Source organism: Sminthopsis crassicaudata, chromosome 4 (genome assembly GCF_048593235.1).
Source record: "Sminthopsis crassicaudata isolate SCR6 chromosome 4, ASM4859323v1, whole genome shotgun sequence".
Taxonomy (NCBI): domain Eukaryota; kingdom Metazoa; phylum Chordata; class Mammalia; order Dasyuromorphia; family Dasyuridae; genus Sminthopsis; species Sminthopsis crassicaudata.
Window position 1 is genome coordinate 411,580,841 of NC_133620.1, and position 144,179 is coordinate 411,725,019.

General features: G+C 33.6%; 1 protein-coding gene across 4 annotated transcripts; it reads left to right on the forward strand.

The window, feature by feature from the left end:
• The first annotated feature begins 3,200 nt into the window (after nucleotides 1-3,200).
• Nucleotides 3,201-117,842, forward strand: PTBP2 (polypyrimidine tract binding protein 2). Of its 4 annotated transcripts, none has more exons than XM_074262753.1 (14): nucleotides 3,201-3,559; nucleotides 5,351-5,381; nucleotides 49,937-50,012; nucleotides 73,095-73,267; nucleotides 74,453-74,596; nucleotides 78,192-78,356; nucleotides 78,440-78,550; nucleotides 89,677-89,872; nucleotides 107,758-107,912; nucleotides 109,397-109,430; nucleotides 109,850-109,942; nucleotides 115,750-115,966; nucleotides 116,072-116,149; nucleotides 116,320-117,842. In XM_074262753.1, exons 1-14 carry the CDS (start codon nucleotides 3,552-3,554, stop codon nucleotides 116,450-116,452), a joined length of 1,614 nt encoding a protein of 537 aa, XP_074118854.1. In that variant the 5' UTR covers nucleotides 3,201-3,551; the 3' UTR covers nucleotides 116,453-117,842. The 4 variants fall into 4 exon arrangements, with proteins under 4 accessions (XP_074118854.1, XP_074118855.1, XP_074118856.1 ...); XM_074262754.1 differs by having other exon boundaries at nucleotides 116,323-117,842; XM_074262755.1 differs by having other exon boundaries at nucleotides 107,773-107,912.
• The last annotated feature ends 26,337 nt before the right edge of the window (nucleotides 117,843-144,179 follow it).

Below are 144,179 nucleotides of genomic sequence, written 5' to 3' on the forward strand. Positions count from 1 at the left end.
TTGAAGGAGATAACATTATAAAGCTTTTGTAGACCATAAAATGCTAATGTTGTTTTTGTCTAGTCCAAGTTCTTTGACATCAAATCCAGAATCCTTTCCAAATCAGCATATCATTCTTCAGGACCCTCTAAGATCATGATAATTTTTAATTCTATTATCCTATTTTTATAGACAAGAAAATTGAGTCTTGAACAACTTGTCCTAAGTTATTTAACAAGTAAATCAGCTATCAATTGTATACCATGTTTCCTTTAGTATATATATATATATATATATATATATATATATATACATATATATGTATATAATATTTCATCTCTCTTATTTTTACCATCTTCTTTTGTTTTTCTGCTTTTTGAAAAGATGCTACAGGCGATGTCTGACCATGTCATTGCCCCTATTTAAAAAAAATTCCAGTAACTGTCGCTGCCAAAATCAAATATAAAATCCTCTACTTGGATTTTAAATCTTTATAAGTAGCATCTTCCGACCTTTCCAGTCTTATTAAATTTTACTTTCCTCCAAATACCATACAATCCAGTGAGCCAGACTTCCTTCTGATTTCTCTAACATGACACTCCAGTTCCAGACTCCATGCATTTTCACTGGTCGTCTTCTGGCCATGGATTTCTTTCCCTCCTCATGTCTATCCCCTGGCTTTCTTCATGTCCTGGATAAGATCTCACTTTCTGCTAGAAGCCTTTTTCTAATCCCCCTTAATACGAATGCCTTTCCTCTTAGATTGTATTGTGTGTTCATAGTAGTTTGCAGGTTTTCTCCTGCACTGAACTGTGAGCTCTTTGAGGCCAGGATTGTCTTTTGCCTTTCTTTGTCATCCCAACTTTAGCATCATTTCTAGTACTTCTTAATTAATGCTTATTAGGCATGTGGGTGACACAGTGAGCATTGGATCTGGAGTCAATTAGATCTGAGTTCAAATGTGGCTTCAGGTACTGTGTGATTCTGGGCAAATTAGTGAGTCTGCCTCAGTTTCCTCAATGTAAAAATGGAATTAATAACAGTAACTCCTTCTCCCCTAGCATTTGTTACAGAGATCAAATTATCAAAATGGGATTGTCCTTGCAAGAATGTATAGAGGATAAAATTAATTAATTAATCAATACTTATTAAGAAGCAATGGGGGAGCCAATCATGTGCTAAGAACTCTGCCCACCAAGAGCCCACAATCTAGTTAGGGAAATTTAAAACCCAAAGCAACAAAAATAACAGCACAATTAACTGCCAAATATGTAATAGATGTTATCTAATGAGTAGTTCAATTCAATAAACACTTTTGAAGCACCTACTGTTTAAAATGGCAGTGTACGTATTGCAGAAATAACTTCTGGTTGGGTTAAAGCAGGGAGGGCTTCAGAAAGAATTATTTTGAAGTTGAACCTTAGAGGTAGCTAGCTGCTGATATCTGGCAATAATTTTTAAAAGTTTGGTGATTTGGTAAGTTTCCTTAATAATTCATAAAGATTGATGTCTAGTATATAAGATGTATTTCATTATATTTATTTATTTCCTCTTTCTCCCATAATGGTTGATTCTTGGTTGATCCTGGTTATCTCTAGGCCCAAATCCTCTGGCAACTCTTGTTTCCTTTCAAAGGCCTTTCCACCCAACTAAGAGATAAGCTGCTTAAGGGAAATAATCTTTTGGTTTTGAACTTTGTAAATATTCTCTTAATGCCTAGCATAGTACCTGGCACCTGGCAGAGAGTTAATCAATACCTGTTGACCAGAATAGATTCATGAACATCTGTTAATTTCCTTCTGCCTAGAGCATTCAGAATGTTTGAATACTTGCTAAAAATGATGCAAGTGTATACTGATTATCTCTTGGGATGGGGAAAGCAGGTGCCATCCCATCCTTGTTACCAGGTAACTTCTGTGTGAGAAAGGGTAAGAAGATGTTCCTAAAACACATTAGTCTGTTCTGGAATGCCATGGGCCACCAAATTCTGAAAATGATGGTCTTAATATGTTGTAGATGGGTAAATGGGCCTATTGATTGGTGAGCTCCAGATGGAAGTGGATGTAGCAATGCAGAGGGAAGCAAGGAAATGACCTTCCTTCCACTGTGCATAGTGTGCAGGATAATTTTTTTTTTTTTTTTTTTAAGAGGACAGCGAGCTCAATGAGTCAACAGTGTGACACAGCAGCCAAAAGAGCTAATGTGATCCCAGGCTGCTGAGAGGTCTCCCAGGCTGGAGAATGGGAGGTGATCTTCGTGCTGCATTTTGCTCTGCCCAGCCCACGTCTGGAGGATTGTGTTCAGTTCCGTGTGCCACAATTTAGGAAGCACAAAGAAATGACATGACAAGCTGGATCTGTTCCAGAGGATAATGAGGGGACTGGAGACAGCGCCCTATGAGGGGAGAAGGAACTAGAATTGTTTATTCAGTCTAGAGCGCAGGAGATTTGGGGGAGCTTTAAGTACTTGAAAGGCTATCTTGTGGATGAGAATTTAGATTTTGTTTGTCTGTTTTTAGCTTGGAAGCAGAGAACAGAATTAGGACCAAGGAATTCAAGTTTCCAAGGCAGGTGTAGGCTTGCTATCAAGCCAGTCTTCCTGGGACAGAGGGTCTGAATAAATCTGTATTGACTGACACAGTTCTTGCAAAATTTGCTGCTTGAGAAAGTGTTAGGCCGTGCTGCCCGTGCTGCCCGGGGGCTTTAGGGAGTGGAAGAGTCCATGCAGCTTCATGAACATTGCGGTATTTGCAAAGGGCGATGTGGTGCGGACTTCTATTTGACGGGGACCTGCCCTGCTTTTCATCCCAGATCAGCCCCTTAAGTGTTTGTGTGACCCTGGCCTAGTCATGGAACTCCTCGGGCCTCAGTTTCCTCATCTGTAAAATGGTTTGGCTCAGCGCTTCTTGCCCGGCTTCCAGCTGCAGAGACCCGAGACCTAATTCGCCCACCGAAAATGGGCCCCATGACTACGGTGGAGGGGGGGCACGTTCAGCCTCCCCAAACTTTCCTTTCTTTGGGTTGCAGGCTGGACGCCGATGGCAGGACTTAAGGAAGGAGGAGATGGATGGTGGGGGGCGGCTGCAGGGGATTCTCATTCCTTCCTCCAGAAAACCCGTGGAGGTGGGCCCCGGCTTGGGGCAGCATCCCGCCCGGCACTGCAGCCTGCTATTATGCTCAGAACTATGAAGGGAATTCCAGACGCAGAGAAGCTTCGTACCAGGAGGCCCAGTCCCAGAGGGCGGAGGGGCTGGAGGCGGGACCCTAGTGCGCGCGTGGCGAAGGCGGCGGCGGCGGCGGCGGCAGCGACAGCGCCCACTCCCCCACCTCCTCGCCGCGGAGCCGCTGCTCTTCCCCCCCCTCAACCCCACCCCACCCCCACCCCCACCCGCCCCAGCTGCCCGGCCCTGTCGCGCTCCGCTCGGCTCTTTCCGCCGCCGCCTCTCGCTGGCCCGTGCGCTCCGGCACCTTCGGCAATTTCCGTCGGGCCGCGGCCGCCATTTTCTCGCTGCTAGTGTGTCTCGCTGGCTGCGCCGCTCGGTCCTTCTCAGCGGAGCTTTGTCCAGTTCGGCAATGGACGGGTACGTAGCCCGGCCAGCGCGGACTTGGCGGCGGGTGGGACGGAGGGACGCGGGGCCCGGAGCCGGCCCGGGGTTCCCTCCATCCCCCCTCCGGCGGGGCCCCGGCCGGAGAGCCTGCGGCTGCCCCTCCCCGGCCCGGGCTGCCGTTAGCCTCCCCCCGCCCTAGAGCACACACCCCTCCTCCTCCTTCTCTTCCCCGGGGCGGGCTGGGGGCGGCCGGGCCGGGGAGGGGGCAGCCCGGGGCCCAGTCGGTCCCGGCGGCGCCCCCGGGGCGGGAGCCCCTCAGGGCCGGGAGGGCGGCCGTGGCGGCGGAGGAGGGAGGGAGGAAGGGAGGTAGCCGTCAGCCTCGGCCCGAGCCGCGGGGCCCCGCAGCCTCGGAGAGCGGCCCGGGCCTGGCGCGGCGTACGAGGCCTGAGCCTGCGGTGGGGGGTGGGGGCAGACGCGGCCATCAGTCCTCCCCGAGCTAGGGCCCGCGGCTCGGCTCTCCTGGAGGGAGATGCCCGCGGCCGACAGGGACGGGGCCCACTTCGCCACTGCCTCTGCCGCCGAGCTCCACAGCGGCGTGTTGGGGAGCTGGGGCGGGAGGCGGGCGGAGAGAGAGGGAGGGAGGGAGGAAGGAGGAGGGGAGAACGGCGCGGAGGAGAGCCGAGCAGAGGAGGGGGAGGGCAGATGTCAGCCTCCTTTGTTTTCACCCGGGCCTGGTGGGGTGGGGGCTGGAGGGGGGTGGGAGACCGCCTGAAGAACCCCTTTTGTAGGAGCGCCCCGACGCCTCTCGGGCTGGGCCAAAGGGCGCCCAGAAACCAGCTTCTCCGAGAAAGGAGGAGGTTTGCAGCAAGCAGTCAGCCCCAGAATAGGCAGGGGCCCTGCAGCCGTGGCAGAAGCCTAGCCTGGGAGAGTCCACGCTAGGCCCGCTTTGTGAGAGCTGATGGCGAATGGACCGCTTCCGAAAAGTGTGGCCCCACTCGTGTCACCCCCACTCGGGCAGCCACCCAGGTGGAGAGCAAACCCCCTTTCTTGTGTGAACACCAGAAGGCTTACAGCCGGGAGTGGGAAAAGATCCCTTAGTGCATTTTGAGAGGGGTGGTCCTCAGTAACAGGAATTGGTGGGGCCCGAGTTCCGTTCAGGCTGGCAAAATGCCTTTGTAGCAAGAAGCTCATTTTGGGGGGAGGGGGTCAGAGGCGATAGCAGAGGAATTTCCCTGGGTTAGAGCTTTTCATAAAGAAAAAGTTTGCTTTGGCCAGATATCAAGGGACGAGATTAGAAATGAAATTACTTTTAGAGGGACCTTAGGCTGCCTTCCAATACAATTTTATTTTACAGATTAAGAAACTGAGACCTAGAGAGATTAAGTGATTTATTTGTCCTCTGAGATTAGGTAGTAAGGTTGGCAGTGAGTTGCAGAACTCATGAATCTTACTAACGTGCTCTTTCAACTACATACTTGATTTAATAAATATTTTTAAAGCAAAAGTTACATAGTAGCATAATGCAGAATACCTATATAGTCTGTTTTGTCATTAAAGCATCCCCCCCAAGGACACTAGCCTGATGGAGTCATTAGTAACATTTCTTCTCAGACATGATCTCTGTGCAGTGAACCAGATTTATGTCTGGACTGGAAGATTGCCCCTCCCCATCTGTTTTTATTTTATTTTTGCCAGTGTAATAAAATTTGGAAACTCTTATGGATTGTAAATTCATTGTATACATTTTTAAAAGGTAATTATAGTGTAATTGATGAAAGATGAAAGGCTTTCAAAATGTTAAAGATTTTAAATTTTTCTTTACAGCATTGTCACTGATGTTGCAGTTGGAGTGAAGGTAGGATGTGAACTTGGATGAAAATTACTCATGTGAAAATATTTTGTGTTATTGAAATTCTTTATTTTTCTAATATAAGCTGTTTTCATTTGATGATTTAAGAACACAGTTTAACTATTCAGATCAACGTAAAACTTAACTAACCAAATGTTTTATATGGATGTTTAAATAAGAACAATTTTTTTTTTTTTTGAGAAGTTGAGTTTCATTATTTGATCTTTTGTGAGTTCATAGGGAAAGGCTTTGTAACTCCAAGAAGCTACAATACTGATTTGAGTTAGATAACTGATGGCTTATTTGAAAGCATTTTTCCCACAATCCTAGACTTGGTAATACAACTCCATGAAAAGCTTATAGTTTCAGTACTCTTAAGACATAAATAAAATCTTTTATAATTAGCCTTAAAATAATTTGTTCTCAGCAAGTTAAGTACATTAAAAATCAATTCAATAGCCTTCTTTACAAAGAAGGAATAGAATGTTTCTAAGACACAACAAAGTTCAGGAGTCAGTTGTGATTTTGAAGCTAACAGCTAGATTGTCTTAAAGGGGAAGGTCAATATTATTTGTTTGAGTTTCTTTATGGTATACAACGAAAAGCACTTCATACATTTGAAAATTTGATTCATATTAATTTTAAAATAATGACTTGCTAGGATGCCTGTAATCCTTGCTACTGGGAGAGGTTGAGGTCAGGTGGATCTCTTGAGTTGGGAATTCGGAGCTGCAGTAGTGATAAAGCCAATGGGATATCTGCACTAAATTTGGCATCAATATAGAGACTCAGGAGAGAAGAACCTCCCCAAGTCAAGCCAGATAGGAACATGCCTTCTCAAAGAAAATCTGTCTTAGAGTTCTATCAGGTAGCATTATGCATTTTCAGAAAGACTCCTCAGCCAGAAAAGAATGTAGAATTTAATAGCTAAGGTAAACACATGCAAATAAATGAACTCCTGGGTATGTGTATTGTACATGGAAATTAATGATAGAAACAAGAGCATAAACAACTCTCAAAAACATAACTCTATGTAGATCTTGTAATTTATCTTGAGGTTTTTATTAGCATGAGAATCTTCCTGTCAGCAGGTTACCTCTAGAATTGATTGAACCTATAGCATGGGAGGAAGGGGGGATGATAACAGTCTGTTTATCTATTTTACTCTTTTAGTTCATTTGATTTAGGGGTTGACCTCAACTTTGTGGTCATGTGATTGGGAATGGAGGATACCAAAAGCAGCAATTTAGCAGAATAGTTATTGTAAAGAATGTGATTCCATTCCCCAGTAAATGATTAAAACTTCTGATTTCGAGTCTAGTACTCTTGAATATTTAGGTATTTATGCACAAGGAATATAAATAGGTGCTACCAGATTTATAACCAACATACTAGAATTGACTCATCCAAATAAATTACTATTACATATATATTTATTTTGATGGTGATGATGATGGTGATGCCATTGTCCAAAATGATATTGTAACCTTTCTAAGGATTATGTTCTGAATCTTTGCCATCCATGGCCTTCAAGAATAGCAAATATTTCTTTTAAGATGAATTTGATTTTTGGAAAAAAGCAAAATTTTTTCAGACTAAGTCTGTTGAGAAGTTAAATGAATTGCCCAGGGTCACACAGCCAATGTATATTTGAAGTTGTATTTCATGAAGGCTTCGTGGCTTTGGATCTGGCAAAAGTTCTGATGTTTTGAACAGTGAGCAACATCAGTGAAATCATGTTTCATTGTGACTACTTGAAAGGCAACAATCTTTTGTATAAGCTGTGTTGAATATAACGAGTCTCACTGCATTATAGTCATACTTTATATATGTCAAATATTTGAAATTAGGGTAATTATAAAAAAGTTTGGCATTCACTAAAGCTTTTGGGGTAACTTCAGCTCTTTTTAAAAATTTAATCTGAATGTTCTTCATGAAAGTTTTGCACTGAACTTTGAAAGAGGGAAGAGATAAGATTTGAACAAGAATATGTTGAGGGGCTGATTAGATAGTTTATTAGAAGATGGAAAGATTTAAGCATATTCTAGATTTAAAAAAAAATCAGTTTGCCTACTGTGTAAAGATAGACATAACAGATTCTAACATGGAAAAAGTAAAATAAAATTAAGGAAAAGAGCAAAGGGGACTTAAGGGGGTCATAAAACCCTATAAATCGGGGTTTCTAACTTGTTTGGGGAGGATGAGATTTAAGGTTGTGTTATTCATGATCAAAATGAACCTCGAAGGAGATAATTTTTATTGCACTTTGTAGGATATATCAGAATAAGACACTGGAGACTTGGAAAGGAATACTTTTTAATACTTTGGAAGTAACTTGTATTATTAATAATACTAGTGAGTATAGAGATTAAATGATGGATCTGAAGAAATATGAAGAGATACAGCAGGTCAATAGTGGGATGCATTGTAAATGAAGCATGATAAGAGTTGAGAGGGGTTAAGGAATTGAAATTTGGAGAAGGCAAAAGTTAATGTCTTTGATGAAAGTGGAATAAATTAATGGACTTCATTTAGGACATATTTCTAAGATGACCTGTCCTACACATAAATTTAAACTTGGAGAAAAGGTAAGAAATCAAGATTTAAAAGCAAAGGATCTTAGATTTGGAGTACTATGAGACCTTAGAAACGCCTCAGTTTTTACATGACAAATATAAAAAATAGGCTTTACCATATAACCAGGTGAACTTTGGGAACACATTTTTGGATTTAGACAAACCTGCACCTGAGATTTGAGGGATGGCCACAGCTAATAAAGAGAATCCAACACAGAAGATTCAGAATGAATTGTTAAAGCAGTATGAGAAAATACCTAATAACATGTTGTCTGTAAAACTGAAGCTTTACTTGGCTTGTGTTAGCTTCTTGAAATTGCAGTTTGATGGAAAATGTGCAAATAAAACATCAAAAATAATTCCTAACCCTTTTCACTTCAGGTTTTTACCTTTGATAATGCAGATGGTTGAATAATTAAGACCATGGCTTAATCCTTTACAGGTGTAATGCATCTGAGTTTTACAGCTGGGGAAATTTTGCTGAGATAATATTTATCTTTACATTTTTGTAAATTTGATCTAATTGTGCCCTCATTTACTGGTTGTCTTTTCTTTATATTGGTTGAGGGAAGGGGATGGTGGAGATGTAGAATAAGAAAAAATATTCCCTATGTTTGTATACAATAGATAGGCTGAATTTCATCAGGACAGATTTGTTTAATTCTTTATTCTTGTAAATTACATTTGCAAAGTAAAGTTATTTAGTCTTCCATTTGTAATACTGCTATTTTGCCAGTATGAAATACTTACTCATATGCTTATGGCGGAGAGGGGATATGAGAAAATCAGTATTTGGCAGGTACATGGTAATTTTTATAGTTCAGTAAAAGTATTAAAAAAGTGCTGAGAACAAATCTTCCTTTCATGAATAATTTAATTCAAGTTTCCCCTCCCCCCCCAAAAATTTCTAATGTTTATAAAATCTTTTTGTGCTTAATTATAAAATGAATAAGTAGACATTCCAAAGACTTTCCATGAGCAGCATGTTCAGGCTAAGTGCCAGTGTACTTTCCCTTTTTTTTTTTTTTGGAACTTGTCAGATTCCTGTAGGTAAGCTTTTTACTTTCAGTTGCAGAAGATTATGTCCATCTGTTAAAAACACTTTTTTTTTTTAAACAAGCAAAATATTCTGACTTTTGTATATAGATTAGGAGTGAAAGGTGTCTTTGAATGTAAACTTGAAAAGATAAACTAGTTCTCTCCCTAATCTTTTGATATTGGAATGATTGAGGTTGATTATAACTAGGAAGTCAATGAGAAGGAAGTAAAATACAGGGTTAGAGTTGTAAATGAGGTGTATATATAGTAAGTACTTTATAATTTTTTAAGTTCTTTTCATATGTCATTTAATTTTAATCAAGGTGGGGTACATATCAGTATTGTCTTACAGAAGAGGAAACATGACCTGACCATTGTAATCCTGATAAAATATGAAGTGCTGAAATCGGGATCTAAACCCCAATTTTTTGATTTTCAAATCCATTATTCTGTTCTTTACATTTCATTGAGAAAGATGTGGGGGGGATTTGAGAGGAAAGATGCAAAATAGTCATACAAAAAATTCCAAGAAAAATTATGTGATAGAGAATTTAGGATAGTGAAGATTGGTAATGCTGCATTTTGCCCCTTTTGACAATATATTGCAAAAAGAATCTCAGGCCTTAAGGACCACTAGTTGGAGAGGCAACTCCATAAATCCATAGAGTAACTTTAATGTTATCTAAATGGCTTGGGATGGATCTTATTTCTCATAATTGAATGCATTTACTTACAGATTAAAGCCTCCAGATACACAAAGTGGGTACCAGAGGTGGGTCTCCTTGGAATCATTGCCAGCAGCATCCTTGGCAGATACAGCTGTTTGCCATATTTTTAGGGAGCTTTCAGGGTGAGAAAATCAGGGAGAGATGGGCTGTAGAAGTTCCACTTTAGAGTGCTTTGTTATATGACTCTTCTTTTCCTAGAACTGTTTAGCTCTGATGAATTAAGAATCAGAGATAATTCTTCAGTTCCCTGGGTAGGAAAAAAGGGGATGGAAAATATGTAATACTACTTGGAATTGGAGTACTTCTCATAACCTTATTTGAAAAAATTGTTAGGAGATATCCCAGCAGTGATCACTGGGACATTGAAATCTTAATTTGGGAGGCAGAGAAAGTTAAAGGTAGTTGTTACACTAATTAACTACTTAAAGGTGGCAAGGATAGCTTAAGGAAAGAATACAGACAGAATAATGGAGAGTAAATCTAAGAGCTTTTAGAGATGCATATATTTCCTGCCTTTCTTATTTAAGCATTATGTTTATAGAAACAAAGTTTAGGTCCTGATAAAACAGCATATATGATTGTAATTCTGCATTTTTCATTTAGATGATGAAATGCCTCAGTAAATAGGTGCCTTTGACAAGCTCTCATTCCTGGAATGTACTTTGGCCTCTTAGAATCCCCAGTTTCAAAACTCAGGTCAACTACTTCATTCTGCATCAGACTTTCCCTAATATTCTGCTTCTTTGCCTGTCAGCTGTTAGACTCCCCCTGCTCCACCTCTCCCTTTACTTTGTATTTATTTCATATGGGATATATGTATGCCTGCTCTTACAAAATGTAAACTACTTGAAGGCAAGGATTGTTTTGATCATTCAAGAAGCATTTATTAATACGTATCTTTTTTTTTTTTTTTTTTTTTTTTTTTTTTTTTTTTTTTTGAGAATACAATACAATACCAAAAATGAAAATAATCCCTTGTGTTAAGGGTTCTCTTAACATTCTTTTTGGGAGACTATATTAGTATATGGAGTAAATGCAAAATAGTTATATCTGTGGTGATTAGGGAGAAGATGGTACTAGTAGCAGTTTGGGAATCAGAAAATTCAGCTTTGTGTGGAATGTAGTGCTTGAGGTATGTCTTATAAGGATTCTATGAAGCTTAAGTGAGGGGAGGCATGCATTTTATGCAAAGAATCAGGGATGGGAGAAAGAATGTGGAATGCTTTGTGTGACAGGAAGCCAGTTTGGTTAGACTATAACATGAGAGGTTTGAAAGACAAACTAAGGCCATATTGAAAGTCTTGAAAAATCAAAGAAAAGCCACTGGAGTTTGAGAAGGGTAGAGAAATGACATCTCTTCTTATGGAAAAGCACTTAGTGTCTCTTTGGAGGATATACTCAGTGTAGCACATAGTTGTGTTGAAATGATTTTTTTGGATTTTTTTTTTTTTTAACTGTGATAAATCTGTATTGTTTCCTGAGGGAACTGGGGGAAAGAATCCATATCATTTGAACAGTCTCCTGGACCATTGAATTGAATATGTAATGGATATTAAATGTTCCTGACCAGTATCAGACATACCTTTTAAATCTGTAATGGCAACACACAGATCCTCCTTATCCTCAGCTCTTCAGGTCTAACCTTCCTGATCTTTCTGCACAGCTTTCCTATTTCATTAGAAATACGACAGCACCCCTCTCCCATTTATTCCTGCACAGTTTTCCTGCTAAGAACATACATACTCACCCCAACCTTTTATATATTATCTAGAGAATCTCCCTAACTTTCTGCTTTCTACTCTATAATTTTGGAGTAATTTACTCTCTAAATTACTCCAATAAATTTACTCCATAATGTCCTTTGGTTAGTTTTTGTTTTCCTTGCCATCTTAACAAGTGCTGCTTTGGCTAGGAAGCATGATGAAATCTTCATAAACTGAGTTTTTTTTTTTTTGGTTTTGTTTTTGATAATGTGAACATGTTAATATAGTAATAATGAAAATTAAAGGAAAGATACTGCAGAGAATAATTCTGTAGCTAAAGTCAAGGAGATGCCGATGTCCAAGTGAGCTTCTATTCCATCAGCTCATTTTATTCCCTTCATTCCCTCAAACCCCCCCCCCCAGTCATTATCCTCTTAATAGTCAGCTTCTCAATACTGTTCTATTCATTATTTGTCCATCTTATGTTGTGTTTCCGTAGATCCTTCCTTTGATTTTACTAATCAGAAACTCTACTGAGGCATTCTCTCAATATAAACCTACAAACCATCTTCTTTACAACTATTACTGAAAAGTATTTTACCTGCAGTACTTTCTGATAGTGGGGCAATTCTTCTTGGACTTTAAAGAAGAAAGAATGTCCTTCAATGTCAAAGGTGATGGAAAGGTTAAATTTGGATTTGTAACAGGGACAAAGTCTCCATGAAATACATATTGTGTATGTGTGTGTCTGTATATGAAGAGAGTGAGAGAGTTCAAGAGAGAATTTCTATTTTGTGTAACTTGTTAGGTTTAGGTTTATCCATTTCACTAATATCCAGCATTAGTTTCTGTTCTAATTCCATTAATATCATTGCCTTTGTCATATTTTTTGTGTGTTTCACACGTTTGTGTTCCATGTCTTGTATTGTAGAAGAGTTTGAATGTGAAGGGAAAAATAAGAGAAGAAAAAATTTTACTTTTTTTTCATTTCTTTGTATTTAAAACAGAGTTCTTATAAATGAAGAAAAAGCTAGCAAGAATTAAAAGTAAAGGTTATGAGAGAATAAAGGAGGTGGTGGTTTACTTTATGCCAGTATTTTGGTAGTACTTCACACCATTCTCCATGTGGTCTCAAATTACTTGTTGAATTGGAGAATGAGAGAGAAGAATCAGGCTGAGCCAGGAAGTGGTTGCTGCTGTCAGCAACAACTCAGGAAGTCTTTACTTGTCAGATGATTTAGAATTAGAAAGTTATATTACTCATGGGATATAATGTGATTATGCTAGCATTTCATGATTTTCCTATTCAAATATTAGATATGAATTGGTGACTGGCCACATTTGGTTTATGGCAAATGTGTTGGATTATTTCTGGTAGTAATATAGTTAAACAAGACACAGAAGTGAATTTGAAGATAGCAAACAAGGAAGTATTATTGCCATTGTGCAGAAAGAAAACAAAATAGGAATTTGTGGTGGGGGAGGAAACTTGAACTTTGGGATTTTCATAATTTGGAGATTAGATCTTCACCTGCTGGAAAAAAATGAAATTTTAAGGTCAAGGTAGTGATAACTTTTTGTGGAGATAGCTATCCCATGAGCTAAAACAAGAATGATGCAACTAAATAATAGTATTTATACACACGATAAGGTTTGCAAAAGGCTCTTTACTTAAAGGAAGGTCAGGTTGAGTTTTGGGTTTCAGACATGATTCATAAAGTGTATAGATTCAAAATTATAAGAGTAGAATTGAGCATCTGAAGTGATTAATAAATAGGCTTAAAAGAGGGAGTTGTAGTAGTTACTTTATACCTTGTAAAAAGGTAGGAGAAAGATTGGAAAAATAGCAAAAAAAACAATAATCAGGCATTTTTGGAGTTGTGAAGTTTTAAGAGGGCAGTTGAAATTTGCAAAACATATTCTCCCTCTCTCTATAAAGACTTTTATTTTTTCAAATACATATAAAGTTTTCAACATTCTTTATAAGACTTGTATTCCAATTTTTTCTCTCCCCATCCCTGACAGCAAACAATGTAATACAGATTAAACAAAAACATTCTCTAACGTATGTTATAAAAAATAGTCTGTGAGTATTATGTAGTTTCAGTCTCCATATTTCTTGATCTCTTTGTAGTATTTGACATTAGACATACTTCTTCTAGAGACTCTCTTCTTGAATTTTTATGACACTGCTCTCTCATTATTCTTTCTGACTCTTCCCTCAGTCTTTTTTTGCAGAAGTGTTATCCATGTTCTGCCACATGTGTGGGTATAGCCCAGAGCTGTGTCATGAGTCTTTTTTTTTTTTAATAATTTTTCTTAATTCATGTATACACTTAACCATCTTTATGCAGATAACTTCTAAGTCTATATATCTAGCTTTCATCTCTTGAATTTCAGACCCATATCATCCTCTATTCAGTATTTTAAACTGGATACTGTGTTGCCATGTCAAACTCAGCATCTTTTCCCTTAAATTAAACCTTCTTCCTTAACTGCCCATTTGTGTCGTAGATATCTTGGTTCTTTCTTTTATAGGTTCAAAACCTTAGGAGTCATCCTTGACTCTTCCTTTCCAGGTATTGTCAATTCTGTCTTCACCACATCTTTTACTTCCTTATGATAGTAACTTGATTATCACATCTTCATTTTTTCCATATTAAAAGATATAGCTTTCTTCATTATTATTGCCAATATAACCTTACACAAGTTGTTTAAATTCTCTGAGTCACATCTGTAAGAGGAAGGAGTTGGGCAAACAGATCTCCAAGGTCCTTTCCATCTACAGATGGGTAATCTGTGATCTCATGCTTAATGTGTATGAACCTGAACTCATCTTACTCTTTCACTTTTTTTCTTTCCTTCTGATAATTTTATTGCTGATACCCAGCCATTCAACCTTAATTTTTTTATAATGCTGCTTCTACTTCTAGGAGCTTATAATGTAATAGGTAATTTTGTTTCACTTTTAGGCAGAAGTCCTGTGAGTTCTACCATTTGGAATAGTTTTCATCTGTTTTCTCCATTATTCCTAATTCGCTTTAGTTGGGTCTGAACTATTGAAATAACCTAAATTATCTCTTTACATCTTTAGATCTTTAGAGTAGGGGCTGATTTTTACATCTTTTTATATCCCCAGTACCTAGCACAATGCCTGGCTTACAGTAGGTGATTAATAAATGTTTATTGATTGATTCATTCTGCTTCCCTTCTTAAACTACTTAAGTGCTTTTGACTACCAGTTGCACTATTCACAATTTTTCTATTGATTATTGTAATCAGTAATCACAATATTGTAATATTGTGGCAATGTGCATAATGAGTAAAGGAATGAAGAAAATTATAATCTTTTAAGAAAAATATTAAAGTAATGAGTAGCACATAAAAATATTAATTTAATATTAAAAAGAACTATTAAGAACACTCAGTGAGCAGAGAATTACAAAATTTATATTGACTTTAATAATATCTTTGAGGGGCCACTGTGACATAGTGATAGAAAATTGGCCTTGAAGCCAGGAAGACCTTAGTTAATAAATCCTGCCTCTGACATATTGGCTATATGACCCTGCTCAAATAATTTAGTCTCTTCATGCCCCAGATAGGATTCTTAAGTATACATGGCAGAAAAAGTGATAACCTACATTGGATCAGGGAATGTTACTTCACTTGGTATTTTCCTATTCCAGTGAACCCTTAGGTCAGGTCCTCATATCTATGCATTATTAATTAACACGTATTATATTATGGGGCAGCTAGTTAAAGTAGATAGAATGCTGGACCTGGAGTCAAGAAGACTTATCTTTCTGAGTTTAAGCATAGCTTCAGATACTTTCTAGCTGTGTGATGGTGGCCATGTCACTTCATTCTATTTGCCTCAGTTTCCTCCTCTGTAAAATCTGGAGAAGGACATGGCAAACCATTCCAGTATTTGCCAAGATAACCTTAAATGGCATCAAAGAATCAGACACAATTGAAAACAGCTGAACATTGTACTATGCTAAATATTTAAAGAAATATGAGATAAAGATGAAATAGTATTTGGTGCTAAAGTCAAATTAGTAGTCTCTGGAGTTTATAATGAAGTGACATGGTCATACTTTAGGAAAATTACTTTGGTGTCTGTGTGGAGAATGGGGGAGAGGAGGGGAGAGAAGTTAAGAAGCCAAGTTACATTGGTGGGTGAATTTCTTGGGATAAAATACTTTGGATATGTTTTTATTGTGACAGTAATGCGTGTGTATGTGCACATCACAAATGTGCTTCTGTTTGACTTAGACTAATTTAGATTGCCTGACCTTGCCCAGTGAAATTAAAATAAGCTGGTTTCACCAACTTTAGTTCTGTCAACTAAGTGCTGGATTATACCATTCATTCAACTCAGTGCTACTTGTTGTTTTCTTTTGCAATGTTCTTGATTTTGTGGATTTTAAAAATGAATATTGCTTTAAGGAAAGGTGTAAAATTGTGACTTTTAAAGTAACAATTAAAGACTTTATAGTAGCTGTTAGCATAAAGAATTAATACCTTTCAAAGATCATTCAGACCCCAGTGTGAAACAGTGGGAAAAAATCAGTTGCAACAAAATACAGTGGAAGTTTTTGTGAAAATGAAAAACATTGTAAAGAATTAGCAAACTTTTGTTGTGGAACATTGTAATTAATGCTCAGAAAACAAGCAAAGACATTCAAAGATACCTGGCAACTCCAGGAATTGTTAACTGATTTGTCATAGTGTGATATAAAGTTCTTGAAATCAGAAGAATAGTAGGAAGACTTTTAAAAAGCTGCTAATTTTGACTAAAGAAAAAATGATTTGTCATATACAAGATAGTACAAAGATTGGAGTACTGAAGAATGGAAAATAAAGTTTTTATTATTTTATTTTATTTTATTTTTTCATGTAAAGCTATACTTAAAAAAAAAAATTGTCACAAGAAATCCAGGCAAACTTGTAAAATCTAATCAACTTCTGCAGTCAGTGAAACATACCACCTCTAAAAGGGGTTTTGGGGATTTTTTTTTTCACTTCCTATGGACCTAGAAGTCTTGTTCTTATTGAAGGAATGATGAACTTCAATATGATAGCTGATGAGATGACTTGGTCAAGAATTGCAGAAATTTCCAAATGGAAATAGAATACTACAATACAACCTTGAATTACGCTGTCTGGTATAGATAAGAAATTTAGCCAAAAGCTTGATGTAAACATGGTCAATGATTTGGCATATTGTCTGATTTAATCCTCATTGAAAATCTGTGGGCTATAATCAAGGCTAGACTTGAAAAATGAATTAAAGATTAAATACCTTTAATATCTGATGTCCAATGTGCAAAAAATACAGTTTTGTAATGTAAATTAAACAGTAGGTTTAAATGTTATGAACCAGAACAGGTGTTTATAGCAAAATTAAATTCCTCATTAAAGGCTTTATTAAAAATGTAAAAAGTTTTAAGATTTTTTTTTTTTTGGTATGTCAATAAATGTAACTGACTTTTCCCTGCTTAACCCACAACTTGCCACAAAACTGTAGAATGTTGTTGTAATTAGTAGTCAGGCCAAAGAGGTAGGTGTTGAGAGAATGTGTCAGATGTAAAAAGATGGGGAGATAAAGGCAACAATATTTGGTAACATGGGATATGTGGAATGAATGAGAGTGAAAGACATGTGGCCATGTGTATTTGGAACATTGGTGATGCCTTCACAGTAAATGGAGAGATTTGAAAGATGGGTGGGTTTGAGGATACATATGTTGTAATGAAATCTGTGATGTCATAACTCTTCCACAGCTCACTCTGCCACTTATCTTATCCTCATCTAAAATGAGGAGAATAGGGAACTTGCTTTTCACTACCCTGATTACAGAGCCCATCTCTCTTTTCCCCTAAACCCCTACCTAAAAGAGGGTTTCTGCTGTAGCCAGGAAGTGATAGAGGGGAACAGGGAGTAGGATGAAATTTTCCCAGTGTCATCTGTGTTGCTTCTTTAGATGGCCTAAACGGCAGTTAAATTATAACTGCCCGGAGGCTAATACCACTCAGAAGTGAGGAGGGTGACTGGTAGCATGTGTAGTTGGGAAGAGGGGAGCTAAATGAAGGGAGTATTGTTAGAAGATAAATGATAAGTATGGTTGTATTTGAGAGAAGCCTTGTGATTGTGGGGATCCTTTTACTTTTTGTTTAGATGATCATAAACTCTTACCAGCAGGTCCTGGCTCCTACTTTGGAGACTAGTGGCCTTTGTGAATAAATTTTGTTTCAGTCAATCTAACCATTAAAGACATCTTTATTATGACTATTTAACTTACAAAATTTAACTTCTTTTCTTTATTTCACACTTTATGGTCCATAAATCCTATTGTGATATATCCCTTGCTTTTCTTTGTCTTTCCCCCCCACATTTCTATCTGTTGAAATTTTATGCAGTCTTCCAAACTTATCATACTGCCTTTTCTGTAGGCCTTATCTTAACCTGCATTCTCAAATCTGATGTTTTTTTTTTTTTTTTCTCAGTCTTCATATTTCTTGAACTCTCTCTCCTCCCAGATTGGTTCTTTTTTTTTTTTTTTTTCTGCCTTCCCCCCCACCCCCCACTAGGTAAAAAAGGCTATTTGACTTGTTTGTTTCATACTTGGTCTTAATCTGTGAATGGGCAGTTACGGCAGTCAAACTGAGACCTGTTACAGAAAGACCTTAGATCCATAGCATCCAAGGCCATCTTCAGTTGTCTGGTCTGTATCTGGTCACGGGACCCAAATGGGTTCTTGGGGTAAAGGGGAGTCTGCTGACCTTGCACAGACTTCCCTTACTCAAATCCAATTCACTTGCATGTCATGATTTTTTTCAATTTCATGACCTCTGCTGTTTTTGATACTACTCTCCTCTTTTTTTGTCACTGTCTTCTAGATTTTCATGACAATACTTTGTAATCTCATTAGTAATCCATTTCACTTCCCTGTACTGTGGATATTCCTCAAAATTCTGTCCTGTGTACTTTACTTTTTATATTGTGCAGATCTCATCTGCATATAGGTTTAATTATTGCTTCAAGGAAATGTGTAAAATTGTGACTTTTAAAGAGTATACTTCAGTAACTATTAAACAGTGAAAAAATCAGTTGCAACAAAGTGCCTTCCTTGAATCCTCACCTTTATTCTGTGTTTCCAACTCATTGTTAAATCTTGTCATTTCTGTCTTCAGACAGAAGATATGGCTTCTTTCTGCTTATCACTTCTTACCTGCTCTATTGTAATATCCTTATATTTGGTTTCTTAGTCTTGTTTTCTCTCCAATCCATCCTCCATATAGATACCAAAGTGATATAGATAAGATGCCACTCTTAAGCAAGAGTGATAGTGTCACCCTTCCTATTCAATAGACTCATCATTCCCTATTACCTCAAAGTTCAAATACAAATTCCTGTTTGCCTTAAAACACTTCACAGCATAGCCTCATCTTACCTTTCTACTCATTATTCCCTTTCTTATACACTTCCCTCATGCTACCCTAGCTTTTTCTTATGTGTGACTGCTATCCCTATGACTTTACTTCTCTTCTTTTCTTATTTTGGTCTCTTAGATTCTCTAGTTTCTCTTCAAGTCTTAGTTCAAGCATTATCTGGAAAAGAAAGGGAAAAATGTAAGGGACAAAATTATCATTTTTGTGGGAAAGAAAACAATTAAAATGGAAATAAATAGAATGTTCCCCCACTTCCCAGATTGCAACTAGAATCTCTGTCTCTCACCTACCTTAAAATCTCTTTAGTGAAACTTTTTCTTAAATGTCAACATTCAAAATCTATTGATAAGTATTTAACTTTGTTCTTTAAGAATCCAGCAGTAGTATTTTACTTTTATTATTTGTCATGATAAATAAATAGTATTTCCACTACAATAAGTATTAGATCGATTTTTGCTGAGATTAGCAGCTATACTTCTTTAGGGCTAATTGTGATCAGGATGGACTTTTCAAAACAGGTTTGAGTTTTACTTGAGCTTTGAAGAGAGCTATGATTTCTAAGAAGTTAGAATGGAATGTGTTCCAGGTATAGGGAGCAGCCTGTGAAAAGCTATGGAGACAGAACATGGAATGTTATTTAAGAAGAACAGTAAATTGGAATAAGTTGGACTATAGTTTAGAGTACATGAATTGTTTTAATGTGCAGTTAATTAGGAAAATTAAATTAGAACCTAGTCTCAAAAAACAAAAATCTTAGAGATCACAAGGAACTATTATAATTTCTTGAAAATGATGGTCAGGTTTGTAATTTAGGAAAATCACTGGCAGCTGTGTGGAGGATAGATGTGTTCACCTATGTCCTTTACAAGGAGTCAGTAATATCTATGATAATCTTCATGTAGCATTTAAGGTTTGAAAAATATTTTACTTATATTAGCTCATTTAATTCTCATAGCACCTCTGGAATAGGTGTTATCCCCATTTTACAAATGAAGAAACTGTAGCTGAGAGCTTACATAATTTGTTCAGTGTCATAGTTTCAGTCAGGATTTGCATTCAAATCAAGATGTAGCTAATATCGACAATTCATACTTGAGAATTCATTTAATAATTAAAAATTTGGTAGTGTCTTTGTAAAATAAAAGTCAGTGTTCTTGAATGTTCTGAATATATCCTGAGAATAAAAATCACACTTTTGCATAGAAATTATATATTATAGCAACCCTAAGAGACATTGAAAGAGATAGAAAGTGACTGACTTATCCCAGACCTGAAATTGATGCTTACTGTTCTAATAACTTTTATTATTTTAAAAAAAGGGTATTTTTCTTATCAAGTCATTACCTTGAAGTCCAGAGGGAAAATTGTTTTTACTACTCAGTTTTTTCAGTACAAATGCTTTAGAACTTTGAATAAATGCATGATATGTATGTAGCAAACATTTATGTTCTAGCACCACAGAATTTTATGAAGATAATTTGCTTGCCAAAATAATTCAGGATTACAAAAAAAATTAATACATTAAGCCATGCAATAATTACCATTTTAGATTGTTTAGACATCTATGATCTTACTAGAAGATTGAAATTTTGAAATGTTTTGAACATGTGATGGGTATGCAAAGGCTCACCAAATAAACATTTTACTCTGTTTTAACTCAAACTGTTTGACACTTAAATGATTTCTAGATCTCAAAGTCCAAGGGAAATGATCATAAAAGTGAGTATTTCTGGTGAATAAATGAATCAATGAATTAAAAAAAATATTATTACACTGTATAAAGTATTAGGATTTTCTAATTTCTTTCAATTGTGACTCTCGTCTTATTGACCCCTTTCAACAATCCCTTATTGCCTTCATTCTTTTCTATGCCTTCTAAAGCTCTGCCATTCCTACCTCATCTATACCTACCTTGAAGTCATATCATATTCCTTAAAATTAAGGCTGGCCTTTTTTTTTTTTTTTTTTTTTTTCTTTGAGACTCCATATTGCTTTACCACTACTCTTTTGTTTTAGATCCTCTGTCCTCTTTGGAAATTTGGTTTTGTGTACTCCTAAATTTGTCGATAAATATCATAAGCAATTTGACAGAGCTTAAATGCGATTCATAAAGATTTCTTCACTTTTTTCTTATTTTGATGACTCATTTTACTTCTTGTATTCCATTATAGCAGTATATGAAGAGAAAGTCTACTACTGGAACCATTTATTTCCCTTCACTTAATCATTGCCATTATGTAATAATTTTTGAATTTGGAACAAGACAGTAATATTGATCATAATCATAAGTTGCTTTGAGGATTGCAAAATGCTTTATAAATATTATCTCATTTTGTCCTCAGTAGTCCTGGGAAGTAATTGATATTATCATCCATTTTACAGATATGGAAATTGTCAGAAGTAGTTGCTTCCCCAGGGTTATACACCTGGCAAGAATGTTAGACTAGATTTGAACTTAGGTTTTCTGACTCCAGGACCAGTACTTTACCACTGTGCTGTTGGGTGCCAGTAACTTTTGGGAAATATAGAACAGAAAAAAAAATACATTCCTCCTGTCAGGAATCTTGTAATCTGTTTAATATGAAAGAGATAACGGCATAGCTACCAACATTAAATTTTACAATACAGATAATTTTTTTTTAAATTTGTATCCCCTGTACTAAACATACTATATGCCACATAGTAGGCACTTAATAAATGCTTGTTGATATACACATAGTAGTATCATATAGGGAAAGCAGTTGGATTTAAATGCTTTTTGAGTTTCTGGTTTTAATTTTTTTGAGGACTGAGTTTGAAATTGTTTCTATTTCCCTGTCAGTTCTATGTGGGTCATTGATACTACCTTTAGATTTGCATTTGGTTTTTAAAGTTTTCAACTTTGTGCCTTTGGATACTTCCTGGTCTCAGTTTGTTCATCTGCTTGGCAACCTATTTTATACATTTTAACTTCCCTATGATTTTCAAGGGTAGGAATGCTTTATTCCTTACATTTTTTGCTTACAGTAATAGCAATTACTAACTTCTATGCCTATTCATAGACTTGAGCTCTAAATTTTTAGCCTACTAATTTTTTTTGCCTTTTTCAAATTTTTTTTTTATTATAGCTTTTTATTTACAAGATATATGCATGGGTAATTTTTCAACATTGACAGTTGCAAAACCTTTTGTTCCAATTTTCCCCCTCCTTCCCTTATCTCTTCCCCCAGATGGCAGGTAGACCAATACATGTTAAATATGTTAGAGTATATGTTAAATACAATATTTTTATTATTTTGCGGCACAAAAAGAATCAGACTTTGAAATAGTGTACAATTAACCTGTGAGGGAAATAAAAAATGCATAACGTACTAATTTTTAGCAAAATGATAGTATTAATCTGTTGGGTGTCCTGGCAACATAATCTTTTGGAAATTATAGCTACAGTTGTTGTTATCATATATTTGAAAAGTGCTTTAGAAGTTATCACTTACTTTGAATGCATGAAATGACATTAACTCTTTGTTCACTTCCAAGGGAATTGTATTGACACCAAGATGGTAGAATTATTAAAACATCTTGTTAAGAGCCATCATTGTTGTTCTTTGGAATTTTTATGTAAGATAATTGAAGTTGTATCAGTGTAATAATTAGAATACACAGTATACCATATTGGAATGCTACTTGTGAGTGATTGCATTTTATCTATTTAATATTCACCAAACATGAAATAGCCATATTTAGAAATTTCCTTAGAACAATAGCATCTAACACACTATTGTGTATTTTGAGTTTTTTTCTCATTTTGTTTCTCATATATATATGTATCTTAGTGCATTCTGCATATTAAAATTGCAATTTAATTTTATGTAACAAAATTCTGTGGAGCTTTTCCCATTTTTCATTTTCATCATATGATATTAACCTTAGTTTTTGGAAAGCTGTGTTTTCAGGTGGAAGTTGCTCTATATAAAGTGGAAGTATTAGAATTTCCTCAATTAAAGGTAGTGTGGTTTAATGGAAAGAGCATCATATTAAAGGAGTCAGGAGATTTTGTTTCTTGTCTTTTTAGATTTTCCAATATTCTTTTTGCTTTATTCTTTGTACTCTGTGATTCAGTGGTTCTTGTCTTCTAACTGTTCAAACCCTCTTTGTCCTGACAAAGCATTTTCTCTACACTTCCACCCCAACTCCACTATGCCTGGGAACTCTTTCTTCCTCTCTGTCTTCTGCCTTCTGCCTTCTCTGATTTGCTTCTGTTTTTATTAAATCCCAACTTCTGCAAGAAGCCTTTCCCAGTCTTATCTTCCCTCAGTCACTATACTAATATATCTTGTCAATATTTTGTTCTTGCATATTTTTGTATAATAATGGGAGTTTGTCACTTTAATTAGACTGTCAGTTCTTTGAGAACAGGTACTGCCTTTTGCTTTTCCTTGTGTCTCCAGCATTGAGTATAGTGCCTCGTACCTTCTAGGTGCTTAATAAATTTTTAAAATTTAATATTTTTTCCCAGTTCATGTACAAACAATTTAAACATTCCCCTCCCCCAGTTTTTAGTTCCAAATTCTTTCCCTTTCCTTTCATTAAAAAGGCAAGCAATTTGATAAAGGTTACACATATGTAGTCATGTAAAACATTTCCATGTAAATTCATGTTGTGAAAGAAAATATGCTTTGATCTGCATTCAGATTCCATCAGTTCTTTCTTTGGAGATAGATAGCATTTTTCATTAAAATTTTTTGGAACTCTCTTTGATCATTGTGTTGCTGAGAAGAGCTAAATTATTGCCAATTGATCATTATACAATATTGCTGTTACTGTGTACAATGTTTTCCTGGTTGTGCCTATTTTAAATCCTGGTTTTTCTGAGAGTATTCTGCTTATCTTTTTTTGTAGTGTAATAGTATTCTATCACAATCACATATACTGACTTATTCAGTCATTCCCCAGCTGATGAATATCCCTTCAATTTCCAATTATTTGTCACCATTAATAGTTGCTGTGAGTATTTTTGTATCTTGTAGGTCCTTTCCTTTTTTTTTTTCTTTTTTCTTTTTTTAATCTCTTTGGGCTACAGATCTAGTATAGTGGTACTGCTTGGTCAAAAGGTATGCATGGTTTTATAACTCTTTGGGTATAGTTCCAAATTACTTTACAAAATGATTAAATTGGGACACAACTTTACAAATAATTCAATTGTTTAATAATTTTGAGTTGACTGACTCATTGACTTTAAACTTTGCCACTTAATGTGTCCTGCTGGTCTCTGTAGACCTCACAGAGATCTTTACTTTCAGAAGAAATTGTGATTGTTGCTTAAGGGTTCCTATCTATGCAGATATTCAGTGACTTTATGATTCTGAATTCCTACTTTATTCTACTTGTTAGGGTTTTGAAATAATTTTTTAAAAATTCTAAAATGTAACAAAACTGATATTTGGGAGTTTTAGTGGTAGCATTTGACTTTTGTTGTATTTTTTTTTTTTTTATGTGTATGTGTATGTCTGTATCTGATTAAAGGGAGAATTATTTAGAGAGGAGTTGTCAGTAATAATTCTAGATTAGTAGTAAGTAAAGAGACTCTTGAATAGAATTTCCTTAAGGGGTAACATTGGGTTAATTCTATTCGCACTATAAATCTGGGGTTCTCAAACTACAGCCTGTGGGCCAGATGCAGCCAGCTGACAATGTTTATGCGGTCTGCCTGGTGGAGACAGAGTGTGAGTTTTTGTTTTTACTATAGTCCATCCTCCAACATTCTGAGGGACAGTGAACTGGCCCCCTATTTTAAAAATTTGAGTACCACTGCTATAGATTTTGGCTTGTTTAGACTATCCTTTGGCACATGGACAAAGGACTACATATCATGACTTTAGAGATAAATTAATGATTTATTGATAATTTGCATACCCCATATGAAAATGAATGTATTACTCATTAAGCGTTTTATGCCAGGCATTCTATTAAATATTGTGGACATAAATAGAAAATTTGAAACAGTTTCTGTTCTTAAGGAATTCATATTATCATTGAGAAGAGACCACATGTAAAGGAATCAACTTCAGGGCACAAGGATAGATCCAGAAAATTTAAGGGAACCTTAGAAGGCAATGGCTTTGCAGATGTGATAAAGTTGTTCCTCCATCTCATCAGAAGGAATGGGATATTAACTTTCATTTTATTTAAGCATTATTAGCAGTTACATCCTAAGCTAGAAGGGAAATCACTTAGTGCTAGTGAATAAAAACATTTTAAATAGTATTTGGGAAAATGGATAAAATATTAATTATAAATGTGTCATTATGTCATTTGCTTTGGAAACAAATTTTGACTTTTAGGTCACCATTGGTATATACAGTAATATTAGAATTGATTTTCCCTGAAGGCAAGATCCTATCATGTTGCTTATTTGTTATGGTAAAAGAAATTGAACTGAGATGTCCCAAGTTCTTATATTGTGCTTTATTATTTGTTTAATTTTCATTCATTATTTTAACTTTGTAGGAGATAATATTATATTTTATTCAGGTATTCACTGAATACTTTATAAAATGGATTTTGATTAAAAATCTGATAAATTTTCTTTAAAAATTGAAAATTTAAAATATACCAAATAATTCTGTACCTATAAAAATAATTGGAATTTTCTCAAAGACGACACAAAAGTAGAAAGACCACATCTTTTAGGCCCATGTAACTTTGAAATTTTTTCAGTTATTGTTCAAGGTAATTGAATCCTAGACCAGGATTTTCAATGAAACGGCTATTTTTCACCTCCCTACTTTTCCCTTTTATAGGTTTTCTTAACCCTGTCTTCATTGATTTCCGTTACCTTCATCAGCAATAATCAGTAATAGAGAGAAAGATTCACCAGGAAAGGGATGGTACTTTTGACCTTTGAGTGGCATATAGCTGTAAGGTGCAAGTTTGGAATACTTTTACATAGACATTTAAATGATTCTTCTTGCCCTCTTAAAAGCCTTCTGACACAGTGTGTATGTGTATGTCTGTATATGACAAAATTTTTAATCTGTATTACAGAAATACATGGTAATATGCTATAATTAAATTTTACAATAGAGTAACTCAATATTTCAAAACTTAATTCTTTTTAGCTTACCACATTGAAGTGTAATTTAACATTGTCTTTCTTTTGGAAAATTAGAGGGAATTTCTTTCGGAGTTTCTTTGGAAACTTCCATTTATAATTATATATATGGAATTTCTATTCCATGATAAAGTTCTTTGTATTTAAGAATAATGATACCAACTTTAAGTTAAGAATTATTTTGAACAATAGTATTTATTTAATGGCTGATTTTTGCTTTCCCCAATGTCTCTCCCTTGGTAATCTGATCCATCCTATGGATTTATCTATCAGCTTTATGCTGATAATTACCAAATCTATCTATCCAGGACCTTTCCCCTGAACCCCAGTTTTGCATTTCCAACCAGTTGATAAATATGTTTGAATATGCTGATATGATTTCAATGCTGCATGTCCCAAATGAAACTTTTTTTTTTGCTACATTGTTTCTTCTGCCTACCTTCTTTTTTTTTTTCATTGTCTTCTTCTTTTGTTCACATTCCACTTCCAAATCAGTTGCCAAGAATTGTTAATTTTAACTCCTTAATATTTCTCATATCTCCACACTTCTAGATTTAGAGATAGATGGGACCTTAGAAGTCATCAAGTCTAAAGGATGTTTAGGAACCCAGAGCCAGAGTCAAATTAAGAACATAGCATATACAATACCAGTCATTGTAGAGTGTACCTAGAAATTTTAATTTTTCCATGTTGGATATTTATTTTGATATTCAATCATAAAGGACACTTTTAGTAATTTAACAAAGCTAACTAAAATTCTGATTAAACCCATTTTTAAAAAAAGCACCTTTTAAAAAAATACAAATTTTAAAACTGAAATATTTAAAAAAGAAATTTCATTGTAGGGTGTTGCTGTGCACATCTGGCAAAACATGTACGTATGCTAATTCTTGTGAAATTATCAGACAATAACTTACCTTCTTCCACCATAAAGATATTTTTTGGTTTTGCTTTGTATATTGAAATGTTTGTGTATGTTGATGATTAAGTTCAAAGAGGGTCAGGTCCACTATGATTTCATTGGTATGGTGAAATTCCCCACATAGGTTGATATCTTCTCCAAACTGAGAGTCTTAAAGCACATGATCCCAATTTTATTGACCTCTAGATCAGCTTTAACCATTATTCATCTATGCTGCTTTTCATGTTCAGAATAAACAAGATTTTTTTTTTAAATTCTCTATCACAATTAAGAAAGACTATAGAAGTAACAGAAAACTTTTTTTCTCCTGTTTAATTGCTTTGTAGGGTAGCAGGAATGATATTTTGATGCAGTGTGAACATTGCATTAACTGACTAGAAAGCCAAAATAAAGTCATATTTTTTGTTGTTCCGTATAGGGATGTGCCGTAAGAAAGTTGCAGGTGAATAAACCAAAATTCTTCATAGTTTTTTAAATATTTAAAATAGTCCTTAAAATACTTAGGTCTTAAGACTTAAAATTAGTTATGCTAATTTTGATAATAGTCTGAGGCAATTTGTTAATTTGCTTTTTTTCCTTTTAATTTAAAATATGATCTTATGACCTGCAGTTGTTTAGAGAAGAAAGTTGTCCATTCATACTCTTCCATAATTTTCTATTTGAATGGTACTTATGCTAATTTTAGAAGAAAATCACATATCTTGTTAGGATCAGGTAAGAGTCATTGGCTAAAAAAGAGTTTAGTAACTACCTGTGTAGAGAGGAATAGGGCATTGCAGAATCCCTCTTCACCACTCACCTAAACAGGGATGATTATTGAAGTTTTTAGTTGCCTTGTGTATTATAGCATGTTGTCTTGCATCTATAAAAAGGCTAGTGCCTCATCATGGTATGGAGATGACCATGAAATCTTGGAGGATCATACTAGTAGATTATAAACTCTGGAACGTTTAATCTTGAAAAGATTTTGTCATCATTCTAATGACAATCTTCATATGCTTTCTAAGAACTAGCTTAATTAGCAATAAATATGAAGATTCTTATCACCTATATGCTTTCTTCCAGGTAGCAAATTATAGACACAGTACTCCATGGAACAAAAATTATAACATACACAAAATGGCCTTGTTTGCTTCTGGAGTGGTTGTGGTAGAGGGATAGAAAAGGAAGAAAAGAGTGCTAAAAACACTGTTTTGTTTGTCTTTTTTTTTTTATTTTTTTTTTTTATTTTTTATTAACTATTGGTATCAAAACTTTGTTCCATGAATGAGTTGACATGTTACTAGATTATTTTGAATGAATTAATATTGACATTTTAAAGCTATGAATAAGAACCCGAGGTGAGAAGTTGAAATACATAGAACAGTTTTCACATTCTCTTTGGACAGTAAATAAATTAAATAAAAGAATTGGTTCAGTTAGTTTTATTATGTATCTGAAGGCAACAAAAAACATCAAAGATTTGGTAATCCTGCCTTGCAGTCCTTATTATGAGTTTGAGTAAAAAACTGTAGTGATAATAATTATAGCTTTACATGATAACATTTGCTGCAGAGAATGATGAGGTAGATGAGTTTTTTGAAGAACTCATTAAAAGCCTTCAAATTAAATTAAGCGTATTTAATACTCTGACTTCAATGCAAAAGGTGGAGAAGACAATAAAAACATGGGGGAAGATATAGTTCAGGATTATGGAGAGGACAAATGCTTTTATCTTGCAGAAGCCTTATAAGTATATATAATATGTATGCTTTGCTGTGTTCAAGAAGAGTAGCATTATAAAATGAAATTGTCTTAGCAGAGGAAATCACTAATAGCAGTATGAGGTTCATTTCACATCAGATGTATTTATACAATTAGATCATAGATTGATAATGCATAGATCAAAATTGATATTAAATTAAAACTGATTAAAAATTTTAAAAATACATGGCATTAATTAAGGCCAATATTATTTAACTTAAGCTAATGACAGAAAAATAGGAAATAGATTGACTCAGGTGATTACCATTTCTTTAAGAATCCCTTCCTTCCAACTTAACCTAATAAGGTGAACATTTCTATATATAAAATAGAACAAAGAAAAAATGTTTAAGGAACTGTGAATCTCTTATACTGTGGGGGCGAGCATTTGGTTTGTAGTCGGAGTGAGAGTACTCACAGGATTTTCTTTAAGCCAAAGCTTTATTTTGCCAAAATGGCTGGACTAAATAGCATAGGTAACTAATTGGCTGTCAGAGTTAGGAGCAAGGATGCTTACATACTATCAATCTGTCTCTCAGCCATAGTTAGGAATGCTAAAATTACTACAGAAATATATAAGTTGTTAGAAACAGTATCTTTTTTAAGTGGTAGCCTAGCCACAGGAACTAATGAAAACAGAAATAGTCAAAACATCAATGTGATTCCTCAGATTCAAGGAAGTTACTCATGGAGCAGTCCTATTATGGCCTTAGGGAGACTAAACATGTTTATGTTATATTAGAAAATGCTTATGTTAGTAATTTTCCTAGGCTAACCTAGGGCCTAGAGTCAGAGTCCAGCATGTACCCTATATCTTATGCACACTTGTTTTTTCCTTTAAGTATAATAAATGCAACACTATAATTTTTTACTACTGCCCTGCTTCTGAATTTTCTTCTGTTTTGTACATTTAAAAATATGCTTGAAAGTTCCTCTGCTATCTTTATTTTTTGTGGAAATCTAGCTGATAGCCAGGAAAATGATGAATGAATTCTTATGGAATCTATCAGGTTCTCAAAAATGACAATTAACAATAGAAGGACCATGGGAAGACAGATATACTATACGTATTTTTTGTGAAGCTGTGAATTTGTATAACCATTCTGAAAAATATTTGGAATGAACCCCCAAAAGTCATTAATAAGGCTGATTCTTTGATATAGCAATACCACACTAGGCATATATCCCAAAGAGTTCAAAGAAAAAAAGAAAAGAACCCTTATGTATAAAAATATTTATAGTAACTTTTTTTTGTTGTGACAAAGAATTAGAAATTAAAGGAGTGCTCATCAACAGAGTGGCTAAATATGGAAGTAAATATATACACATTTATATAATATTGCTGTGCTGTATTAGAAAGAACAAAAGATGATTTTAGAAAAATATAGAACATCCAAATTTTATGAACAGTTATAGAGTGAAGTGAACTAGTATAATTTTTTTATGTAAATAACATCATTTTAGACATAAACAGGTCTAAAAGATTTGAGAACCCTAGTCATTGTAATTATCAGCCGTGATTTTAGATGGCTGAAAGTGAAATGATGAACTCATTGTGCATTATGAGACCTATTTTGGAAGGGTATTTTGGAGGAATATGAAAGGGAATAAAGTTATCCAAACAACAACAAAAAAGTTAAGTATCATTGAAGCATTTTTAAATATACATAAGAGAACAGAAGGAATTACTGATTGGAGACAGCCATCAGACAGTTTTGGGATACATACTGTGTTATATACTTAGAGGGAGAAGCAAGATGTACATAAAGATGTACATGGTATATAGATTTATGCCTGCATGTGTGATTCTCTTGTTTTGCTTTATATATGGAAATGCTCATCTCTTTAGGTATTTCAATTCAGAATAAAAAGGTTAAAAGAAACAAATAGTACCTCCTTACCATGTGCCAGCACTCTTTGCCCTCAAGAATCTTGCATTCTAATGGAGGTATTATACATATATTTTTGTAGAATATATCCAGTGATTCAAGTTGATTTTTGGAGGGAGTTCACCAGTAGCTGGGGATCATGAAAGTTTTCATGTAGAAGATAGTACATGAACTGAATCTTGAAAGAACTTGAAAGAACACTTGATTCTTTGCCAAGTGAAAAAGACATGCAAACCATGGGCAAGACTGGTTTAGAATACAAACACATTTGTGAAATCTAATGGAGGAGAAAACTTCAAAGTGTAAGCATGCCAGATAAACTTGGAGAAAGTGTGATATGCTCATCAGTTGTCTTATCATTCTAACAGTAATTGGGTATAAAACTGATAGAACAACGATAAAAAGCATCTCAACATTTTTATGATAAAGTTAATTAAGTTAATGTCATCATCATTGACATGACCATTACATTTGGCCTTGAGTATCATGCTTCTTGATGCTGTGTGACAATGGTAGCACCAAAGAAAATCAAAGATGGGAACAGCTTGACCAGTTCACCAATTCAACTATACACAGAAGTCTTTATTATGATGGAGGTGACACTATTTTCGAGAATGTTGAAGGATTCTTTATCAAATTAACTGGAAAAATAATGAGGGAAAATCATGGAATCAATCTGGGAAAAATGGGATTGAGAAGACATCAAGAATTAGGGATCCATATTCTTGTTTTCCTCTCTTTGCAAAATAATTGTGAAAATGATCTTCAACTGTACCCTTCAGTCACCAAGCATTTACATTTATATGCTTTTAAATGTTTTCACCCTGCCAAGCTGTACTAAATATTGGGGATACAAAGAAAAGGTGAACATGTAATTAGAAATGTACATAAAAGATACTGTTTTTTTTTAATTGCTTTGTATCTACATTGCATGTATTTGATTTTTTCCAATTATATGTAAAAACACCTTTTAACACTTATTTTTATTTATTTATTTTATTTAGAATTTTTTCCACAGTATATATGCATGAGTAATTTTTTTTTATAATATTATCCCTTGTATTCATTTTTCCAAATTATCCCCTTCCTCCCTTCACTCCCTCCCCCCCGATGACAGGCAATCCCATACGTTTTACATGTGTTACAATATAACCTAGATACAATATATGTGTGTAAATACCATTTTCTTGTTGCACATTTAAGTATTAGATTCCGAAGGTATAAGTAACCTGGGTAGATAGACAGTAGTGCTAACAATTTACATTCGCTTCCCAGTGTTCATTCTCTGGGTGTAGTTATTTCTGTCCATCATTGATCAACTGGAAGTGAGTTGGATCTTCTTTATGTTGAAGATATCCACTTCCATCAGAATACATCTTCATACAACATTGTTGTTGAAGTGTACAGCGATCTTCTGATTCTATTCATTTCACTCAGCATCAGTTGATGTAAGTCTCTCCAAGCCTCTCTGTATTCCTCCTGCTGGTCATTTCTTACAGAGCAATAATATTCCATAACCTTCATATACCATAATTTACCCAACCATTCTCCAATTGATGGACATCCATTCATCTTCCAGTTTCTAGCTACAACAAAAAGAGCTGCCACAAACATTTTGGCACATATATGTTTCTTTCCGCTCTTTAGTATTTCTTTGGGATATAATCCCAGTAGTAGCGCTGCTGGGTCAAAGGGTATGCACAGTTTGATAACTTTTTGGGCATAGTTCCAAATTGCTCTCCAGAATGGCTGGATTCTTTCACAACTCCACCAACAATGTATCAGTGTCCCAGTTTTCCCACATCCCCTCCAATATTCATCATTATTTGTTCCTGTCATCTTAGCCAATCTGACAGGTGTAACACTTATTTTTAAAAAAAAATTTGAATTCCAAATGTTTTCCTTCTCTAAAATGGCAAGCAACAATCATGTAAAAACATTTCCATATTAGTCATGTTGTGAAAGAAGAAACAGACCAAAAGGAGAAAGAAAAAAACTATAAAAAAAAGTGAAAAATATGCTTTGATCCGTATTCAGACTATATTAGGTTTTTCTGAAATCTGCCTGTTTGTCTTTTCTAATAATAACACAGTAGTATTGCATTACATTCCCATACCACAACTTGTTCAGCCATTTTCCAGTTGATTGAAATGCCCCCAATTTCCAATTTTTTTGCAACCATAAAAAGAACTATAAATATTTTTGTATATATAGGTGCTTTTACCTTTTTTATAATCTCTTTGAGATACAGACCTAGTAATGGTATTGCTGGATCAAAAGCCATGCATAGTTTGATTGTCTTTGGAATAGTTCCAGGTTGCTCTTCAGAATGGTTGGATCCGTTCACAATTCCATCAACAATGCATTAGTGTCCCAACTTTCCTCTCTCATCTCTAACATCATCTGTCAGGTTAGCCTGATAGATGTGAGGATATCTTAAGAGGGATACAAAGTAAGTATTAGGGGGAAGTTCCTAGTAGCTAAGCAGATAAAGCTTTGCAGAAGGTGGTATTTAAATCTTGAAGAAATCCAAGTACTCTTGAGTCAGAAGTGAAGAGGGAGATCATTTTAGGAATGAGGAACAGCTAATACAAAGGCATAAAATATAGAGTGTAGTATGACTAACAGAAAAGCCAATCGAGCTGGTCTGTGTTATGTATTTGGAGAGGCACTAAAGTGTAACAAATCTGGAGAGAGAAAACTTAAAATGAAAATGTCAAAAAGGTGTATATATTGAATCTGGAGGTCAGAGGGAACTATTGGAGTTTATTGAACAGGAACATGACATGGTTAGACTTATGCTTTGGGAGAATTACTTTAGCAACTGTGTGGAGGATGGATTAGGGTGGGATCTATTTGAGACAGAGACCATTTGGAGGCTATTACAGTGGTCCAAGGAACAGGTAATTAGAGCCTAAACTCCAAAGGACACTGGTTGTATCCCAAATGATGAATTAGTTCTATAGCTTCCTAATGGGATGTTTCTTCCAGGCTCTGTCATCAGTAATCTTTAGCATGATATAGCTATCCATGAAGAACTGTGGTTAATATCATCCAAGAGATAAGAATAAAATGTCGTCAGAGATGTGTAATCCCCAAACTCATAAGATCATAGGTTTAGAATTAGAATATTTAGAAGTAGTATGCCCAAAGTAAGTCAATTTATTAAGAAAAAATAGCATACAACTTATTTAATATTATGTGATTATATAAATATGGTTTGATGTAAAATATTGTTTGCAAGAACTTAATTGTTTATATTTTCATGAGGGATAAAAACTCTTTGCAAAGATACCAGTGATTTACTAATGTCCAAATTCAATAGCTATTTTTTGAAATTTATCCTTCTTGATTTCTTTGTGTCATTTGAAATTGTTGCTTTGTCATCTCCTTTCTGTATTTTTATGACACTGCCTTCTTTTGGTGGGTCTTGGCTCTTTTTTCTCACCTATCTGATTGCTTCATGTTGTTTAGGACAGTCTGTTTGCTGGATGAATAATAACATTGATATTAAGAGATTTAGTGAGAAATCCCTAGCACATTTGGTGGACTTCCTTTAGAGGATTTTCGTGAATATAAAGTGAAAATTCATACATAATGATTCGTACTTTAGAAGGAATATCTACCAAGGAATTCACATATCCTTTGAAGAAAGTTGGAAAAAAAAAACATGTTTTTATTCTTGTGTTATCATAAGCTTTCTTATTTCAGGAGGGAGAATAAAGTCCATAGTTAAATTTTTTCTTGCTTATAACTTTTAGATATCACATTTTAAAGAAACATGTCTACTAACAAAATAAAAGAAACTCTTGTATAGCTCAGATGTAAAGTATTACAATACATTGTGAGATTTTATGCTTTTGTATAATCATAGTCCCTGCAGTGACTAGAGAACATTTTAATTTCTACAACATTTAACAGAAGAGGCCAGTTGGAGGATATGTAGAAATGAATGTTAAAAGCCCACTAATAAACTCAGTTCCTTATAAATGGCCTTATGAGATATAAATCACATGAACTATATGTTTAATTTCTTTCATTTTTGTGTTGTGTTGTCAGTATTTAGCACAGAACATTGTAAGGAATTATCAATTAGCAAACATTTATTTGAATTTAGTAGTAACTAATATATGCCTGATGCGGGTTGTGGTCCCTTTAAGAAACTAGTCCTTTCAGATTGATTTATTCCTTTCTGATTCCCAACCCCTCCTAGCTGATGCATTATCAATTCAAGAAGCTAGGATCTTTGATTAACAAATCCTGGTCAAAAGCACTCCTTTGAATTCCAATAGGAGATCCAGGCTCTCCCAGCCCCCATCTGATCTGAGCCAAGTAAGGCTGTCCCAGCCTCCATTCTAATGATCTGCTCAGGTTTCCCAACCTTCACCTAGCAAATTCTAGCCCTCCCTGAAACCCATGCAGGAGCCAATTTGGGTCTCCACCCATAGGCCCTTTTAGCTAAATCTCTCATTATAAAAGAGTCTCTCTTTGCAGAGTTCCCAAACATGGCAGCCTTATACCTAGCATGCCAAGGATCTCTGCCCACTGGAACTGTTTCCTCTGCTCTCTTATCTCTACCCTCACTTTTTACTAACTAGACTTTGGATTGTCATCTTACTAACTAGACCTTACTTCCAAACCCCATAATAAACCTCTTTTATCAATCTTTGGGTCTGTAAATTCCTTTACAGGTGACTCTTGCGCCACCACTAGACCTCATTTAACTCCTTATCCTTGCGCGGAATCCAAAGGAGTTGCAGGGGAGCTCTATTTGACTCTCCTGTACCCCGAACCTGCCACTAGACCTCAAACCCTAATTTCATTTGGGTATCCAAATTCTAGACCTCATCAATACCTCTACTCTAGGGCTTAAATTCATTCTCAGCTTTTAGTTCAAGTTTTGACATTTATAACCTCTCCCTCCCTCTTGCCCTATGGTTTCTCCTCCCTTCTCATATCATCTCTTCTGCCCCAGTTGGCAATCAAGCTTCTCACATTTTAGGCTGTGTCTAATTGTTATTTGCCTGGATAGCTTATTTTTTTTCTTTTATAATTATAATTTTTTTTTATAATACATAAGTGCATGGATAATTTTTTACAACATTATCCCTTGCACTCACTTCTGTTCCGGTTTTTCCTTTTCTTCCCTTTTCCTAGATGGCAGGCAGTTTTACACATGTTAAATATGTTATATAGTATATCCTAAATACAGTATATGTGTGCAGAACCAAATTTCTTGTTGCACAGGAAGAATTGGATTCAGAAGGTAAAAATAACCTGGGAAGAAAAACTAAAATACAAACAGTTTACACTCATTTCCCAGTGTTCCTTCTCTGAGTGTAGCTGATTCTGTCCATCAATTGGATCTGAATTAGATCTTTTCTTTGAAGAAGAAATCCACTTCCATCGGAATACATCCTCATACAGTATCGTTGTTGAAATGTATAATGATCTCCTGATTCTGCTCATTTCACTCAGCATCAGTTCATGTAAGTCTTTCCAATCCTCTCTGTATTCATCCTGCTGGTCATTTCTTACAGAACAATAATATTTCATAATATTCATATACCACAATTTACCCAACCATTTTTCAATTGATGAGCATCCACTCAGTTTCCAATTTCTGACTACTACAAAGAGGGCTGCCACAAACATTCTTGCACATATAGGTCCCTTTCCCTTCTTTAAGATCTCTTTGGGATATAAGCCCAGTAGTAGCACTGCTGAATCAAAGGATATGCACAGTTTGATAACTTTTTGGGCATAATTCCAGATTGCTCTCCAGAATGGTTGGATTCATTCACAACTCCACCAACAATGCATCAGTGTCCCAGTTTTCCCACATCCCTTCCAACTTTCATCATTATTTTTTCCTGTCATCTTAGCCAATCTAATAGGTGTGTAGTGGTATCTCAGAGTTGTCTTAATTTTCATTTCTCTGATCAATAGTGATTGGAACACTATTTCATATGAATGGAAATAGTTTCAATTTCATCATGGATAGCTTATTTAAAAGATATCTTTCATCAGAAGGTTGGCCACCAGGTGATGGTTGTTTTTTTTTTTTTTTTTTTTTTAAGTGGTAGCATTACTTAAACAAATGTGGGATAAAGTTGTTCTGATCTTTTAGAGAAAAGCATCAAATCAGTATTCCTCATGTAAGAAATACTGAAATGTTTGGTTTCCACAGAATATTGCAACCTTTTGGGTGATGTAAGATAATAAGTATCACTGAACAATGAGATTTTTCTGAAAGAAACTGACTTAGCTACAAAATTCTGATAAAGCAGTCTAGGCTAGAAACTGGCTTAAACTGGACAGGCTCAATGATTTATTGCTGAGACTCATGTATATTATCTTCTTGTCCCAGAGGGAGCATTTACACAAATTTATACACTGTGAAGTGGGAAAGAGGGTGTTTCTAGAACCTATCAGGAACTCTGGCCAATTAAAGGTTAAGTGGAAAGGGACTAAATTAGAAAAGCTTGGTCTTGGCTATGGACCAGTTCACTAGCTCTTCTCTCTTCTCTTCCTCCCTTCTCTTCCCCTCCCCATCTTCCTTTCTCTTTCCTTTCCTCCTTTCCCTTCCCCTCCCTTCTCTCTCTCTCCCCTTTCTCTTCTACTATCTCTCTCAAACACCCCCCCCCCAAACCAGCTCATTTTGAAATTGTCTGGGATTTCTCATACTTAAATTGGATTGATAGTATTTGCATCAAAATTGTATCTTTTTCTGATGCCCCTGAAATCACCCCTTACCCCCTTCTAAATCAGTAAGTTTATAAGTAGCCATCTTAAAAGAGCAATGATAGGAAATAAAATGCCAAAAGGAACTTGGAAAGCATGTACAAACTGTCTCAAAGACCAAAGGAACATAATCTGCAAATTATATATTAATCAAAATTCACATCCCGATATTATGTGCTGAATCAGGGGGAGCCATTTAAGTTGTTCTTGTCAAGGTTTTTGATTCTGTATTATATAAATTTCAGACAAAATCCTGACCTCCACAACTCCAGACCAGCAAAACATTTAAAAAAAGTTTTGATGACTCTGAGATGACAACTTTGAAGTTTAACCAATAACTTTAAAATGATTTGGATATGTTTATGAATTAATAACTCCAGGGTAGCACAGGTAGAAGTTTGTCTGTTTTCCCCACAATCCTTTTAAAAATGAGATTTCAAACTCTTATCCTTTGAACATCTTCAGGTCCATGACACTTGGTGCTCCCAACATGGTTATTTGATAATCTTTGCCTCTTAATACTCCTTCCTTCAACATCTCATTGCCCCTTCCCATGCCATTTTCTTTTGTACCCTCATCACCACTTATCTCTGTACCTTCTATTATTAAATATTTCCTTCCCTGTTTTCTACTGCCACTTAGGTTTTTCTCATCCAGTACCCCCAAACTAGATGTGCTTGCCCTTATTTCATAATTTCATTAATTATCTATTCAAGACTTAATAAAGTAGAACAGCCATTAAAGAATGAGGTTACTAGGACAGTGATTCTACTATACAAAGATCAATCTAAGAAACTGAGAAGAGGAACTTATTAAGACAAATGTAATCACTATGTTCTTATTTAGAGGACTGATGTAATCACTATACTCTTATTTAGAGGATTGTAATTACTATACTCCAGATGCAAAGAATTCTCATGTAAAAGAATGGTTTCTTCTGATTGACTATGCATGTCTCAAGGAATGAATATTAAATGGAGGCAAATTTTGCTTATAGCAGAGAAACCTTTCTAGCCATGAAAACTATTGGAGAAGTCTTCCTTGAAAGGTAATGGATTCCCTGTGATTGAAAGTCTCTAGGCAGAGATTGCATGACTATTTGTTGGAATTGTAACAGGGTGTATAGAATTCTAGATTTGACTACGGTAATTCCTGGGATCACATTACAAACACTTAGCTGAATCTGAAAACCTTATTTTCCTTATCTGTAAAATGGAGATGGTAATATCTGTAGTATCTCAAGGTACCTGTATTAAATGAAGTAAAGTATGTATAACACTGGCAGTCCTTAACAGCAGTATGTAAATATTAGTTATAATGATACTGTATAGAAGATTTTTAGTTTAGGTGAAAGTTGGGTTGATTTCCTTTGGCGTTCCTTTCAAGTCTAAGATTTAGTGATTATCAAAACCCATTTCTTTGGACTCCAGTGCTGTGGTATTCTTTCCATTGTAGGTAATATAATGTGTCATGTAGCATTGTTCCTACTCTTCCCAATTCATCAGATTTTCATTAATGATTATTACTGTTAAGAATTTTTCTTACTTTCATGTCCTTAGCATATCCTTTACTTTCAGAATTCGGAAAGAAGAATCTTTATGCAACATGGGAAAGTTGTTTATAAAAAATTGTTTTCTCCTTTTAAAAAAAATGGTTTTTCAGTTCCCGTTTATTGGGTTAAAAAAACTCTTGGTAGATGGAAATTAAATTGATAATAATACTATTGGATGATATTCATATAGGATATTTTGAAAATAATATGTACATTTTCTTTTATTTTTTCAAGAAATATTCTTGGCTTCTAAAAATAGCATATTGTTAGATTTATACTTTGAGATAAAATCTCAAGCAGCTCGTAAGCTCTGAAGCATAAGCTTTTTTCCTCTTATTTTCATAAATATAAATGAAAATGTAATTACTCATTTATGCTGATACTCTACTTATTACTTGATAAAGGTAATTTTACTAGGTCCTTGCTGTGTAAAGATGTCTTTTCATTTTAAATACCTAATTTTAAGTTATGCTTTGATATAGTACTTTGTGGAAAAAGGATGGTTTGAAGAGTAGAAAAGTTGTTTTTAGTGCCTTGAGTTCACTAGAGTAAAATTCACAAAGCACAGATAATTCACAATAAAATAGCAATTCCAACAGGAACTTGATTTTCTCTAGAAAAATTTTTTTGTGCTTTTAAGTAAATGTATTCCTGATGTTCAGAGAACTTTCAGCTTGCAAATAATAAAAACTCAATTATATTTTTTCTATCTTCTGTAGTTACTCTTTACTGTTTTGATAGTGAATATTATCCCTGCTTTAGCATAACTCTACTCTTTCCAAAACTACATATTCACACTTAACATGGGGTAGATATTGTTTTGACTTAAAAGGTTTTTTTTAAATGTTCTTTAATGTTATACTTTTATAAATTCCCTATATATAAGGTAATTAAGCGTATCAACAAAACATTTACGTAGACCTGGAATTTAAATGTAAACTGCTAAATTTGATGGGGGATATAATTCTGATCTGAAATTAAGAAGCATTAATGATCATAAATATGTTAAGTCCTGAATTTAGAAGACTCGCTTGTAAGGATAGAATGAAGAAGACTGATTTTTATGGCACTTCATATTAAAAGAAATTTTAAAAAATAACAAAAAACATGCTTTCTTTTTTTTTTTCTTTCTTTTTTTTTTTACTTCAGCATAAACTCAAGGATAAATGACTAGAAGTTGCATGTGTAGAAGTATAGTTTATGGATGACGTATTTTGTTTTGGTCAGTCCAGACAGCTATAATGCTATGTCCAATTCTGGGCACTGGGTTTTAAGAAAGAAATTGATAAGATGAAGTATATCAAGAAAAGGTAGAGAATGATGACAGATCTGAAAAACCTTGTCATAGGGTAACAGTTGAGGAAACTGGAGCTCCTTATCTGAAGGAGAAGTCTTGGAGGAGACATTAGAGCTATCTTCAAATATTGAAGGACTGTCATTTGGAAGAGGAAATAAACTTTGTAGCTCTTGACGGTGGGAGTAATTACAGTGGTTAGAAGTTAATAGGGATGCAGCTTTTTGATTTGATATAAGGAAGAATAAAAAAAGCATTTGTTAAATGCTTACTTTATTCGAATCACTGTCCTAAGTTTGGGGTTTCAAATAGAAAGATAAAATGTCAATCTAAATATGCTATATTCTACATATTGAGTTCTCAGTTACTGGAAGTATTCAGGCACATAAACTACTTGTTACTGGTGTTTTACATGGGTGATTAGACCCTTTTTTGACTTAATTAGTAGTAGTATTTAGGGAATGAGAGTTTTGAATATATGATTAGAAAGGAAGATTAAGGTAAAATGGGAAAGCAACTGTTGGTCAACTCTGAAGATTTTGGGTCACCAGAGGATTCCTAAGAACAAGAAAGAAATGAGAATAACAGATAACTGGCAAAATGAGGCTCTTGGCCAGAGTACTGAAAAAGATAAGTCAGTGATAAAGTAGATTTCATTTTGTAAAAATGGATTTATGCTCTGAGCTTGAATTTGTAACATATAATATGTTATACGAGTTCTCTAAATGATTCTAGATGTCAGCTGTCATATTTTCAAACTAATTGAAACAGGTTAATTATTTCTGATGTTTTCAGTTTCATATTCTGTAGGAGGAGCAAACTCTCACTTCCTTTCTCTGCCTCTGAAATGAGAACATTCTTTACCTTTAGTTCTCTGAGATCTAGTATCTCTGATGAATTTGTCTAGTATGGGCCTTCTACAGTCTGTGGCTCCTGAAGCTTAAAATCTTTCATGATTCTGAATGCTCTCTGGTAGCAAAGATAGCTAGAGATTGAGTTCTATTGTGGTTGTATGCCAAGACTGTAGTAAGTCAAACTCATTGAAAAGATACTTCCCTAGTAGTTGTATCCTTTGCCTTAAAGGGTTATTGAGTTATATCATACTTTTATCTCTTTCCTCTGTACATGCACAAGCTTGGGGAGGCTTCTCCTGCCGCCGCCCCCCCTCCCCGCCATTGTCTTGCCTCTTCATAGCTAACTAGCTTTTTAATAATGTTTTCTCACTCAGAATCTGTGCTGTTTGGTTCTGTCATTTTACCTTTGAAATAATTGCCCCCACTACAGGTTGTTTCTGGTCTTTTAAGTTGTCTTTTCGACATTGCTTCCCTTATAATTACTGGTTTTGATCTGGAAAAGGCCTTTTTAGAGCTACTATAATCAGCCAGTCTGTCAGCAATATTTTATTAAGCACTTAATTATGTGCCCAGACATTGTGCTGTAATGGGGAAAACATTGTCCAACAAAACATTATAATGGAGGGAACAGTATATGATTAACTATTTACATATAGGACATATACAGAAAAATATTTTAAATTTTGGTCTAATCTAATTTCGGTCAGAATGCTTTTCATTTTCCCAAAGCGATTACTTCTCCAGTAATTGTATAGTGTTTTGGTTTTCTGAATATTATGCTACTCTGTTTCTATATGTTGTGTATCCAATTCTTTCTACTGATTGATCTTTTCTAATTGGTACTAAATAATTTTAATGATTATTACTTTATAATAGAATTGGAAATCTGATACTGTTGGAATCCTTTCTACTTTTTGTCATTACCATATTTTAGATTCTTGACTTTTATATGCACTCTGTTATTTTTCCTAGGTGTATCCTAGGTGTATAAAATATTATTTAATGTGTAGTTCAGTAATGAATAAGTAAAAATTTAGAGAGTATAACTTATAACATTGATTCAGTCTCTTCATGAATGAGTAAATGATTCCATCTCTTCATGAGCAGTTAATGTTTTATTTTTTTTTTACACAAATATTTAGGGACTGACTTTATTTTTGAACAAAGAATATTATACAGTTTGATCCAAATAATTGCTGAGTTTATTTTGTTAGCTACACTCCCAAATATTTTTAGCTTTTTTAGTTACATATGGAGTAAATGGAAGATAATCATAAGAATAATGGAGCAGGTTGCTAGGGATGGAGGACAGGAAAAAAAACTTTTCTACCTATTTTCCTGTTATGCTACTCCCCCCCTTCCTTACTTCATCCTGCATCTCCTAATTGGTCACTATGTTCCCTTTATTAAGAGTGTTGAAAAGTTGTCATATGGTAATGATTTCTGAGTTGCAAATAATGTCAGTTGGTTTTTTTACCCATTGGTCTTGAGGTGAAAATTTTAATTACTTTAAATTAAACTATCTAGTTTTTTTTTCATGATTTCTATATTTTAGAATTAACATTAATTCAGTAATTATTCTTGTCATTACCTAATCATTCCTAAAGAAGATAAATTACTGATTTACTTATATTTTCTTTTTTCTTATTTGGAGGATGAAATGTGCAGCTAATAGAGCTACTTTGCATCTGATTTAAAAGCATATCATTCTGATTTCTAAAGAATAATACATATTTGAATGCACACACACACACACATATATATTTAAACATATATGTTATATGAGTTCTAAATGATTCTAGATGTCAGCTGTCATATTTTCAAACTAACTGACAGAAATGTTGGAGGGTTGATAGGAACTTTTACAATGTGAACTCTTCAAAAATGGAAAGGGCAGCTTTAAGATGGTATTGAATTCTTCCATATTAGAGATTCTCAAATGGAAACTAGATGACCACTTGTCAGCAATATCATTGAAAGGATTCTTAAAAATGGAAAAAAAAAAAGTTAGGAATAAACTATTCTAGTGATCCATTTGATCTTTGAAATGATGTCATTCTGTGAAGCAAAGGTAATAAAAAATGACAGGTTATTTTAGAATTATATATGTTTGGTTTTAGATTGCACTTTTGTGGCGTGTTTGAGAAACAGCTGTAGAGGTTGTGTTATTTAAAAACAATATAGTATTGTGCCATGAGTAAAGATCAAGTTTTTAATATAATGAAAATTATTGAAATTACAGTAATTTCCAAGAGGAAATGCAATAGTGTAACATTTATTTATGTGCTATATTCCTTTCACTGCAGTGGAAAGGATTTGTATTTAGAGTCAGGGGACCTAGGTTGGTGTCCCAGTTCTGTCACTTAAATGAATGTATGGCCCTGGGCAAATCACTTTAGTCTTCTTCTGGACTTCAGTTTTCCTTATCTGTAAAATGAATGCATTGACTACAAAGGACCTTTCAATATAACTTCTTACTCTTTTAGTCTGATCTTTTGAAATGATAATAATGAAAAAAGAGCATAGCTTAAACTTTTTTATATTCTAGGACCAAGCACAGTGATTTCTACATAGACATTTTAATAAATGGTAGCTTTGTGAATGCTGAAAAGACAGAATAAAATAATAAAAGGAGAAGAGATAAGGATACATTATGTTATATGAAGTATGTCATACCAGAATGCCTACCATGTGCAAAAAATTGTTTGAGGTTGGCTTTGAAGGATTGTTAGTAGTATAAGGAGGCTGAAATTGAGATTGGTGGGTAAGTTGAAATTGGGAGGGCATGGAGTAGGTGATATTTCAGGCACAGAGAATGCCCTGAGTAAATAAATGTGGTAAGGGAAGCATATAAAACACATTTGGTCTTAATTTTTTAAGAGTGTTAACATTTTTGAAGAGGAACAGCAATCCAAAATGAACAATTTAATGAAAAACTAGTTACATGTATTGATGCTCTCAGTTTTAAGATGTTTTTTTTTTTTTTTTTTTTTTTTTTTTTTTTTTTCAAAAAATTATCTCAAATAATCTAATTTATAACAAACTTGTTTGGAGAAGCCTGCATTTTCTCCTCTTACAGTTTCATTAAGAGTTGCATGGGCAATAGCGTCTTAAATATCATTAGCTTAAGTTCATTGGAATGTAGCTTAAATACTTATTGTTTTAATCATGAGAAATATTAGAATTAATTCTCATTGAAAAGCAGTGCTGTGAAAAGTGGCCATTCTCTGTTGTGTTATCTGCTTGAGGAATGGGAATGGGAATTGACAAACCTAAAATGAAATCTAAGACATTACATAAAATTTAGGTATGATGCTAATCATTTTATTAAATCTTTTTATTGAGATACTAGGTATGCAAAAATTAGCATATTTTACATTTCATCATTGCATTTTAGAATATTTTGGAAAAAAGTTTTTTTCTTAACTAAAAATGATTGAACATATTTGGGGAAACTAAAAAAGGAAAAAGAAATGAAAAAAAAAGTTGTTTTCATTCTTTTGCTCAAAACATTCTGAAAGAAGTAAGGGCATCTTTTTACCCTTAATATGTGTTTTCTTTTCAGTCTTAATTTTAAGTTATCTTTGCTTTCTAAATGTCTTTTGTTTCTGAGATTTTCTTCTCCTGGCTTTTACCCAGTGAGCTATCTTTTGTAACAAAAAGGGAAAAAAAAAAAAAAAAGAAAGAAAGAAAGAAAGCAATACTTCAAAACTAACGAACATACCAGCCAAGTTTGTTGGTGTTTCCCATGCTCCAAAATTGCAAAAGCAGGAAAAGCCCTAGGATATAATAGGTCAGTTTGATGAGGTTTAGAATTGGGATACCCAAATGAAATTAGAGTTTGAGGTCTAGTGGCAGGTTTGGGATATAGGGAGTCAAATAGAACTCTCCTGCAACCCCTTTGGATTTAGCACAAGGATACAGAATTAAATGAGGTCTAGTAGCGATACAAGAGTCCTCTGTAAAGTACTTTACAGACCCAAAAACCTAGATTGATAAAAGAGGTTTATTATGGGGTTTGGAAGTAAAGTCTAGTTAGTAAAGTTGAAGGTAAAGATAAAAGGGCACTGGAACCAGGGGTCCAGTGGACAGAGATCCTTGGCATGGCAGGCGTAAGGCTGCCATGTTTGGGACCTCTGCAAAGAGAGGACTCCAGCTTGGCTCTTTTATAATGAGAGATTTAACTAAAGGGGGCCATGGGTAGAGTCCCAGGTTAGCTTCTGGCTGGGTTTCAACCAGAATTAGAATTTGAATTGAATTCTATGGGTTTCAGGGCTGAGCCAGATAACAAAGATGAAACTATTTGTGCTTGGGGTAGAGTCCCCTCCCTGAGGCAGAGTCCAAGGAGGTTTTCTCTTTGAAGGATTTTTCAGAGTTTTGGGATTTCCTGGTCAAGTTCTCAACTCTTGTCAGAGGACAAGTTGGGTTATTATAATTACACTGCTTTAAGGGTTCCCCCCCCCCATTCTGTTTGCATTGTGATAATCATTACTTACTGTTCTATCACTTCTTGGTCTAACGTATTTCAAAACACAGCTCAAATAATCACTTTTTACATGCAGCCTTTCCTGATCTTTTCAACTTTGTGCGCTCTTAAACTATCTTTTATTTTACTCTGTGTGCGTGTACATGTACATACATATTTGCATTTTTTTCTCTTTATATTTGGAAAAATACTAACTCTTGTCAAAAATATCATGACATTTGCAAAATGTATTAAAATATGTTGCCTTTTTTATTGGACTTAATAGATTCTTACCATTTTTAACATATATTTGATTGCTTGTTATCTAAGGAAGGGGGAAAATTGGAACACAGGGTTTTACAAAGGTTAATGTTGAAAAATTATGCATATCTTTTGAAAATTAAAAAACTCTAATAAAAAAAGTAAAATAAAACATGTTGCATTAAAGAGAAATTTCTTTATAAAAGGAGAAACAAATAGGTATTTTTGATTTTTGACAATGAGCAAATAGCCTACATTGATGCAATGTATCCATATACTCATGGCATGCTGCTTTAAGAGAGCATTTAAGCCTCAGAGTGAAAGACTTGAGTTCAAGCTTTGCCTCTGACACAATGCTTATGAGATCCAAGACAAGTCACTAAAACTCTCATTGCCTCAGGCAGTTCTCTGAGACTCTTAAATTGAATAGTTGATCTTACTGATAGAAGAAATTGTGCACTGAAAGTTTCATTCACACATGAAATCACAGATTCAATCATAAATAAGCATTTCATAAGTCAACAAAAGTTCAATTTCCCAGTTACAGAAAACAAATAAATACCTAAGATGAAGAACTTTGCTCCAATGGTTAACTAGTATAAAACCGTGAATAAATTCCTTAAAGAACTGCCAATTAATACTTAGTTTATGTTATTGTAAATTGACTCTTTTTTTTACTCATCTGTAATAGCTACTTTTTTGCTTACTTTAAAGAAAATACTCATTATATAAAAACCTGAGACAACTTATGCAGGCTTTACATCTTTGGTCTGTCTCTTATTTTGCTACTTTCCATCCTTTCCAATATATTTCTCACTGTCTTTCCCTTTTCCTTGTTCAGTTGTTTCAGTCAAGTCTGACTCTTGACTCTATTTGGGGTTTTCTTGACAAAGATACTAGAGTGCTTTGCCATTTCCTTTCCCATATTATTTCAGACGACAAGTCGAGGCAGCTAAGTGACTTACCCAGGGTCACACAGGTAGTAAATGTACAAATCTGTATTTGAACTCGTTTTCCTGACTCCAGGCTTGGCAATTTATCCACTTTGCCACCTAGCTGCCCACTATTTCATACTGCTGTATTAAAGGTACATAATATATATTCATTTAATTTGGAGAGTCATATTGAGTTTTTTGTAAAAGTTAGATTGCTCTCCACAACATGGCACATAAGTTGCCATCTTTTCATGGTAGTTTTTTTTTTTTTTTTTAAACACTTGTTACAAGCTCTGTGGTATGAGATGACCAAATTTCCTAATAAAAAATCACTTGGTGTTGCCTGATATATGATAAAATCTTCTTTGGTAATACTGTTCTTTGTCCTGAGAGGAGTGCCTATGTGCCATCCTTATTTTTAAATGTAATTTTCTTTTTTTCTTAGTGGTGAGAATTTTTATTCTGTTCCTTGAGGATGGTGACCACTTAGTCTTATTGGACAAGAATCTCATTGTGTATGAACAGCCAGGTTAAAGTTTATGGATGATATGAAAACCTTTATAATTTTTAGTGCTCTGTTCCTATTTCCACCACTGTCATTGAAGAAGCAAAAAGGGGGTCAAGACAGGATTAAGAAACACTCACTATTTTTTGTTTCATGTGTTACCAAAACAAAACACTTCTTCTTTAAATCACTAGCCATTTGTTTTTAACCTTTCTATGAATAGATTGGATGGTCCTCTTTTTGCCAGTTTCATAGACTTGAGGATAGCAGCTGGATGTAAGTGGGCAGGCTTTCTTTTGCAAGCATTGTATCACAAGGAACCTCATCCATGACACAGTTGATTGAAGGATAGAAAGAGTATTTAAGATACCACTATGCCAGTTCATTGATTTTGAAAAACCATTTGATTGGATAGAATGAAATGTCTACATAAGGGTTCTCTTCCAACAAATTGGTTCTCATCCATATGTAAAAATCATTTAAGTGTTCTTGAAAGATAAAACAAAGATAACCTCTGTATGTGTATGTATGAGAGATTCATTATATTTAAGTTTAAATCAGCCTTTTAAACTACTTTTATTAGTCTCATGATTAATTTAGCTGCAATTTACCTTTTATATAGTCTATCCTTTAACTTAGCAAAACTTACTAGTCTATTCCATTTTCTTGGTTTCATAAGGATGTAAATATTTATATAATTCTATTATATAGTACTACTTGTTGGTTATTGCTCCAGGATCTCACATTGGAATACTAACAATTTAAAAACTACAATTTGTAGCACCTTCTGCTGTCAGATTTTCCATAACCCTCCTATGATACAGACCGTTTTACATTTTTTCTTTATAAAGGCCAAAGAATTTATTAACTTTCTGGCAACCAGACTATAAATGAACCTTTTTTTCTCTACCTAACTGGCCTAGTCTTTGCTCATTAGAGGCAATCTGTTATCAGAACAACATTGAAAGCCATTTCAGCATGACAATACCATGAAGAATCACTGGATTAGGATTTTGGAAGATCTGTATATAAATAACTTTGAATCATTTTCTTCTCAAAATATTCATTATTATGAATGAAAAAACTATGTTGTAACAATGATAATTGACATTTATAGAAAGTCTTTAAAATTTGCAAATTTTGCAGATAGTATTTCATTTGGGACTCTCAATAGCTTGATGAGGTTGGTGTTATAGATATTTTAAAATCTATTTTACAGTATAATGCTGGAGAAACTGAGGCAAGATAGAGATTAGAGAGTTTAATAATTTATTAAATGGGAGAGATTTACTAGGGCCAAATGGATCCATGATTTGGTCCCAAGACTGAGACTATCATCTCCAAGAATCCAGCCAACAATGTGAGTTCTCTATGACCTATATACACATGACTCAGACTTAGGGGTAAATTGAGGCAGGGGCGGAGTCAGGGTGCTGAGAGCTGGAATGGGACTCTGGGTGAGGTGAGCCTCCAGAGATGAGATGACATAATAGGGGGAGGCACTCTGGACTTGGGGAGAGAGGCATCTTGATAAGGTGGTATCTGACTTTCTGGTAGCTTGGGTGGGGAGAGGCATTCTAATATTCTAAAAGATAAGATCTTTTATCCTTATCAAATATTCTGATAAAAGAGGGAGAGGAAGTTTTGTTAGACTGAGCCGAGAAATTGTTTCAGGACTGGGTCTGGATAATTAGAGAAACTGAGAACTTGGCATAACAGAATAAACTAAGGGTTAGGAAGTTTGACACATATACAGTTAAGTAATAATTAAGGGGGGGGATTTGGATTTAGGTCTTCTCTATTCCCAATTCATCCAGATTCCTGCTAGGTACAGCTGCTAAGTCGACATGGATTTTGCCTCTAGAATGTTTATTCCTACTATGTCTTTTCTGTGACAAAATATTCATTTTATTTTAATTATTTTATTGACTTATTTGATTTTTATATGACTTAAAATATTAAAATGCATTTTCTAATATGAATTTCTAGCACTAGTTACCTACATGAATTTTCTAAAAACTTTGAGTGAAATATTGGCGTTTCTGTGGAAAGGATTTTGCAGGGTCCAAATATATTATGCTTTCAGTGGAAAATCTTGTTCTTACTTCTGTTGGCAAGGACTATAGGAGCTCCTCCCTAAAGCCTTTAGATCATGAGCTGAAAATACTTTTTATGTTTTTTAAGCAGATCTTATATATAAATGTTTGCATGGGGAAAAATAAAAGGTTGGCATGAGAACAAAAAGAGAAATAAGACAAAAGCAACTTTGATAACTTTGTAGAGCAGGGGTTCTCAAACTATGGCTCGCAGGCCAGATGCGGCCCACTGAGGATGTTTATGCTGCCTGCAAATGGGCTAAGGGGCGGAGGCAGAGTGTGAGTTTTTGTTTTTACTATAGTCTGGACCTCCAACAGTCTGAGGGACAGAGAACTGGCCCCCTATTTAAAAAGTTTGAGGACCCCTGTTGTAGAGAGATATGAAGAAAAGGTGAAAGGCAAAAGGCATTTCCAGTAACTTTGTAAAGAGATATGAAGAAAAGGTGAAAGGCAAAAAGTCATTTCTGGTAACTTTATAGAGAGATGTGAAGAAAAGGTGAAAGGCAAAAAAGCATTTCCGGTAACTTTATAGAGAGATGTGAAGAAAAGGATTGGAATTTAAAAAAAAAAAAAATTTACCAATTCTGTGCTGAGATTAAAGATTGAAGTAAATCCCAATGAAAATTTTGTTTGTAAGAGTTTTAATTAACATCTTAAATGTAAAGATGATTTATACCAAAATCTGTCTCTCTTTTTTTCCCCATTATAGAGAGGATCTGACGAACTTCTTTCAGGCAGTGTACTCAGTAGCCCAAACTCTAATATGAGCAGCATGGTAGTTACTGGTAAGTGATAAAATATTACTCACTTTCATGATTGCTTTTTAGTGGGAACTGAAATTCAAACTATTCAAGAACTATCAGTATAATTTGTTCTAAAATTTACAACATTTTAGCCAAATTGCATTTGAATGTGTGTCATGAAAACAAACTATTGAATGTGGTAGTCATTGAAAAGTAGTTCTTAAAATATGTTACCATAATGCTTAGAAAGATTTAGGATTAATTAGTAGTTCTTAAAATATTTGACCATAATGATAAGAAAGACTTAAAGACCCAGCTGAGATTTCATTTTTTAACTTAATTGTATAGTTTCTCTTCTATGTTCTCTTCTCTACTTTCAGAACCACCATGTTTCACCTATACTTTTCTAATAGCTTCTTAATTGGCCCACCTGCTTCAGAGTTCTTCCTTCTCTGTTTAATCTCTCACACATATCACATATCTCACTATCTTTCTAAAGCACAGTTATCACCATTTCCACTCTTCTGCTTAAATAATTTTACTGATAGGCATTGCCAAAAGGATAAAATGTAAATTTTAATAGACATTTTAGGTCCTCTACACTCTGCTCTCCCCTCTGCTCCCCCTCCCCCCCAGTCTTACTGGATATTGCTTCTTCACAAATTGCATTCTGTCTGAACTGGACTACTAGGTGATTTTATAACTTAGAACCATTGGCCATTATAATATTTTCTTCCCTGAAATGATTCCTTAATTTTCCTGTCAGAGACTAAGAAAACTTGTTTTCCTTCATATATTAGTTCAGGGTTTACATCCTCTATGTAATTTTACTTGGTCCTTTCTATTCGTGTTTTCTGCCTTTTCAATTTTCCTTGTTCTTTATTAATTTGCGTATTTTTTGTGTGTCACCCAAATAATATAATGTTTTTAATAATTCACTGAACTCTTTTTTTGTACCTTCGTGTGTTCACTGCTTAGCCCTTAACATAAATTGGAATAAGTAGAAACTTCAGTCTGTACTCATCTAATGAAGTCTGTACTTTATCTAATGAAGAACATTTATCTCTACTATACCAGTAATAAGCATTTGGAATATACTGACTAATATTCTTTAATTGCTTGTTTTGATGTAATCAGATTATCTTCTTCCTGGGTACAGGAATGCCTCTATGAATGCCTCTAGCTAGTCCTGTTTTTATTGGTGTGGGGAAACATGTGACATTTGGATTTCACCACTGTGAACTCTGGCTCTTTCTTCTGTTGATGCAGATTAGCAATGCATCAGTAGTCTATGGAGTTTTTCCCCCTAAAGCATTGTCTTATGGTTTGAGAGATTAAGTAACTTTGCCAGGACTATGTGTTAAAAGTGGGGCAAGAACTCAGGTCCTCCTGTTTCTGAGATCACTCTATTCATCACTGTTTTTGATTAGGTTCATAGGAAGCTTTTAATAAATGCTTTTTTAAAATCCTGTCTATGAATTGAGTTTTTACTTGGTCAATGGTTTTTTGTTTTTTTTTTTTTTAAATAAAGAAAGGGGGAATATAAATGGCAGAAATGATGATATATGTTAGAGTTCAGTTAACATTTATCAAAAGTATGTGCAAAGTACTCTTCAGGGTAGTCATACAAAATCAAAACATGAGACTGTTAGGAAGTTTATATTTAACTGGGGGATTCAAAATGTGCATAAAATTTTAGCAACTAGAGATATTTGTAGTGGCCAATAGGCCACTATAAGAAATGGAATCTGAAGTCAAGTCTTAAATGTTATTTGGATTTTTGTGAAACAAATGAGGAAAAAACAGATTTCAATTATAAGGGAAAATCTATGCAAAGTTATGGAACTGGGAAATGGAATATCATGAATAGTGAGCCCCAAGTAGTCCACTTTGGCTGCATGGAAAGAATACGTTAGAGATTAATATAAAATAAACCTGGAAAGTTAGGTCAAATGTGAAACACTTTAAAGACTAAATACAAAGAAATTTACATTTTGTTTGGAAACATTAAGTTGTCCTAAAATTCCTTGAAAAAGAGTGATGTTCTATAAGAGCTGTGCTATAGAAAAATACATATAGCTGTTTGGAGCATGGAATAAAGAGGTATTGGATTTTACTTGATTGGTGGCATCACTAACAAAAGGAGTATAGAGTACCCTAGACAGAACCTTGAAACATATCCACAAATGGGCTAAGTGTAGATATTGACCTAGTGTGTGATATTGAGATTAACATGTCAGACATGTAGGAAGAAAATAGAATTATGTCATGAAAATACATGGAGTATAATGTCCAAAAGGTGATACTGGCTAGCAGTCCTGGAAGCTGTAGTGAGGTCTAGAAGGATCAGGTGTGAAATAAAGATGTTTGGGATTTATTCAATTAGCATGTATTGAGCCAGGTACTTTGCCAAACATTGAAAATATAAATAAGGGGGGGGAAAAAAAAACAACAAAAAAAAGTCCCTGCCCTCATTAGTCTGCAAAGCATGGAGATGCAAAGGTTTAAAAAAATTGCATTTGAGGAGCTTATCTAAGTAGGGAAGACAACACACAAAAGGTACCCTAGCATTCTATATTTGATCATGAAGGTAATAAGGAAGCCCTGAAATTTATTGAGTGGTGTTCAAGGATGGTGACACAATCAGACCTATGTTTCTTTATCCTGGAAAAAACTCGCATTAGCCTCAACTGTTCTTTAAGCTTTCATCAGATATTTTTTTCTTTTTATGGTCAAACGCCTAGAAAAATTTATCTACATCTGTTACCTTCACCTTTTCTCACTAATTAAATCTTTGCAGTCTGGTTTGAGACTTCATTACTCTACTAAAACTGCTCTTTCTAAAGCTAGCAGTCATCTCCTAATTTTCTATGCTCAATCCTTATTCTTCCTAAACTGCAGCATTTGATAGTGTTGATTACCTTTTTGTGGATATTCTATCTTTTGGATTATCATGACATTGTTGATCTTAATGCTTCTTGTACCTTTCTCTATTTTTTTTCCCAGTAATTCATATTCTACCTGGTTTGTGTTTCATAGTATTCTCTTAATTATACCTCAAGGCCCCATCCTGGGTCCTATTTCATTTTCTCCTTACATTTGCTCAGGCCATGACCTCATTAACTCCTACGAGTTTAATTAATAGCCCTTTGTATATTATTAAAAGTTTGCTTAATTATTATCTCTACATAGATTATTAACAGTTTTATATATTCAAATGAAGTCTGCTTTAAGTTCCCACAATTTATCCAAGAGAATAATAGTTCTTGTGGAAAAGGCACATATCCATCCCTGATTCCACTAACACCAGCTACTGACAATCTTCCACTCAAAGGACAGAGGCATATTCTCCAAAACCTGTTATTAGAATGTAAGTCCTTAAAAAAAGGAACTGTCTTGCTTATTTGTACATAGTAATCTGTTAATACTTTTTATTCCTGAACTACTTGTGCATCTCCAGTTGTTTATATTACATAAAAAACATTGGATCTTAAACTCAACATGAATAAAATTGGATTTACTCTTTTTCCTCCAGATTAACCCCTTTTCCTAACTTCCCTATTTTTGAGGAGGGCACCACCATTCTTATAATTGTCCACAAAAGCAGTTTTGTTGTTAGTTAACCTTGACTCCCCACTCTCCTTCACCATACATGATTTCAGTGACTTATCAAATCTTACCTTTTCTCTATAACATTTGTCATATCTTTTCCTGAATTGTACTCAATCAGGCACCATTTTTATTTAGACTCTCTTCTCCTCTCACGTGAAATAGTCTCCTTTAAGGCCCTTCTTGTCATTATTACAATAGCTGCCATTATTTTCCTTAAGAGCAAGTTTAATTATGCCACTCCCCTACACACTAAATTCTGGAGGTTCCCTTTTGCCTCTTGGCTTAAATATAAGCCCATATGCTTTTCATTTAATAACCTTTCATAGCTTCCCACCTCATTTTTTTCAGCCTTATTTTATTACTCTTTTTCTGTAGCCTATAATCTAGTCAAAAGGATCTCCTTGCTGTTTTTGATTTACAGTCACTCCATCTTCAGTCTCCATGCTTTTGCACTGACTATCATCAATATCTTGGGTACCTTTTTCTAATATTGCTTCCTAGAATCCCTTGTTTCCTTTGAAATTTTATTCAGATGATCTACATATTATTTTCTGTGATAGTAAATTGAGGGCAGGACCTTTTTTATTTTTTTTCTTTGTATATCCAATACCTATCACAAAGCCAGACACAGTGGTAAGTACTTCTAAATACTTGTTTGTTTGATTAGAAATCTAAAGGGAAGTTGATAAAGGTACCTGGTAGGCTTTTTATAGTCTAAATCATGATAAGTCTATGATATAAGTTGGTGGCAGAATCAGTAAGTTGTCAAATGATTGGATAGGATGAGGGGTGAATGAGAGTGAAGATTCAAGAATGAATTTATACAATCTTGAATGTATACATGAATAAAAAGCATTATATTGAGACCCTAGGTTAAGGACCAGAAGAATACAAATGTAAGACAGTTCCTGCCCTCAAGAATCTAATATACTAATGAGAAAATTTAATGAAAACATAGAAATATTATAGTCCTTGCTCTCAAATAGTTTATAATCTAATGAGGAATAGCAAATAAGACTTAAGTCTAAAATATCTAGCTAAATAAATGTATCGGGTAAAATGTAATCAAGTATTCAAAAATATTTATTAAAAGTCCATTTAATGCTAGGCATTTTATTTTGCATTGGGACTATAAAGAATCCTTATTGACTTTATATTCTGTCAGAGAAGACATGAACATATGTAAGAATATACAAAATATATACAAGGTATTTTGGGGGAGAATCAGAAAGGGCTTTCATATACAAGATGCGGCTTCAGCTGAATTTTGAAGGAAACAACAGGTATTAATGAGCAGAGATGAAAGGGAAAAGTAGATTCCTGACAAAAGGATATCAAAGGAAAAGTCACAGAAAAGAGAAATTTCGTTGTGTCTGAAACACTACAGAGGATTAGTTTGCTAGAACATGGGGAGTAGGAAAGAGAAGAATATGTATAATAAGACTAGAAAAAATAAATTGGGGCCAGATTGTAAAGAGATTTAAAAGCCAAATGAGGGACGTATGTGCCATCCTGGAGATAGAAGTGAACAATTAGAGTTTACAAAGTAGTAGAGTGAGTTGGTTAGATTTGCAGTGAAGACATAAGAAATAAGCAAAAATATTTTAAAAATTTCAAGAGGGAGAATAATTTTTAGGTAGGGGAATTGACATGTCTTCATACAATATTTGCTGATTATCCTCACCTTTTAAAAAAAAAGAAGAAAAAAAAAGCGTTTTTATATTCCTAGTCACAGCAAAAGTCACACACAAAAAGGAGAAAGAGATGGAATCAAGAAATTTTATTTTCCAACTTTGCTACTGACTGCAAGTTGTCTGGAATTATCTTCTTTTGGGGGAAAAAAAAGTGAAAAGATATAGGTTACATTAAAAAATAGAATTTATTAGATTTAAATTCCTGATTCCAAAACATTTCATTAATTTTTATCAATTGGGAAAGAGGAGACTATAGTAGGACTTCTTAAACTTTTTCCACTTGTGACCCCCTTTTACCTGAGAAATTTTTACACAATCCATTTCAAATCTGAACTGAGGTGTTTCTGGCAGCATTTGTGCATGCGTAATGCAAAATGCACATGCTATGTGTTCAGAACCAATGCTTCAGTGATGCAGCATGAGTAAGTGCTGATAGAAACACCTCTAAGATTAATTTTGCATTTGATTTTGAATCAATTTTTGGTTTTTGCATTCAGAAACCTTTTACTATTGCCAAATTTTTCACAGCCCCCACATTGTTAGGTACACAGCCCTTTATGGGGTTGCGACCATAGTATTAGAAGCTTTGCTTTATAAGATTCAGGAAACTATGCTGGAACTGTACCACTTTAACATTTTTATCAGTGTCTTGAATAAATGCTTAACAAGACAAGGTAGCATGTATTGATAACATGTTGAATGACAAATTTAGATATTAAAAAAGGATGACAAGCTAAAAGATTGGGCTGATTGTATTATGATGAAATATGTAATATATTTTAATGTAAAAGTCTTTCATTTAAGTTTTTAATAAATTAATCTCATAGCTCAAGATATGAGGAAGGCCTGGCTAGCCGGAAGTTCATTTTAGTGAATTGTAAGCTCAGTATGAGCTTTTACCTTTTAGTGAACTGTGAACCATTTGAGTCAGCAATGTTGAGCTGACCAAAAAAAAAAAATATATATATATATATATATTAAGAAAGGCTTTAAATCTACAAGTAAAGAGGTGATAGTTCTCTTGACCTCTACCACATGCAGATGACATCTGGAATATTGAATTCATATTTTAGGAAGGAAGTTTACAAACTAAATTGCATTATAAAGGAAGGTAGTCAAGATGGTGAAAGGATTTGAAACCATGTCACATGAGACTAATTTCAAGGAACTGGGAATGTTTAACCTGGAAGAGATAAGACTTAGATGGAACATGACAGCTGTCTTCAGTTATTTGAAAGGTTGTCATGTAGAAGATTAGAATTGTATTCTGTTTGGCTTTACAGGACAGAAGAAAAACTAGGTAGAATCTGCAAATTTCACATAGCCTAGTTTCCTTTAGAAGTGATTCCATCAATCACCATTACTTAAATTCTTCTTATTCTTGCCCTTTCAGGATGATCTCTCATATCAGTTTCTATGGTACAATTGTCTGTTTCACCCTTAGAGAGTTCACCTTTTTCTCTTTGGGAAGAGCCTTTAATGTTTACTGCTCTTTCTTTCTTTTGATACTCATGAAATGTTAAGTGACCAAGAAGAGGGATTTGTATAGTTCATCTGTGAAGGATTATGGGAGGACATGCACAAAAATCATAGTGTTCTTTACATATCTTGGTTCAGTTTTATGGTTTGAACATTCAATTCTAATGTCAAATAACTTAGATATTTGTTTTTGGTTGTGGTAATTGAGAAAGTGCCATAGATTCGAATGAAAGCAGTACATTGTTGCTTGTGTTCACTGTAGTTATGGTACTCTTTACCCCCTAGTCTTATCCATCAATTGTGGAAAAGTTTTTGCTTCAATTTGGCTAGCAAATTGCTATCCTACTAATTAATGTTAATTGGTTCTCTCAGTGGCAAAGAAGATGGTAATATCCCTTTTTAAATGTCATTTTCATTGATGAAATCATATCCATTTTTAGTGTCAAATTATTTGACAACACCAGGATTGTTGTGGCAGAAACTTTTTTAAAAAATTTTATTAACTGTTACTGAAGAAATATTTTCCAGAAGCCAGCTCTACTGGGGTACTTCCCAGAATAATGGTTGTGAACACTATGATGGAAGCATTATTATTCCAAAGGCTTTGGGATATTTGAGGGTGAAATAGTGTTTATATTGGTAGTGGTGGTGTACCTTGCCTCTTCTATGCTTCCCTTTGTTTCTCAGGATGTCTTGATGATTTTCAGCTAGTTTAGCATGCCTGCTTCTGTAGGTGGCAGTTGTTGAAGATGAGTGGTCCTTTCTCCTTGGAGATACTTCTTTCCCAGATCATATCTGAGGGCTTGTCTAGAGAAAGAGTTGATAGTTTTTGAAGTGGTGGTGCTCCATTCCCTGGAGATTTCTACTTCTGTCAATTGGTGGCAGTTTGTGAGCAATTTTTGCTTATAGTGATGGGAAAGGTGGGCCTCATTTCCACAATTTCTTTTATCTGTAATAACTGTGAATATTGGAATGGAAGCAGGTTTGGTAGCTTGGGACAAAAGAGTTTTTTCTACTCCTTCCTGCTACTAGTGTTTTCCATTCCCTTCCCTTCCCCCAGTTACCTTGTATCTATTTTGTTTACACCATTAAATGTACATATTGTATCCTCAGACTGGTTCATAAGCTCTTGGAGGCAAATATTGTTTAGTTTTTGTATGAATATGTACAGATCCTAACTATGGTGACTTTCAACTATTACTTGTTGGATAAGAAACTTTGATCTTCATTTATTAGGAAGTGATGAATTACTGAAGTGTACCTAGCTTGGTGATTCCCATTCTTCTTAATATCAAAATTTCATGGACTCTGTTCCTCAGCCTCTCAAAATATTATTTGATTTTTTAAAAATTACATGTGAAAAAGTTAATATGAATTTAGTAGTGCTTTTAAATAATTTTTCATTCTGTTAAGTGTAACAGAATCCAGCATGTTCAAAAAAGGTTAGTAATACATATGTGTACAAGACATTCAATCTGCAGAGATTTGGTTGCTAATTTATGATTTTCATACAGTTTTGAAAAGCTCTTGAAATAACCCTCTGGTCCTTAGGTTTGGAACCATTTAGCCTATGTTATTTTTTGAATGGAATAATGAATGAATGTGACCTTAAGGATAGATTCTGTCTTTCCAAGCAAGTGTATTATTAATTTTAAACATTTTCTGTTTGCCTTCTTCTAATTTGGTATTTCGAACAGAGTTTGCCTATGTCTCAAGGGAAAAGCAGTTTTATGAAGTGGAAAAACATTGTATTTAGAATCAGGAACGAAGTTCAAATCACAGCTAAAATCCATCAGTATTTATTAAAGTACCTACTATGTGCCTATTAACAAGGATACTAAGATAAATAGTCTCAGCTCTCAAGGAACAGCTTATATTCTACTAGAGATGGAAAGTATTTGTGCTTGTATACACACATGCACACACACATATGATGTACAAATAAATATAAGATAATTTAAAGACAAAGATCCCAGCAGTCAGTCAGGATCAGAAAATGCTTCAGAAAGTGATGCTTGAATTGAGTGTTTATAGAGATAATACATTTTCCCCTAAGGACTGCTTTGGCTGTATCCCAAACATATTAATATGTTGTCTCATTGTTGGCTTTATTGTTAGCTAAATTCTTTTTGTCTGTCCTTTATTTTTGAAGAAAACCAAAGACATTGTAAGTGATGTCTTGACTTGTACATGAATTGGAATCAGAGTTGTGGAAAATTGTCTGCTTTACTCTTTTCAAGTAATCAGAGTCCATTAGAAAAACAGAAGTCCAGATGACTAGTGACGGATTGTTTCTATGATTTGTTTTTTGATCTATATATTCATTAGGTTTGAGTTAGCTTCTAATTTTTAATGATTTCATCAGTGATATTATTTAATATAATTCTTTTTGTAGTGTGTTCTCTAAAAGAGGTAAAATTTATCTTTCTGTATTCATGAGGTTTCTATGCCCTAAACCTTTCAGTTTTTGTGAAAGTACTATGCATAGCTGAGAAACATTCTTTTCCATGTCCTTTCATTAATCTCTGGGTGTCTAATAGTCTAAAATTCTAATCGGATTCTTCACTTTTTTTTTTAATTAAAGCTTTTTATTTACAAAACATATGCATGGATAATTTTTCAACATTGACCCTTGCAAAGCTTTCTGTTTCAAATTTTTCCCTCTCCAGGTGGCAGCTAGTCCAATAAATGTTAAATATGTTAAAAATATATGTTAAATCCAACATACACACACACACGCATTTACACAGTTATCTTGCTGCACAAGAAAAATCGGGTCTAGAAACAAAAATCCTGAGAAGGAAAATAAAATGCAAGCAAACATCAACAGAAAGTGTGAAAAATGCTATGTTGTAGTTCATACTCAGTTCCCAGAGGCCTCTCTCTGGGTGCATATGGTTTTTTTCATCACTGAACAATTGGAACTCATTTGAATCATCTCATTGTTGAATAGAGCTGTGTCTATCAGAATTGATCATCTTATAGTCTTGTTGTCCTGGTTCAGCTCATTTCATTTAGCATCAGTTCATGTAAGTCTCTCCAGGCCTTTCTGAAATCATCCTGCTGGTTGTTTCTTACAGAACAATAATATTCCATAACATTCATATACCATAATTTATTCAGCCATTCTCCAATTGATGGGCATCCACTCAGTTTCCAGTTTTTAGTCACTACAAAAAGGACTGCCACAAACATTTTTGCACATCTGGGTCCTTTTCCCTCCTTTAAGATCTCTTTGGGATATAAGCCCAGTAGAAACACTGTTGGATATGCACAGGTTGATAATTTTTTTGAGCATAGTTCCAAATTGCTCTCCAGAATTGTTGGATCCATTCACAGTTCCACCAACAATGTATTAGTGTTCTAGTTTTCCCACATCCCCTCCAACATTCATCATTATTATCTTTTCCTGTCATCTTCGCCAATCTGACAGGTATCTCAGAGTTGTCTTAATTTGCATTTCTTTGATCAATAGTGATTTGGAAAACCTTTTCATGTGGCTACAAATAGTTCCAATTTCTTCATCTGAAAATTGTCTGTTCATATCCTTTGACCATTTATCAATTGGAGAATGGCTTGAACTATTATAAATTTGAGTCAATTCTCTATATGTTTTAGAAATGAGGCCTTTATCAGATCCTTTGGATGTAAAAATGTTTTTCCAATTTATTGCTTTCCTTCTAATCTTGTCTGCATTAGTTTTGCTTGTATTAAAAAAAATCTTTTTAATTTAATATAATCAAAATTATTTTATAATGTAATATTATAATTATTATAATATAATAATGATCTCTAGTTCTTCTTTGGTCACAAATTACTAATTTTGTTACAAATTATTTCTTTCTTCACAGATCTGAGAGATAAACTTATAATATTATTTTTGTCTAGATCACAAACCCATTTCAGCCTTATTTTAGTATATGGTGTTAGGTGTGGGTCAATGCCTAATTTCTTTCATACTAGCTTTCAATTTTCTCAGCAGTTTTGTCAAATAGTGAGTTCTTATCTCTAAAGCTGGGGTCTTTGGGTTTGTCTTGTAAACCTAACCTATTCCACTGATAACTACTTTGTTTCTTAGCCAGTACTAAATGGTTTTGATGACTGTTGCTTTATAATATAATTGTAGATCTGGTGCTTCATTTGCTTTTTTTCCCCATTAATTTCCTTAAAATTCTTGGCCTTTTGTTCTTCCAGATGAATTTTGTTATTTTTCCTAGGTCAGCAAAATAGTTTTCTTGAAAGTACGATTGATAGATATAGCACTAAATAGATTAATTTAGATAGCATTGTCATCTTTATTATATTCATTTGACCTATCCAAGAGCAATTAATGTTTTTCCAGTTATTTAGATTTGACTTTATTTGTGTAAAGTGTTTTGTAGTTTTGCTTATATAGTTCCTGACTTTCTTTTAGCAAATATTTTGTACTATTGACAGTTATTTTAAATGGAATTTTTCTTTGTATCTCTTGCTGTTGGATTCTGTTAGTGATGTATAAACGAATTATGTGGATTTATTTTATATCCTGCAATTTTGCTAAAGTTGTGGATTAGGTTCTTCACTTTTTAAATCTTTTGCATCTTACACTTATCTTAGAGCAGTAAATTAAGGTTTATAGTTTTACTGCTTATTTCTTTCTGACACTTTAAACTGTTCCTTTAATATTTAAGTATTATGCCATTTGGTTCGTATATATTTAGTATTGATATTGAACTAATTGTGATACTTTTCTGCAAAATGTAATTTTCCTGTTTATTTGGATTAGGTCTTTTTTTTTTTTTTTTTTCGTATGTGTGGCTGTTGCTGTTTTGTTTGGGGTCTTTTGCATCTCCTTTTTTTTTTTTTTTTTTTTTTTTTTAAACCTATGATAAAACCAAACAGATTTTGCCTTAGCCCTTTATTTTAACTGTGTATATATCTTTTGGTTTGTAAATAGAAGAATATTAGATTCTGCTCATCTTTTCAATTTAATAAATTAATTCTTCCCATTCACCTTCATAGTTGTACTTATTAATTTTATATTTTATACCATGCTATTCTCTTATACTTTTCCTTTTGTTCTGACCATATGAAGGAGAGATTGGTTAGAGAAGATTGATTTCAGCATCACTGTTCTAGGCTTTGTGTAATCTTTTCTTTCTCTGCCCCTATTTCTCTTTCTTTCACCCAGAGTCCAGTTACAGATTTTTTATTTATCTTACTTTTTGAAATCCACCCTCTTTGATTAGAGGCTTAAATAACATTTTTAATATTCTTCTTGTTCTTTTTCTTTTTTGAATGAAATGTATTTCTATGCCCACCTGTGTGGATTTTGTTCCCTCCTTTCCATGTGTTTTTGTGTATTCCTACTTGCATTTTCTGATTATGTAAGATAATTTTCCCTATCCTTCCTCTGCCCAGTGCATTCTTTGACTTCCCTGCTATTCTTATTTGCAGATCATCAAAATATAATGGAACCCCACCCTGGTTTTCTGTCTTAAGTATCATCTTCTCTGTATTAGAAGGTTTAAAAGAATTTAAATTTATCCAAGGATAGACCTTTATGATTGCTTGTTTACCTCTTTATATTTTTCATGTCTTGGGTCTTTTATTTTAGTTTCAATTTAGCTGTGGTTTTTTTTTTTTTTTTTTTTTTTTTTTTGTTTTATCAGGAAAGCTTGGAAGTCCTTATTTTTTTAAAATTTCATTTTTTTTCCCTTGTAGGATTATCCTATTTTTCTGGGCACATTATTTTTTGAGTGTAATCGCATACCTTCTTTTACCTTTTGGAATATTGTTTCCCAAACTTTGTGCTGCTTTAGAGGTGACTGCTAAATCTTGTATGCCCCCCTTGGTACTTACTTGGATTCTTTATTTCTATCTGTTTACTTGCACATTTGTCTTTAACTTACCATTTCTGGGATTTTTTTACTTAAGCGTTGATTTCAGCAGATGAAAAATTCTTCTGATTTTACTTGGCTGTCTGCCTTTTAAAGATCTGGGTAGTTTTCTTTTTTAATTTGCTGATATATGTTTGTAGATATTTTGGAGTCATTCTCTTCTTCTGGGTGAATGTTTTAAATGTCTCTGTCACCATAATAGTTTTTCTAGAAAATGCACTAGATCAGTGCAACATTTCAGTACATAAAAACTAAAAGAGGACTAAAGCTGGGTACCAGGGCAAGAAGAGGGCCCATATTTATAAAGAGTGACCTCCAACCTTTAGCAGGATTTGGAAAGAGCCCTATCTCTTACTACCCAGTTCCAGACCAAGCCAAGGAGAAAATCTGTATCTAAGGATGGTGCTGAAAAAAAGGAGCAATAGTTAGTTAGCTCTAGGCTATGTATAGAGAAACAAACTTGTTCCTGCTCTGTCTTTTAGTTTTTGTATACTGAAATGTTTTATCTAGTATGCCACTGACCAGGTCCTAGCCCTAGAGCTTACACCCTTTCTGTCTCTAAATGTTGTACTTGGCTGGAGTTAAGACTGTGATTTTTTTTTTTTTTCCTTGGATTTCCTAATCATTTCTTGATCTTAGTGCATGCATTTTCCAGATTTTTGTTGTGGAGGAGCTCAACTGAACTGCTTGCTTTGCTTCTTTGTAACTTTAATATCTTGCTCAATTCTTGGAAAATACTGTTTAGTGAAAAGATTTTTGATTTATTGGTTATGAAGGTTAAAGAAAACTTCATATATATATATATATATATATATATATATATATATATATATATATATACATACACACTATGTATATACACATACACATATATACACGTGTGTGTTTATACATACATACACACACACATGTAGAGCCCACAGTCATCTAAGGTACAAGAGTTAACTGTGACTTAGTGGATCAAGTGATGGACTTTTAGCAATAGATATACACTAGCTGAATTACCATATTTAAGTCATTTTCAGCTTCATTTTTCTTATCTGTAAGAAAAGGAATAATAATGGTGCTTATCTCATAGAATTTTTGTGAAGATCAAATGAGATAACATAAAATGCTTTCCTGATCTTAAGGTACTATATAAAAACTATATAAAAAAATAATTATAATACCATCTGCATAATGATGATCATTAAGTGCATAGTAAAAAAAATAATAATGACTTAGTCTTTATGTAACATTTTCAAGATTATAAAGCATTTTCAAATATTATCTCATTTGATTATCACAGTAACCCTGCCCTATATATAGTTGGCTATATTTCAGCTGAGAAAATTGAGGCTGACAAATTAAATGACTTGCTGAGGATCATGCAATTAGGTGTGTTTGAGACTAGATTTGAATTCAGATTTTCTTGATTCTAGTTTCAGCACTTAATCCACTTCATTATCTAGAATGCCTAAAGTACTTAGCTAATTACTTCTGGAGATCACTAAATTAGAAAGTATATAGAGAGCAGAGTTCTCAGGACAGAGCCCATAAATGATCATGCCTAGTTAAATTGTGTGTTAATTCAATCCAACAGCAAGAAATACAAAAAGAAATTCCATTCAAAATAACGGTTGATAGTATAAAATATTTGGGAATATATTATATGAGCAAAACTACAAAACACTAGCCACAAAAATAAAGTCAGATTTAAATAATTGGAAAGACATTAAGTGCTCTTGGATAGGCCGAGCCGATATAATCAAGATGACAATACTCCCTAAAGTAATCTATTTATTTAGTGCTATACCAATCAGACTCCCAAGAAACTTTTAATGACCTAGAAAAAATAACAACAGAATTCATATGGAACAACAAAAGGTCGAGAATTTCAAGGGAAGTAATGAAAAAAAAAATTAAATGAAGGTGGTCTAGCTGTACCTGATCTAGAACTATATTATAAAGCAACAGTCACCAAAACCATTTGGTATTGGCTAAGAAACAGACTAGTTGATCAGTGGAATAGGTTAGGTTCACAGGGCAAGATAGTGAATAAAAATAGCAATCTAGTTTTTGACAAACCCAAACATCCCAACTTTTGGGATAAGAATTCGTTATTTGACAAAAACTGCTGGGAAAACTGGAAATTAGTATGGCAGAAACTAGGCATAGACCCACATTTAACACCACATACTAAGATAAGATCAAAATGGGTCCAAGATTTAGGCATAAAGAACGAAATCATAAATAAATTGGAGAAACATGGGATAGTCTACCTCTCAGACTTGTGGAGGAAGAAGGAGTTTGTGTCCAAGGGAGAACTAGAGACCATTATTGATCACAAAAATAGAACATTTTGATTACACCAAATTAAAAAGTTTCTGCACAAACAAAACTAATGCAAACAAGATTAGAAGGGAAGTAACAAATTGGGAAAACATTTTTACAGTTAAAGGTTCTGATAAAGGCCTCATCTCCAAAATATACAGAGAATTGACTTTAATTTATAAGAAATCAAGCCATTCTCCAATTGATAAATGGTCAAAGGATATGAACAGAATTTTCAGATGATGAAATTGAAACTATTTCCACTCATATGAAAGAGTGTTCCAAATCACTATTGATCAGAGAAACTCAAATTAAGACAACTCTGAGATATCATTACACACCTGTCAGATTGGCTAAGATGACAGGAACAAATAATGATGAATGTTGGAGGGGATGTGGGAAAACTGGGACACATGCATTGTTGGTGGAGTTGTGAAAGAATCCAACTATTCTGGAGAGTAATCTGGAATTATGCCCAAAAAGTTATCAAAATGTGCATACCCTTTGACCCAGCCATAGTACTACTGGGCTTATATCCCAAGGAAATACTAAAGAAGGGAAAGGGACCTGTATGTGCCAAAATGTTTGTGGCAGCCCTTTTCATAGTGGCTAGAAACTGGAAAATGAATGGATGTCCATCTATTGGAGAATGGTTGGGTAAATTATGGTATATGAAGGCTATGGAATATTATTGCTCTGTAAGAAATGACCAACAGGATGAATACAGAGAGGCTTGGAGGGACTTACATCAACTGATGCTAAGTGAAATGAGCAGAACCAGAAGATCATTATACACTTCAACAATGATACGGTATGAGGATGTATTCTGATGGAAGTGGATATCTTCAACATAGAGAAGAGCTAATCCAATTCCAATTGATCAATGATGAGCAGAATCAGCTACATCCAGAAAAGGAACACTGGGAAATGAGTATAAACTGTGAGCACTGTTTTGTTTTGTTTTGTTTTGTTTTGTTTTTCTTCCCAGATTATTTTTAGCTTCCAAATACAATTCTTCCTTTTCAACAACAACAACAACAACAAAATTCGGTTCTGCACATATATAGTGTACCTAGGATATACTATAAAATATTTAATATGTATGGGAATGCTTGCCATCTAGGGGAGAGGGTGGAGGAAAGGAGGGGAAAAATTTGGAACAGAAGGGAGTACAACGGATAATGTTGTAAAAAAAAAAATTACCTATGAATATGTACTGTCAAAGAAAATGTTATAATTATAAAAATTAATTTTAAATTTTTTTTAAAAAATTAATCTTTGAAATAAATAAATAAATTGTGTGTTAATTTTGATGATCCAGGAAAGAAAATTCAGGAGGAGTAGCTCTGACTGGTAAGAGAAGAACCAGAAGGAAGTAATATCATGAAAATCAAGTAGCCAACAGGAAAGGGTGGTCACTAAGGCCATAGGTTGCTGAGGTCAAGAATTAAATAAATGAAAAAATATTTTATTGTATATTATAGTTTATATTTGTTTGAGCATTTTGTTAATAAGATTAAACATATAAATATAAAAGGCAGCCTATCTCTGGCTTCAAAAGAGTTTGCACTCTAAAAGGAGAAGATCCATATGTAAGAGAATACTGGTTTAAGAAGTCACAGAAGTGGATAAGTGGAGTTGTGGTGCAGTCTGACTTTTCCTGCAATGATAATATTGATTCAGTTAACATTCTTGGGAAGAATGGGTGAGGAAGGAGTTGACATTTGATGTGTGACTGATTGGTGACTAGAGTAAGAATAGGATTGAGAAAATGTCAGATCTGGCAGTTCCCAGATCATTAAAGACTTTAGAGAAAGCAATTTCAGTTGAGTGTTTAAAAGCCAAATTGAAAAGTTTTTAAAGTGAGAGGGGTGGAAGTGGGTGCAATGAGTGTAAACAGCTATTTCTACTTTGGTTGAAAAAAGGAGGGGAGATATAAGATCAGTGTTAGTTCCTCTGTGTCATGTGATTTGAATTAATTAAGGATATAGTAGCTCTTTTAAGTGTCCTATCATTTGTATTGGGTGCCAGTTCCCCATTAGTCATTTTTATTCTTTTCTTCACAGTCCAGTGATCATTCTCCTTGGCATACGAAGTAAAATAATAATTGAACAATTCTGTCTTCTGTTGATAGTTATTGTTTGACTTAGCCTAAGTAATGATCCTGTCCATTTCTGGGTCTTCATTTTCCTCTAACAGAACTTAAAAACTCCCAAAACCTTTTTTGTTATCTTTTTCTTCCTTTACAAGTCTCAACTCATTGAATTGAATTTTTTTTTAAGATCGAGGAGAATGATGCTTTTTGGGTAAGCTACATGGAAGAAATGTGGGGAAAATGTTGAATATTAAAGAGATAAGGTTAGAGAACTGCCACAGACTGCTTGTATAAAGTTGAAAAAATAAATCATCTAACCTCTCTGGGACTCAGTTTCCTCACCTGTAAAATGAGGGATTTGGACTAGATGGCCTCTAAGATACCTTCAATTCTAAATTTGATTTTTAGGTACTATCATTATTTATACATAACAATTTTATGAATTCCTCATCTTATTTTTTTATTCACATGTTCTCTTCCCCCTTTCATTTCTTTCATTCATCAGTCCCCTTGCTGGCCTTGCTTAGTGTTATAGTTGGTCAAAATAATAGAATATTGGAGGAATTTTGGAGGAATAAATAAGGGGTGGAGGAAAAAACATAAGTACTCAAAAGATCTTTGTAAATTCAAATGATGAAAAAAAAATTGGAATGGAGAAAAAGGAAACTTGCTGGAATATTATTCCATGTTTTTCCCAATTTTTTTCTCACTTCTTTAATAGCAAGGCCAACATTCTCCTCTTTGACTTTTGGATGATAATCAGGATTTAATAATAAGATGAAGAAGACCCCTTCAGTTCATTGAGATCTTTGAACTTTGTTTTTGTTTTTCTTTTAGCTATAATGTAGGCTTTTCATTCCTTTTTTTGCAACTAGCCTTACTTTTACCATGTTCTGAGATTTAAGTTACTTCTTACTAAATCTTCTACTCTTCTGGTTTGTTTCCCCCCCCCCCTTTTTTTAAATGAAATTGTGAAAATTTACAAAAGCATCTGGGTGCTTCCTTACACTTTTTTGGGAGTTTGGGGGACACATTTGAACAAAGGTGTATAAAGATATTTTACTTCTTAGTGTTTTGGGATCATTTTACCTATTTTTATTATTTTGCATCAGTGCCAAAGAAAATTAGTGCTCATCCAGCTTGTTGTCTCTCTTGAATTCAGAAAACTTCAATGGCTATAAGAGCAAGAGCTAGATGTAGTTGCCTTGCTCTCTCCTTCTGTAATTCTAACCATGATGACTCTTAATAAATGTTTGTTTATTGATTGTTAGTTCAATAGTAAATCATCTATCTTTTATTAAACACCTATTATATACTAGGTACTCTGGATAAGAAGACAGAAGGGAAGCAGTCCTTGTTCTCAAAGCTTTTTTAAATTTTTATTTATTAAATTTTAAATTTATGGATAAAACAAGTATTTTCATAATAGTATGATAAATACACAATTGCACATGAAACTGCAAATCCATTATATACAACCTTGCTATTCCTTTTAAAGTTCCCATATAAATGTTTTTCTTTTTTTTTTCTTCTTTCCCCCCACTCTTACCTTAGAGATGGCTACCATTAGACACAAATATATCTATATATGTAAATTCATTCTACACATACTTGTATTCATCAGTTCCTTCTCTGAATGCAGATAGCTTTTCATATATCTTTTAATTTTAATTTGGCTATTTATAATAGTCAAAACAACTTATTCACTTGAAGTTATTTTTAGAACAGTATTGCTGTTACTGTATACAATGTAGTGCTCACTTTATTTTTCATTATTTAATGCAAGACTTTCCATGATTTTCTAAGATCACTAAGGTTATTTCTCATAGCACAGTAGTAGTCCATCACAATCAAATACCACAACTTGTTCAGCTGTTCCCCAATTGATGGGGATTTCCACGATTTCTATTTCTTTGCCATCACAAAGAGAACTGTTGTAAACATTTTGGAACATTGACTTCTTTTCCTTTTCCCCAAGTCATCTTTAGAAATAGATCTAGTAGTGGTATTGTTTGATCAAAGGGCAGTTAGTTGCTCAGTAACTTTTTGAGCATAATTCCATATTGCTCTCCAAAATGGCTGGATCAGTTAATAATTCCACCAACAAAGGATTATTATCCCCATTTTTCCATATCCCCTTCAACATTTATTGCCAATCTGATAGGAGCAAAATGATAATTTTTTAAAATTAATTTTATAATTATAAGAATTGGATTCCGAAGGTATAAGTAGCCTGGGTAGATAGACATTAGTGCTAACAGTTTACATTCAGTTCCCAGTGTTCCTTCTCTGGGTGTAGTTGTTTCTGTCCATCATAAAATGGTAATCTTAAAGTTGTTTTAATTTGTACTCTAATCAATAATGATCTAGAATATTTTTCATGTGATTATAAATTGTTTTGATTTCTTCATTAGAAACCTTCCTGTTAATGTCTTTTGGCTATTAATCAGTTTATCAGAGATCTTAACATTCTAAAAAGGGAAGAAAACACAAAGCTACAAACTATATATAGAATGCATGCAAAATCCGAAACAGTGTTATCTGGGTGGGGAGTATGACATTGTCACCTCTATGGGATCAGAAAAGGCTTCATTTATTAGGTGATACTCCAGTTGAGTCTTGAAGGAATTACATATTTCAAATAGTGGACAAAGGGAGGGAAATTTTTTCACTTATGGGGGACAACTAGTTCACACTCAAAAAAAGAAAATGGAATGAATTTTTTGTTTTGCTTTCAGTTTGGTGAAAAACATCAAGAAATTCTATTTGGCTAGACTATATGGTATGGAATAGTGTGGAATAAAGCTGGTAAAGGAAGTTTGAGGCCAAGTTGTAAAGAGCTTTAAGTGTAAAATAGCATTTTATTCTAGAACTAATAGTAGTCATTGGAATTTATTGATTAGGGAATGAAATTGTCAGATTTAGACTAGGAAAATTCACTTTGGCATTATGTGTGGAGAATGGATTGTAGTGGGGAAAAGTTTGAGGACAACTAATTAAGAGGTTATTGTAATAATAGTCCAAAGAGATGTGGTAAGGATCTGAAATAGGGTGAAGACTAGATGAATGGTTCAAACACTCTACCACCACCTAATTTTCATAGCTTACCTGCGTATTGGGCAGCCCACATTGAAACCTTTCCAGCTACATAAAGCTGTTTGATACCCTGAGATGACTCCACCTCCAGGCTGAACCTCTGTGGTTGATAACCTATTGATAACTGACTATATAATGTACTTGAATTCTTTTGTCAGTGACTAAAATACTTCTTTCCCCAGCCTTGTGATTCTGACTGCCAGTCTCTTCCCATTCTTTTATTCCTATCCCTCTCAATCCTACTCCAGCTAAAAGTACTTGTTTCACTGTGTCTGGAATGCCGCAGCTTCACAGGTAACAAACTAGCTTGCATCTTAAACCTTTATCTTTTATCTTCTTGAACTCATTGATACTTAGATGAGACTTTTGTGGCTACTTTCCAGACTGCCTGCATCTTCATTCATACCCTCTAATTCATTGGTCTTTGGAGTTGAAATACTTCTTATTCTGCATTACCATTCCAGTTCCTTTTCTCTTTCTACTATCAATCATTCACCTTTCTTTCAGGGTCATATAATCTGTTTTGTCACTCAATAAGGAATCTGATAACAGTTGTCTCTCTGCCTTTAAGACACTCTCCTTCCTGAGTTCAGTACCCAGTTCACAGTTTTTCTTTACTCTCCAGGCTTTGTATGTTGTTTTTTCCTCTCCCCCCCACTCCTGATTCCTCTCTACCCCCCTTCCCTCATTAGAGTGGAAGCTCCTTGAAAGCAGGAACCACCTTTTGGTGCTGTCTATATCTATTCACAGTGCTTAGCACACTTGTAGGTGCTCAATAAATCTTTGATAGATTGTAAGAGGACTGTCAGTTCTTTAATGCTTAGTGCCTCTTTGAGGTTACTATCCATTTAAACTGTATATATCCAGTTTATGTGTAGTCATTTGCATGTGGACTTTAATATCAGAATACAAGCTTTTTGAAGGAAGGGACCTCATTAGGGTTTTTTTTGCTTGTTTGTTTTGTTTTTTCTTTCTAGTCAAAGCATTTAGCACAGTGTCTGGCACTTAGATAGGAAGAAAATGAAGAGAGTAGAGTTTTTCATGAAAACCCAAAGAGGATAGATAGTATACAGTGTTGTAGAGAATAAATGACTATTAGATTAGGCAATTAAGAAATCATTAATAATTTTTGAGAGCAATTTCAGTTGAGTGATGAAAACCATATTCCAGAGGGTTTTTGTAGATGACATTTTAGGAGTTAGGCTGTTAAAGGGAAGGAACATATTAAGTGAAAACTCCTGGGCAATGGTAGAATCTTATTTTTTTGTTTTGTTTTTTAAGAATGGGCTAGCCTGGTGATGTTTGTAACCATCATTGTTAGAATCTGTAATCAGGGAAAGACTGCAGGTCAGAGTAAGAGGGTGGATGAATATGGGTAATCTCTTGGCATGTTAAGATAAGTTTGAATTTGAATCTTTCATCTGGGTAGTACATAGCATGATGATTGTAGTGATTTGATATCACAAATAGTTTTTGTATAGTCCTCCCATCATATGATAGTTGTGAGAAATAATTTTGTGGGAGTTAAGGGCCATATCTGATGAATATCTTGCCTCAAACATTATAATTTTCATTCTTTTGGGGGGAAAGCCAAAATATTTGGCATTTTCCAATTTTTTAAAAAAATAAGACAAAAATTAAAGATGAATAACCAGAATCTTTTCCCCTTCCAGTCTCCCTTCAATATGCCTTTAAGCATATGAGTCCTATTTTTCTGTTACAGTGTTGTTTATACATTTATTTATCAGTGCTGTTGCAGGATAACAGTAACACAAATACTTTTTTTTTTTTTTAAGAGATAGGGGTCCCTTGGAATATTTTGTATGTGATCCAAGAAGATCTCTCTAGAAAGAAGAAATCTAAAACTGTTTAGTTTTCCTGTGCTCACCTGTTCTTCAATTCATATTCCAGACAGCTCCTGTCATCTCTTAGACTGATTATGAGTCAGGGGAGGGGACTTAATAAACTGAAAAAATTTCTTGTCTTTTTAAACTGTTGACTTTCTGACATAATATTTGGGATCTTTTAGAGGAATATTTTTTGGCTCTTGCTCTTTTGACTTGTGATAGGTATAAAACTAAAGTAGACAGATAACTGATCACAGATGTAAGGAAGTAAATTGGGGATGATGTCAATGAAAAAGATAAGACAGTTCTTGGGATAGACATGTCTTGAAAATAACTCAACAGATTTTGTCACATTCTTGAAGTGGATATTGTAAATATTCTTGTCTATTAATGATTTTTTCTCAGTTAAAATAATCTAATTAAAATATTATAACAACATTTTTCTAGTTTGTACAATATTTTTCTGTGTCACATGGCACTAAAATTATTGCGATAGGAGGATAGGAAATGTACCTTTGATTTCATTGACATAGAACCCTTGGTGAGGAAACTCCCTCTTCTGCAACTTAAAGTTGCAGTTAGAGCATTAAGGCTAAGTGACTTGAACAGTCGCAATACAATATGAACCGAGATCTCACTGCCTTCAAGGCCAGTTTTCTATGCACCAAATCATACTATCCTTTGATGATAATATAAAAGTCAATAATGTTGTGTGTAATCTGTGCTGAGTTTTTTTAAATAACCTCTTAAATTTTAATTTATTTCTTCATATATTCATATTCTTTATGTATTTTATTTCTTCATGCTCACTTATCTTATTCTTTATGATTCAACATTCAGTATTAAATAAACTGTTTAGTGATACTTATCTTAAACATTGAAGAATTGATTTTCTTCATTTCTTTGAGAAAACACTTATGAATTTTCAGATATATTTATAGGCACCATTCGTAACTATTCCTTAATAATCGTTTGACATTTATTATTTTGTTATTCTTGGTTTTAATTTAGCTTTGATATATTCTTGCATGTATTATAAAAGTATAATTTGGTATTTGTTAAATGTTAATATATATTTTTATGAATTTTAATTTTGACATATCTTTCAGCCAATGGTAATGACAGCAAGAAATTCAAAGGAGAAGATAAAATGGATGGGGCCCCTTCCCGTGTACTTCACATTCGAAAATTACCTGGTGAAGTGACAGAAACAGAAGTCATTGCATTGGGTTTACCTTTTGGTAAGGTAACCAACATCCTAATGCTGAAAGGAAAAAATCAGGTATGCTTCTTTTAGGGCTACTTTTCAAGCCCCATACTTTTTTTTTTTTTTTTTTAAATCAAGTTTGGAAAGATAAGAAATTGAGACTGGGGATTTGGCATACCCTAAAAGAGCAGTTATCTAATTATAACTTAGGTGATCACTGTCTAAGAGGACAGTGAATGCAAAGGGTTTGTTTTAGAGAATGGACATTTTTGTATTAAGATATTAGTACTTGAAGGTACTACAGGGATAGATAGATTGGTAATAAGTCACTTAATACTTGAAATTTGATTATAAAGGATATCACAGGAATTTAAGAAGTTAAAAGACAATAGCTTATTTATTTGCCAAAGTAATCCTGTTTTCTTAAATTCCTAGAGAAGTTTTTTGCCCCCTAAGTTTGGCATTTAGAGATACATCTAAAGCATGGTATGAGAGCTAAAGATACCGATTCTTGGTTTAATAAAAAAAACATTGCCCCTAAAGCAGGGTCTACCAAAATCTGATATTAGGAAAATAATATATTTTTTAAACTCTTGGATGTCAATTATTTTCCCAGAATTCAATGATCATTTCTGCTAATACTGAATCTCAGATAACATTTTAAAGTATTTCTGTATTATATTATAACTACCAAGTAACCATTAAATTAATGGTTTTATATATTTTAGAATGCAGAAAGACATTTCAATTTGACTTTTTTAAAATTCACAATTTTGGTAATGAATAGTTTAAATTTTGAATATAATGGCTAATTTTTTTGGAAATATTTGTTTTTTGTTTTTACTGAGGTGTTGGGGTTAATTGATTTGCCCAGGATCACACAGTTAAGAAGAGTTAAGTGTCTGAATCCAAATTTGAACTCTCAGAACCTCATGACTTCCGGGCTAGTGGACTATTCACGTGCCACCTAGCTGCCCCATTATTGGCTAATTTGGGGGGAAATTGTTTGAAAATGCTTTATGTAAATAGTTATATTCTATTATTCTATAAAATGTTAAACTAATGTAGTTTATTTTTCATAACATGGATTTCTTTCACAACAGTTTTTAGGTGTCTAGTTATGAAATTGTGGAGTCATCTAAATAGGAACTAAAATGTACTTTATGGAAGACTGCTTTATCAGTTAACATGTACTGTGTTTATATTGAAACGACTGAAAATAATTCATACTTTAAAAAAAAAAAAAACTTTTCACCATAGGCATTTTTGGAACTAGCTACAGAAGAAGCAGCTATTACTATGGTTAATTACTATTCTGCTGTGACACCTCATCTTCGAAACCAACCCATATATATCCAGTACTCCAATCATAAAGAATTAAAGACAGATAATACATTAAATCAGGTATGTGTGTGTGTGTGTGTGTGTGTGTGTGTGTGTGTGTGTGTGTGTGTTTATGCATATATATGAATTTAAATGCGTATATATCATGATACTAAATATTTGATAAAAATAATATTCAGAAAAAGGTCCCATTTTGAAAGGTATTTTGTACCTAAAGGTATATTGTTCCCTAATATTAGAGTCCTGATACAAAAACAAAACAAAACACAAAAAAAAACAACTTAGAAAAGGGAGTTCAAGAGGGAATAGTTATTGTGGCGAGAGAAATTTGTGCATTTACACTTATTTGATTTGTAAATACTTGTAAATAAATAATACAAACGTATTAAATGAGGGGAACTTAAGTTTCAAATTGTTTATCAACTTAAAAGGCCATTAAATTCTTTTTTTCCCCTTCTTTTTTCCTTTAATAAAATAAAAAGACTAAACGATTTTCTTTAAAAATGTCACAGAAATTAAGCTTTTATTCTCAGTGGCTTCATAATTTGATGTGTGGTGCATTAAGTGTTTGGGTGCTGTGTATATTTTTGGAGGATCTAATGTTCTGGAATTTTGTTCTTGTTGTTACAGCCTTATCAAGCCATCAGTATTTTATTTTTGCTTGGGCTTCATAAGATAACCAGTGTAAAAATTTATATTATAGTGTTGTTGTAAGGGTATTCTATTATATTTCTTGCGGGACAGATCAATTATTTAATATTTAGGAAATGCTTTGAAACTTTTTTCTTTTTCATGTTCTAAGGTACTTTAAAAGAATTTAGATTTGATGTTTTGAAATTTGCAGAATCAGCATGTTGTTTCTACCTGGATGTTTTAATTTTAAATAATCAGTAACTAATTAAATGGGACTTGATTAATTATTAATACAAACCTTTCATGTGAACACTGCAGCCAGGACTTTAAATGAAAAATATATTATCAAGTGTACTTCTGACTTTATTTCACCTTCATTTCTCATTGTAAAGTCCCTGTTAAAGATTCATTAATTATTTCCCTAATAAAAACATTTAAGAATTGAAAATTTATTAGATTTGGTCTTGAATATGAATAGAAACTGTTATTACATTAAGATTGATTTAGCATGATTTAAAAAATAATAAAAGATAAAATAGAAATAGTTTTAAAGTTCACATATTGAAGTGCAGTAACAATATCTGGGCTTGGTTTTTTTCTTCCAAAAATAAAAAAGAAACATTGGCCTACTTCTGTAAATGGTAATAATAAGAGCATCTACCTCCCAGGACTGTGAGAGAACCAATTGAGATGCTATTTGTAAAATGCTAAGTAGTGTGTTTGGCAGATAGTAGGCACTGTATGAATCATGAAGTGCTGATTTCACCCAGTATTCATTTATGGAGCATATCCTTAAGTGTAGATTGTTTCTCTTGCTTGGCAGTGCTACTTTACTTTTATTGACTTCCAGTCTCCTTCACAAGCCTATCTGTCCTCATCTCCACTCCTCCATGTACTTAAAATGTTTGTCTTTTACTGAATTAAGAAATTTGAAGCCAGATTTGATGACTGTCAGCTCCCTCCTCTGCTTCTCAAAACTTAACAGTATTATAGAAAAAATTTATTCATCCTTTTGCTTATTAAAGTACTCTCTTAGTTGGTCTCCTTATTTCTATTCTCTTCTCGTCACAATCCATACCCCATAAAACCACCAGTTATATTCTAAAAGCAAAAGTGACTGAAATTCCTCTGTTTAATAAAATTGCTTCTGGGATCAAATATAAACTCCTTTGGTCTACAAAGTATGTCATGATCTGGCTCCAGACATAACGTATTTTATTCTTTTTCACTTAACTCTGTGTCCCAGCCAGGCTGGTTTACCTACTGTTCATACATGGTACTCCTCACCCATCTCCATCACTTTGCACAGACTGTTTCCCATGCCTGATGTATATATAACCTTTCCTTATCTCTCCTTCTTAAAATCCTCAGTTCTCTTTAAATTAGGTCAGCCTCCTCTAACAACATAAATTTTTCTTGATTTCATTAGCTCTCAATGCCCTCCCTCCCAAAAAATTGACCTTTCATTTACTTTGTATTTATGTATATGTTCCCTTCCCATTAGAATGTAAGTTTTTTGAGGCAGGAACTAACTCTTTATTCTTTTTGTCGCCTGCAACTAATACAGTATTTAACACATAGGAGGTGTTTGCTTGCTTGCTTGATAAAATTGCTTTCTCTTCTGTTGTCTCTGCCTTTGATCTAAACCCATTCTTGTTTCTAGTAGTGATATTTTCTGTCTTCTTCCCATGCTTCTAAAAATATTATTTATTATTTCCTCTTAAAAGAAGCTTTTGCTTGATCTTTCTAACTCTTCCAGGTACTATCTCACACCTCTCCGTCCCTTTATTGGCAAAAATCTTAATTTAGAAAGTTGTCTCTATCTCATACTTCTGCATCTTCCTTCCTACTCCTTTCTTATCTTAATCTTTAGAAATTTGAATTTCTTCTCTATCATACTCATCCACTGCTTTTTTAAAAGTCTTTTTTTTTTTTTTTTTTTTTTTTTTTAAATCTGTGAAGCATTTGTCACTATTGTATACTCCACTTATGGATAATTCTTTTCTTCTTCTTTTGACTAAATACTATAATCTCCTGGTCCCCTTCCTATATCTTTAAACTTCTTCTTCATTAGTTTATTGTCTTCTTGATCCCTTAAAGTGATAATTACTTTAAATTTGCTCCTTGCCTATGTTTTCAGTTTCTATTTCAGATTAACAATAGATTTTTAATATTTAAATATTTTTTCTTGGTTTCTGGGAGGTTCTCTCCATGTCCTTCCCCCCCCCCCATCTCCCAAAAAAAAGGATCTCATTGACCAGAATGGGATCATTAACATATGTGTACATATCCATATATACTGTATACGCCCATAAATATACATTCACACAAAGATCAGTAGAGATACTTCTGTATGCAGGTGTGTATATGCATATATACAGATGGGTTTACATACATATCATATGTGTACACTAAGATACAGTAAAATTTGTTAGTGTAGCATATAAAAATCCCATCTTTCCACTTTATTCATTCTTACCTTCTTAATCCCCCTAAAATCTATTCATATGCAGTCCCTTCATAGTCTCATCTTATAGCATCACATCAACCTCTACAGTAATCAGTACACATGTAATGTAATGAAGAATTAAAATTATAGCCAGAGGGCAAATTACTTAACCTTTCAGGATTCATTTCTTAATCTCTAAAATAGTGAGTTTGGGTTCAAATGTAGGTGACTTCTAGCTTTATATTCTTTGATCATATAATCCATATTTCTATCTCTTCCCATTTCCCCATGGTTCTGTAGTTACTTCTCTAAGTATTTATAGCCCATCTCCTGGATGCTACACCAGAATCTCAAATGAAGATAAATTACACTGTATCTATTCATGAATTCAACTTTGGTCTGAAAATGTATTGGATAGTGTGGGTATATAGTATTAGAATGCTGTTAAATTGTTCATGGATATTAAGTTAGGTTTTCAAATAAATATATATAGGAAAATAAAGGAAACGTACTGTCAAATTCAAATGAAATAGAATGCTTTTCTTAAAAAATCTTTTTTGTTTTAATTTTCAGCGTGCTCAGGCAGTTCTTCAGGCTGTGACAGCTGTACAGACAGCAAATACCCCTCTTAGTGGCACTACAGTTAGTGAGAGTGCAGTAACTCCAGCCCAGAGTCCAGTACTTAGAATAATTATTGACAATATGTATTATCCTGTAACTCTTGATGTTCTTCATCAGGTAAGCTATTTTTATTTGCATAAACAAATAATTTAGAATGTTTATAATAGATGTAATTCTAACATGTTGTTTTGATATGACAGATATTTTCCAAGTTTGGTGCTGTATTGAAGATAATCACATTTACTAAAAATAATCAGTTCCAAGCTTTGCTGCAATATGGTGATCCAGTAAATGCACAACAAGCAAAATTAGTAAGTCCAGGTCTTCTAAAAAAGTTTAATATCAGTTTTTATTTTATTTTCTATCCTGAATTCCCTTTCTTCCCCTCCTCCCAACCCACACATTGAGAAGGCAAAAAAATCAAAACTATTACAAATAAGGATATCATATAAAATAAATTCCATTAGCCATATCTAAAGAAAAAAAAAATAGTACGCTCCTATTAATACTCTTGAGTATTTCAACTTTTATCTCAAGATTGATAGTATGTTTCATCATAAGTTCTTTAGAATTGTGATTGGTCATTGTGTTAATTAGAGTTCCTAAGCCTTTTAAAGCTAATTTTCTTTATGGTATTGTTACTATTGTATAACTTGATCTCTTGATCCTTCACATTTCACTCCATATCAGTTCATAGGAGTCTTCTAGGTTTTTCTGAAACAATCCACTTTATCATTTCTTACAGCTCATTAGGGAGAAGAGAAGGGAACAAGCATTTATATAGTATCTGCTATGTATGTATATATCACTATATTGGTCCAGGCACTCTGATACCAAGAACTTTTTACAAATAGGTCATTTGATCTTCAAAACAATCCGTGGAGGTAGGTGGTGTTTTTACCCCATTTTACAGGTGAGAAACCTGAGGGCTAGAGAGGTTAAGTGACTTGCCCAGGTCACACCACTACTGAGTGTGTGACGCTGGAGTTGAACTTGCATCTTCCTGACTCCAGAATATGTGCTTGATCCGCTATGTCCCAGGTGCCTCACTCTGCACCATTAGCTGCCCATTTTGGTTGACATCCTTTTAGTTGCTGATTCTTTCTACCATAAAATCTGCATTTGTACATGAGTCTTTTTCCTTTTTCTTTGATCCATTTGAGAGACCTAGTAGCAATCAAATCTTACTTTATGTATGTATGAACAATATAGGATATCCCACCATGGCATAATACTACTAGTTGAAAATAAATTAGCCAGTTAAATTTAATTAAAACGAATTCAGTTTTTAAAATTAGACTTTATTAAATGATTGCTTCTGAACAAAAACTGAAGTATATTCATTATGTGAATAAAAGTTGCTTCTATCAAGTGTTTTTAGTAAACCAAAGAATCTGAATAAATGAAGTAGATGTACATTATTTTATGATTTCTACAGATTTTTGTCAAATTTAGAAATGGGTATCTCTAAAGGGTGATACTACAAACTACATGTATAAGTAGAGCAAATAAGGCTTCTTATATATACCATCACATCCTATCTCCTTAGTTAATAAGTTTAGGAAATATTCTTCTTAGGGGAAGTGAGTATAAAGCTCCTAAGTTATAGGGTCAAGCTCCAGTTCCTTCCCTAGAAACATGGAACCTCAGAATTAGAGGAAACCCAGATCCATCTAGTCCAAAGCATATAAAGACAATTTCTTTGAAGTAAATCACAAGTAGCAACTGAAGAAGTTTTGTGGGGAGTAGGTGCACCTAATATGCACGTTGTATTTTTAAATAGTTATGATGGAAGTGGGATGGAGAGGGAATCTTTCTTATTTCTTTTTTTTTTTTTTTTCTGGGGGTGGGGGGCTGAGGCAATTGGGGTTAAGTGACTTGCCCAGGATCACACAGCTAGGAAGTATTAAGTGTCTGAATGCAGATTTGAACTCAGGTCCTCCTGACTTTAGGGCTAGTATTATATCCACTGCACCACCTAGCTGCCCCAATCTTTTCTTATTCCAAGACTTAATTTTCATCTTTGTAATTTCCTTTCATGACTCTAAGATTATTTCTCTGAAACAAACATAAATTTAATTCCTCTTTCAGGTGATTCCCCTTTTTACATATCTGAAGGCAGCTATCATGTTCTCCTTGAATCAACCTTTCTCCAATTAAAAAGTCCCCAATTTTGAAACTGATCCTCATATAGTATCTGCAGTCATATGTCCTCATTTTGTATATATAATATTTGAATTTTTTAAAATTCAAATGCAAGATTTTGTATTCTCTGTTAAATTTCATCTTAATTTGATTCATTTTTGTATTCTGTGTCAATATTAGCTATTCTTCCTAACTGCATGTCATCTAAAAAATTGATGGACATGACACAAGCAATTCAAGGCCAAACATAAATGTTTTTTGACTCCATTGGAGACCTTCCAGGTTGATATTGAACCATTCAGTAATGGCTAATCTACAATAAGATATTCGAGTATTTTCCTTTTTCAGCTATCATTTCACCCACCTCTTTTCTATAAAAATACATTCAAAGACTTTTATCAGATGCTTTGATTGAATTTAGTTGAACTATCATTAGTTCATTTTGAACTATTATTTTAGCCACCCAGTCAAGAAAAAGAAATAGTCTGATGTGACCTGCTTATGATAAAGCTGTGCTTCAATAAATGTCCATCAATAATAGATTCTAGAATTTTTAATAGTCCTGGCCCCTTAACTGTGCAGTCTATTTGTTTTCTTTATTTGAATATTAGGATTATATTTGGACTTTTCTCATTTTGAGATTGATACATTCCTTATTCTTCATTATCTTCCATAGATAACAAAACTGGTTCAGTAGTCAAATCTAGCAGTTTCCTCAGTACCTTGAAATGTAGCTATCATTTCTAGTTTCAATTTTCTATTAACCATATTTGTTACATATTTTTATTTTTCTGAACTTTATCATTTTTATCATTGTTCTTAAAAAATCATTCCATGTTTTTATATTCAATCTCCATTCCCTCCCTGCTTTTGCCATCATTTCTTTTTGCAAGGTGATAGAATGAAAAAAAAAAATGGTGAATTTGGAGTCAAAGGATAGATCTAAGTTCAAATTTAATATCTGCTACTTAGTGTTATGATCTTTGGAAATTACACTTACTCCCTTAGAATTCAGTTTTCTCACCTGTAATATTAGTGAAATTGAGTAGATGGCTCCTAAAGTCCCTTGCAGGGGAATTTTTTTTTTTTTTTTTTAAATGATTTCAGCGTCCTTTCCAGATCTTGCAAACATTATCTGTATAATTCAGTAGGAGAGAATGGGTTTCAGTATTATATTTGTTAAATTTAGGGAATGTGTGTATGTCAGAAATACAATAATGTGATTCTGAAAAGTCAAATTATTTATTTTTTTAAAATTCTCTAGTTTTTAAAAATGGATGATACACAGATGATTTTTCTGTCTAATGAATTCAGTTTTTTTTCTTTTTTTTATTACAGCTTTTTATTTATAAAGTATATGCATGGGTAATTTTTCATCATTCACCCTTGCAAAAACTTCTGTTCCAACTTTTCCCTTCCTTCTCCCCATCCCCTCTCCTAGATGACTGGTAGTTCCGTACATGTTAAATGTGTTACAATATATTTATACAGTTGTCCTGCTACACAAGAAAAATTGGATTTAGAAAGAAGGTAAAAATAACCTTGGAAGAAAAACAAAATGCAAGCAAATACCAGAAAGAGTGTAAATGCAATGTTGTGGTCCATACTCATTTCCCAGTGTTCTTTCACTGGGTGTAGCTGGTTCTGTTCATTTCTGATTAATTGGAACTAATTTGGATCCTCTCATTGTTGAAGATAGCCACTTCCATCAGAATTGATCCTCGTATAGTATTGTTGAAGTGTATAATGATCTTCTGGTTCTGCTCATTTCACTTAACAACAGTTCATGTAAGTCTCTCCAGGCCTCTTTGTATTCATCCTGCTGGTCATTTATTCAGAACAGTAATATTCTATAACATTCATATATCACAATTTACTCAGCCATTCTCCAATTGATGGGCATCCACTCAGTTTCCAGTTTTTTGCCACTACAAAAAGGGCTGCCACAAACATTTTTGCATATGCAGGTCCCTTTCTCTTCTTTAATAAAACTTTGGGATAGAAGCCCAATAGTAACACTGCTGGATCAAAGGGTATGCACAGTTTGACAGCTTTTTAAATATAGTTCCAAATTGCTCTTCAGAGTTGTTGTATCTGTTCACAACTCTACCAACAATGCATCAGTGTCCCAGTTTTACCACATCCCCTCCAATATTTGTCATTATCTTTTCCTGTCATCTTAGCCAATCTGACAGATATGTAGTGGTATCTCAGAGTTATCTTAATTTTCAATTTTCTGATCAATAATGATTTGGAACACCTTTTCATATGAGTAGTAATAGTTTCAATTTCATCATCTGAAAATTGTTTGTTCATATCCTTTGATCATTTATCAATTGGAAAATGGCTTGGTTTCTTATAAATCTGAGTCAGTTCTCTATATATTTTGGAAATGAGACCTTTATCAAAATCTTTAACTGTAAAGATGTTTTCCCAGTTTATTTCTTACCTTCTAATCTCATCTGCATTAGTTTTGTTTGTATAAAAGCTTTTTAACTTGATATAATCCAAATTTTCTATTTTGTGATCATGAAAAGTATTATTTTTTAAGTTATTTCTTAAAGTATCATTTTGCCATTTTTGATTTTTTCTTTCTGTTGCATAGCTGTTTTTTTTACTTAGTGAAATTAACTGACTTATCCTTTATCATAATATTTTTAAGGACAAAACATTTTGCTTTGCATTTAAAAATTTAACTTGCAAGCATAATCATTAATGTGTATTGTTGCTCATCTTCAGGGCCAAGTGACTTATTTTTTTTTTTTTTTTAATAGTAAGAGCACTGTATTTGGTGTCAGAAAACCAAACTTTCAGACTCCAAGATTAACACATGATATCTATCTGGCTTTTAGCAAATCAGGTTCTCTGAGCCTGGTATTTCCTCAATAACAAGATTAGATAAGATGATTTTTAGGATAGCTTCCATTCCAGTCCTATATCACATGATTTCTAGATTCTTTTGAAAATACAAACCTATATATACACACTATACTCTGTTTTCCTTTTTCATTGAATCCTTACCTATATTTTTAAAGGGCAATTCAAAATACTCCTTTGCCACACCTTTTCTAAATCCTATGAACTAGTTAACCATCCTCTTCCTACCTCATATAACTCTCTCTTGACTTTGATGCACATGTTATGTAATATTACAATATGTATGAGTTTATTATTTCCCCTTTAGTTTTTAAATTTAAATTTTAAATTAAATTCTGTTTATATTCACTAGGCACTTGAATAAGTGTTTTGATTTTTTTTTGTTCTTTTGAGTCAATTTCTATATTATAATTTTTTTTTAATCTATGACACATTACTTTATCTTGTATCATTGTTAGAGTGAAAGAAGAACATTGGAAACTTAATTTTGTCTTATTTTTTGTTATAGTTCCTAAGGGGAAAGTAAATTGAATTACCATTCTTATGTGAAATCTTGAGTAGTTTTCAGTTAAACAAGTTTATTCACTTCACTAGTCTATTTATGTTAGCAGAATCTACCTACATCTTTGTTTTTGATAATAATAGCTAACTTTTATATTGCACTTTTAAGGTTTGCAAAGTGCTTTACATGTATTATCTCATTTGATCCTCTGAACAACTCTTTCAGGTAGGTGCTTTCATTATCCCTCTTTGACAGATGAGGAAACTGAAGCATTCAGTCAACAGTACTTCTCAAGCTTGTATTATGTGCCAGGCACTGGGGATACCAAGAACGTTGAAAGACCAGCATTTCTCTCAAGGATTTTACAGTCTCATGAGGGAGAGAACATGGAAATAATTGTGTACATGCAAGATATATACAGGATAAGTCAAGAGAGTCAACAGAGGGAAGACTCTAGCATTAATGTGGATTGAGTAAAAACTTCACAGAAAGAAAAAGTATCTTGCCTAGTGTCACATTATGCTAGTTAATCTGAGACAAGAATCAAACTCATAAGTCTGTTACTCTGTCTACTACACCATCTGGTTTCCCTCTGTCAATCCTGTTACATACTGTCTGCTGGTTAAATAACCTGAACTGATAAAATTTGGATTTTAAGGATGCTAGTTCTAGTCCATAGTTATATAAAATTAAGTATGGTAGCTGTCATGATAGAAAATAATGTATCTCTGTGTATATTTGGAATATTAGAAGTTTTCAATTTGTTAGTTTCCTGATCCTCAAGTAAGAATGAGTTTTGTAAAAATATTACTGAATTTGAAGTAAAAAGATTTCAGTCAACAGGTATTTATCAAACACTTCTAATGGGCTTAGGTTTTATGTCAAGTAGTGATGATATAGAGAGACAAAAAAACAGTTCCTGCCCTTATTTTAATGGGAGAGATGATAATGTGAATAACTACGTATCTCTTTCACATATTTTTACACACATACACATGCATTGAATGTATATAGAGTTACCCAAAAGTCAGGTAAGGCCTCTTAAAATATATGTTCATTGAGTGGAATCAAGAGGGGACAAAGTATTCTAGACATGTGCTAATAGTGTCTTAATCATGGAATTACATACTGTGTATGAAGGGGATTAAAGTTAAGACAGCTGGAAAATGTAAGAAGGTACCAGTTTGTACAGAGTTTTAAATATCAAACAGGCCTTTAAATTTGATCATAAAGGTTTGTTCAGTTGATACACATTTATTAGGTACATGCTCTGTGCGGGGGATATAAACAAAGCAAAAGAAAATGCTGTTCATCTTTGAAACTCTCTGGTGACTTGTTTAATCTTTTTTGAGCCTTAATTTCCTTATTTGCAAAAATGAGGAAACATTTCTTCCTATTCTTAAATCCTGTGGTCCCATATGAAAAAGGCTTTGTTGGTAGGACAAGTACAAATATGTGTACACGCACAAATATGTTGAGGAATTTTAATTCTTAATTCAGGACCATTTGGCAAACTTCAAAGAAGTGCAGTATAATGTTGTTTGTAAGATGATGAATTTTTTTTTGCCTGTATTCAGCTTTCAAAGAACTTAGGTTATAATGAGATTGCCATTTCTTATATCACTCTTCTAGATATCTTGCCAAAATTGTTCCCCAAAGTAAACTTTTCATCCTTTGTATTTGTTTATTGGAATCCTTTACAAATCCCTCTTCTCGGAGTAAATCGTTTTCAAGTGACTTATGGCCAAATAACTTTTTTGATAACTCGAGCATTTTAGGTAGCTTGCAGCATACCCTAGATGCTATGGTATGCACTTACATTATACTTTTGAACAAAACTAGATTTTTATTTTTAAAAATCATTTTACATCAGTTAATCAGAACTTTTGACTTTTTTTTTTTAAGTCACATGTAAAAGAGATCACTAGAAAACAAGTTGATGCCAGGATCCTATTTATTAGGCAGGATGGGCAATGCCACTGGGAGGGAAATAACATTTTTCATTATATGTGAGCCTGGGAATCAGTATTTAAATATATATGCTTTTATTGTCTACAATAGAAAAGTTGCTTAATAGATTGAGAATTATTGTTCAGAGTAATAATTGACCATTTTTATTTTTATGGTAATTAAATAAATATAAAAAAAAGTTGTATTCTCATTTCTTTAACAAAGTGAATTCTAATATATTATAAAATTTTTTAAGACTATAAGTTGAATTTCTGTAACATTTTAAAATATGACTAAAATTTCATATTTTGGGAGAAGTGACAACCAAATCCATGGAATAAATCAGCCATTTATAGTAAGTTCTATACGTTTGAAGCACATGTTCCCCTCCCCATTTTAGCTTATTGCTGAAAAGAGTATATATGTCATTGGGATAATACAAAATATTTTTTATGTTTTTGTAAACTTTTTAGAAACACATTCTGGTGCCTCAGCATGTGATGTTAAAGCTTTTTGCATATGATTTTAGTTATACTTTGTTTATCCTCTCACTGTATTGTTTAGACTCTTAAATTGTCCAATGGGACAATTTTTTTTTTAATTATGTTCTATGAAAGTAGAAAGGTCTCAGATTATTGTGACTTTCTCCATGCCCCTACCCCATTACCCATGACAAAACTTCTTCCCTTGACTTCCACCAAATGTTTTCTATCATGTTTCTCTTTTATGTTTCCTGAATTTGTTCACTCTGCTTCCTAGAGTTTTTCACATGAATATACCTTTTATATTCAGTTCAGCCTTAAGTTGTCCCCTCATCCCTATATTTAAACTGATCTTTTCAAGAGTTTTATCCTACCAGGTCTTAGTGATTTCTATTTCTAGTTCAGAATTTTATTTTAACTATTGTAAGATGTTTAGTTTTTCTTGCTTGTTGTCTAAACTTGTAGCATTTTTATGTAGACATTTAACTCCAGAAAAACTGCATTCTATCTTGTAAATTCCAGGATGTGTTTATTCTTTTGCCTTCTGGCTACAGTATAGTTGCTTTGAGAGAGAGAGAGAGAGAGAGAGAGAGAGAGAGAGAGAGAGAGAGAGAGAGAGAGAGAGAGAGTGTGTGTGTGTGTGTGTGTGTGTGTGTGTACGTGTGTACACGTATATATGTTTCCTTCTTATCCTCCCAATTTTTTCCAGTTGGATTTGAATGATACCTGACAAATACATTTTTATAAGCCTTTCTTAGGTATATTCCATGTCTGATTAGAATTTTCTTATCCATTATTCTAAGCTGGCCTTCAGGAATTCATATCTCCTTCTCTTAACTGTGAGTTCACTTCCCAAATAAGGTTTTTTCTTCTGTAGTCTTTGCCTTTGGTGTGCAACAGGAAAACTTAGCTCCTGCACCTATTAGTACCTCTATTTCATAATTGTTGGCAATACTTTATAAGTTCTTTCTGGCTTCATCATTTATATTCATCTAAATCAGTAGAGGTTGGTAGTTGTCATTTTTGATAAATTTTGAGAGGTTCATATATCTTAGATACATATGTAGTAAGACAACATACCTTTTGTTTGTTATTATTAAGATGACAGTGACTTCTGAGCTCCATGATATCAAAACTAGTATTTAAAATTTAGTATAATTATAAAAATAGTAAAAAACAGTTTTAAACAAAAAAATATACTAAGACATTATTTGCTTATTATTAAAATACTACTATGCTTCCTGTGTAAAGCCTGATTTTCTTCATATGCTTTCAATAAAAGTATCACAACAGATTGAATTGAGAAGCAGGATTTGAGAATTCAACTGTTTTAGGATAGTCATTAAATATTTACAGACATAAAAACAATTCCATTCTTTCTGCTAAATTTTTCCACTCTGGAAAGTTATTGTTTAAAAGAATGTTGTTTATTGTTAACATATAATAGATTTGTTATTATTTTAAGTGAGTTAATATTTTAAAATATTAATAGTTTTGATTTCTAATTCAGTAAACATTGATATTTATAACCTACATAAAAGCTCTTTGGAGTCTTCAATACTTTTTGGGGATATAAACAAACTCTTACAACAGTTTTATTCATATTTTTTGGTCTAAGATATAAAGTAGTAGATTTGGAATCAGAAAGTTCTGTACCCTATTCCCACTTTAGCCCAAGTCATTTAACCTTCCTGGGCCTTTATCTCTTTATTGATTCAATGAGAAGATTTGATGATTCCTCAGGTCCATTCTTGCACCAGATTTTTAATCTTAAGATCCTTTGAAAGACCAGATGTTAATACTTTGATTTCTCTCTCCCTTCCCCACCTCCCCTTAATTCTTGCTGGATGATCTCTCACTTGTCTTCAGTGGCTCTATCTACTGTGTCATTCTTTTGGAGATAACCAACTTCTGCTTTTGGAACATTCAGCTCCCTTTTCAGGAGTAGGCTTCATACGTCTTAAGCTGTAGTAGCATGTCTTTCTTGGCTTCCTTTTTCTACTTTGTAAATTTCCATCTTACAGCATAATGAAGGATCATGTCTCTCTTCTTCCATCTCAGATTCTTCTTTCCCCTTTCCCCCCTCACCACTTCCATTTAAGCTATGTTTCTTTCTGTTTTAGGAACACTTTTCCCTTTATCCCTGGACATAATCAGCCTTCAAATATAGATTATAATAGCTAGGTAGATAATTGATTCCAAATGGTGTCAGAAATACAAATATTTCATGTTACATTTAGACCACAACAAAATTTCCCCTACTTTCTACTCTGAGATTTTCTACTACTTCTCCCCTTTAAAAAATATTAAGAGATTGCAGGTATGCAAGAGAGGGGCCTGCCTTACACTTAACTAGCTCTGTGACCCCACTAGCACTCTTAAGATTACATGTTTTAGAAAAGGTACTGGCTAGCATTGATAGAGGAAGTTTTTAGTTTGACTTATAAAGCAGTAAATGTTTATTAAGCACCACATTATCTGAAGGATATAAAGAAAGGCAGAAGGCAATTCTTGCTCTCAAGAATCTCATGATCTAATAGTAAAGACAGCATGAAAAGAACTATATACAAACAAGCTTTATGCAGGATATGTTGATTATATTAGTCCTGTGTGGTCTTGATCTTAAAAATAGGATATGGATTTATTCTGAACTGCCTAGATTAGTGGTCCTCAAACTTTTTAAAGAGGGGGTCAGTTCACTGTCCCTCAGACTGCTGGAGGGCCAGATTATAGTAAAAACAAAACTTCACACTCTGTCTCCGCCCCTCAGCCCATTTGCCATAACCCAGCAGGCCACATAAATGTCCTCAGTGGCAGCATCTGGCCCTCAGGCTGTAGTTTGAGAACCCTTGGCTTAGATCATGTAGATACTCAAATAGTTTAGGGATAATCTATAAGAAGTCAAAGATCAACCTAGTGTAGCCTGGTAAAAATTAATAAAACTAAAGAACCATTTCCCTGTAATTTTATCCATGTAGAATCTCATATATATATTAAGATAAATAAAATCAACATATTTTTTTTTAAATTTCTAACACAATTGCTTACTTTGGATGAGTCCTATGTAGGCTTATTTGAACATTGACACTTTTAAGTTTCTATTTAAAATGTTTTTATGATGCTGAAAACCATAATCTCACCTCAACATCTTGTTTAGGATGTAGACATGAAATAAATATTTTTTATAAATATTTTATTTTTAAATTCTTTAATAGTGGTCATACTTAATTGTTGGGAGCAGTGGTTCTAGAGTAGGTCTCTACAGTCTAAATCATAAATGTATCTTAATTTTTAGTAACTATTAAATAATTTTCTTGATTATTCTCCTGTCTCTGTTCAGGTCTGTCCATAAACTTTGATATGTGATCTGTAATATCTTGCTGGGTATAATGCATTTTTTTTAATGGTTACTTATGAGAATCTTTGTTGCATTTGTACTAGATTATGTTTTGCTAAACTAACATTTTGTTCACTTTTTCAGGCTTTGGATGGTCAGAATATTTATAATGCATGCTGTACTCTAAGGATTGATTTTTCCAAACTGGTAAATTTGAATGTAAAATACAACAATGATAAAAGTAGAGACTATACTCGACCTGATCTTCCTTCTGGTGATGGGCAACCAGCTTTGGACCCAGCTATTGCTGCAGCATTTGCTAAGGAGACATCTCTTCTAGGTATGGTTATTGCTCCCTGAAATATTTTTTTCCACTTTGTTTAATAGAAGATATTGTTTAAACTATATTATATTATTCCAAAGAGTCAGTCCTTTAAATTGTTGGTAAGTTGTTTTTGATAGTTTTTGTTTTTCTCAGGTGAGAAAGCACGTGAATGTTATTTGGCCAGAACTCTAAAGGTCCTTCGCAGGTTTCATTAAAAAATACCACAAAAATACAAAGCAAAGCAAAAATCTACAAATATGCTTATGAAGAAAGATACATGTGGAAGTCTCATTAGGTTTAATTACACTTCATACTCTCATATACCATTACTGCCTTTTAACATCTGGTGTCCTTGTGCATGTTCTTAAGTGCTAATCTAATTTTCTTACTTAGTACAACACAGAACCAGTCAGATAAAACAAACAAGTTTTATGGGGAGATATGGCATGTGTATTTATATATAGCATTTTATAGCCTCTATTAGTTTTCACAATGGGAAGGCAATCCTATAGACAATGCTTATGGTTTCTTTCTGTTCTCTTTTGTGATTTTAGGTTTTGTTAGGGGCAATGAAATGATTCATAGTAACTGCGGTAATGAATTTCTTATAGTAGATCTGTGTAGAGAATTTTTTTTTTTGTTATTATAGATCTATTTTGCCATTTGTTTGAATTTTAAATTTCAACTTATTTTTAGATTAAACCCTATTTTTATTATGTTGTATTTAACTGTTGATACACTTAATATATATGAGTGTATTTTTTTTTTTGTCAAGATACTGTCAGTCATAAAATATTGGTTTAAAAAGTAATTTTAGAGACCACCTTGATCAGGGATTTTTTAAAAAAAACTATTTATTTGTTTGTTTTATTAATTTTATAATTATAAAAATTTTTTGACAGTATATATGCATGAATAATTTTTTTTTATATATAACATTATCCCTTGTATTCATTTTTCCAAATTTTCCCCTCCCTCCCTGGACATCCATTCAACTTCCAGTTTCTAGCTACAACAAAAAGGGCTGCCACAAACATTTTGGCACATAGAGGTCCCTTTCCCTTCTTTAGTATTTCCTTGGGATATAAGCCCAGTAGTAGTATGGCTGGGTCAAAGGGTATGCACATTTTGATAACTTTTTGGGCATAATTCCAGATTGCTCTCCAGAATGGTTGGATTCTTTCACAACTCCACCAACAATGCATCAGTGTCCCAGTTTTCCCACATCCCCTCCAACATTCATCATTATTTGTTCCTGTCATCTTAGCCAATCTGAGAGGTGTGTAGTGGTATCAGTGCATTTCTCTGATCAATAGTGATTTGGAACACTCTTTCATATGAGTGGATATAGTTTCAATTTCATCATCTGAGAATTGTCTGTTCATATCCTTTGACCATTTATCAATTGGAGAATGGTTTGGCTTCTTATAAATTAGGGTCAGTTCTCTATATATTTTGGAAATGAGACCTTTGTCAGAACCTTTAACTGTAAAAATATTTTCCCAATTTGTTACTTCCCTTCTAATCTTGTTTGCATTAGTATTGTTTGTACAGAAACTTTTTAGTTTGTTGATCAGGGATTTTTAACCTGGAATCTGTGAATTTATTTTTAAGATGTTTTGATAACTACACTTCCGTGTAATTGATTTACTTTTAAGAGAATTATTTTGAAAAGAGACCCATAATCTTCACCAGATTGCCACAGAGATTCATGATACAAGAAATTCTTAAGAATCCTTGATCTAATTCCTGAATCTAAAGACTCCTCTTTCCCTCACTCTACCTAAAATACTGGCTCAATAAAGCTAAATAATTTGATTAAAAATTATTTAATTGGCTTGTGGCAATATAGAATTGATTGCACTTAACTAATATGTACATACTTATATTATTTATCTCCTTCATCATCCTTGAAGCAGAATTTTAGAATTTAGAACCATTTTACATTTAGTCCAAAAGTAAAATGGGCTGCTTAGAGAAAGAGTGGGTTCCCCATTTCAGTGATGACTTAGTGATTATTTTGGTGGCATTTTGTAGAGGGTTTTAATAATAATAATACCTAACAACTATATAGCACTTACCTAGTTTATATATTGATTGACTTATATGTTCTGTTTTATCCCCTCCAGCTTGTAGATGATGTAATTCTGCTTGTGGCTATGTTGCCCAAGTGCCACTCAATTAAAGTATGTGTATTACTACATTTATAGAGAGACAGGTAAATAGAAAGTAATGACCTTGGGCCTTGAAAGCCAGTGTTAGCAGAATATAGTGTCTGAGAGTCTTCTAAACAAATGCAAAAGCTTCCAGTAAGATCCAAGACATAGTCTATGTGTATCATCAGGCCATCTTAACCAAGGCACTTTGATGATTTTTTGGTACAAATTCTTATAAGGCCATCTAAATCGGTACATATGTGTGTGTGTTTACACACACACACACGGATTTTTTTTTAATTGTTGTTGTTCATTAGCATAGAGAAACCATGCTTCATTGATGTAGCAAATAAATTTTTATTTTTTGATATTAGAAATAAACTGGTACTTCCTAATAAGTCCATTGTATGCATTATCTATTTTTCATCATGATCACGTCATAGTGTTGAGAGGCTTTTGAGCTTAAATTTATTTATCTCATAGTGGTTCAGCAAGATGCTCTTTCTGGCTTAACTGGTCCTATTTTAAGCCAAAATTTTTTTATTCCTTAAAATAACCATAGCATTGAATTGAGAATTGACAAAAAGAAATGTGGTTTCTAAGATTTTTCTGTTAGTTCAACCTGAATTTTCAAAATTATTTTCTGAGAGTTAGAGGTATTCATGGCTGAGAGCTGCCAAAATAAATGTAGATTTTTTTTCAGTGGTTGTGGATGACCGCCAGCATATGTGGGTAGTTAATTTTTTTCTATATCTTTTTATGGATTATATGTTTCATATTCTGCCAGTTTTTAAAAATATGTGTAGTTCAGTTCCACACAACAACCTGAACTTTTTGTCAAAATATATTCCAATATTTAAGATTTGTTTATAGTATTCCTATACAACATTGGCTTTTTTTTTTTTTTGCACCATGATAATTTTTTAATGTTATTACACTTGAATTTAACAAGTATTTATTGAGAATTTATTACTTTCATGTATTGTTCTGTTACTATGCATAGTAGCTACTGAAAATGTTAATTAGTGCTGCTGACATAATATCATATATCAAATTCCTGGTATCATCATATGATGGGTAATTATACATTAGAATTATATTTAATGCCCCAGGGAAATTTTCACTGGATTACATGTAGTTCCAACAAAGTTTCTTTTCGAAAATCAGTGAATTAGTGAGTAATTGTTCATTTCATTTCAACATTTAAGTGCCTCTTATGTGAATGAATGAATCAGTAAATGAAAAAAACATTCATTAGATAGTTATTATGTCACACACATTGTGCTGTTTATTGGGGGATATAAATTGAAAGTACAATGCAGCCTTTACTTTTGAATTTACATTCTAATTGGGGGATATCATACATAAATGAAAGTTTAATTGTGGAATGGATGGCTAAACCCAGGATTCCTTAGGCTGTTTTAGTGATCTGAAAGGGAGCAGACAACACAGTTCTTAGACTTAGAGAATCGTGACAGGTTGAATGGTAAAGCCTTGTGGCACCTCACAAGGAGTAATTGAGTTGGTAACTTTGATCTTATCCAAACATTTTAAGCAATCAAGTAGCCTTCATGGGTTTTGTGGAACTGGGGGAAGAAAGGAGTGAGGGAAAGGAAAATGAGAGAGCTCATCCCTTGGCATCTGGATATGTTTAAAGGGGGAAGGTGTTGTGCTATGCACATAGGTTATTTTGATGAGTAAGATGCCTCTCCACAAGTGGTTTTTAAATACAGTTTGAACTCTCAATCCAACTCCAAAACTCTTTGATTAGGAACATAGGTTGCTTAATCTTTTGAAGCCTCTATTTCCACATCAATAAAATTATCTCACAAAATTTTTGTGAAAAAAACCACTTTTAAAATAACATTTTAAAATTTATAAATTTCTGTATTCAAAAGATGAAAAGTGGTCTTTTCATATTTGCTTTTTAATAAAAAAAATACTTTTCAAAGATTAGTAATAGCACAGGTGTATCATTATGGTATTAATTATATTGCCTCTGTTATTATTCAGAAATTGCAAGCTTTTCCAGGTAGGGCAAAGACTAAATTAGGAAGTATACTGCTTCTCTTTTACTTAAGGCCCACACGATCAGATGCTTCTCTGTTCTCTGTGTTTTAGACAGAAGTCTCTTTCTAATAAAAACATTATGTATCCCCAGGACAGATGTCTTGTTCCCTAAATGTGGGTATACCTAGAATCTTGTCTTCATTCCTCTTTCTTTATATCCTCTCTTGGGGCTTTCAACAGCTCCCATTAGTTTTATCATTATTTTTGTGGAGATGACTCCCAGATTTGAATATATAGCTTTAGTCTTTTCTGACTGCATAGTTCCATGTCTCCAACTTCCATTGGGACTATTCAATTTAAGTGCCATAAACTTCCCAAATTGAATATAACCAAAATAGAGCTCAATGACTTTTCTCCAAATGCATTCCTATTCCTAATTTTTTTTTTTTTTTTTTTTTTTTGTAAAAAAGCACCATTGTCCTTCTAGTCACACACGTTTACAACCTTGGAGTCATTTTTAAGTCTTTTGATTCTCCCTAAATCCCTATATCTAATAATTTGCCATGTTTTGTTGATTTTTACCTCTGTAATGTCTAATAACATCTATATCCCCTTCTTTCTACAACAGTTGTCTTTGTTCTACTGAAGTTTTGATTGTTTTGAGATTGTGGTATTCTATGACTTAGAATCATAACACCATCAGGAAAACTGTTATTAAAAAGAGTTAAGTGTTAGGTTCTTACTAAGTGCTAATGAGATACTAGGTTTTTACTAGGTGCTAAGTCGGTACTTAACAATTCTCTAGTTCCGGCCTTTACTGGGAGTTTTACTTGTGAATTCCTGGGGAAGAGCTTGCATGCTTAGGAGGAGCAAGTTCATTGGTTGAAGTAATTTTTCCCAGAAGCCCTTGCATTATCCCACGCCCATTCTCTGGGAGGATAAAAGAGGGCAGCTCTGGAGGAAAAGAGAGTTTTTGTCTGGACAAAACTTGAGGCTGCTCTCTGCAGGAAGAGAAGTCGGCTCTGTACAGGAAGAAGAATCTGTCCGAGAGATTTGAGTTGACACAGTAGATCTCCTCCCAGAGAGCGATCTGCAGCTTCTGGAGACAACAGCACATTACATATTGGGGCAAGGACTTTTGCTTATCCTGAAAAGGACTTATTCTGAGCCCTTCAGAGGAGCTAGACTGGACCATCGCAATTTGGCGCCCGTCTCCGCCACTCTGGATTCGGGGATCTGAACTTTTTTTTTTTTATGTTTCAAGATCATGACCACCCTATGTTCTAAATCAAAAGAAAGGGGGAGATATTAGGTTCTTACTAAGTGCTAATGAGATAATGAGATATTAGGTTTTTACTAAGTGCTAAGTTGGTACTTAACAATTCTCTAGTTCCAGCCTTTACTGGGAGTTTTACCTGTGAATTCCTGGGGAAGAGCTTGCATGCTTAGGAGGAGCAAGTTCATTGGTTGAAGTAATTTTAATCTGTTGAGCAGTAAATTTCTTTTTTGGTATATTTTTATGATATGAGAGTAAGTATTTAGAAAATGCTATGTAGTCTATATTTTTGTGGTTTTTTTTTTTTTTTAATTTCAAATTTATTTGGACTTAACTGTAAAAGGCAGCAAGACATAGTGGATAAAAAGTTGGCCTCAGATAGGAACTTAAGCATTCAAGACTAGTTTCTAACACAGACAAGCTGTGTGTGATTGGCCACTTACTACATAATGACTAAATGTTCCAGGCAACTCTAAGATTATAAATAGTAGAGCAGTTACCTATTTGTATTGGTACAAGAGATTTCCTCAGTAGGGGTTTGCTATGTCATTGAAGTCATGGATCTAGACCTCAAAATAGTAGTAAGTTTTTAAAAACTAATATTCTGCGGCCCAAGTATTATTTTGCTTCATCTGTTCAAAAATGTTTGCTTTTTATTCTTATATACTAGGGATACCATCTGATCATAAATGCTTCAGTGGATTTTTAAAAATTTCTTTATTGTAAGTACTTTTTTCATTGGTATTGATTATATCCTATCCATACCTTGGATCCATGCCCTTCCTATAATCCTCATGGATCATAGATTAATTAAAGCTCAACAGGATCATAGTGACTGATTTTTATCCATCCTCAAAATGTACACCCCTTTCATTTTCTGCAAGTCAGAGATCTTCCTCTAGGTCTTAACACAGCATATGTGGGAGAAGTGTCGCACTTAGAATGTAGACTGTCCATTTTTAAATTTCTCACAAGTAGCCTACTTTATGCTACAAATTAGTCATTATTAAGTGATCTTCCTTAAGGTGCAAGTCTGATCATGGCATCCCATCCTTCTTTCCTCCTCTCCCCCTCTTCCCCTCTCAGAATACTCCAATGGCTCCCATTTCATTATCTTCAGGATAAAAAATATGAGTAAAACCTCAAAAAAAGCAAATATCACAGGAAGAAATTAAACTAATATTACCTGATGAAAGGTAGAGACCTATGGACTCCCACAAATTATGTAAAAACAAACCTAAGAATGGCTCCCAAGAAAAATAAAACTTGTAAAAAATAATAATAATAGTAGGAATGAATTTAGGGTTAAAAACTAACTCAAGCATTACCAACAGTAGAAAAACCTATCCTTATTTTAATTTATGTGGTAAATTTCAGGTAATCATACTTGGTATTTTAAATCAAAACATCTTTTATGGTATAAATATGCAAATCATGAAGTTCTTACTCACCTGCTTCTCTGTGTCGAATTCTGCTGAGATAAAGGGGTTATAGTATATTTCTGTTCAATCCTTTCATTAACACTTTATTTGCCATTTAGGGAGTTATGGTGTGTAGTAATAGTATGTCTTGTTGCGCTATGAATACATTCTTTGAGATTGACTTAGAAAATGGGCTTGAATTTATTGAATAATTTAATAGCTTTTTGCTTTATTAAAGCTGAAGGCCTACATTTTAAAGTATCCTCTTCCCCATGAATTTTAAGTTAAAAGACTGGCAGAGTTGTTTTGATTCTCCTTCTAATTAGTTGCCTTCAAGAGAGAAGATATTCCCAAGTAATCTTGAAGCAAAAACCTATAATTAAAATGACTTATTCAACTAAAGGATCATTGGTCTTGTTAAATAATGATTCCATAACTATATAGTAATTGTAATTTTTTGAAAACTCTTCCTTTCATATGATTTTTACTGTTAAAAACCTGAAGTGAATTTTTAAAATATCAACAAAATTTAAGTTTGCATTAAGTGACAATATGGGCAGGTTTGGAAATGGGAGGAGATAAGCTATAACATACTGAAAATGATATGGTATTTATATGAGAATTGTTATTTCATCTCAGATTTCCTTAGTGATCAATATTATCAGAAGGGAATACCCTATTCTGAAAGTTCTCCAATTGAAAGAGACCTTAAAAGAATTCTAATTTAATATTCTATCAATATTGAAATCCCTTCCACAATAGAATCCCTTTAATGATTAGCCTCTGCTTTAACACTTTTGGTGTTGAAGATAAGACTTTGTAAACTGATGACGTAGCTGTATTTAATGCAGTTTTATATTGAACATGTTTTGTGTCTAGCTGTTTTCTCCATAAAGGCTTCTTCTGGCTGCTGATTTGTCCCCAGTTGCTCTTTTGAAAATATCAACCTTTCCCCTTATCTTTTTAATTTCATGGTAATTAAAAATTTATTATAAATGTCAAACAATTTTTCCTTTTGATTTTAAAATTGAGATTTTTAAAGTGTCCTTTCCAGTTCTTTTCCATATTAAACAACTCATACCTCTCTTAATCAGAATTCTGAAATAATCCCCAGAAGAAGTTTAAGTTCATTTAAAAATTTCAGTGTATAGAAGTTAGAATCCAAATAAATTGTCAAAACCTTTACTACTAAGTTTAATTTATTCTAAGACTTCAGAAGAATTGGAATATAGGAAGTATTATATTCTTCAGATGTTTTTCAGGGAATCTAGAGGTAGAATTTAATACCCAAAGGGGAGAAATAAGCTGCCAAATTGTCTTGGACTTTTTTTTTTTAATAGCATTATTGTGAAGCAGAAGAACCCTTTCTCAGACCAATATGTTTTTTAAAAACTACTTAAGATAAAATGTGTAGTATGAGAAAAGATATAATTTACATTTGAAATATAGTTAACAAATTTCCTTTAGAGGTTCATTTAAACCAGATTTAAAAACAATGGATGAGGTAGTGAGCCAAGAAGTAAATAGAAACCTTTGTTCAGAAAGAAAAGTTTCAAGGATTTAGCTATCATTACGTAGTATTCCAAAGAAAAAATAAGCAGAATCCAAAGGAATTAGATATGTATTAGATAGTATGTCAAGTCTTATAGATCAAGAAATTTCAGGTGTATTTGAATACAGACCCTTAAACTTTAAGGGCTAAAGTTCTGTGGAGCATTTAACTAATTTCACTATAGATAATGGGGAAATGAGATGTTGAGTTTGATGTATTTCCTGATAGACTTGTAAGAATTCGTTTAGTTACTGATTTGTGGTGAAATCTACTTATTTGATGATTTTAAAGCAAGCAGTTGATTTTAGATTTTTCGATCCAGAACAGCCCAACATGAAATTGTTCAATCTAGTTATTCAATCCAGTATTAAAATTAAAGGATTAACTAACAATATGACCTTTCCATTCTTTTCTTAATGCAATTCATTGAGAAGTCTTATATATAACCCCTCCCCTTTTTTCTTTCTGTCAGATCTATCTGGTGACATCTCTTTGCTTAAAAACTCACTCTGTTCTTTATGTACCTTCTTATTGTTGGTAAAAGAAAAGGAGAGATAGTGTATATGTCTGTATCTAAGGATGCCCTTCCCAGCTTTCCTATTTTTAATTTCATTCTCTTTTTACTTCTTTCATATTAAATAAGGTTGAAAATTTTTACAGGCTATGATATGCTATTTATAATGCATGTGATACATGATTTCATGGGCTCACCTCAGGGTTCCTATATATATTAGAATGCTGTTTAGCTCTCAAGGTTTCATGCACAAAGACATAGGATCTTTAAGAATATTCAACTTCAGAGGAAACAACATTCTGAGAACTCCTATAGGGTAAGTCTTCTCTATATTCTTTTTTCCCCCTGTTTAAATTAATTTAAAATATCAAGAACAACTGGCTTTCCAAAGAAAACTGAAAGATAGTCTAATTGAGAATATGGTAGTTTTAGCAAAACATTTCGTTTGGATAAAGTAGATTTCATTTGTCTCTTGTTTTCAAATACAGAAGGCAATTTATAAAAAAGGACAAATTTTTTCTTAGGGTCCCTGTTATTTATAAATTTGTGATTTGTCAAATGATTCTCATATAAAAAGTGATTTATGGAATCATCTATTGACTTAATAAAATTGAAATGTATCACTTCAAATGACAACCCTACGTGAAATTCTTTTGGTATTATCAATATTCCCATCTTGTAGATTAGGAAACTGAGGTTAATAGAGTTTAAGTGATCATCTCTAGTGCTATGTCAGTCAGTGAATATTTGTGACATGATAGAAAAGTGCATAGGAGTGCAGTTGTGTGGAAATTGGAAATATGGCCGGCCTAAGCCCCCTCCTTAAATGGATGTTCAGAAGGAGAGGCCCTAGGAGCAAGAGTATACTGATATTGGATGGTTGAAATGATTTTGGATGATGAAGAAATTCCTGTGGCATAACAGAGATGTCCAAAAGAGTACCGCTGGGTACCAGTAGCAAAATGTATTTTCAGACCTCAAATGCAAATTTCTTTTCACTAGAACATGCTATCACTCCAGTAATAAAAGGTATATTTTGTGCCAGTATTTTAATAATTCTTTTCATTAACAAATTTTAAAAGTAATTTTTCTAGATTTTGCTTAGAAAACTCAATGTTTTCAGTGTACTTATTTTTCCCCATGTGAATGTAATTTATCTAGAATAATTACCTGATTATATAGTAGTACTTTTATTGTATATGTACTCAGTTTTTTTGTTTGTTTGGTTTTTTTTAATCACTTTTTTTGTGCCTAGTTGTAGTGTAATAGATTGGGCACTAACATTAGGAGTAAGAAAGATCTGAATTTAAATTTTACCATAGGTTTGTTGTGACATTTGAAAGTTTGAGAGACATAGTTTCTGTGTAATAATTCCTTTTATTAACAATGTAAGCATTTTATTAATAAAAGGATCAGTGACCCTCTCATATGCCAAAGACCCCTCAAGGAGCACACTCCATACTTAAATGCTCTTGAAAGGATGGGTACTCCTGAGAGTGGCAATTGACTCTTGGTTGGTTAACAAGTAATAAAAGAATGAATATTATAATGAGAGTAATCCTTTTCTAATGAGGGACTAGGGGATATGACTTTGATTTTGTCGTTTACTTCCAAATCACCCCTAGCCTTTGGGGGAAATCTAGACTTAAGGATCTATATTCCTCCACCCAAGCTTGAGTGGGCCAGGAGTTTCACCTTAAATTCCTTGTAAGATTGAGTGGAGTAGCAATAGAATATTAATCCCATCTCCTGTCTTTGGTCCTAAGGGGGAGAACTGAATCTCCTCAAATCATTGATTATTAACAATCATTTCTCTAATTTCATGACCCTGAGAAAGTCACTTTAAGCTCTTCTTGCCTCACTTTCCTCATTTGTAAAATGAAAGGGTTGGAGTAGATGTATCTCTAAGGTCACTTTGATCTCCAAGTCTATGTCTGTAATTGAAATGGTTCTAATGCCAAATCCCAGTAGGGCTAAAAAGTAAATATTAATAGTTTTAGTGGTATTCTGAAAAGATTAAATCATGATAGCTCTAATAATTTAAAATGCTCAAATGAGATATTAATAAGTACTTTAATATATTCCTTAGAAAATATATCTAATTGGGCATAATTTATTATTCCAGTGGAAGGAAAAGAATAGTATAGTGAAATAGTGTAGGGGTAGTGTAGTAGTAGTGGTGGGTGATGTAGTGTAGCAGTCCTCATTCATAAGTACTGATCCATGAGCTCTTTAGATTCAATCTTTAATTATTTTTTTGTGGAGCTCAGAAATGAGTTTTTACTCCAGATGTTCAGATCCTTTCATGAAAATCTGTAGTGTTAGGGACTCATGTTTTTGAATTTACCAAGATATTTTGGATAGATGACATGGTACTAATATTGATGCCTTTAAATGTTAATTATTGCCTTTTCCTAAATTTCCAGGTTACAAGGAGCTCTTTAGCAAAGGGAAATTCTTAAAGGGCAGTATATTCTCAAGAAACTTCTTAAGAAGTCTTAATTTCTATCCTCCAATTGATTAGCACTCTGTATAGCTCCCCTCCAGTGCATACTTCAAAAACATTTTGCTTACTTGTGATGAAAGTAAATTATTTCCTGTAGCGACTACAGGCAGTTAAGTGGCATGATGAATAGAACAATCGCCTTGAAATCAGGAAGACTCATCTTCCGGAGTTCAAATCTGTTCAAAGACATTTAGTAATTGTGTGACCTGAGCAAGCTTAACATTGTTTGCCTCATATTAATCATCTATAAAATGAACTAGAAAAGGGAATGGCAAACTACCTTGCCAAGAAAACCTGAATGGGATCAGATACAATTGGAAAAAATGACTGAAAACAAAAGTGACCCTACTTGATATGCTTACTTTGCCATATTTCAAGGTCAGTAATAGTATTATAATATTTTTCATTTCTGTGTCTAGCATTTTGAATAGCTCTTTGTAATAATATCCTATGGTATTATCATTATGGCATATACTCATACCCATTTTATATATGAAAACACTCAGTTCCAACAATTGATTGGATAAATAATTTGCCCCATCTCATAAAATCATATACTATAAATGATAGAGCAAGGTTAATAAGAGCCATTAAAATTTTACTGGAGTATCTCCTGAGTTTCAGAAATTAAAATCTGAAGGGAATATAATCTTCCATAAAGCAATAAACCATTAACTTAAAAGTAATTTGAGCCAAAGTTTAGTGTTTATATTTTTTAATTTTTGACTTTACGTAAAGGAACATAGGTAGTATGTCTAATACTTGGGGTCATATTGATAGTATTCCAATAATCAGTATTTTTAAAGTACTCACTATATGGGAAAAAGTTTGCTTGGCACTAGGAATACTATGATAAAAGTTGAAATAGGGCCTATCCTCAAGAACTATGTCTGTCTTTTGGGAGGGAAAAGCATAAACATGGATACATAAGCCCAAATTAATATATAAAATGAATATTAAATAATTTCTTGAGGAGGAGCACTTGGTGAAATGATAAATCAAAATAGATTTCACATAAAAGATTGCACTTTATTTGAACCTTAAAAGTAATTAGGATTCAAGGAACAGAGGCAAGGAAGGAGAGCATTTAACAGATAGGGAGCATCCTGTGTGCAAAGGCATGTAAGGTATGAACACTCTGAAATACTCGTTTAGCTAGACTATAATCTTTGAAGGAGTGTAATTTGCAGTGAGCCTTGAAAGATAGTTGTGACAGGTTTTCAGTGCCAAAAAGAAAAGTTTATATTTTATCTATGAGTCAGTTGGGAGCAGGGAAGTAACATGGTCAGTCAGATCTGTGCTGTAGGTACCAAAATATATTGCTTCAAAATGAAAATAATGTTAGATCACTTGACTGTACTTGGCTGTTTATGTTGTGATTTTACATTTCTGTTATTTATGGATTTTAGAATCTTACCTTTTTTGTGTTTTTCCTCCTTTCCCTGTTATTTTAAAGGCAAAATCATTTTCCTAATCCCTAAAACTTGCAACCTAGGAGTCATCCTGGATTACACATCCATACCTATACTCATATCCAATTGGTTGCCAAGGCCTGCTGATTTACTTTTGCAACATCTCTTTCTTGAATACATACCCATCTCTCCTCACACTTGCCACTACAGTGGTGCTGGCCCTCATCACCTCATTCTTAGACAATTTCAATAGTCTGTATAGATAAATTTGCCTTCACTCCATTCCAATCCAGCCTCCATTCAGCTTCTCAAAGTGATTTTCCTAAAGCTGTTCAGTCATGTGCAGTTCTGTTACCCCTCCTTTTTTCCTGCTCAGACTATAGTAGCTTTCTGTCATTTGCAGGATCAAATACAAAAAATCCTGTTTGTTCCTTACTATGCCTTTCCAATCTTCTCTATACATTAATCTGTGTCACACACTTTTTAAAATAATTTTGATTTTTTTTGGTGAGGTACTTGGGATTAAGTGACTTGCCCGGCATCACACAGCTAGGAAACATACCATATACTCTTTTTTTAAAAATAGCTTTTTATTTACAAAACATATGCATTGACCCTTACATGACCTTCTGTTCCAAATTTTCCCCTCCTTCTTCCCACTCCCTCCCCTAGATGACAGGTAGTCCCAATACATGTGAAATATGTTCAAATATAATACCATATACACTTTTTTTTTTCCCTGAGGAAATTGGGGTTAAGTGATTTGCCCAGGGTCACACAGCCAGGAAGTGTTTGTTAAATGTCTGAGATCAAATTTGAACTCAGGTCCTCCTGACTTCAGGGCAGGTGCTCTATCCATGCACCATGTAGCTGCTCCATAATACCATATACTCTTAAATGATATTGGCCTCCTTGCAGGTCTGTGAAAAAGACATTTCATTTTTGAACTCTGGGCATTTTCTCTAATGTCCCCACACTTGGAATGATCTTCCTTTTCATCTCTGTCTAAAAGTACTAACTAAAATACCATATTTTACAGCAAGCCTTTCCTGATCTCTCTTAAATCTAGTGCCTTCTTTCTATTAGTTATTTCCTTTTTTTCCTATATATAGTTTATTTGTATATATTTGTTTGTATGTTTTCCCCCATATTTTGAGATTGTAAGCTCCTTGAGACTGTCTTTAGGGACTATCTTTTGCCTCTTTTTATATCCCCAGTATTTAATACAGTGCCTGGTTCATGTGGATACATAATAAATTCTGACTGGTTGGTTCAGCTATGGACAATAGTAGCCCCTAGAATTCATCTTTTTTCCCCTTTACTTTCTTCCATCCAGCTTTTCTGACTGCATTAGCCTAGGTGAATAGCCTATGAAAATCTCAATTTCCAGTAAGAGAAAAATAAAATCAAATCAGAACCTCCTTAACATGTATGATTCTATTTTGCAATCAAAATCACATATGAAAACATAAATATCTGCTAAAATATTACGCATTGAAGTTGAGAATAGTGATTTCCAATGGAAGATTTTATGGTATTGAAATATTGAAATAAACTTCTATGTTAGAAAGATTTTTAATTAGATTAGGAAAACTTCCCTGGCTTCTAGGTTCTTGTAAAGTTTACACATCTCTAATATTTTAGCAATCTTTCTAAGTTATGCCTGTTCATTATATTTAAAGAGGGATAGGATGTATTTACTGGTACAGTGCCTCCCTCTTATTTAATTTCTTCCCCTGGTGCCTAAGGAAAAACAGTGGGAAAGAAGTCTAGACTATATAGATATATTTGAACAGATTGTCCCAGAATAGTGATGGGGGAAATAAGAAAGAATAATTGGAGATACTGTAGATAGTGAAAGCAGCAGTCAAAGGTTGATGTGCCTGACTGAATGGCCTGATATGTCACTCTCTGATAAGCATATTGGTAACTGCCAGCCTCAGCTATGCTCTGATATAGAATCTCTCTTCCACAGATAAATATTAAATGTTTATTACTCCATTTTTTTAAACTAGCGAAAAACATGTAGTTCAATGAAACATTTAAACAGGCAATGGCATTTTCCCAAAAATACTCATGAATTTGCTGGAATAAATACAATTCATAATTTCTACTTTAAATTTTGATTTTTTTTCTATATATTAAAATGTTTATGTGAATTGTTTTACATTTCTGAACTTCATTCTGTCTTTGATGTCATAAATTAGCTAAATAATCTAGTTATATACACACCAGACTATAGAAAAATATAAATTCAAGTTTTCTAAAAGTCAACAAATATTTTTTAAACTCTTGAGTATGTCCATCTTAAATCCTTTATGTAATTCTGTGTTAACCAGATTTTCTGTTACTTTTGAAGCTTCTTTTCTTTAAGTATTTAGATTCTTATATATAATTATGAGTCATGAAGTAGCATGTTGAAAGTTTGATTTTTCTAGGGAATTTCTTTTCTAAAACTATAGCATAGTAGCATTATATTAGATTTCATGTATATATTAATATACTTAAATTAGCTTCAGTTATTTTTATATATGCATTCCCAAGCAATGTGCTTTATGGTAGAGGCAGAGAAAATTTATGAATAAAATAGAATTTTTTTCTGGACTTAAAAAAAAAAATTTTTCCCCATGTCATTTATGGGATATGTGGCTATTCAAAAAGGATGAGAAGTTGAAGAAGGATTGTGATCTATATTAATAGAAGAAATATTGCATAGATGAAACCCCAGATCTATTTAATAATGAACACATGGAAGGATTTTGAATATATGGCATTGTGCAAACAAACATTCCCATAATATTTTGTTGACATTTTTATTAGTTTGATAAATATTATGACACTAAAAAAGGCATTGTGCTTGCATTGAAGAAAAGCCAGGCTCAATCCTGCCTCTACCATTATCTAGTTGTTTGACCCTTGACTAGTGCTTTCATTTTTCTGTACTTCATTTTCTTTTCTTATCTTTGAATTGAAGGGGTAGGACTTGTTGGCCTCCAAGGATACCACCTACTTTGAGGTCTATGGTCCTTTTCTTTGGTGTTTTCTGAAAATTAGGGAAAAAAACAATTTTAGTCTTTAATTTTGACTGTATTAAAATACTTACATTTTATACTGAATTAGCAAGTAAAAATGAAAACAGAAAAGTAAAAGAAGTTTATATCCCTTTTCTTCATTGATAAAATTTCTTGAACTTCCCAAAAGGATACATTTCTTTGCAAGATTAAATTTCTCTTTTGTTCTTTTGTATGTTCCTCTAATAGGATCATAGTTAGAGCTGGGATGGACAATAGAGATATTCTAGCTCATTCTACACAGTTTACAGGTAATAGAATTCAGGTCTAGCAAGATAAAATCATGTGTACAAAATCATACCACAACTAGCTGAGCTGAGATTTGGGCCAGTTTCTTTTCTGGGTTCTTCCCAATATATCCTTGCTGTATCTGGATTAATACTTGTTTTAAACATTTTAGAGCCATGCTGTTGTTTACTATTTTGCTGAATGCCATAAATCAGCTTGGCACTTAATAGATTATTATATTATCTTTCCTGGAATAAAGATAGGAGCAAACTGTACTTATAATAGTAAATAATTCTAAAATATAGCATTAACGAATGTGTGTCCATCCTAGCAACTGTAATGAAATGCTTTGACCATTCAAATAAAACTGACTAGAAACAATTTTGAAAAATGATATTAAAAAAGAGAAGTCACTTTCTCAGAGAAAGTATTTTACTAAGTCAAAGACAGCAGAGAGGTTAAGGAAAAATGAGAGTGGGGAAAATCCCCTTTAATAATATAATTGCACTAGACGACCAGTTATAATTTCCATGAAGTGAGAATGTCAGAAAACTAACTGGAAAAGATTAGAAAATCAAATAATCTAAGATAAAAGTAGCATGTCTAAATGGCATGCTCTAAGAGGTTACAGGGAAAGAATGAATAAATGAAATGGGAGATATCCTAGTATGCCAACGCTGTGCTATGTCATTTCTATCTTTGTATAGAAAGGTACACATTTTTCCCCCTTCCATATGTAATGTTACATTAACTTGAGAGGCTCAATTTTAAAGAGTCAATTGATATGAAGAATGAAAAGGATTCTGAATTAAATAGAAAATGAAAAGAGAAAGAAATTCCATAGTATGGAATTGATGTATCCATGAAATGACTTAAAAAAAGGAAAAACATCTTAAGAGTAAGCAAAAGTTGATGAGTGGTGATGAAGCAACTCAATGAGGAGGTAGTAGGAAAACCAATTAAGAAAAAACAAGGGAAAATTTTAAATAGTACAATTCCTGGCACTTAGTAGGTACTTAATAAATGCTTGTTGACTGTCTGAAAGAATAGAGAATTAAACCTGGAGAACATGCAATAGTAGTAAACCCTATAGTCTTTTTGTTGTTGTTCCCTATTGTGAAAGAATGTAATGTTTAATAGAATTTGTAGTCATGTTAGCTATTTGGTTTCAGTTAACAAGGCAAAGTGATCTTCATAAGATTTTATTTAATGTCATTGTGATGAATTCAAAATATGATACATGGTGTTTTGTATTGATCTACAAAATGAAAAGACTATTGTTTCCTAAACTATAACTAGCTATATTATTTCAAATGTGAGCTTGAAGGAAAGATGGCAAGAAGAAAATTGCCATCACTGTTAGCAGTATGAACTAGTAATAATAAAGACATTTCTTAATGATAATTTCTTGAAGTGGCTAAAATACAAAAAAAAAAAAAATGTATAGAGTTTTCTTGAGATAGTTTTCTGCTTGGAAATATAGTGTTCAGTATGATTTTCTTGTATACAAAATAGATTGCTTGTGAATTTTAAAAGTTGTACTTAATCTTTTACCAGAAAATTTAGGTACATGCTTTTGAACCAGAATATACAGAAGCTTCTTCATTTATCCCCAGTCGGTTTCATTTAAGCATGAGAAAGTATCACGCACTGTTTGGCGTGGTCTGCTGTGAACTGTGCAGCCATCATGCTTAAGTAGATTTTTGTAAAAGACTTGTGTGTGTTTCGTAAAATACGCTTTATTTTAAAATTAGGGCTTCCTGTTGCAGCTGTTCCAGGAGCTCTGAGTCCTTTGGCTATTCCAAATGCTGCTGCAGCAGCTGCTGCAGCTGCTGCTGGCCGAGTGGGTATGCCTGGAGTCTCAGCTGGTGGCAACACAGTCCTGTTGGTTAGCAATTTAAATGAAGAGGTTAGTGAAACTATTTACTAGCTTTCATTCTTTTAACTTCATTTCATTTGTGAAAGTTTATCATTTTTCTTTATTACATTTTTCCTTATATACATATTAGTCAAAGTATTTTCTGTTTATGTCTACTTCTGAATAAAATTAAAGTACTTAAGAAAATACTTTATTTTCCTAGATAGTCATTTATATATTTCTTTATCAGTAGCTACCTATTTTTCCTAAGAAAAATATGGTTAACATGCTATGGTTTGGCTTTTTTATTTTACATTTTGTTTCCAAAGGCAAATGTGATCTAATTTGCAGATTTAACTCTACAACAATTTTGCTCGTCTTTTCTGATAATTTGCTTGTTCATTTCATGCTTACATGTCATTGCATTTTTAAAATCTTATTTTATGTGAACTACTCTAATACATTTTTCTTTGAAGGTTCTCCCAAAGATCTTGACGAGGCACTCTTCCAGTCTTTCTTAGTAATTTTTTCTTTGCAGTTTTTAGTCATTGTCTTCTTTTTAAAAAAACAAAAAACAAAAAAACAAAACAAAAAAAACAAACTCTTCACCTTTAGTATTTTTCTTTCTTGTTAAATCTGAAATCTAAGGGTTTTTTTTTTCTTTAGTTCTACATTTTATGTCTCGTATATTTTATTTTGATTGCTGTGAAAGCTGGTATGAAATGTGGGAAACTTGATGTATTGACTTATGATGTCTAGTTTGAATATTTGTTTCATTTCAATTGGCCTCTGTTAATGTGAGAACATTAAGCTTATTTTATCATTTGATACTTTTTGTCATTCACAGTTTTGCATGCTAAAATGTTTGAATCAGAGCGCCTTTAAAAAAAAAAAAAAAAAAAAAAAAAAAAACTTTTGCCTGCATTTCATAACCAGCCATGCTTATGCAGTTGAAGTTCAAAGTTTAAAATTCCTATTGCATGCTTTCTCCTCCCTCCCCCCATGTTGAGATGAAATGCTGTAATTTACTCTTTGATATGGATGTACTTTACCCATATTTGTCTTGGGTGACTACATTTTACTCAGTTTTTCTTGTACAGTACATAAACCAACCATTTTCTGACCAAATTCCTGCATTTCCTATGTACTGACCTATATTTTATTTTTTTTGTTCCCCAATTCCTTATTTTTCTTCTGCATTGCTGTTTCCCTTCCCCATTTCATCCTTTTCCCTATGTGTTCACCTTCCCTTTCCTTGTCTTTTCCCAAATGCCCATTCCCTTCCCTGTCTTATCCTTTATTTTCCTTGTCCTTGTCTTCATTCCCTGTCTCCATTCCCTATGTTCATGCTTCTGTGCTTGAACAAATGTTCCTCGGACCAACTTGCCCCAATTAACCGCCTTGAACCATGATCCATGACCACCTCACCATTCTGCGGGAACCACCCTTCGTTATGGATGATCTGTTCATCTCCGCTCTTCCTCGACTCTTCTCTCTTCTTGTCTTACGCTGCTTGCTCTTCTCTCCTTCTAAAGATGGTTACGCCCCAAAGTCTGTTTACCCTCTTCGGTATGTTATTGTTAGCACTATACTTTTATTATTGATTTGATTTTTGTTTCACCTTAATTCTTATTTGTAGCTAGCACTTTGGCTTAAAGTTGAATAGTAAATCTTTTGCTATTTTTCTTTTGCTGTTTAAAAACTCCATAGACACAAAATTTGTTTTAATGCATGCTAATTTATTTTGCATGGTCTTTAATTTAATATCATTCACATAGCTTTGAGGGTTTATCAAAAATTTATTCTTTTCAAAATTCACTGTTCAAAATCTTGATCTTCTTTACTCATTGGTATGAATGTTAAGATTGAATGAGTGATCTTGTTGATGTCTGAATGTTTGTTTCATTGATATGTCAGAAATATACTGCTTAGTTAACTTGCCCTTAAAATTAATTTCATTTTTGGATTACCTCTTTGACTTCAAAAAGGTGTTTATGGGGATGTGCAACGTGTGAAGATTTTATACAATAAGAAAGACAGTGCACTTATACAGATGGCTGATGGAAACCAATCACAACTTGGTAAGACTAGATTACATGTTTGTGCTCTTAAATCTTCAATTACAGATTTTTTAACTAACCTAATTCCTTTTACTCCATTTTAAAATTACTTTGTCTTAATCTCTAATAAAATGTAGCTTTACTAACTTCACACATCATATACTGAATAGTTGTGTTTCATGCAAATATTTGTCACTGTCATTTTCCATTGACTACTATAATTATTTCATAGATGAATTCTTTGGCCAAGATGGAAAGGAAAATCTCACTGAAGAAGTCATTTGTAGTAACATTTTCTTTGTCTAATGTACAATTTATTTATATTTAATTCTCCATTATAATTCTTGTTTATTATTGTAGTTTCAATATTTTCTTTAAAGAGTGGCAACCCCATCATGATGTCTCACTACTTTTATGTTTTAACTTGTTTTTTTTTTTGTTTTGTTTTGTTTTTTTTTCCAGTAATTTAACCTTACACTAACTTATTCTCTCTTTAGGGATCATCATAACACGAGTCTGTAGCATAGATGCAGACTCAGCTGATTCTTATTTTTGCTTTCCACATACAAAAGCTAAATATTCTCATTCCTGACTTGTCTCCCCTTTAGGTACACTCTTCATTATTCCCATCCCAGCAATAAGCTGCTCTTTAGATGTAATTTATATTTCTCCCACCTGATTTCTCTTAGTCAGGTATCTAATTCAGAAGAAAAGAAGAAGCCTTGAACTATTACCCACTCTTCATGTGTCTTCCTCAAAGAGGAGAGACTTGGGAAAAGGGGAGCTGGGCTGGGGTAATGACAACTGTCTTCAAAGAAAGATTGGGCCTTTTCTGATTGGCTCCAAAGAATCAACTAAGAGAGATGGGTGGAAATTGCAAAGAAATAAATTTAGGCATAATGTCAGGGGGGAAAATTCAGTACCAAAACTGTTCCAGAACAGAATGGGTTGCTTTGGGAGGGCATTTTTCCTTCCCTAGGGTTTTCAAGCAGAGACTGGATAATCACATATCAGGTATGTAATATAGCATTTGCTTATTCAAGAATGTGTTGGGTTAGATGGGAAGGGGAAAAGAAAACAAATACTTATCAAGAACCTGCTATGTGTCAGACACTGGATATGTGCTTTGCTATATATCTTTTTTAAGTGGTCTCCAGTGTCCCAATTCCAAAATTTTGCCACTTAGAAAACATTGAGGAAAAAAAAGCTAAGAGGGAATGTTGATTTTTTTCACTATCAATTTAGAAACATTCTTCCCCATCCCTTTGTTGTTTTCCCTGGGCCTCAATGTGATTGGTTTTGAGTGAGTTCTTAGAACTAGAATTTGTTTGCTCTAGTTTGTTTTGCATATCATGATTTATTTAGTAAGAGCATAAAGGGTATCTCAAAAGTATTATTGCAGTTTTAAGCTTTTGTAGCTTTTTAAAATTGCACTAAGCTGGGGGGAGGGGCTATTGGGAAGGAGGGGAAAAATTGGAATGCAAGGTTTTACAAGGGTCAGTGTTGAAAAATTTTTTCATGCATGTGTTTTGAAAATAAAAAGCTTTGATAAAATAATAAAAATTGCACTATGACTTTTAGAACAGTATACTGAGTCTACATGAACCTTTCATCATAATAAAAATTTCTAATGTCATATTACTTGAAATATGAGAAAGTATTATTTAATGTATAAGGAGTTGATCTAAAAACTAGGAAGACCAGGGTTCAAGTCCTGCTTTTGACTTGCATGGGCTAAGTGATCTTGAGTAAGTTACTCATATAACTCTAAAGAATAAAACTGGAGGCAGCTAGGTGGCACAGTGGATAGAGCACCAGCCCTAAAGTCAGGAGGACCCGAGTTCAGATCTGGTCTCAGACCCTTAACACTTCCTAGCTGTGTGACCCTGGGCAAGTCACTTAACTCCAATTGCCTCAGGGAAAAAAAAAAAAAAGAATAAAACTTTGCAGAGCAAGTATTGATCTCCGTTAGTAGCACAGATTTGCTTAGAGTTTCTATTATACATTTGAAATCACAAATTCACCTCAATCCCTATTGCTTGAAGTATTTCTTATATTATACCCAGCATCATAAGCTGTGTATTATTAAGAAATCATTTCCTACCCTCGATTTAGTTTTTCTTCCCTTTAATTTCAAATTACCCTATTATGAGTTTCTGGTTTTCTGACTATGTGATAAGAAAGAATTTAGAATTTTTGAGAAGTCTTTTTTCATCACCCTCATTGATACTATGGAGAACTGTGAAATCTTAATTTTTGAAAAAAAATTCTTATAAATCTTTCAAATTTTTCATTCACCCCCAAGGCCTGGGACTTTGGGCAGGAGAGACTGAAACAATGGGCATTTTTATTCTTCTTTTAGAGCCCACTATATTGACTAAAATGTATGTGATAGCTTTCTGTTCTCGTGTTACTTTGGTTTTAATGGAAATTAATGTTCATGGGAGAATATAGTGAGTTTCCTGTAGGCAGATCCTTTTTTTGTGCTACTTAGGTAACATGGGAACAGTGAATGTCAATGAAAACAGTGAAGGAAGGAATAGTAGCTAATATTAGGGGGAAAAGAGAAAGAGACAAACATAAATGACTGCTTTGTGCCAGGCAATTTGCCAAGCATTTCATAAATATTATCTTTATTAGTTCCTATATATAGGATTAAGGTATATTTTGGAAACTATATAAAACCTATAAACCATTTTTTTAAACAAAGTTTGGAAAAAATAGTGTCACATACATGGTGATTGTTATAGATAACATTTAAAAAAAAAAAAACCTAATACTGGCAAAAAAAAGTTTTTTCTTCAAAAACAATTATTTTGCTTTCCAAAATAGCACATTATTTGAGTGCTTGAAAGGTACCACAAAGGTATCACAGTCAATTATTTGCTACCTTTACTTTTTTTTTTTTATTTTTTTTTTTTTTTTTTTTTTTTGAGAAGCAAGTAATTAGGATTGAGTGACTTGCCCAGTGTCACACAACTAGGAAATGTTAAATGTCTGATGCTGGATTTAAACTCAAGTTCTCCTCACTACAGGTTCAGTGTTCTATCCACTGTACCACATAGCTGCCCCTACCTTTAAAAGGCTTTTGCTTTTCATATTTTGATGAGTCACTTGTTTTACTTTTCCCAAATAACACATTATTTAGGTGCTGAAAAGTACTACAAAGGTTGTAGTACTACAACAGGCAGTTATTTGTTACCTTTATTTTTTAAAAGAGCTTTTATTTTCATATTTTGGTGAGCTATTTGCACAAAAACCACCTTCAGTTATTTTTATTTCCTTGTAGAGTTGGAATCTATTAAAAAAGAAAAATAAAAACTCCAAAAGTTGGATATATATATAGAAAGACCATGAGTCTATCAACTCATGGTATCTTGAATTGCTGGATTATGTTTAAAATGAACATTGACTATATTTTCTAGAAGCATTTTATTCTTTAATTATCTGTAAAAAGAAACTATGTAGAATTCTTTAAAATATCATTCCTGTTTTTCCAATATTTAAATGTACAGGCTATTCTTGATTATTTGGGCTATGATTATTCAATTTCATATTATTTAGACTTTAAACTTTTATCTATTCTGTTACTGTATTCTTTTCATTGGATACTAGAGGGTAGGCAGAAGAAATAGAAGGAAGTAATCTATCAAATGAATAAGACTGTGGTCAGTCATTTTATATGTGTAAGTGTATGTGCTCAATTTCCCTGCTGCTTTCAGTTTTTTTCTTGATATTCCTATTCATCATTCCATAGCTTTTTTGTTCTTAGAGCTCTCTGATAACCTTATATTTTATTTCTCTTTTGGCATTTTAGTTGCTACATTCTGAGGAGTGATCCTTCTTTCCTTAGCTTTTAAATCAGCCCTTATAGTGTTGTTTCTCAAGTTTGTATGCCCAGTATTTTAAACTAATAAAATCGTACTCACATGGATATGTGAGCTCACGGGTTCAGATGTTTTCTCTGTGATTAAGATTACAACCCAGTCATGTGTGTCCATTCTGTGTCTCTTGTCCCTGGCCTTCCTCAAGTTTGTCTAAGGAAATCACCAAAACATGTTGAGGTTCTTCCTTACTTTCTCTTGCTGTATAAAGGAAACTATTGAAGCATCCCAACCCCTGTGTTCCCTCACTTTTGCCATTCTCTTTTCATCTATACACTCCCCTGAAGACAAATGATTTTTAAATGTATGCTTTTATTTGTCTCTAAGAAAAACTGGAATAAATAAAACTATTTGTTAGGTTCTTACTAAGTGCAGTTTCTGGAGACAACAGAACTTTACAACTATTCATTTAAAATAATGAATAATTCATAGTTTGAGCTCCTAAGCTTTCTTATAGGATTTTATCCTTATTACTATGGATAATTGAAAGTTTTCTATGCTTTCATATAGAATGCATTATAAGATTTCATGATGGAGTTTATTCAGGTACAAGTTATTATGGTGTGTTTTACACCTTAAGCGAAGAACTTTTATGTCTCGGCATAGTCAAAAATCTAAAAATGATATTCTGGAAACGTTAAAAATGGGGGAGGGGAGAGGAGGCATATTTGTTTTTGCATATCATAATAGATTTATATGACCAAAGAAAATTAGTTGTCCTTGAGTTTTCAGAAAATAATGCATCATATTTCTATGATACCATACTTTTCTAAAGCACCCATAATCTCATTTGATCTTTACAACAATCTTATGTAGCAGGAGGAAGATAAGAAATTTATGCAAATAAATTTGTAAACCCAGACAGATTTTAAAAGCAGAGTGCATTGTCCTGTGATCTTCTTTTTCTCTCCTACAATACTGAAAATAAAGTACATATATACTTGCTATTAACTTCTTATTTCAAGGAACCATTATTTCTTTGGTGTGAGAATTCATTTTATCAACATAGATTGCAAATGTTTCTAGATACCTTAGTTTTTGTGAGCTGTCAAGATGGGGAAAAAAATTATCACAAGGTGGTCAGTTGGTGCTAGCAGTAAGCATTTTTCAGCTGATGTGTAGTCTGTCTCTGAGTATTGTTGTAAAGGTTTTCTGGCTTAGTAGTTTGTTGTATCCCTCTACTTGTCATAATTTTTAAGAACCCAAGGTTTCTCCAAATCTGAAAACTGAGACAAGACTTAATAACAAGAAAGGAAAGATTATAATCCTAGGTCTTCTGATTGACGATCTAGTATCCTTTCTTTTGTATTCTCACATTGCCTTTTTACCTTTATGTCAAAACCAATTCTATTTTTAGCTGTTTCACTTAAAGCTTTAGTCCAGTCCAAGTATATGATAGAAAGGAAATATAAAAACAATTTAAGTCATGAATGTGAGTGATGTGAAGATTTGAAGAATAGTTAACTTTTTTTAAAAAAAGAAAAAAAACTAGATTGTCCATTTCACATACAGAGAATAAAAAATTCAAACAGTTATAAAAATATCTGTATTTTAACCCCAGTTCAGTATTCTGCATTGATATTCTAATTCATTATTTCAGAAAGAATTCTTATAGTGTCTCCTACTTATCTCAAGAGTTCGCTATAATATATTGAATTACAGAATTTTTAGTAGAAAATAGTGTCAGTTACTATAACCTGAAAAAAAAATCTGGTAAATCTTTGGATTAGTACTGAGTAAAATATTAGTACTAAGTTTAAAAAAAAGAAATTAGTACAAAGTTAAAAACTTGTCTTTTATTATGTGAAATTTAATTCGACTTGTGGTGGTGTTCTTTAATAATGAATTTTAAAATCAATATACTAACAATGTTTAATTTACCCTTTGGCACAACACTGTATTTGTTTTGATATATATATTTTAAAATATGCCTTCTTTCCTTAGCAATGAACCATCTGAATGGACAAAAAATGTATGGAAAGATTATTCGAGTTACCCTCTCCAAGCATCAGACTGTACAACTACCTCGAGAGGGACTCGATGACCAAGGCCTAACTAAAGATTTTGGTAATTCTCCATTACATCGCTTTAAGAAGCCTGGCTCTAAAAATTTTCAGAATATTTTTCCTCCATCAGCCACTCTCCACCTTTCGAATATTCCGTAAGTATTCAATAGGAAAATGTAAAGGGTATGTTTTTTTTATTTATGCCATAAAGTAAAAGATATTAACTCTTTCTTTTTTTTTTTTCTCTCCACTTTTTCTAGTCCATCAGTAGCAGAAGAAGATCTACGTACACTTTTTGCTAACACTGGGGGCACTGTGAAAGCATTTAAATTTTTTCAGTAAGCAAGCTTCCTTGTTTTTAATTTTTAAAAATATAGAAATAAATGTTTATTCTAAGTAGTTTCTATTTTTTTCCCCAATTTTTTTTCTCCTCCACATACACATACTTAATCAAGTATTTACATTTTTTAATGTCTGCCACATTTCTAACTTGGTAATTTTGTTTCAGAAGAGATCACAAGATGGCGCTTCTTCAAATGGCAACAGTGGAGGAGGCTATCCAGGCACTGATTGATCTTCATAATTATAACCTTGGAGAAAATCACCATCTGAGAGTTTCTTTCTCCAAATCAACAATTTAGAAAAAGAGATAAAGATTTAGGGTGAATCACATTGTCAGTGTCATCACCTGTTGACTGTTCAGAAAAGTGGGGACCAGAGTTTGACTTTTGGGTTTTTTTTTCATGCTGTTATCATTCCTTGGTTATAATAAAATGAAATGCATATGTTAAAAGGCAGAGGTATTAACTGCTTTTTTTTTTCATCTGTTGTATAGGGAATCCATTTTATTGTCTGTTGAAAAGATTTCAGTTATATCCCACGTTTTTTTTTTTTTTTTTTTTTTTTCCAAACTTAGTTGACATACGTGCCTTAAAAAGGAAAACTAGTATTGCTAGAATGCATTTACTAGAAAAAAAGAATTCGTTGTCTAGGGCACATTGTTACATGGGAATTAAAATATGTTTAGGCAGGGGTGTGTAAAAAGGTTAAGTTTTTGTTTCTCCTGCTTGGAACTTATTTTTGATTATTGGCTTATCACATTTCTTTCTATTTAATCAGATGAGATACATAACATTGAAAGATTAAAACACAGCATTTTATTTTATTTTATTTTTTATTTCTACTGCCTTAGGCTTTCTTCCTTTAAGGTACATTGGCCTTCTGTATCTCATGATTCTGGTCTAGATTCAGTTATGAATGTAGGCATTAGTTAAAATTAACAAGAGTGCAGAGTATTAATTTCTTAAGACAACAAAAGTGATTTCTGTAAGTTTGAGCCCTATGTGGAAAGCGTTGTGGAATCTTAACCTTTTTGTACACACTCTTGTGGGACGTATCATATAAATGTCAGCACTAAGTAATGTCTTGTTTGTGGCTGAATATTTTTCGTAGATGTTTTTGAAGTTGACATGACTTATGTGCATTTAAATATATATTGCCATCTTTAGTTTGTAATTAAGATTTGGAATATGGTTGTGGATTTCTGAGCATGTGCAGACTGGTCTAGCTAGTTCAGGAACTGGTGCATGTATTTTTCAAAGATAAAGAAAGTGTACTGCGAAAATTTGCAGGAAGATTAATTTTGTGGCAGTTTTCTAAAACTGACAACCAGGTGGGACCAAAGTTTATGTGCCTTTAGTCTTAATTTACCTTGCATTGTAATATTCAGTTTTAATAAATCTTCAAACTATTTTGTATTTAGGAATAGATCTGACTTTACTATAAACATGGCTCAGAATCTACAGGTCAAATTAATTTGAACAATTCTTGTCAATCCGAATTGTTGATTCTGTTTAAATGACCAATACTTTTTGAAATTGATGTACTTAGTTTCAAGATTCATAGATTCTGTTATCTATGTAGACAAAATGGTCATGTATATTTTCTATTAGTTGGGTTTTTACATCTTTAGAAATGTAAAATTCAGTATAGTTTGGAAGCGGCACAATTAAAAATTAATTTTCTAACAAAGTTGGGAGGTTTGACGGTCGTTTAATTTCATTTTGTGTGTACTCTGCTTACCTCTGTAGCATGCTCAATAAACACTTCTGTAGCTCTGTATTCACCTTTTCTGTCTTTCTCTGCTGCCTTTTCTCTTTTCTCTTCTTTGTTTTCACTCTACTGTGCTTCTGAATTCATGTTTATTCTCTGCCAGGGTGGGAAAGGAATAATAATATAATATATTTCTATGGCTTTTTACCATAAATCTCAATGCTGTGAAAATATACCAGCTGGTTTTTTTTAAACATGAAAGACAGTAACTGCTTTTCAGGAGGACACATATTAAACATTTCCCACCCTGTATAACCTACTGCTTTAAAGACATAACTTTTATTGTAGCTTGTTAGTTCTCTCTATCTTTTTTGTTTTTTGTTTTTGTTTTTGTTTTTTTAATTTATTTTAGTAGATTTATGCACTAATAGATCTTTCAGGTTTGCCATGCTCTCGCTGCAGTTTCATCTTTCATCTTTTGTGTCTGCTAAAGATTTCCTACTAATCATAAAGTACCTTGTGAATATTAAGAAAGTTATTAACACTATAGAAAGGGAATGTAATAGCAGACCATACAATGATGAGGGTGGATGGGTAGATAGAAGTAGAAGAGAGGGATAACGAAAATTCTTGATTATTACAAGGATAATTTATATAATTACAAATGAAGGGGTTATAATTTTCACTTCTCAAAGGCTTTCTGTCAAATGAATAACATGTTCTCTACCAAGGATCAAAACATTTTTCTGTCACTTCTCTTTAAACTGATAGTTTATTGATATCAGATTATAGTGTGACCTCATGTCTGGCCCTTAGGTTTGCTCTTTTGCCAATAAATATCCGACAATTGTTTAAAGGTCACTGCATAACCAAGGGTTCTGCATTGAGAGAATAAAAATATATGAATTTAAGGATTATTAAATACATTTAGGTAAGTTACAAATCAAAAAGTAATTCATTCATCTTCTAGAATGAAACCTGTAGCAAATGAAATTTTATCAGTTTTGAAATTGAGAAAGTACATTTGAGATAGGGATAGTTTATATTTTGACAATATTGCAGTTCTGGAAACATTTTAGATATAGCATTAATTCTGTATTGAGTTTCAAAATGCCACCTACAGCATCATTAATAAAACATTTGTGAGTAGAGAGTGTTTTTTTTTTTTTTTTTTTTTTTTTAAATAAAGTGAGGAAGTTGAAAAACTAGTCCCGAGAACTAAGTGACAACCCTGTGCTTTCAGAACACAGGGTTTCTCAAGGGTCTTCAGATTTAATTAGGGAGAATATACTTATATATTCTGATTTGAAAGAGAGAGAAGCTGGGGGATGAAAAGTGGGAATAGTGCTACCCTTGAAACTAAGAAGGCCATGGGTTCAAATCTTACTTCTAACATACTGGCTATATGACCCTGGTCAAGTCACTTTACTTCTGTCTGCATTAGTGTCCTTAGTTATATAATTTAGTTAATAATAAAAACTATTTCTCAAAGTTGTAAGAGTAAAATCAATATATTTTTGTAAAGCACTTTGTAAACCTTAAAATGTTATGTAAATATTAGCTCTTTTAGCCAGCTCTATTACCATAAGTTTCAGAGCAGTGCAACCTGCTTGGATAGAGGGAGTTGTTTCTTGAAATATAGGTCTAGTCCATTCTCCTAATTTCTGTAAGTACTAAAAATTATTTCTTGGAAACAAGATGTGGTCAGGTAAGTCTAAATATATCATGTGAACTCCACTTTGATGATTTTATAGGATTTAATGGGCAAAAATAGGATATGTACATTTAAGGTAAATGTATACTTGAGGTAAATGGAATAATGTGAATAGTTAATATTGGAATGAGAAAAGACTACAAAGATTTCCTATTTCTAGTTCAGTATTCACTCGAAATTATGAATCCTTACCACTGTATTCTTGAAAAGTTATCATTTAGCATTTATTTCAGAACCTATAGAGATGAGGAACTAGCCTTTTCTATTACTTGAGGAAACCTATTCCATTTTTTGGATAGCTCTAATATTAGTAAGATTTGCCTTAAGTTGAGTTAAAATCCTTCTCCCTTTAACTTCAATATAGTTTTGTCTTCTAGGAGCAAGTGCATGAAAATAAAAGGGAGGCAGGAAGCATGGGACATGTTCAGGGACTGGTGAGTAAGCCAATTTTGGCAGGAGCTGTATGTGAAGAAAAGTAAGGTGAAAACACTAAAAAGGTAAAATCATGGAATTTTAGAGTATTATAGTCGGGGGAAATGAAAAGATCAATTTACTTTAATCTGATACATGAATTGCTTCTACAACATTCCTGATAAATGCTTTATTAGACCTTGCTGAAATACCTCAAATGACAGGGAATTTAATAGTTTATGAGACAGTCTGTTCCTTTTTAATAATTAGAAAGTTTTTACTTAGCCAAAATATACCTAAAACTTCATATAATCCTAGAAACCTCATGTAATCCAACTCTCCTACCTTCTACAACATTCACACCAAAACTAGAAATCTAGTTTATACTTGATCTCCGAGTAACAGGTAATCTCACTCTTTCCTGAGCCAAGTAATTTTTGTTTTGTTAGTTTGTTTATAGGAATTTTTCATTAGGTTAAGTTAAAATCTACTTCTTTATAGCTTCTACCATTTACTCTAGGTACTAAATAGAACAAATTTAATTCTTCTTTCAGGTTCTTGAAGGCTACTGTCATGCCCGTTCTTAATCTTTTTTAAAATACCCTAATCTTTTCTAAAATTTCTTCATGTAATCCTTGTGTAGCATAATCTCAAGAAAGGCAATTCTCCATTTTGGATTCTTAGTTACAGTATGTCTCTTACAATATGTTATTGTATATGAATACAAGATGTCTGACCAAAAAAAAATGTAGTGAAACTGTTGCCTCTGTCATTCTGTATATTATGCCTATCCACACAAAATAAAACCGAATTTTATGATCTGTCGTCATAATGTTGACTGTCATTGAGCATGCTTTGTGCTACTGTCCTCTTCTTTGTTCATGAACTCATGATTGCTTTTATCTGATCACAATCTTTTGTTATTCCACATTTCTCAGCTTTTTGACTTCTCCCCCCAACCTGCTCTTCATCTTTATTTTGACCTCTAATCACTCCACCCTCAATTTTTTTTTTTTTTAACCAGGTCATCTATTACCTATACACTTCTACATTCTTTTCTCCTTTCATCTTGACCCCTTAGATTTCTCAAACCAATTATGGTCTTTACTGCTACTTAAATACTGTGCAGCAAAATTGGAGAAAATCACAAGATCATGCGAGCTGGGCCTACTACAAATTTCTATTGCATAATCTGAGCTAGGCCTTTACTAAAGTCATTCCTTTTCATGATTTACTTATCCCATTTTCTTCTTGATCTGTTAGTCCATTCAGCAGAGCAGCTTTTTCTATACCTTTTCATTATTCCTTAAACTTCCAGTGGCTATCCTCATTATTCCTTTATTCCCCACTCTCTCAGTTGACAACTTAGCCTAGTATTTCACCCAATAAGGCCATCCTCATCAAACTTCCTCTTCTCTCCTCTTTCTTCTTAACTTGAACTCCTATCCTCTCATTACTTGACTATCTTTTCCTCCTTTTGTCTCTGACTTGTAAGAATGAATGACGCTTCTCCTTGCCAAGATAAACCCCTCAGGAGGGCTGAGTGATCTCATTCTGTCCCATCTTCTCCAGGAAATTGCCCCTATTATTCCCATTCATTCACTTATCTTTAATCTTTCTATCTGCTGTCTGATACCCTAGTAACAAAAATATGCAAATTTATTCCCTATACACAGAAAACCTTCAGTTGTCTCAGCTATCCCAGCTAACTATTGGTCTCTGTCTGTCCCTCCCTTTTATAGCAAGCTGCCTGTAATTGATGCCTCCACTTTTTTCCTCTCCTTATCTGTCTTCATTCTTCCTTCTTGGTCATATCACCTACTCTGCTATATTACTAATGATTTCTTACTTGCCAGATCTAATGGCCTTTTTTCAGTTCTCATCTTCAATCTCTACAGTCTTTGTACTGTCTATTACCATTTTCTCTTTTTACTCTCCTTTTAGTGTTTATATTAAGCTGAATGTTGACATATTGACTTTTTCCATGACATTTATCTCTTTGGGTTCTTCTGCCCATCTGACTACTCCGTCTCTTTTGTTGTATATTCATCCAAGTCCCTATTATGGGAACTCTTCTGAGGTCTTTTCTCCTGTTATTTCACTAGTGACCTCATGAATTCCTCTTGATTCAAATAACATCTCTCTGTAAATGGTTCTCATTTATATTTATCCAGTTCCTAACTTCTCCATTGAAATTTCTCGTAGATATCTTAAACTTTTCATGTAAAATTTAATTCATCATAGCCTTTTCTCTTAAACCTTGATATCACCATCCCCTTCCAATCACTCAGGCTTGCAATCTAGGTGTCATCCTCAACTCCTCATTCCCCTCACCCCAACCCGTTGTTCTTCCATCTCCCATATCCAATCTGTTGCTAAGTTCCATTGTTTCTACCTTTAAAACAACTCTCTGATATACTTTTCTTCTGATGCTGTCACCATCATGTTGTGGTCTTTCTGCCTCAAATCTCTCCCTACTTCAATCCTTCTTCCACTTAGATGTAGAAGCATAGGTCTTACCATGCTTTGTTCAGTCTTCCCTATTGGTTCTAGGGTCAAATCCTTATTTAATTTTTAAAATCCTTTATAACCTGGCTCCTCCCTACTTTTCTAGTCAGCTGGTGCTTAGAACAGTGCCTCATACATAGTAGGTACTTAATAAATGTTTATCAGTTGATTATATCTTATTTGCTCCCCATTTCCTGACTTGTGGGCATTTTTATAGGCTATTCTCTCTGTCTGGAAGTCTTTACCCCTTCATTTCCATCTGAAGGACAGGCACAGACTAATTTTGGAAATTTTTCATTAAAAGGGAAGGAAGAGATGGGATTGTATCTCAGGGAATTAATTTAAAACATAAAGAGAAGAATCTGGTGTTTCTTTTTTTGCAGTGATTATAAAACTTTTTGATTTTTAACTCCCTTTATACACTTAAAAAATTATTGAGGGGCAGCTAGGTGGCGCAGTGGATAGAGCACCAGCCCTGAATTCATGAGGACCCTAGTTCAAATGTGGTCTCAGACACTTAACACTTCCTAGCTGTGTGACCCTGGGCAAGTCACTTAACCCCAGCCTCAGGGGGAAAAAAATTATTGAAGATTCCTAAAGACTTTTGTATGATTATATCATATCATATCAAAAAAAAATTTTTTTACCATATTAAACATTGAAATGTTTTAGTATTATTATGAAAATAGTTTTGATGTTGCAGACCCCCAGGGTATTTGGTAAAGCTTTGAGAAATAATTATGTGTAGATATATTTTTAAAGTTTTCCTCTTTAATAACTGTCACTTCTTAAAAAATATTAAGTCTGTGAAAGTATGGTAACTATGTTATTATAGTATTTAGAAAACTTAAAACAAAGCAGGACATAATATGTGAAATATCCTTAGAAATATGCTTTCCGGCCTCACATTTATCTCCCAGATCATGTAACCTTAAAGCAGGATAGTTAACTGCTGGAAAATCCACCAAGATTTTGGTGCTAAATGAAGATGGGGCCTCATGCATGAATATTAAATAAGGGTGAACGTTTTGATAGCCATGTCTTGTTTATTCTGAACTAGATCTACAGTCCCATTTGTATGGGAAATCTTTCTAGATTGGAAACTTTACCAGTTTACCAGTGCTACTTGATCAATCAGCTTTATATAAGGCATTATACCAGGTGCTTAGAAAACATACAAAAGAAAAAAACAAAAAAGTCTCTGAATTCAAGGAACTTCCATCCTATTGGGAAATGTGTAAATTCATGCACATATGTTTATGTATGTTAAAAATAAATGAAAAGTAAATCCAGCAGTAGGCAAGGTAAAAAAGATGTATGTATGTATATACACATTTGAAACAAATGCCAGTTATTTTTTTCAGTAATGCTTATATTTCAATAGGAGTGAATATCCAAACATAGAAAACTGATTCAAGATAAGATAGTAAGAGGGGTGGAATGCTATATTGAAGGCCTCATGAAGAAGTTGGCAAGATCTTGAGCTAACTCCTAAAGGAAACTAAAGATTCCAAAAAGTAGAGGAGACAAGGGAGCCTAATCAAACACATTAGAGAAATAAATGGAATATCAACTGTCAAGCACAACAAGAAAGATTGTGACCATATTCTACATACTGGGGTAGTTATGCTTAATAAGCTTAGAAAAATACAGGAGGTTGGAGCCAGGGTCTATAGGTGTTGTAAATGTCAAACAGGAATTTTGTCTTTGATTCAATAGACAATGGATAGTCCTCAGTCAATAAACATTTATGAAGTGCCTAGTATGTGCCAGACACTATGCTAAGCACTGAGAATACAGAAAAAGGCAAAAGAACAGTCCTCCTTCTCTAGGAGTTTACAATCTAATGAGGGAGATTATATGCAAATATGTAAGAACAAGAGCTCTATATAGGTCTTCCGAATCATGTGACTTAACAAGATTAAGATTGAGGACTAAATATTTTCTCTGATTCCCAAGACCTATTTTTGTGTCAAAGACAAAATAACAAGTTGTCTTTGTGATCTAGGACAATTGGGATGCAAAAGAAGGTTCAAACAAGCAAATAAACCAACCTGGTGCTTGCTGATCCTGAACTTATTCAAGATCCTTTTCCCACCAGCTGGCTAATGACAGTGAGGCTGCATTAACAGACACGAGAACCTTACACAACCTACTGTAGTACTGTCTCCTCTTTGTTGCCATTTAGATCTGGGATCCAGGCTACAAGTATTTGCCTACGTCAGGACATCTAGAATAACTGCAATCCTCCAGCAGCAAAACCCTTTCAGGATCTGTAGCCTGTTTGCACCAGTACAATAAACCCGAATTGTGGGTGCCAGGACAGTCTGTTGGCACCAAGTGCTGCAAAGCTCTGAACTGTATATGCTGAGTTGGACTTGTTATATGGCATCTATGCAACAGCTTTCTGACCAGCCTGTGTGGAACTGAAGAACAGAAGGAATAGGACAGGATACCACCAAAATAGGAATGGGGGTAGAAAGGCATTGTAGAACTATGTAATACTTCACAAAGCATGGGAGAGAGTACAACATTCAGCAGCTAAAGGTGAATTCTGACTACCCAAAAGTTACTTGAGGCAAAGAGGCCAAACTATAAATTGCCCAAGATAAAAGTAGGCTGTATACTTGGAGATCCAGCCTCTTAAGAAAACCATCATCAGAAGAAGGGTGTCAGAGAGTTAATAGGGGAAAAACAGGAAGGGGGGAAAAAAAACCTCAAAACATCATGATACAATAGAGAAAACACTTAACCAAATTTTGGGGGGGAAATTAGACCAAAAAAAAAAAAAGAAATTTAATTTAAAAACTTTAAATATGAATGGATAAATTATCCAATAAAACAAAGGCAGATTGAATTAGAAAACAAAATAAAATCTATTGCTTAAAAGAAATTTCATTTATGATTAAAAAAATTCTATTAAGTGAATCAAAAACAATTAAAATCATGCTGACAAAGAAAAAAACATTCAAAAAATGATTAAACAAGGAAACTATAATAAGCCAAAAGGTTATCATAGACCAAAAAAAATCACTATCAATTAATGTATGTGCTCAAAATACTGTAGCTTCCAAATTCATAAAGGAAACATCTGAGCTACAAAACAATAATGAAAGGAGACTCCATTATCCCTCTGTTTTAACAGATAAAGGGAAATACAAAACTGAATAAATTGCTGGAGAAACTAGAATTAAAAGATGCATGACATCTTTTAAATGAGGCAGAAAGTGTACACATACACATGCACATTTATTTCTTAGCATCACTTTGCAAATGGACAATGTATTAAGGCTTAGCGTTACTGAGAAGAACTTTTAAAATATATAAGTTAACTTAAGCACCTTTTGTGGATCGTAACACAATAAAAATAGTAATTGTTATAGGCACCATAAACAAAAAATACCCAAATATAGACTAAAATTCCTAAATAGTGTTATGGACCAGAACTCTATACTTAAAACAAGGATTCTTGCAAGGTGTTAAGTCAGTGGAATTGATAAGACAATAGTTATCTAGGTTAGCATGGTGATTAATAGTTCTCCAAGTTCAAGGTGATTGATTTAATGTTAGAACAAATAATGGTTTCCTAGTGATAGAATGATTGGTTTATACTCAATGTAGATCATATAAGCTGGGACAGACTCAGCCAAGGACCCAGAGACAGATTCATTGTATCATCCACCTTTGTGGTGGCTGGAGGCTGAAGTACTCTATCTTACACCACTATGGTGACAGACTCTCCTCCATTTCTCCACTGAGACTAAGGCCTGTCTGAGCCAGAGAAAGACTCAAAAAAAGAGATTGAAAGAGAGATTCATTCCATCTTCATGAGCCTCGGGGTGGCTGGCCTCTCCTTCTATTCCCCCCACTGAGAACAAGGCTGGTCTGAAAGGCTGTCAAGAAAGCTAGCTGTGCCCCAGGCAAGGAAACTAGACTGTGAAGGCGATAATAAAGTATTTGAACTTTAATACCTGGCTATTCTTGTGGTGATTGTTCAACTAAAACAAAGGTTGCTCCAGAGACCTCCAGAAAACTAACCAGAACATTACAAAAGAGTCTTAGAACAAGTCATAGGAATAATAAAAATTATAATGAACTAGTTTAACAATTTTTGGAATCCAGCTAAAAAAGTTCCTAGGAAAAATCATATCTTTATCAAGATCTGTTAACAGTAGAAAAAGATGAACTGGGTATGGTTTTTGTTTTGTTTTGTTTTTAATCAACAAGCAAACCTAAAATAAGAGGATATATTAAAAATTAGAGTAAATAAATTGCAAACCAAAAAGTAATCATGAAGCTGAAAACTGAAAAAGTTTGAAAAGACTTAAAAATGATAGCTAACCTGACTCGAGGAGAAAATAAAAAAGCAAACGAGTAAGATGAAACACAACAAAACCAGTTTTATGCCAACAAAACTTAAAATAGAGGGATACCTTAAAAAATATTGAATACCCAAAATATCAGAAGATCAGATAGATATATTAAATAAATTAACCTCAGAAAATGAAGTAAGATAAAGCTACAAAGGGAGAAAAAAATCCTAGTCTTGATGGATTTGTTGGAAATTTCTGTCTTTTAAAAAACATTTTTTTAAAAAATTTAGAATTCGTACTTGACAAATGATTCTCAAAAATTGAGAAATCCTTCTACTAGAATCCCTCTATGAGACAAACATAAAACCTTAACCAAGGAAAGGAAACAAAATTTTTGGCCATTGTCATTAATGAACATTGATTCAAAAACTTTTTAAAAAATACTGTGAAATAGGCCATAGTAATTTATGCAAGAAAGCAGCATGACCAAGTGGGATTTATATCAAATGATGAAAGGATTAAAGTTCAATATTAGGAAAACAGTCATATTGAAACCCAGAAGCATCTCAAACTACATGATCATCTTAATAGGTGTAGAAAAAGTATTTGACAAATATGAGAAGCCTTTTTTGGGAAAAAAAAATGTCTAAAAGCAAAAGCTAGTATCAGCTGCAATGGTGTTACATTAGGACCTTTTCCAGTAAATGTATGGGTGAAGCCAGATTATCTACTCCCACCAGTATTATTTGCTACAATCCTGGAAATACAAATTAAAACCACCTTGAGGTTTTACCTTCTACTCTTCGAATTGGCAAAAATTATAAAAAAGCCAATAGTTATTGTTGGAGGGGTTGTGGAATAATTAGCAAAGTAAAACGTTGAAGCTATCAAATGATACAATCATTTTGAAAATCACTTTATATTTGTGTTAATAAAGTGATAAAAATCTATAGCCTTTGAACCAAAGATTCCACTATTGGATTTATATCTCCAGGAAGCCATCAATAAAAAAAAGTTCCTATAAACTCCGAAATGTCTACAATTGCACCTTTTATAACATCTAAGAATTGGAAACAAAGTAAATGCCCACCTGATGGGGAACGATTATGATACATAAATGTGATGTAATATAACTCTGCTGTAAGAAATGTGGGTGATGAGTAGAGATGAAGCAAGCAGAGTTAAGAAAATTACAAAATAACTACAATGATACAAGTGGAAAGAGCTGCATATATTACAAAAAAGACTCCAAGAAATATGAGAGGACATCTCCAATTTAACCTTTTGTGGAGTTGAGAGTTTTACAGGTATTACACATTAAATGTTTTCAGAGCTTTTCAGTGTGTCACGGTCATTTTTCTTTTTTATCACCAAAAAAAAATACTGCTTTTCGTATGGAATGCCTCTCTGAGAGGGATGCTTGTGATGATTATGATAAATATATAAAATGAAATCCCAGAAAAGAGCCTTGTTTTATACTTGGTAGAGAATAGGATGTGGACGATGTTCCAGCAAAGGAAACTTAAGAAGTAATAGTAGCAGAACCAAAATGTACAACTGGTTTTTATTCCTACTATATCAGTATAACAAGCAGCATTTACAAAATGGTCAAGAAAAATTATTCTTGGGACTTTGATCCATTTTAGCTAATTAACTAAAGTAAACATTCTACTAATAATTACTTTTCGTCTGGTCTTAGGATTTCATTAAAATAGAGAAATTCCTTTGAGGAAACTCTTTTAATGCAGATTTCAATCAGGATAATAAACTTGTTAGAGATAGTATTTGAACTCACGTCTTCCTATTTTTGAGGCCCTCTCAGTATCCAACATAATGTGCTGCCTCTCAGCCAACTGATTTGAGATTGATTAATCATGAAAGAGACCGAACCTTGCAAATTTGATTCACTGATTGGGATAGAATTCTATACCAAGTCCTGACTGAAGGCCCATGAAAAGGTGGTATTGATATTATTTGGCTTTTGTTTGAAGATGAGTTAATTTAGGTAGGTCAAGTTGAGAACAATCTTGACTTAAAATGGAAACAGAGGTAGAGAATTATTTACAGTGAGTGGTGTTGGTCAACTGAGTAACCCAGTTAGATACGTTCTGCCACAAAGGCCAGTTTGGCTCATTCCATGAATAATCATTAGAGATAGAGTTGATCTACCTATTCAGGACAGAGTGTGAAGGACTTCAGGTATTTGCCTAAGGCCAAAATTACCGAAGATGCTTTGAAGCAAAAATTTTCTTAAAGAGTAGAAAATTTGCCTCATATGACAACTAATTAATTCTTCAGGTGTTTGGTCCACCATTTGTTACAACTACACTGCCTATAGAGAGCATCCTGTCCCATTCCCCAAATCTTTTGAAGGAATTACAATATGAAAAAAGACTGCCAGATCATACTTATTCTCTTCTGCCTGGGCAGGACTAAGATATAGGATGAGATCTGAATTAGTTGCTAAAGAATCATCAAATTGATGAAAACTGTCATTTAGGTTTGCTTCACACTTCAAAGCATTTGACTGATAGGTAAAAATCTCAGTCAACATGCCTTAAACTAAGCTGCTTCTGAACTTCTATAATTCTCATCATCTATACCCTATTAGAGATGGTTGTATTGTTCTAGTCAAATTACTTTTAGAGAAAAGGAGTTTTGAAGATCTCCATTTCATCCCACTAGTTTTTGTGTTGCTCTCTAGCATTTTTGAAGCCTTTTAAGAAAAGAATCTTTTAAATGGATTTCAGAAATGCTTTGTTTTCCTAAGATCTACCTATTTCATAGCCAACTCAAGGCTAATGTCTCCCCCATTAGATTGTAAGCTCCTTGAATGCTTTTGCCTATTTTTCTTTTTTTTAATCCCAACACTTAGCACAGTACCTGGCACATAGTAAGTGCCTAATATATCTTGTTAATTAATTAGTTGATTAATACTTTAGCCCATTCTTTGTATTTTTAGTGAAGTCTTATCTATTTTCAGTACCATGGAAATAAGGTTAAAATATTTAACAATTTTTAGTGTTCAGGAACATGAAAATTTTGACATATCACAAGGTAATAGCTAAGAAGCAAAGAGAATTTGTTTTTTTCAAATTTGGAGAACCTTGCACATAAACATTCAGTTAAATATTTAAGTAACTACCTAACTATGAAAAACTGTTGTATTTAGTAAGGACTGAAAATATAATACAGACTCTGCTCTCAATAAATTTAAAAATTTTGGTACCTCATAAGAAATCACTAAGAGCAACAGTTCAGAGTTGCAGAGATAGATTTTAAAATAAGCTTGAGAATAATTAAAATTAAGTGAAAGTGAAATGGACTATCTGAAGAGAGAGCATGCTTTCTATCACTAGAGGTCTTCAGGTAATGCTAGAATAACCACTTAAACATTTCGCCAAATGTTTTCTAAATGCCTACTGTGTGTTAGATGTGCTACTCTAGGGGAATATGTACACTAATAGAGGGAACATGGGGGTGTAACAAAATATAACTGTCATGTTCTTCTCAATTCTAATCTGCAATTCTATCAGATACCCTCAGATGCATCGACCCAGTGCCTATATCAAAAAGAACCCAAGTTTCTAAACTGCCCTAGTTATTTTTATATGAATACTGTCTAATTTGTGGTATTCTTGATTCTAAAATCAAACAATATTTAAAATATTTTTTAGTAAAATTTACTAAAAAATTTAGTAAAAAATAGTTTATTAAGGTGTGGTACAGGAGGTGTAATGGCACTCTCTCTATCCTTAGGTTTCATTAGCTTCTTTGACTAAAAATCCACATTGCTTGCTCGTGAGCTTGCAGCCTATTGTAGTTACCCGGAATTTTTTCATAGAGCTCCTATCTGGATATTCTAATCTTGTATGAGTAAAGTAGATTTTTTTGACTATATTTGTCCTTTTTAAATTTTGATCTTAATAAATTTGATTGAATGTCAGTTTTCCTATCAAGCTCTTTTTGAATTCTCTAATGGATTATCAGTTCAGATATGAAGGTAGAATTAAAAGGATTTAACAACTGATCGGATGTGAGAAATTGAGAAGACAAAAGGAAAACCTGTAGATTTCATATTAAAGTTTTCAGGGATAATGGTGGTGTCATCAACAGATGCAGGAAAATTTAGAAGAATATCTTTTAGGAAGTAATATAATGAATCCAGTTGTTAGGAGTGGTTGTGGGGTAACTAGGTTAGAATGTCGGGCAAACATTTAGAAATGTAGAACTGGAATTTATAAGAGAATATCTGAAGAAAGATTTATAGAGAATATATATGACCAGCCAAAAGAGGTTTAACGTCACTCCCTGAATCTTTAAGTTCTATCTATCTAATTTTGGGAGTCATTGTGTAGTAATGTTTATTCCATTGAAACAGATTAATTCACCAAGGGGCAAAAATGTAAAAAGAAAGAGAACCCAAAAGCGAACCGTAAAGGACACCCATACTTAGAAGGAAAGACTAAGAAAAAGAAATCAAAAATAACTAGCATTTATATAGATCTATTTAAAATGCTTTATGTAAGTTGGCATTGATTCTCTTAAAAACCCCATGAAGTAGATGATATTTCCCCCATTTTACATTTGAGGAACCTAAGGCTAAAAACTGTTTAGTGTGACTTGCCCAGGTCACACAGGCTTACAAATGGCTGAGATGATATTTCAAATCAGGTCCTCCTTATTCCCAAATTACATTATTTTCTCTTTTTCTGAATTCAGAGGGGAAGAAACACAAAATATCCCAAGGTAGATTGTCTTTTGTCAAAGATGTCCAAGACTTCAGGAGATGTGATGTCATGACATGCAAGGGAATTGGATTTGTATGAAGAAAGGCTGTGTAAAATCACTAGCCTCACTTTCTCATCTGGAGCCATCTGGTTCCAGTGGCAAGATAATGGGCCTGGATACAATGGGATACCTTGGTCTTTTTAAGTAAAATCTTTAATATCTTTGTTTGAGGTAACCATTCTTGCAGTGATTAAGGATTAAGGTTAGGTAAAAAAGAAATGAGGCTACCCAGCTTTAAATCAGATAGAGACTTGCTTAAAGATTTGGTTTCTGCTCTAAACAGGAAGTAGACAAATGGATTAAATATCTACAGCCTTAATTTCCTTGCTAACTGTCCTAGGTTCCAAAAGAATTTCTCTTTGAGGAGGGAGGGGCAGAGTTATGCAAGGTTCAAGTTACCTCTCTGGAACTTCCACCCTCACTTTCTCTCATCTAGAACTGTTCCAAGCCTTCTTTTAGGGATGCTTATGTACCATTGGACCTAAAGTGTCTTTGTAAAGAGGCCTGTGATATTGATTGAAGAAGGATCCATAATTCACCAGTGATTAGAAGGGAATTTTCATATTGTCCCACAGTGAAAAATGCTAGCTTTAGGGGACAAGAATTACCATGATGGAGGTGATAAAAGTCGGGGAACACAGCAATTAGAAGATAACTGCAAAGTTCCAGGAAGATGGAGACAAAGATCTCCTCCACATCTTTTATTGGAGCCTTGACCTTTCTAGGCTTTGATCCTCAGAACCAAGTGGTCCTTTGTCCAGCAAGATGCTTTCCTGGAATTTTTTCCATTGTACCATGTGGTTAGAATTATAAGAAATAGCTTATTTCAGAGTAATAGGGATATTATGAATAATTTAGTCCAAACCTTTCACTTTACAGTTGAAGAATTTGAAACCTCCAAAAAGAGAAGTATTGCCCAGGACCATAATCCATTTTTTGGCAGAGATAGGAAGCAAACCCAGTTGTGGCTAGTTCATTTTCTCTTCCCCCCTTTCCCTTTCTTTACCCCCTCCTCTCTCTTCTCTTCCTCCCCTTTTTTTTTCTCTCTCCTTTTCCCTCTCTCCTCTCCTCTTCTTTTCCTCCCTCTCCCCCTCTCTCTTCCTCTCCCTAAGATAAGTTTAAATAAGAGCAATAGTTATTATCCTGTATATACTACAACTGTCGCGATTATCCTTCTACAGGGATTGTGGTCTTGCTTGATGACTCCAGTATGTGTACAGGTTTGTCTTTTGAACAGTTTGGTTCTTAAATTTGCCCCCCTTCTCCAGGGTAAAGAAAGTATCTTAGACCAATACCATCTTAGTCCCCATTATCCACAACAGTAGCACTAAACAGAAGGGTACCTCAAAAGAAGAGCCCCTTTATGTTTCTAGTGAAGCTATAATGAATGTTTAGGCCCATGGGAAAGCAATCCTGCCCTGTGACTTCATAATAAACCTTGTCCACCCACATGGACATCCTAATTATGTATATGTACAAAATAAGTTGAAACCTTTATTTCAATTAGGCTAGACCATTCACCAACCTCTAAATAAGCTACATGAATTCCTTCTCTAGATTTATATTGATGCTTTCTTTGCCCTTTTTCTTTCTCCATCTCCACTTGCATTCTCTATCCCTCTTAATAAAGCAATCTATACTTTTAAAGGCCTAAATCTGGTTTCATGTATTTGATGGTTGCTATAGTCCTCTGGGCTTTCTTGTGTCAATTTCTTGACTAGAGAGCCATATAAAAAGACCTTTGATTTTGTTATTGATCAGAGTGAGGAGGGAACAAGCATTTATTAAGCATCTGCCATGTGCCAAACTCTGTGCTACCAGGTTTTGCAGATGTCTTTTGATTAGCACCTTTCTACCAGAAAGGCAAAATAATAATGAGAATTTATGTATACTTTAAGGTTTGCAAAGTATTTTACAAGCCTTATCTCATTTTATCTTTATATTAAATCTGGGAGATAGCTTCTGTTATTATCCTTTTACGCTTGAGGAAACTGAAGGACAAAGCTTAAGTAACTTGGGTTACACAATCTAGTATGTGATTGAAACCAGATATGAACTCTGGTTTTTCTGATTCCAGGTCCAGAACTCTACCCACTATGCCATCTAGCTGCCTCTTCAAAAAAAGCATGAATGTAGAACAAAATACCAATCATGACAACTATAGGAGCAAGACTGAAGATCTCACTAATAGGATTGATACCCTTTGCCTTATTTTCTATTAACAACCAAAATCTCACATTGTACATATAGATCATAAGGTTCTTTAATTTCTCACCATTTACTAATGCTATTTTGGACATAGTTATCAATGCTAAGAATACTTATTGGCAGTAACCAACTAAATTTTGTTTTAACTGCCTGATATATGCAGAACACTCGTAGTACAGTATATGGCACAAAGAAAGTATAATAAATGCTTGATTGAATTAATAATTATTTGAATACATTTGTATGAGAATTTTAAGGAATTTCTTTTACTCTGCTCTTAGTAAGCTCAGAGCACTTCTCTTTGCTTATTTCTTCAGTGCTTATTTACTTTAGGCTAGAAAGATTTGCAGATCTACAGTGTAATTTTTAACTACCCACAGATGTAGTGCACTAATATGCCTTTGCCATATGAGAAAAATGGAATATTGTACAGGCTTGGATCAGGGTTAAGATCCTTAGTTTGGAAGTACGAGTTTTGTATTTAATAATCTCAAATAGCTTCCCTTGAAGACTTAAGGGTCTCAAATTAACTTTGTTCCTAGATAGTGGTGCTTATGAGTTACTATTATACCTTCTGTTTGACTTTACTTGAATCTTACATTTTTTCTCATCACAAGAGGTAAGAGAACCCATTTATTATATATCATAAATATAGTTAGGTGTTATAAAAGGTCTTTGAAATTTTAAAAGGCTTAGAATAGCAGTGTTTCTAATTTTGTGAATGAATAATAAATGCATGAGAATATAGAAAATGATAGAATTCATATCTCTTCACTTGCATGCATTTTGTTATTCCCTAGACTGAATATATAAAAACATGATAGCTATGTACACACACATAATGTATACATTCATTTGTGTCTATAAATGCATGCATGTAGGATTTATATGTGCACACATATATTCCCATGAATATCCAGTACATAATTAAGACGATACACTGCAAAGTATTGAACTTGATTTATGGAACTTGGAGTCACTAGATTTGATTTTAAAACCCAGCTTGGCCAATTATTATCTGAGCTTGTACAAGTCATCTGATTTCTCTGAACCTCAGTTTCTTGATTTGTTTAAACTTCCTTTCAACTCTATATCTGTGAACCTATAATCTTTCTGTGGACAAGGCAAGTGACAGCTTAGTGTCAGCCAGACAACAAGAACTCATTAAACATTATTTTTCAAACCCTGCGTGAAAACTCGTAGGGATTTAAAAAAAAAAAAAAATCAAGCCATGAACCCAAAGAGCAGGAAGTTTATATTCTAATAGGAGAGGAGGAATAACATGTAAAGAACTATAATATAAAATATGCATGATGTAAATGGAAGACAGAGAAAAACCACTTGATGGAGGATGAGAGGGACAGGGAGAGTGAAGAACTTAATGCAAAAGGTGGTGGGCCTGATGTAGAGAGAGCTGGACTTGGAAGCGGGAAGATCTGGGTGAGAGCCCTGCTTCAATACTTACTAGCTGTCACTTAAGTTCTCAACATCCTAAGCAGCTCTCTCAGACTCTTAAGTAATAGTTGAATTGCCATTTTTCTATTAGTGGAAAATTTTTCCCATATTAGGAGTTTTATACACAGCTGAAGTCACAGATCAGGACCAAAAATGAAGCTTAGAGAGCTATTAGCTTATAATTCCTGTTTCACTCCATATATACATATGTGATACACACATATAGTAATGTTATATATGAATGTATATTCTGAATTTATATAACATGGCATGGTAAAGAGAGGCTTGGCTTTGGAATTGTTGCTGCTGAGTATTGATCTTTGAAGAAGTGGACAAATCAAACAGCCTATCAGTGCCTCGAGCAATTCACCCTAGGACAATAAATTACAGAGGAGTTGTAGATCCCTATGAGGGGAAGGGGTTTATAAATGGAGAGTTCTGCACACTGATGAAAGGATGGTTCCAGATCCAAAAAAATACACCTCCATATCCTCCACACATAGAGATTTCAGACTTAAAGATAGATGCATAGTAAAATCAACTATCTTTAATAAATGATTAGTTTGCTTTTTGTCTTCTTCTCCCTAGTTTAAATTGTCCCGATCCCTTTCCCCCCTATCTCCCTTGGTCCAGTAAAGTACCATAGTTAAATGAGCAATAAAGTTATCCTTGTCAGGCAATGTTATGGAAAATTATTTGAATATCATTGCTAAGCCAGGTGAGCCATTTAAAAATGTAAATAGCTTTGCAAAACCATGAATCTAGCTGATGAAGAGCAAATGTAATGCTGATTGATTTATTAGAATCTTTTCCTGATTAGTAATTGCTTCAGAATCTCTTTTCAGTGGTTCAGTTTATCATGTTAGTATCAGACCTTAATATATTTCTGGAGAGCTATCAAATCTATAAGTGTTTTTACATCATTAGTCAAAATACTTTGCAATAGACAATAGCATGCCAATAACCATGTTTTTTCCCCCAATCACTGACTATTTACACTTAATATAGATCAGATTTTATGATGTTCAAAAGCTTAGCATCGATTTTCCTTATAACATATAGGTATATAAGTGCATGTATAAGTATATATACTTAAATATATATTTGTGTCTGAAATTTTAAATTGTGGCATTAATTCAATATTTATATTCTCATATTTCTGTCACTGTTCTTGAGTTTCTAATATTTTTACTCAGTAATAGGGAAATATAGATAAACTTTGTATGAAATGCACAAATATATTTCCCTTCTAAACAGAAGCACTGTCGTTAAGCATTACTTTAATTCTACTTTTGAGATTTATAGTAGTTTCATATGTTCTTGGGATAAATTATGTAAGAAAATTTTTTAAAAGTCACTGGAAACAAGTTAGTATTCAAAGAATTTGGCTCTGAGTTTCAAAGTTATTTATTCTCAACTGAAAATGTATATCAGTCAATCACAATTTTTCTAATGTGTTTTGTGTACTTTTTTAAAAAATATAAACTGTAATTGAGAATTTTCCAATGGTAAATAACCTTTATATTATTCATGAATTGTTAGGTATGTAGCTATAATTGCTATTGTAATTTATATATATTATATATTTACCAAATTTTGCATTATTAAAGCATCTTCAGTTCATAACTTGTAGTTAGCAAGGACATAACTTTTTTTTTTAATTGAAATTTACATAAGATAAGGTAGAAATCAGCAGCTTTGTCATTTGGTTCTCCTAGCTATTAAGTGGCAAGACATTTAGCATAGTTGAATCCATGCTTCAGCTTCCTTCTTTTTGTGGTATGCTACAAGTCCTGACTAATTGACACTGGCTGTACTTAGTTTTACAGAACATTTTTATGTCAAACCAACTTATTTCCCTTTTTTGCCTAACCCTCTTGCAATCTTTTTGGGGAAGGAAATATCCACAAGGGTAAAACTGGCTAGTTTTAATCTTTTCTTACAGTAACCAGTAGCTGAAAAGGGCCTTTCATGAGATGTGCTTTCTCATAGCAAGCTGGTGTCTTGACATTCAAGGAAGAAATGTGGACTCCTTTTCTTCTATATATGCCAAATGGGTACATATGGTGACAAATTTTGCTATTGCTTATTAACAGGATCTGAGCTCTGAGAGAGGCACAATTTATACCATCCATCATCTTATGGTTAACCAACTACTTCCAGATATCGGCATCAATAAATCTGTCCCTGGTCTGACTGATTTCAATAATCCTGAGACAGCTTTGCAAAAGTGTCTCTTAATTAAGGGGGAGCAATCAGGCAGAAGGTGTGGAAGAAGGGGAGTGGCATGAGTGCCTTTTTTTAGAAAAGGCTTGTAGTAAGAGGTGCAAGAAACCAATTCGGAGGAAATAGAAGCTTAAACATAAGAGTAAGGCTTAAAAATGCACTAAAATATGTATTATCACTAATACATCACTAATACATTTATTATCACCCAGATACTGTGCTAAGTGCTTTACACTGATTTCATTTGATCTTTAAAACAACTTTGCAAGGAAGATGCTATTAGTGTTTCCATTTTACAGATGAGAAAATTAAGATAGGACAAGGGACTTACCCAAGGTCATATGCCTCTGGAGTCACATTTGAACTCAGATCTTTCCAACTCTAGGTCCTGTGTTCTATCCTCTGTACTGCCCTGCTGGGTCCTTCTTGTATTAAGACAGACAGTTGTGAGAAATGTTTTAATGAATCCCCACATTATTCCAATATATTAATCAGTATGTGATTCCATAAGGGTTAATGATTATTAGCAATTACTGGTTATTTAGTCCTTTCACAATATAAACATGTAATAATACATGTTTTATATAAATCAAATAGAGATAATTAGGTAAGATAGGTTTTTATAGTAGATCTCACACCATTTATTTAGCAGTTATGAAGCTCATTTACACAATCACAAGAATGCTGATAAAAAAATCTCAGTCCTGTTTTTGTGTGCAAGCAAGCCTAGCATAGGTGGGGAACTTTGGCATAATATGGAAAGTCCCTTGATATTTTTCATATCTACGAACCATCCTATCTTGCCCAACATGAGAAGACTACCTTATGACCACTTAGTGGAGATATCCCATGCTTTGTCTAATCCATGACTCCCCTGCTGCTGATGTCATTTTTGACCCTCAAGAATAAGGCCTATCAACCAATGAGATTTTGTAATTTACCAATCTTTTGCATGTTTAGTGATCATACCCTATAAAAAGTAAGACTGGGAATTAGGAAGCATCTCATATTATAAGGGAGATCTTGGATCCACTTCATTAGATGGAGTCACAAAAATGCTGCTGATTTAGAGTTCTGCCTCAGTGGTTTTTCTTGAAGAGAGGACAGTTTGGGACCCTGCATAACAAAGGAAATAATTACAGACATGAATCTTTAAAGCTAATTCATTGGCCAAGAATATGAGCACCATTCTCTCATGAATGAGTTATACTTATTTTCAGGGGAAAGGACTAGTTACACTGATAATCTTGGTTCAGGTATAAAATACAATACAATATGATAGAATACTATGCCCTAAGCACTCAGCCATTTTTGCGTGCATTTTTTAGCAAATCAAATTTTATTTTAATAATAATGTCAGTGGCATTTACTTTATAATATTCTGTTTTAACAATTTTTAAATATTTCTTATTCTGTTCTTCTGGCTATTTCAGCTTTTCCCCACATACCTTAGCAGCAAACAGTTTGTTCAAGCCACTCTTTGAAGGATCATAGAACTCCCTTGTGATGAGGCCATCACATCACTCCTACACTACCTTCCTTTCTCCAGTAGCCTTTAGCTCTGCTCTGACTGCCATGGATTCATTAATTTCTCTATTCTTTTACTTGTAATAATTCATACTCTTCTCTTTGTACCTTTTACTTCATTATTTTCAGATTCTCATTTTGTGCCATTTTAATCTATTCATTATTCTTAAATCACCTAATTCCTTTTCTTGAAAAGTTTCAGATGCCTATAAAGTGTAGTGCCTTGATTCCCTTTTTTCTCTTATCACTTTAACTTTGTTATATACAGACTTGTATTAAAAAAAAAAAAATTGAAGAAAAGAGATTGGTGATCCAGTGACTTCTCTTCATCCATTATTTCTGTTAACCACTTTTATAGAACATTATTATAATTAGTAATTGTATAAGTATTGATGTTTTTATTTCTGGCTTCTGGCCTTCCCTTAAGGGAAGCCTGCTTCCTTGGAGAATTCTATTTGTGCAGAATATGATTTAGGATTACTCTTCTACCTTACTACTAATCTCTTATTAGTTGGATCCCCAGAGCTTGACTGCCACATATCTAAAGTGCTTGGTTCAAAACTGGCTTTGTACATGATTCAGTCGTCTTAGCCAAATGTAACGACTTGAAATACTTTGCTTAGATTGATTTAGATTGACTCAGTATGAGTGATATGTCCTACCACTTTAAGAAAGGGTCTTCCTTTTGCTTCATTATTTCCTCTTATATTTTTAATTTCTTTCTGCTTTAGGAGGATTTTCCTTCAGAAATTTCTCTCATAATATTATAGTATCATAGTATGATTGCATGAGTTTGTAATTTTGATTTTCTTTGTCTCAATCTTGACCAAAAGCACGAGAAATTTATTTAGTAGCTAAGTTCAGATATTAAGTCAAAGAAAAGAATCTTGTGAAGTGAGAAGAAGAAAGAGTGAGACCTCTAAAACGGAAAATGGCAAGAGGCCTCCATAGGAAAAGAGGAAGGGTACAAAAAAACTCTACCAAGAAATCAAGGTAAAGATAACTAAATGTGCAAAAGTGTTGGTTTACGATGTAGTCTGGGAAGAAGCAGAGGCTGAAAAGGGTAGAGAGAAACCTTTGAAGAAAGATTGAATTATGGGGCAGCTAGGTGGTGCAATGGATAGAGCACCAGCCCTAAATTCAGGAGGACCCGAGTTCAAATCTGGTCTCAGACACTTAACACTTCCTAGCTATGTGACCCTGGACAAGTCACTTAACCCCAACCTCAGGGGGGGGAAAAAAAAAGATTGAATTATGATTGTCTTTTAAAAATGGCAAGCATAATTTTGACTTCTAGAAAATAACATCTGCAAAAAATAGTGCTGCTCTCTCAGAATTACTTGTGTTCACTTGTGGAGTACAACATATTAAAGCTGAAGAGACATATGAAGTAAAAGTAACATTTAAATGAATATAAGATGGAAATTACCAGGGGAAATGGGGCGGGGTAGATACAAATACCTTACTTAAAGAACCTGAAGAGTCATATGTCATAAACACATAGACCAGGAAAATATTCAGAACTAGCATCTTGAAATTTTGAGGTCCCTTCAAAATAAATGTTAAGCATTGAATGTCTGAATTGTTCATTCCTGTGTTTCAAAAAGGTCTTCAACTTGGTGTTTTATTTTACCAAACCCTAATCACATGATTTAAAATAATGGAGTTAGTCATCTACATAAGCAGAAGAATGCATTTGATAATGTAATCATTCCCTGAACAGAATCAACAAAAGAAAGAAAACAATTCAAAATGGAACATTCCCTCCATGGTTATATGTCATTCAATCAAAAAGCATTTATTAAATATATATCCGGTACTGTGCTATTCCCTGGGGATAAATATGGAGGCAAAAGACAGTTCCTACCTCACTGAGCTCCTATTCTAATGGGGCAGGAAAAAAAGGCAAACATTTATACAACCTAACTGTATATAGTCTTCAGACTCTCTAGATAAAGGCTGTTCACAACCAATCTGGAGTATTTGATTCTGATATTTTAGTCCTACCATGGCCTTTCCCAGTATTGGTCAAAGGAATATAGAAAGTGCAACATATAATACACCATGATATTCAGTTCATGATTGCTAAAAGAATCAATGTATAGATTTTGGGGGTATAGGGTAGGAAGGCCTCTTAATATTAGAATGGACTCTCCTTGACACAGCTTTTCCACTAATGTTTCAGTTGCAGCAGCAATCTTCTGTTCTCTTTGACTATGACAGGGTAGAGCAACAAGAAACAGAGCACGTTCCCCTTCACACAGAACTAGAAAATGCACAAGATAGAATTCTAATGGAAGAAAAATTCACAGCGAGTTATTTTTTTCTAACTCAGTTTGGCATAGAGAGGCAGGCAGAAAGTCTGTGTTACGGAGGAAGGAGTATGGTCAAGAGCACACTGTGTGGAAGACTCCAAGCACAAGGGAAAGGCTTATAGATGTGAACAAGTAGTCCCAGATTTCGGCTGGGACTCCATAATTTGAAACAGGTATTAGCTGACAGCTTTGTTACCTCCTGTTTAGTTCAGGGTCACAGATCTAGTGTGGACTGAGGTTATGTTTAGGCATGTTCAAGGTAGGAGTAGATACTATAGAAAGGGAAGAACAAGTTCATAAGCAAGCATCAGCAATGTGACTCAACACCGGGAGGTCTCAGTTCTAGTTTCTAGCATAATCTGAATCCTATCGAGGAATAATGATGGTAATCATAAGTCAAAGGAGAGCCTTTAGTTCATTTCTGAACCAAAAGAGCTAGCCAACTCTCCAATAGTGGCTAAGTCTACAACAATCCACTATTTCTCAGATATAAATCTAGATCTGAAATTTTCAGAGGTTAGATGAGAATTAGTTTGCCCTGCATCAGGCCACTTTGGGAGCATTGAAAACTTGCATATCTCTACTGTGAGCTATTCTTAAGATCTTGGGAGCCAGAAACAGGCTAGTCCAGCTGTTCCCTGTAAAAGTATGCAGAGTCCAGTCCTAATGAATAAAAGAAAGAAAGTAGACTGAAAGAATGAGCAAATAACAAAAAAATGAACCATGCCATTGAAAACTATTATGGTGACAGGAATGCCCAAGATACATACCCAAAAGAAAAGAAGAAAAAAAAAAAAAAAGCCTCAAAGAAAAACACAGCTTGTGCACAAATTCATATAAAATTCTTGGAAAATATAAAAATAATTTTTTAGGTTTTTTTAAGAATTTTTTTTTTTTTAATGTCAAGGAAATAAAAGTACTAGAAGGGGAAAAAATGGAAAAGAAATGAGAGCTTTGGGGAGGGGGAATAATGGGAGGTACAAAACCTTACTCAAAACAACACACTTCTTGAAAATTAGAATGGACTAAATAAAAGCTAATGACTCTTGAGATAACAAGACAGAAAAAGTATCTCATAGCAAAAATGACTGACCTAGAAAATGTCTAGAATAAGAACTTAAGAAAAAATAAGACTATCTGGACTCCATGACCAGCAAAAAAAAAAGCCAAATGTGTTTCCAGAAATCTTAAATGACAACTACCTAGATTCCTTAGAACCAGATGATAAAGTAGAAATAGAATCTACCAGTAACTTCCTGAACAAACTTCCAAATCCAGAGTTTTCAAATCAAAGAAAAAAAATACTTTGAGCAGCCAGAATACATGTGCGAATATACACATTTGTACATTTAGTTGTACATGTTACACATGTAAATTACACATGTGGACATAAATGTAATGATAGTGGGGGGCTCCTCGTGTTCAAGTATGTATGTATAACATGTGTATGCATGCAATATTTGTACATTATATACATATCTAAATATATGTAATGCTAGTGTACTACCCTTTGAGGTATACATATGTTTATATGTATAAAAAAGGTCTATACAAAAATGTATGTACACCTATATATCTATCCCTCTAATTATTGCTAGTCTAGGGATACCATTTTAGTGATTTAAAAGAAAAGCTGATTATTTGATTAGATACATAATTAGGTTATACTCACCAGTATGACTTACTGCAAAATGCTGGCTATACAAAAGACCAACACAAATAGCAAATAAACCTATTTGAACAAATGGCAAATTGAAATCAAAAAGTTATATGGATTAAATGGGTTAAAACCAGAAAAATATATAAAAGTGATTATAAACTTTTTAGATGAGAGGAAGAAGAAGTCAACCAAAAGAGAGGACTTGACTTCACTCAATGGAAAATCTTCAGTGTCTAAAGAGGTAAGTTGGGAATCTAGGACATGTCAAAAAGCCAGCATACTTTGCCTAGGTAGTTTACAAAGTTGTCTGTCTCTCTTCCATTGAGCCTATCTCAAACTCTTAATCTTCCCCCCAAGAAACTCTGAGGAGGACTTCTTGGCTTTCTTCCTTAAACATATATCCTGTTAATCCCCCTTTTTTTTAAGCAGGCAGGGAATATCTTATACCAAGTGGTAAACATGTATATATGTGTCTTTTAGTCTATCATTATGTATAGTTTCTAAATGTGGGTTTTCAGGTGTAGTTAGGTGGTGCAGTGGATAGGGCACTGATCCTGGAGGTCAGAAGGACCTGACTCAAATCCAGCCTTCCTTACTGTACAACCCTGGGCAAGTAAATCCCTTAGCCCCAGCTGAATCAAAAAATTGGGTCTTTATGGGTTAAAATTTTATTCCTATACACTTTTAAAAAGTTAATTTTTATTCATTTCTCCAAATCCTCATTAATCTCTTCTCAGTTTCTCTGAGATCCTCACTTTCAGCTTACTCTCAGATATGCTTCTGTCCCCACTCTTTGCCTACGTAAGGATGATTCTACTCTTAAGACCTACTAGTGGATTGATGTGTTTGTCAGAAATTTTTATATTTGGAGAATCCTTAGAAGCTGATTTCATTTTTAACTCATCCATCTGCTTTTCTATTAGTTGCTTTCTTTCCATGTAGGGATTTCTCTTTTTCTTCTCTACTTTTTTCAACCCCTCTTTGTTTTGTATCTTTCCCCATTAGAATATAAACTCCATAAGAATAGGGATTATATTTTCATGTTTTTGTAACCCTACTTAAAACAATGTCCATCTAAAAAAGGTGAGCATTGAGAGAAACAATTAACAAATGCTATGTCCTATTCTCCTTGCATGCAGAAAAGATGGCATATCTTTAATAACTTTCTCTTTTAACAAGTCTTTTGGG

Bases quoted from the DNA above. Each gene is read 5' to 3' on its own strand.
- PTBP2 (XM_074262753.1), top strand. The intron at 5,382-49,936 runs GTAGGATGTGAA...TCCCCATTATAG, and splicing joins ATGTTGCAGTTGGAGTGAAG to AGAGGATCTGACGAACTTCT. The intron at 109,431-109,849 runs GTATGTTATTGT...GACTTCAAAAAG, and splicing joins AAGTCTGTTTACCCTCTTCG to GTGTTTATGGGGATGTGCAA.